This window comes from Ptychodera flava, chromosome 15, assembly GCF_041260155.1.
Source record: "Ptychodera flava strain L36383 chromosome 15, AS_Pfla_20210202, whole genome shotgun sequence".
Lineage (NCBI taxonomy): Eukaryota > Metazoa > Hemichordata > Enteropneusta > Ptychoderidae > Ptychodera > Ptychodera flava.
In genome coordinates, this window is record NC_091942.1 from 29,759,071 (window position 1) to 29,903,249 (window position 144,179).

Consider the following 144,179-nt stretch of genomic DNA (forward strand, 5'->3'; position numbering starts at 1 on the left):
TAACCACCTAATATGTACCTACACTTGAAATTCAAAATGGATACTGGCACTATGATAACTCCATGGGGAAAACTTATATTTTTGATTTTCACAAAAAAAAAACAAGATGATTAGAACCATCAGCAAAGCAGCCGTCTTTCAAGAATTGAATTCCAAATATTTGTCCCTGCGGTGTGTTCTGTCTTAGATTCAAAGGACCTGGGACAGTATTTATGGTAATCCACTCCACATTTCTAGATCAATGATTAGAGAAAATGGAGAATTATCATATGAGGCAGATGGACCATTAGACCTTGGGAGGGGGGGGGTGGTCACAATGAAATTGTGAAAAATTTTTTTTTACTATTGTAAATTTCTGAATTTTTTTTTTTCCAATTGAGATTAGCTGTGCAAATTTTTTTTTTCAGAGTAAATTTTCAGATTTATAATTTTTTTTAGTTCGTCGCTGTCTGAAGATAAAGAGGGCAAAGATGTGGTGCCAAGCACCACAAGCGGCCACGAAGCGGTCACAGGGGGGGGGGGGGGAGGTCAGGAGAGGGGTGTCCCCTTGCTGCTGTTGGAGCTTTTGAAAAATAGAGATTAAAATGGTGTTATTTGGTGGCACTTGGGGAGTATTTTTGCGGGGGGTGGTCAGGAGGGGGTGTCCCCCCTCCTGCTGTTGGAGCTTTTGAAAAATAGAGATAAAAATGGTGTTATTTGGTGGCACTTTGGGAGCATTTTTTTCGGATAACACATCTTCCTCTGAAACATGGTCTTCTTGCTCCTCAGTAGCTTCCTATAAGTTTTGAAAATTGACTATTTTGGTTTCCTGGCTTCCCTTTCTACTGCGTGGTGAAATGCCTACATTCACCCCACCAAACATCATGCATATCTCATGATTTACAATTGATTTTGACAAGCTGAGAAGCTAAAATAAGCTAAATAATATAGTTAAATTTGCATATTTGTGTTTTTAGAGCAATTGATGCACTTTTTTGATCAAAACATCTATTTCGCTGTAACAGCATGTCCAAATTGATTGGATGTGTATAGATGTGTTGAAATTTCAATATTTGTCTTTTTAGGGCAATTTATGCCATCATGGTAAAAAAATCTGTATTCTCTGAAAGGGCTTGTCCAATTTCTTTGAAATTTGCTATACAAAAACGATTATTCATGCAGATTTATTCAGTATTTGCTATCGAGAAACTTTCAAAGTTCAGCCCTTTTGTGTGTTTTTGTGTTGGGATTTGTTGGATAGATGGCATTCTACGTAGTGTATTGTTGAATGTTAAAACATGTGTTGCTGTTGTTTTTGAGGCTCTTTTTGAAAAAAAAGAATTGAAAATGCATTTTTAAAAGCAAAATAATACATAATGACTTGATATGTTGTTTTATCATTATTGACGTGTTTCTACTTGTTCAGCCATTCTTGCATTCATCATTGCAATAAAATGCTGTGAAAAAAATGAAACTGATGTAGCCTGCATCTGTTTACCTTGATCTTAAAAGGCAAATACAACTTTCTGTCTTGACAACCATACCATAGTTTCAATGTTTTACCTAGTGTACCTGCTTGGTTTGTACGCAGGAAACAAGTAGAAAACAGGCTCTATAATTTCATAATTTTCAAGTGATCAGAATACAAAAGTCCTGAAAAGCTAAGATAATCACAACTTCCAGTATAAGGGATACAGTCACTCTAAATGTATAAATTACAATTAAAAATGTGCCTGGAGGATGTACTAAAAAATACAGAAAGTTGCTTTCTGTCGGTAAAATCTAAAAAAAATTCAAATTTTAAAGACTTTGCAATTTTTTTTTTACGCCTTTGTCTTCTGATTATTTATTTTTTATTTTGCAAACTAGTTTGAAGATTTTTTTTTTCCTAACTTTTTGCTCTGAAAAATTTTTTTTTCTGTTTTTGACCACCCCCCCTCCCAAGATCTAATGGTCCGTCCCTAAGGCAGATGTTCAACATTCAATCCACATACTTTCTAAAGAAACACACACAAGGCATCTTTTCTTTTCTCATCACTAAGTTCTGTTTATTGCACAAACTGCTATTGGTCTATGCTAGCTTTTGATAATAAAAGGCAAATTACAAATAATATAATAATATGCATAAAATATCTGCAAAAGAATGTATAAGAATATTGCTATAAATTCTACGCATCCATCTATAAGCTAGCATGCACCTCTCGTTTCTTCGCTACAAAATAAATACTGTGTCATTGCATTAGATGAAACACATCATGCCAATTGTGCAGGGTTTGACAATCATAAACATTTTATGACCCTGTTACCCCCCTTCAAATGAACAGGTAGTTGAACTGCCCTATAGTATTTGTTGCCTAGGGTGGCTCTACTCCTGAACAAAGAGGGGTGACCACTTCACAAAGTTTGAAACTGATCTTGCAACTTGCTAAAAACTACTGGAAACTGTAATTACTTGCAAATCAATATAACCGTTTCCTTATTAACTGCTATGTTGCCTGCCTTGGAGTTGCCAGATGTATGTGTTTGGTGTGACGGAGCAAATATTTGTACAGGAGTGAGCAACATTTGCATGCACTATGGTGTGATAAAAATGTGTGTACGTATACAAAAACATGAAAACTGAACCAAAATTTGTGGCTGCTGCTATAGAAATCTCTTTCTTAAAGTCTCTGGTCAACAAACGTTAGCTTTCATGGCTCCATTGAACATTCCTATAACAATGCACAATACATGGAGAGTTAGAATTCTCTGTATTGCTATGGTTGGTGCGGTAGAAAGGGGGAATTCAAGGACCGTGAACAACTTGGAAAAGAAAAACATTTTGTTGACATTGCAATTCTCATTTCGCACCATAAAGCCATCAAATGTAATCAAAGCTTGAAGTAAAATTGAAATTATATCACAGCAGTTCACTCTGCATCTCCCTGCTTGTGCCTCTGGCTTCACAGATTTGCAAACTGAGTAACCTCAGCGAGCTCAAAGCAAGTGTCAAAATATCTGGCGGAGAAGACTCCACATCCACAAATGAATAATTCTGTGAGTTTTCACAAGAGGAGAAATCAACACAGCACGACACAGGTCAGAAATCATCTCAACAAAATCTGATAAAGCTGACTTTCCAAATAACTTTACAACCATGGACATTCTCATCGATTCCTTGGATTTCATTACGTTTGGCTTACTATGGACTCGCATAGACATTGCACAGACAATGGAGTGGCAGACCATCGTCTATGCATAAACCTATGACAAGTCCAAGGGTAGACAAACACAAGTCACCATCTATTTACAGTTAACATGACATTAAATAACATGCTCTTAGTCATTCTAGTTGCTAATAATTGACATTCAAATACAGTCGCTAACAATCCTACTGTAACCTAGCATTTACACAGTAATCGTACATTTTCTATTCAGAACACAGTACAAGTTACCACAGAGTAAGTTCCCTCCTTGTGTTTAACAATCATTGTTTATCACATGAAAACCAAACCATCAATGTAGTCACACAACTTCTGACATCCTGTTCCCATTAAGCTTGAGAGTTCTGCCATTAAACATCAAAAAAGACAATCTATTTGACAATAGAAAAGCATTCCCCACAATTCACAATCACATTTTGAAACATATACAATACACATGACCAAATTACTTGACCAAAACATCTGTACATCATCTGCTATATTGTCATACCTTCCAGTTTCTTTTTATCATCTCTCTAGAACTACCATCAACCATGGTTGTCATTTTGAATGAGGAAAACGAACAATGAAAATACACAATATCTGATGTGTATCATGAAATTTCAGTGATTTTGAAAAGTTGGGGAAGGGCCCAGAAGGCAGTTATTTCTGAATTAAGTTTTGATGCATGTAAGAATATTGTATAATGGAAATATTTAACAATGTTGGAGTAACAAAATGATCAGTCACAGTGGCTCAGGAAAAACGCGAGTCTGAATGTCCACAGGACTTTCCATCATTTTGTGGGTCTAAAGTGAAAGTGAACAAAAAACACAGATGTAACTGGTTTTGAAATGGACCTCATGATAAATTACCAAAACATCACATGATACTCATACTTTGTGTATTTACAGGTCATTCACCTGCTGACCTTTCAACTCCTTCACATCCCTCATCAATCGGAAGCTAAAAAAAGTCCTTTCAGGTAATTTGGGATCAACATTGAAGAGCAAAGCTGTGATTTGCGACGTTATATGTCAGTCGCACATCATGTATGTAAGTAGGCTGATTGCAACACACTGCGTGCATTGGCTACGGAAGATTTAAGATTCCACTTTTGATTTGACACTGACCATTAATATTTGCGCAGTTTTGTTTTTCACTTCTGGCTCTTCTGTCCATAGTATTAAATGTCTTTTTTTTTTATCAGATATTTTTATTAAATGTAGAAAAACCTAATTAAAATATGTCACCAATAAATTTCTTCTTTACTTTGAAAATATACTTTTTATAAGTTTAGTATGGCAAATATACAGAAAACTCTTTTGACTGATTCATCAATTATAATGCTACAAAACTCGTATTCAAAAATTTCTGAAAATGCATCAAAAATAGAGGGGAGGGAGGAAAAATATCAAAACAAATGGTTTTTCGAATACTTGTTTTTACCCTCCATATGGGTTGTGAGGACAACACTTGTAAGCTATGGGATCGCATTAGAACAAACGACAATGAGAAATGTGTTACGTTGAAAAACACATCTTGGCAATGACTTATGACTTTTAAACACACAACTGATGGTAATCAACCTCAGCATGACGAAATTTTATCAAAATACTGCGCGAGTAGAAAATCGTATAATCTTTTATTTTATCAATGTGGAAAAAGTATGAAATTTCATATCATATACAAATTATAAAACACCTGGCCATTATTGGAGTAAAGAGCGACTCTGAGGTACACAAAATCATTGTTGAAATTGGCAGACTAAAAATTTTGGTCAAATACAGACTTCTTAAGTGTTAATATAGTTTGCAATGGAATAGGTATTGCAAGGAGGACTTCAATGTACATTTCATTCACTTGTTAAATAACAGTGAAAAAAATGATAAATATATTAATTTATATTTTAACCAAGTTTAAAGCGACAATGAAAAAAAAAATAGTGAGTGCATTTTAGTTAGCACGAAAAAAAAATCTCCACGTGGAAACATGGAAATTGCCTGGCTAGTTCACTGGGATGGTTAATAGAGTACACGGAGACAAAACAATGGTTGAAAATAATGCAGCTAAGTCATGAGATCATGAAACAAACAATTAGGAATTAATTAGTAATTACAACCTTTCATCTTCCTCTATTGTTCTACTTTCTGACTCAACTGACTCAGTGTCGTTTGTGCTCACTCCACTTGTGGAGGGCTCCTGCTTGTCTCCACCGGACGACTTTTGTTCTCCTTCGGGCGACTTTTGTTCTGAAAACGACGCCACAACTTGAATTTCTGACGCCATCGCCTTGGGTTGGCTGGCCAGAATTGTCACCTTCTCTGAGTCCACGGATTTGGCAAAACTCAGAAGAGCCTCATATTTTCTTCTAAGTTCACTCAACTCTGACCTCTGTGTGCTGTTCTGTTGCTGAAGCTTCTCAACTTCCACTGTTAATTGCCTTTTTTCAATTTCCAGCAGTTCCTTTTGCGTTACTCTCTTCTCGCGGCAGCTGGCGGCGTAGCCCCGATTTTTCAACGTTCGCCGCCTCTGTTTCAGGCGCAAGACTTCGTCCTTCGGCAGGCCCTTCAAGTGTTTGTTGAGATCTCTCACCGTCAAGCTTATCAGTTCTGAGTCTGACATCTCCGGGTTTTTTTCTTGCTTGATGCGAAGTTTCGGGTGAATAGACTGTTTTGTAAAGACAAGAGAACAAGGTTTATCATCACTCGTTATTGCAAATGTGATTTCAATTAACTGTATGAGGAAGTTGTTTCTTGCAAATGTGAAACTGAACTCTGACACTGTGCAACATGACTGGATGTCAAAACGCATCAAACATGACACTAGGGAATAAGTTAATGAATACACAGGGGCAATTATAACAGCTGTGTCCCCTTCTACACTAGTGAGAGGGGGCAGAATTAAATTCACCCCCTTTTCCTGCCAAGTCGGTGAAAATCCGCTTGAAATTCGGTGTAGCTAGAAGCTGAGCAGCCATGGCCGTTATCCTCCTAAGGCGGTGGAAATCAGGCTCCTTTTGGTACCCCCTTTCCTGCCTAGTCGACGGAACTACGTGTAGCAAACCCTTGCTCACGCTAGGGGTCGTTCGAGGACAGGTTTTGGGCGAGGAACGGCGTTTGCTCTCGAAATGGGTTCACAGGGAGTCCAAGGACAGGGAAAGGTGCAGAAACCTGTCCGCCAGTCCCCCACACCCGAGGGGGGCTGGTTTTTTTTACCGCTTTTTAGCGGACTTGGCAGGATAGCATGGTGACGTTTTCTGGCGGAGTTGGACGTACTTGGCTGCCTGGCACTATACAGATTGCTGCCGAACTTGACCAACTCGGCAATGCTAATCTAGAAGGCTACCTCTTGCAAACGACTTGGCAGATATGCCGATGGTGCGAGACGAAAGTCACTTATTCAGTTGTGCGTGACTGAAAATGAGAACGTATTTTTGACGGGACGGCTCGACTTGTTCCTCCCATGGAACGGATATGAACGACTCGGAAATACCATTACAAACTGGTGTCCGACGTACTAAGCTGGGCTTCAGCTCTGCAAGTTCAAGCCAGGCAACGTCCTTCACTGCCTTGGCCGTGCCATTCAATGGACGTAGCTTTGGATTTTTTATTTATTCCACCGTCCGAAGTACTGGCTCTGGTTTGCAGGCAAACGTATCCTCTTGCCGACGCATTGGTAACTACGTACGCTGTTTGCGTACAGAGAATTCAAAAGGGCACATGAGGTCAATATGCTACATGTACGGGGATACCGTCTGCATTTAGCAGGGACTGCTTTTGTTATGCAAACCAGCTAGCAGTACAATATGGCTGCCAGCATGTGGACACGTCGATGGCTAGAACAATGGAAGCATATTGCGTTGCACCCGTGCATCGCAAAAGTGAACTGAAGACTTGGGGGTAGTGACTGGTTATCACTGGTTAGCTGCAGCCCAAGCCATGTCGGTACAAACCCGTACCTGACTGAGGACCACTCGATTAAGTCAGTAATGAACGGTAACACTCGTAAGCCAACTCCCAACTGAGCTGGCAAAACTACGTAAAGCTGTGCTTCAATGGCTCAGCCATGTCGTTAATACAACGGCAAAAACGTAGTTTTGTGCTACACTGCCAAGTCGTTGGAGGTACGTATTCAATTGACCCTACCCTGGGGAAACAGGACAGGTTTGACGGTGCTGCTGCACCCTAGCACGACCCTCAGGGTCTCTGACTAACAGACGAGTGAGGTGATGTTTGTGCCTAGCGGACGTACGTAATACTGAAGGAGTTTATTTCCGAAAAAATAAACATGAAACGGCAATAAAATGACGCACTCCCAGGGGCAAACAAAGCCGGTGACCTCAATTTTTTTCTGCAGCAACCCTTGAGCTCCTTCCCCTGTCTACGGGCATGTAGAAATTATCGAAGTCTAACACGTATAAGTACGGCTAAAACTACCCTGAAAATGGGCGATTTCTGCCAAAATGCCTGGCAGGATAACATGCAGGAGAGCCAATCTTTTGCAGGCACATATTATGGGGCGGTTTTCTACTGACTTGGGAGAATAACGGACAAGGGCGCTCGGCAGGAAAAGGGTTAAATTCACCACCTCTACATTTGGAATTTCAACATGACAACTGTAAACTTCCTGTACAGGATTTTTTGATCAAATGTGGCTAGTTTTTTGAAAGGTTCCTTAGATTATGAACTCAATAAATGTAATATTCTGTGAAGTCAGAAAAGTAAGCTGGTGTTGGAAATAAGTAAAGGTCACAGGAATGCTGTTGGTTTGATGTTACTATGTTTGCTTCATGTGATTTCAGACAAATAAAATGTAACTTATGGTGAAAGAAAGCTAGTAGAATCAATCAAGTAGACTCAGGTAGCGACATGAATATTGGTCCAAATAATGAATTCTCCTATTGAATGTGAATGTACCCGCATTCACAGTCCCTGTGGATAGAGGGACTGTGCCGCATTACAAAACAGAAACATCACTATGAACAATGCACCACTGTCTAATGTCTCTTTTATAATTTTCCAAATGCTCTCTTTGACATCAGTTGGCCTTCAACTGTAAATGATGATTTCAACAATATCCCACAACAAAATATTTCACCAGTGAAGAGGTACGCTATAGCACTAACTGCCAATGCACTAGACAAGCAGATAAAACTGAACACTGTAGGAAGGATCTCTGTGTAGTCGACTAATACTTGCAAACTGACTGCTGAATGAAGATATGGCAAGACCTGTATTGGCTCACAACACCACTACGTTGCTATCAATGCTAAAAATTCACCAACCATAGTGACTTTACCTCAGAGCTTGAACTCATTGCAGGCAAACCTGCGTGTAGAAAATGCCACAACTGCAGCTTACCAGTACAGAGAAACACTGATCAATGTTTTTGTCTGTTAATACAGGTTACAAAATTTGCTGAGTCATGCTGACGGGCACTGTAAGGTACCATGAACTTTACTGTAAACATGTACACTAATTACAAAACCCACTTGCACAACTGCCAGCAATGCTTTTGTAATTCCTAAAGGTTATTTCGGTTGACGTGAATAAATTACTTTATTTCGTCGCATTTGAAATGATTAAATTTTGTCATTTGTAAAAGTGCTTTCTAAGAGACATACATTACATATGGACGAATCTGCCACAGTGAATTGCATCATCCCATTTTGAAATTATACTGTGTCTGCGCAGCGAGCAGGCACAATGGGTACTAAAGTACACCACACACAGCAGGGTTACCCAATTTGCATGTATTCAAATCTATGCAAATGACATGCCGTCAGTTTTGGTGATTTGGACCATTGCCCAGTAGAATACCACTGATCTGAAGGAAAGGTCATCTGTGTTGTTATTATTGGCTCTACCCTTCATACAGATATCTGTCTGTGTTGCCAGCTGGTGCAGTGTGTACGGTGTTCAAAGGCTGACTCTGCACTTTACACAAGTACAAATTTACATACTATCATGGCCAAATTTAACCTTCAACTTTACGCTCAATGTGCACAAACCAAAAATTTAACAAGATCCTCTGGCATTCTCAATGATGATTATTTGTGGATTATGGGCAAATTTTGGGGTTCATTAAAGCATTTTCCTGCCAGACAGTAATAACTGTATCACTTCCCCATCAGCCAAGTCAGTAAAAAGCGGTATTGAGCCAAAACATGACGTATTTTCACCCACTTCGTTTGGTATGTTATAGCATCTTTTGTCAAAAAAAAAATCATTTTACAGTGTAATGTTTTCAACGCCTTCAAATGTACAGTATTTATGTTAAAATACATCATATGGAATACGTTGTGTTTCATTAATTTTAACCATCTTGACCTGGTGGTGAAATATGGACTTGGCAGGAAAAGGGTTAACGTAATCTCTGGACTTAATTTTAGGACAATACGTCTACTGTATATAGAATATGCACAAATCTAGTCTCAATTTGTCAAGGCTTTGAGATATCAAACATGGTAATTTTTTCCCCCTCTAGCAGCAATATTTGTGAGGAACATCACAGCTCTGGCAGTCACCATTTCAAGGAAGTATGCATACAACACACTTACCATCTGTCCTGTCTTCCGCACCATCCTGGTAATTTTTCACTCAAAAAAATGGCAACACAAAGATTTCAATAAAGCTGCAAAGGAGAAAAAGAGAGTAATGAGCTGCAATCATTTTATTCTTCTATGTCTGACAGATAGAGTCATATCTATAATTACTTCAGTTGAATTCCACGCAAAGTCAACAATATCATATCCACATTACAATAAAGTTGAGTGTTCTCAGCGGACAAATGACTAATACTGTTTAAAATTTCCCTATGAAATTGCATTTGGTGTGCAGTTGTGCAGAGTTCTCCTCTGACAGTATGCTGATAATATTCCTTGACTTTGCCGCAGATGAATAAAAAATTTTTAATAGCATTGTGTAAAAATTCTCCCACTAGAGACAAACATTTTACAAATTTATCACCCCATTGTGATATGTGATAAATGTACTTTGCATTTGAATCAATGCAGACAGTTGGAAATCTTTCGATGTGGGATTTTCAATTGTTTTTTTATTTCCTACCCACAAAATCGCTGTAGGAGACTCATCCAGAATTTTTTTAAGATCATGAAATGATTCTAAATGTTTGAACAAAAACACTTGACTAAAAGGATGTAATATTTGGTGAGAGCAATTCTCGTCTCATGGAAGAGCGTTCACTAGCAGACAATAGAACAGTTGAAATATGACTGTCTGGCAATTCTGAGTCATCAAATTCTAGGCAACTGGGCTCCACCCAGTTTGTTTGTTGATGTGCTGCTATGGATCTAGGCTGAGCAAGAGAATTTAAAAAGCGTAAATGTAACAATGTACAAATAATAATCATGCTATTGAGATACTTGTGCAATGATTTTACAGAAATTTTAGATTAATCTTGAAATGTTTGATTATACTCATCACAATATTAGATTTTTAAATCCATTCACACATTTCTTTGTCATGGCTGAATCATAAGTAATGATAGGACATGCTTGGCGGGAAGCATGATAACAGCATCAGTACATTAGAAATCAAGGATTGCACAGACAATCCTGTCATTAAAGTGTAACAAAATGCCAAGGAATGTTGCAGAGATATGAACACAAGCCCGTTTGAAGATAGGAGCTGATATATTCTGCCGAGTCAGCTTTTTTCTCTCTGTTCCCTTGCACGACTGTGTAGTAAAGCTTTGCAAGGACAAAGCAGTATGGAGTTGTAGATATAGTTCAGCTTTAGAGGTTCAACATCTCCATCCAAACTTTCATTTTGTCTGAGCATATGCATATTACTTGTCTTCTTTCCGATTTTCATTCGCATTAGACTATCACCATTTTGTCCCAATGTTTGAGATTTTGAATTTATACAAAAACTTGCTCAGAGTTAACCAACTGCCGAACAAAAGCAATAAAACTTGGCGGATGTGATGAAATTGCAGTTTTAACGGAAACACTGCTGATTAAGAACGCAAGAGTTTTGAACTCCAAATAAAGGGAGAGATTATTTATATTTTGTGATCGGTAACAAACTCCTACGGGTGATGTTCACATGACTGCAAAAGGAAGTAGCTACTTTTGCATCTTCCGGAAAAATAAATTCGAAATATTGACTTCTGTCGGCAACATGGCTGGTAAAATTTTGGAAAGGATGACTTCAGGCCGCGGAATATATCTGAACTGCTCAACTGTTGGGTTTCCACAGACTCTACTATGGTTTACTGTACCATCTCTCTCGATTATTCCATAATGATTTATAGGGGACCATGTAATGCCCGATGCTAGTGATGCTGTTTGAATCGTGGAAATTTCGCGTTGCACAAAAGGATGGATGTGCTCAAGAAACACGACGTGCAAACCAAAAGAAAGCGTTAACAACGATTTTAAGACAACGATAAATATTTCGACGTCGGCAACAGCCTGGCTGGCTAAGGGCAAAAAAAAATTGCCTCACTGATATGAATAACCAAAATTGCTTTCAACATTCCAATTTGTATTGCAAACAAAAAAGGGCGGGGTGGCAGCTTGGCCCCACACGAAATATTATAGTAAAATCACAATTCCAGTTTGTTTGAGAACATCTTTCTACCATTTACTCTGAACTTGTGAAATTTGAATAAGGCCTAGATTTGTAACTGGTCCGAATATGCTGAGACTATCACAGAACATGCCAGCGAAGCAATTTACAGTGAAATTGCAGACGTGATGTAAACGTTCACGAGCGATAGTGAATATTCAATCGTAAAAGGGGAGCAAAATACTCACAAAAAGTTCAGGATAGTGGTCACCGCAGATTCACTGCAATGTATTGCAACCAAAATTGAGCTTTCTGGTAGAATAAAAGCTAAGATATGAGAAAGACAAAGTCCAATACTGTGCAGTATGATGATGCAACGTTTAGTGAACCGGCCGTCTGAGTCCACGTGTGATGTTGCACTACAAACAAAACATACCACAACAAAGGGCTTCACATACACACACTCACAAAAGGACACGACGTTGACGAACGCGTCTAAAACCTACCCTTCAGCGTAGTGTACCTCTGTATTAACTATTTCTCCCTTTCGACGTTCGTGAAAAATCACTTTCTTACCTGAAAATGGAAGGTAACACTAAAAAATTGCCGTGTGAGTCAGGTTATACGTCTGGGCGCGGATACACACACAATGCAGATTTCTCGGATCCCAGTTCCTGTGAGTGATCGACGCGTGATCAGAGTGCTGCAATTTGCTGATTCATCAGAATATTCACTTGGTCTATTCCATTCGGACGACAGGGGTGTCGTAGAATGTTTTCCAACATGTTTGAAGAAAATAAGTGACAGAGACACGAGGAAGGCCATGGCAAGCATAACATTCTCACGTTATAAATTAGTTATGATAATTTTTTACAATGATACCAGAGCTTTTCCATAAATAGGATTAGTTACTTCCTGAACGTACCATCCCCCATGGTACAGACGGCCAATCGAAAGGACTTGTGGGATAAAAGACTCGGCATCAGTGAACAGGAAGTAAACACGCCAATTGAATGTCATCGTGACACCGCCATTCCACCAGACGAAGTGTCTCAATACTGTTACCGTGTAAGTAAAGAGAAAGGACTTAGAGTTTGATCGATCTACCACCATGATTATCCGACAGATGCCAGGTTGCATATTGTTTTGCATCAGTCGAGGTGTTTTGGTCTATGCGCATGGGACTGTGGTCCAGACCTCAAGTGGCCGCCTTCGCAACGAAAAGCAAAGTGAAAGTAATGTCGCTAGACTCCACTGTCATGACTGTACAGCGAATAGCAACCTTGGCTGTCAGCCGAGGTAGTACAATCTCTCTGCCAATTACACAAATCTGCGAAAATGGGTGACATGTGCTGTTGCAGTTTTGTGTTTAGACCCTCACATTCGCCACTGCACTGCAGCGTAGACCCTCCGTTTTTTGGATGGTCTATGATGATGAGTATGACTGCAGCTCTAGCTAGCTGTAGCTCTGCTCTACATGGCAGGGCTGTGCGTTGGTGGGGGCCGTACAACGCCGTTAACACACAGCCCTGCCATGCAGAGCTATAGCTGCAGCAGTAGCTCGAGTTATGCCTGGGTAGGTCGGAAGGCAAACCCATATGCCCGGGCAAAACCTCGAGCTACATTACTGCAGCTAGTTCACTGCCTGCTTACACAACTTGACAATATAAAACAGTATTGGCATGGCAGCGGTCAAGCAATATGCAAAGGTATTGATGAGAATAATATGAACTACACGGTGCCTGAGTCTGTCGAGTGCACGAGTCCTAGCAATCTCCCTATCTTGATAAAGCTGCACTGATGAATCATTAAAGTATGCTCCACCACCGTGACCAGATTGTGTACCTGTAGTTTAGTTACGAGTGAGAACAAGCTTCCATTGTGGGGAAAGTGAGAAATTTAAATCAGACAGACAATATATGAACAAATACTAAGGTGAAGAAATGCAAACAAACGATGGTTGGGGTCATAAAATTTGTAAACCTGCATTTGTTTCTTAGATAGTAATATGTTTTAAAATTACTGTATTGCAAATTAGGCATGTTTATGTTGGGTTTTTCAGTGGGTGATCAGATAAAATGCACTTATCATTTGTACTGTATACATTCAAATCTTTCTATACAATCTCAGTACCATCGTTGATTCATACATGAAGTTTTATTCAAGAGCCCAGTGGCTGTAACTTTTGATAATTTCTAGCACTATTTTTTGTTTTTAACTGCAACCACGGTTTCTTGTTCTACTATACTCCCCAAATCATGTTTAGATACAAAGTATTCAGCTTGTCAACTCAGCCTGTACATGTGTAGACTGCAATGATATTGTTGACAAGTGAATTCTGATCTGGGCTAGAATTCAACTATAAACAATAATGGTGCGTTTTACATGTAAAGATACTGTGTGATAAGATGTAAGATGAATAGTACAGTAGGTATTACAACATGCTTTATAGGGAGTAGAACAGCAACTTGCAATAGACATATTAAATAAAAATAGTGAGAGAAAAAAATGTTACAGCTGCTGGCCTTTTGATTAAGGTTTTCATCTCGTGCTTGAAGTTAGTGCCGTGCCATCTGAAATTGAAGTTATGTTCTTTCACTCATGACAAACAAACATACTTCACCAAGGCAACCTTTGTCTAAATAGTTATACCACAATATGGTGGTAGCCATATGCCCAGCTAAGTGATGATAATATTTTTCAGGGCTGTCTCTCAAGTGAATGGTATTGGTTGACATGCTTTGCAAAAAAGTGACAATATCAAATATTTACTTGATAAAGATACAACATATACACAGCTAGAAAGGAATTTGGTGTTAGCTTGTTTACTTGAGTCACATGTGATTTCATGTTTTATGTGCCACAGTTTTGTGTGTTGTAGGCAAACCCAGAATATTGTGCTTTAATAGACCACATCTCAATTGCCTGAATAGTTTAATAATGTACATCAATTGTGATTTTAGATACCCCATAATAGAAGTTACACACGTGTTGTGAGCAGATGGTATAGATACAGATCAGAGCAGTGACTCAGTAATATGGGACCTCACTGAAGTGGAAACGTAATCAACTTTCATTTGTTTTGGTAAGGATTAAGTTGTTTTACAAATATTGCACCAGTAAAATGGGCATAGGTATAGCTATTGAGACTTGAATCTCTTCTGTAATTGCTGGCCATTGCTTGTGTGGATACATTTCCAAAAGTGATTAAGAAAATTTTTTGGGAAAAGGTAAATTTTCCCAATAAATTGTTGAAGAGTGATGGTCATTAAAATGTTATAAACTGGATAAATTTGAGTTAAAGTTTGCATTTCATAATGTAATTAACTATCTATGTAATTGTAAAAGGGAAAATGACAAGCTGCTGAGAGTATTCAACTAGATATAAGCAAAAGATTACAAGGTGAATATTTGTGTTACTAATCTTCCAACTTCATGAAAAAAATTGCCTTAATTGCAAATGAGATGCTTTTGTACTATGTTAGGTATATCCAGAGGATTGTTGGAAATAAAACTGATGATTTCAGAGGTGGGTTTCATGTGATATCCACAATGATAATACCAATTTAAATTCCGAATTTGAAATTCAGACTCACTTACTCAGGACAGATCATCCATTCATGCTGACAAGTACTATCATGAATCATGTGTTGATATGAAGACGTATGGCAATTTGTAGACTGGATTAACAACAGATTGACAAATGACAATTGAATCACAGGTGAAAACCTGCTTTATTTTACTGATATGCTTTACCCCATACTTACAGGTTTTAATTTTGTATAAGGTATGAGATGAACAATGGTCCTTTAACCCTTTTCCTGCCAGACAGTAATAATAAATGCATCACTTTCCCATCAGCCAAGTCAGTAAAAAGCGGTATTTAGCCGAAACATGACGTATTTTCACCCACTTGGCTTGGTCTGTTATAGCATCTTTGGTCCAAAAAAATCAACTTTACAGTATTTATGTTTTCATCAGCTTTCAAATGTACAGTATTATGTTAAAATACACCATATTGAATATGTTGTGTTTCATTAATTTTAACCATCTTGACCTGATGGTGAAATATGGACTTGGCAGGAAAAGGGTTAATATACAGGCGGTGTTTTGATCTATGGTTTAGTGATTTTTTAAAGTGTACAGAGCTTGTTTAGTGGATGTAAAATCATGGAGTTCATGCAGTACATGGTGTAAATATATTCTTCACTTGAAGTAGACACATTTGTTTTTGGTGTGTTAATGTTGAGTAATTGATCATGCAAGTCTTTGTTGCTTAATTATTGACGCATAAGAAGTGAGCTTTGTTTGATATGTACATAGAGTTAGGGTTGAATGTGGTGATAATGATAGGTGTGGTTGATCTTGTTTGGTTATATACTGGCATAGAGCAGAAGTTTATAGCTCAATATGTAGTTTTTTTTAGTGGTTTGTTTAATCTGTATTTATTTTTTTAACTGAAATATGATACCATGTGACTCAATTGTTATGTAGGTTTAATTCTATAATTTGTTATGAATATGTAGTAAATCATATACCATATATTAGTTTTAATTCAGTGTAATACATATCAACATTTGGATGTTGAAACAGTAAAACAACATGGCCTAAAATCCTTACAATAAATTGATCGCATAGAACATTTTTTTATTATATCACCTGCATTGCTCCCTAATAAATGTCCATTAACTTTGATATGTTTGTTCTGATACTTGTTGTGATGTAGATTCATTGGCACATACCATAGTTTGTTAGTTGTTTGCTCCGTTAACGTCCACCTGATGAAGTCTGACCTTTAGGACATTGCAGCACCAATAAAACAATTTGAAAAGCTAGATCTCTTTGTTTTTTGTCCAAAAATGATCTATTAACAGGCTGCCACTTTTACACGTATTGGATATTGAATCCGGATCATAGTACCATTTGGTGCAAGAAGACGCAAGACAAAAATGAATTTCCTAAAGCAAGCAGCTTCCAGCATGCTCAACAATGTGATGGGCCAGATACCTCTCACAGCTACCTATGCATACACTGTCAAACAACTGGATAGTCCTCAAAGGTTTTCCTCTATGACTGTGGTATGTAGAGACACCTACATGCAGCTACTGAAAGATCCTATGAGGACAGAGTTGGAGTGCGTTCTCTATAACCCAGCAGTGAATCAAAAACCATTCAGGTAAATCTTTCTCTAAGGATTTTTACTTTAGAAAACCTTCATGCACATGTATATTTTACTCTCATTGGCAATCAGAGCTGTAAATTTGAAAGATTTTCAGTTTATCATAAAATACAAAGGGTTTGCTAACACAAGATACACACAAAATTCTGAACTGATTTTGCTTGAAAAACCAACTGGTAATCGTACTATACTGGAAATTGATGTATAAACATTCATATTTCACTCATGTTTTCTTCTGTTCCAGTCTTTTCCGACTTTCAGACCTGACACAGGCTAGGTCTGAGTTCCTGACTCTGCAACAGAAATTGCAGCCAATATACATGTCCTCGTTCAGCTGCTACAATGAAAAGACACTGCAGAAATTATGTGACTGCATCAGAAATCACACGTCATGGACAACAGCACATATTGCCGTCCACTGTGGTGTCTCAGATTGCTTAAGGAACAATGAGATCAGCAGGTAAACTTCAATATTTTGTGTCGGAGAATCAACATTATGCAAGAGCTTGCGTCAGTTTTGCCGATGACTCTGCTTAAAGATTTCAAAGTTAGTGCCTGGTGCTTATCGTTTTTCAAACCATTGTTTTTGTGCTTGATAATGCCCCATCTTGCAAGGGTATAGTTGTTGTGATTTATTCAGGGCATAAGCATGAGCAATGTTAACTCATTTTTACACTACAGTACCATTCATAACAAAAAATGTTTGAAAGGAAAGTTTCTAGAAACTGTCTTTGCAGTTAATGTCTAGCCTTTAATACTGAAGGTGACCAAATTAGATTTTGCTATTCCTCATCTAAGCTGTGAACAGTGGCAAAACTCTACCACTACCATTTACTCATTTACGTTTACATTTAGCGCCTCCTCATATTGGACCATGGGCTAATCAAGCCACTTGTAAGCATAGAGGACCTTTCGGGACGTGCAAAGAAAAAATGTAAAAACTTTTCTGTTGAAGATTACCTCGCGAATACTTCAGCGATGTGAATAAAGTCAACTATGTCAACAACAAGGATGCACTGACTCAAAACTTTACTTAGTGATTATCACTTCACGAAGGCAACCTTTGTCTAAAATAGTGATACCACAATATGGTGGTAGACATATGCCCAGCTAAGAGATAATAATAATTTTCAGGACTTTATCTCAAGGGAATGGTATCGGTAGACATTCTTTGCAAAAAAAGGGGTCAAGTGCTGCATCCAAGCCACACATTAAGCCTCCAAAAGTCATGAAATAAAATCAGTCTTTCAACATAGACTACAATGATAATAATCTGAACAATGAAAACACAATAGTAATGTCCATATATTCCAAAGGAATTACATAAAATTGAACATTCGGTTCTGTAAGCATTGCAAATCCAGGGTCAGGCATGCCCAGCTGGATAGGTCTTACAGTTTGCGCTCTGTTTAGATTTAATCAATTTTTGTTCTCAAAAAGTAGTGTAATTTTGTCTGAGATAAATTTCTGGGCCTGTGCTATCTTTGAAATCGTGTATAACTTCAGGGAAGGTATTGTAGACTCAGAGATTATCACACATTTGCTCTGTATACAAACAACTAGAAATGATAGACAACTTGCCCATTGCTTGGAAAATACTTGCTATGTAATGACTATATCACAACTCGTCTTCAGACTTGACTTGCGACTGAAAGTGTTGTTGTGATGGATTTCACAAAGCACTTTAAATAGTGTGTACTAGTTCATGACCCAAGAGACAAAAGCATGTAGATAAAGTTTTTGTTTTTCCATTCAAAGATTTTTGAATAGCACACAGTGTGACATGAAGAGAACTCCCTTACATCTGGCATGCATGGCAGGAAATGTGGAATGCATGAAGGCGCTTCTTGAGTCTGGAGCAAGAATGGATATTCAAGACACAAATGGAGACACAGTCTACCATGCTGCAGCTACAAGTGACAATAAAAAAATTGTTGAGGTTAGTCTTCTGGACTTGTGCACAGCTAGTTGTGTCATACTTCATATGTAGCAACCTACTGTAAAGATTGTGGCATAGTGATTTTTTGATGTGAGAGAGGACTGATTAATTTGTAAATCAGTTTGTTATGTTGCTTATACTTCAATGATCACAAACTTTTTATTACTTATAAGGATTAACAAAAAACACAATATTTTCATGTTTAACACAGATGTTGGCCAGCGTAGATCCTCAGGCAATGAACAGTCAGAATTTTGCCAGTGAGACACCATTACATATTGCATGTAGGGAAAATAAGTATGCCAATGTTCGTGTCATGCTGAGGTCTGGAGCTGATTCCGGTATCATCAGTCGTATTGGGTACCCAATCCACTATGCAATGAAATCATCCAGCACAAAGTAAGTAATAGGAATACTGTGAGATTTCTACCATCAAAAGTCCTTTGACAAAATGACGTGATGCTGTAAAGTGTCTGTGAGATGATTAAGTGTTTTTATTTCTGTTTTGGTACATTAGTATCCTTGCATACATACATACTGGTGTATTATCCATATATTGTGAAACTGCATTATTAATAATTTTATTTCAGTATAAGGAAGGGGTTCGAAGATTTCAGTGTTTGTCGAAAAATTGTAAAGAATTTCCATAGTCAAACACAAAGGTCTTAAAGATTTACATGTACCTATGACTAGTATGAATAATAAAGTGTGTTGATGTAAAACAATGTACTGGATATTTCACAGGAGTATAGCAGCTCTTCTAGAAGTTAATCCACGCTCTGCGGAATTTAGGGATGCGCGCTATGGAGGCACAGTTTTGCACTGGACCAGACGAGCTGAGGATATAGAAATGTTGCTGCAGTGTGGTTGCAGTAAAGATGCAGTCAGCAAAACTGGAGATACGCCCCTTCATGTTATGGTGATGAAGGGCAGAAGTGAGTGCATCATGAGTCTGCTGTGTGCAGAGGCTAATGTTAATATTAAAGGGCAAAATGGGAGCACACCTTTACATCATGCTGTGCAGGTACATGTTGAGTTTTACCACTGTATAAATAAATTATGGATTGGCAAATGAATCACAGCAAAGAACTTATTGACAATTTTTGCATGATTATCAGGAATGATGTATATGAATTATTATTAGTGCAAATTACTGGTATCGGTAAATACTACATAGATCTATCATTTAACCATTACAAGAGACAATTTTGTTGCAATTACTCAAGAATCTTATCCTTAGAGTTCTCGTTGACACTACTTTGAATCACAATTCATCAATCTTTTTATTAAACAAAGAACCCTTCAAAAAACAGCTATCATCTTGTACGCAAATTTGACCCAAATGTGTTAAAATCTGACTTGGCTTGGTGTATGTTAACAATGATGACCCATGCATTTATGATCCATTCTTAGATGTATTTGTGTCAGCTGTCCAAGTATTGGATAATCTGGCATTGGTATTTTCTTGTGACTTCAGAAAGAAGACCTCGACCTTGTCTATATGCTAATAGTGTTTGGTGCTGATGTCAATGCCATGAACAATCAGAACAACACACCACGGCATTTGCTTGCTTTGAATTCAACCAAGAACAGCAAAGTACGGAGTCAGATCTTGTATGCCCTCAACATGGTGGGAGCTCAGAGATGTCATGCTTTGATGAAAAGTTGCAATGACTGGTGTAGACATGACGGGCAGTTCAATGGTGATGCTATTGACCCAATTCAGTCTCATGCCAGTCTTGAAAATCAAGGTGCGTTTCACATCAGGAAGGATTGTGTATGTACAATGTCTGCATGCATGGAAGAATTGACATTTTCAAGATTTTAAACAGTGAACGGTGATTATGTTAAGGTTCAGTACCCCTGTAGAGTTTACCAGGGTTCCCCCTTTTATATCAATATATTATCTTATTAAGGGACAGCAGAAATGGTATCAGGTTTCCACCACATCAACCTATCTTCCCAAACCTTAGCAAAAACACTGGTGAACAAGCTCAAGGAAAGTATGGACGGCCATACAGTGGGCTGTAAAGGATACTACTAAGGTTGCCAAAATAATTTACCTTATTTGCCAAATCTTAGCAAAAAAGACAGATTGTCGGCTTGTTATTCTGGGAATGAGCTCAAAAATACACTAGTGAAGACCAGGTATCTATACAAGGATTCGGTTCTGTCATGTCTTGGTAATTTGGTGTACAGGAGCATTTTGTTCAGAAAGTTTATTGACATTGATTCCTTTTCTTGATCATGATGACGTCATGTATTGGCTTTTCAGAACCAAATTGTTTAGAATGCAAGTTACTATCTGTAATAATCATAATTTGTCAGATACATAGAGGTGCTAATTTCTTTGTTTTTTCCTTTCAAAAAAGACAGATTGGCGGGTTGTTCAATCTAATATAATCTTTGCACTATTTTCGCAACATAATTATATACTTTTGTTTTTCTTTCAGCATATGATGATTTCCTAGCATTAAATGTTGTTGCTGCAGCCATGAAGAGACACACTGCAGGAAAGCCAATGGACGAAGTTGATAGTGCTTCTGCAAAACGTAATTTTGACACTGTCCTTTCTTTGGATGGTGGTGGCATTAGAGGACTTATTCTAATCCAATTACTCCTTGCAATTGAGCAGTATGCTAGGCGGCCTATCAGAGACATGTTTGATTGGATTGGAGGTACCAGCACTGGTGGTATATTAGCTCTAGCTATAGTTCATGGTAAGTACATGTAATCGCCCAACTATAAGCATCTGTTACATATAATGATTGATTCATAAATGTTTCCCTTAAAGGCTTTGTGAGTTATTATCATGAAATTACACAAATTAATACTCTCATATGTTGCACTTCATTTATGAAATGTATCATGCATTCTCAATTTTGCATACTATTGTAATTGTACCTCTGAGTCCACACTTACTTGCAAATGCCACTGGTAATTTTCAATTTTCATATTTGTCAAGGCCGTAGTTTACGAGAAATTCAAGGGTTCTATTTCAAACTGAAGAATGAAGTGTTTCAAGGGAAGAGACCATATGCATCAGAGCCTCTGGAAAGAGTAATGAAGGAAGAGTTCGGAGAACACACAACAATGGATGCAGTTCAACACCCAAAGTAAGTCTAATTGTAAATTTTTAAGAACCAGACATAAGGCTGGAATACTCTGTGTCACTTCAATGGTACTTCTACTGTAGTTATTACTTTAATATAAAAGAAGATAAATTCTTCCTTGACAGAGTACTAGTGACAGGTGTCCTAGGTGACAGAAATCCTCCAGCCTTACATTTCTTCAGGAATTTCGAAGCGCCTCCAACTTCTTCTGTTGATCAATTGGTCAATAAAGAGCCAGCCAAGTTTACACCACCACCAAAACCTCATGGTAAGGACATTGGTTTAATTTTTATTCTGGTATTCAGCATTCAGCATTCTATATTTTCGTCAATAGAGCTTGCAAATCTGTTACATGTATTATGATAAGATGACCTTCTTCCTAAGAGATACTTGAAGGAAGGAATGATATTACATCCCAATGGACTGGCCATAATACTATAGAATACAGAGCTTCTAAAGATTTTGTAGCACATCTGCATGAAAACAGTGTGAATGAATATTCAATTTTGAACACATTAATACTGGTAAATAGATATGATCTGTGAAATTTAAAGTTTTAATTGGCTAATGAGATTAAGAAAGATAGTTTACATGAAGAATAACAAGCTTGTCATTGTCATGGGAGTACCCAGTACTTCTCAAATCTTAGCAAATGTTTTCATCAGTATATGAGAGTTTGTCCTATCAGTAAAGTCACAGACATGTTTCTATACAAAAAAATGAGTGCTTGTCACAAGCGCAATGATTTTCATTTCAGAGCAACTGGTATGGATGGCAGCCAGGTCAAGTGGTGCAGCACCAACCTATTTCAGATCAGTAGGTAGATTCCTAGATGGTGGACTTGTTGCCAACAATCCTACATTGGATGTGTTGACAGAAATACATGAGTATAATATGCATTTAAAGCAGCAGGTACAGTGCTGATATTCAACTGTATTAAGCTTGATAAGCCATTAAATTTAAAAATGAAATTCTGCATATCCAAACTTCTGATTTTTCCTCTCTATTTTGAGAACAGGAGTTTGCTCACATTTTCCTGAAAACCTAAACTCTACAGTGAAGACTGTCAGTATTTTACACTCAGATCACCTTATATTGTTCTCATGACATGAATTTGTAGTTCAGAAAAAGAATTTTTTAATACGTTTATGAAGTGTCTTCCACAAGAATACATGATTGTAGCCAATATGGTTTCATTCAGACTACCATCTGTTTTGAGTTGTTTTACCTAAAAAATCTAAATACTGAACATGTGCCCCGCTGTTGTTTGATATGCACAACATAATTCTTCAATATACATGTAGATTATTTAAGCTTGGAATGGTAATCACGATGCATTCAATTTACTTTCAGGGTTTAGATGAAATGGTTAGAAAGCTTGGTGTTGTCATTTCACTTGGAACCGGAAAAATACCAATAAAGAAAGTTGGAAGAGTTGATGTGTTTTGGGGGGATGGAATCATTGATACAGCAAAGTCCTTGTTTGGTATTAAAAATCTGGCAGAAATTATGCTCGAGCAGGTATGTTGTGTAATTGTTATGCTCAGTTTTTTGGGTTAATATTTTTTTTTATTTATTTTTCCCACCAAGTAACATCTTTCATGTGTATGTTTTCTCTGAATAATTTTATCTATAAAAATAAAAAGTCAGCATTTTCTGACATTACCAGGGCTGTCAATTATAGCCGGTCACCGGCGGCAAATCGCCGTCTGACACAGGTCTTGCCGCCGCCTGTTTTCCCTATTCAAGGCCTGTAATAATGATCTTTACACACGTTATGAATTCTTTCCTGTCCAAATTCTACCGTTGGCTGCGCTGTGCTATAGAGGCGTAGCCCCTAAGGCTCGTTGGTAGCCGATTTCTGATTGGTTTTAATAGGTACTGTCAAAAAGCTTTACATGTTCTGATTGGTTTTCGGACGTACACGATCGATATGGCTACGAAAGTCGACAGCCACGTTGGGTTTATGGGTCCAAAAAAGACCCCGAGAGGCTAGGCTCACACTAGCTCTGGATATAAAAGTAATGTCAATATTTGTAAATCATTTTATTTTCCTGAGGAATTTCAGTGATCGGGGTTTCAATCCATCAATGGTATAGCATGCAATGTAGATTTCACGCCGACGTCTGAGCAAAATGCCATAGCATTACGTGTATTTAGCGACTGGAATTTTGATTTGTTTTCCCGTTTGCAGATCGTGAACACTCTTTACAATGAGTAAGAATCGTTTACTCAACGCAAAACAAACTTTGTGGGGACTGACACAATTTTTAGTGAGTTTTGACTACCACTGAATTTGTTTGCACCAAGCCGCCGTTCTATGAAATGTATTCATACGGTAGTACATGCTGTGTACTGTGGTTGTTTCGAAGGCCCGAGTATTGAAGTTTGATAAATATTTTCCGACATCCGAAATCTTTCCTCAAAAGCAAATATCGGTATTCCGATCCTTCAAAATCATTTACCAAGACCAACATCTTTTAATGTTTAGGGCAATCACAAAATTTAGCTAGGCTTGACTATATACTTTCGCGGTATCTTGCATGTAAGTGCGGCGGTAAACCATGTTTTAATATGGATATAACATGCATGTAGTGAGCTATATACCCACTTGGCAGGCGTGGGTTTCGACAAAACTCTGACTACTGTGAGGGATATCAGAATAGATACTATGATAGTCATCAGGAGAAAATATTTGATCGTTAACTTTCACGCGCAAGGATTTACTACGTAAATAAATCAACATATTCTCAATCTTGTCGATTGAGAGGCCGACTGACAACGAAGCCACGCAATTTCATCAGCGGATGTAAATTTGAGTATTGTAATTGTTTGTATGACGTAGCGTCTACTGGTAATGGTCTCGTATTTACGCCATTACATTTGTAAATTTTCACACTGGAAATTCATAGCCGGTAACTCTGAGGAGAGGTCTTGAAACAGACAAAATAAAATTACAGCAGTATCAACCAGACGCAGATCGGAATTTTTTGTCGTGACGTTATGACATCAGTTTTGCAGTGGGGACAATATTTTTTTAAATTCTAATACGATTAGCTGTTTTTGAATGGGAACGTATTACAATTATTGAATTACTTTCTGCAGATGTTGTTTCTTAAGAAATAGTTTCTGCAGGTGTAGTTTCTAAAGCTACATCTGAAGAAATAGTTTTTGCAGATGTAGTTTCTGAAGCTACATGTACTGTTTCATCAGCCTGAGAATCACACAATATTGAGGTACTGCCATACAAGCCTTGGGCTTAGATGAGTACTCCAGTGATTCTGATTATGGTTCAGATTATGATCTTTATTAAGCAGGTTGTAATTCAACAATTTGTAGGCAAATAATAATAACCTGTTATATCAATAAACATATAAACTCTGTACTTTTGTTTGTCTTCCATAATTTATTTCACAAGATTCAATTTCATGTTACTTTTTATACTTCAGTTATAATAAACTTGACAGTAAATTGCCCTCAAAAGTGCCACCACAGGCCACCAATTGAAGATGAATAATTAGAAAAGCTTCAGCTTCAGGAGGGGGAAACCCCCCTCCTGACCTCCCCCCGCGTGCGCTTGCGCGCACGCCTTGCTCCGCTTCGCTCCGCACAAGGCTGTACCCTCCTGTTCTTTCACTTGTACCCTACTATTCTGAAAAACATTGACAGCCCTGCATTACTGACAAAGTTTTGTGTTTGCTCTGTGTTAGTCACATTTTTTTGTGCTCACACATTCATATGGTGTGTGGTTATTAGTCCCAGTGGACAAGAGTATGGAGGACTTGGTTGTGTCCATGTTGTGTCCTTGCATCTGTCCATTCACATAAATCCTCAGAAGTGCCTGGAGTGATTTCTTTCGAACTTGGTACAAAGATTACTCCCTATGTCATACATCATGCACGTCAATTTGTTTTGTAATATGATCCAATATGGCCGCATGATGGCCATTTTGTTTCCTCTATTTGATGTCTACAGCCAATACTGAGACAGGTTTTGACAAGTGTCTTTCAAACTTGATGCAAGGACATCGCACTGTAGCTTACCTTTGGGCATATAATTATTTTAGCAAAATGATCCAATATAGCTGACAGACGGCCATGTTTGCTTCGTTGAAGGTGTTTTGATGAATAAAAATGAGCTATAATATGTCAGGTCTTGTACTTTGTACCAGGCAAAATGTGGTTAATAAACGCATGTTCATTTGCTTGACAGTAAGAATGAATGTCAGCTCTGGAAGTTTAATCTGAAATTAATCTGAATCCAATTCTGAAATTTCCTTTCTTCATGGCAGTTCAAAAACCTCTGAGTTAAAACATATTGTTGCTATGCTGTTTTTATGAAATCCAGTTTTGTTAGTTTTTATTATTCCATCATTTTCCAGATATATTTTGACCAATAGCACTTCATCATCAGATCTGTTAATGGTGGGACCATGCCATTGATAATGACTTGTTTTGTCAAATGTCTATCCTTGATACATGTAAGCACTGTCATGATATACAAGTTGCTCACAGCATATCTAAGATAGAAATCGTTTCCCTAAGTATTCATCATTTCATGTTCCATGTTACCCATCCCATCTAGAAATAGGAAGAGAATCGTGTCCAGCTATTTAAGCGTATTCAATTGAATCAACTACTCTGTACATCATATGAATAAATATACAATGCACAAAGTTGATGATTTTGTCCAATTGTTATTTTATACAAGCATTTTCCAAATTCCACTAAATATTTTAACTAAGCATGAAGCAAATCTCAGTAGTTTTTAAAGTTTCACTACAAACTACAGTTGAAGTTTTTTAGATGACCCGACAAAAGGTAATTGGTTTGTATACTTTACAAATTAACCTGGCACTTAATTGTAGTGTGCGTGATGAAAGTCTACAGTGTAAGGATTTTAGTGCACTTCTACTACCTTCTTCTGCTATTGTGAAGTCAAATATAGAGAATCATCAAGCCCTTGAGACGCTGGATCTCTGGACTGTCTTTGCACTTGTTGGTGCTGTAAAGGTAAAATGTCACATTATCAAGTTAGAATGCAGGATAAAATGACTGTGCTTGAATTTGGCCCGTTTACTCGTTTAACCATGACTTATCTCTTTCATTTCTTCTAGGTAACAGAATCTGCATACAGACCTGTTGACAAGAGCAGAGCATGGTGCAATATGATAGATGTGCCATTTTATCGATTTAACCCCCAATTATCAGCTGAGGTGCTGCTCGATGAGACCAACGACTCAGTGCTGGTAAAAATGCTTTGGGAGACACAAGTTTACATCTACCAGAATAGGCATAAATTTGAACAGTTAGCTGTGCTGTTGAACTCATAGGTGCCCTGTATTTCTCATGTAAATTGTAATCCTTAAGTCATGCTGATGTTTCTAGTGCTATACTTACTGGTATGCACAGAATTTTACATGTCTGAAAACTGAATTGAAATTTAGTTACTTTGCAGTATTATGCAATGATTGTTTCCTTCTTAGTATCATATATAATGAAATTGATATATCATCAGCTACATAGAGTGCAATCAGTTGACATCCAACATTTCTCACAGTTTTCTCGGATATTCTTTGAATTCTACTCAATATATAAGTAACCCTTTACACTACTAGTATAACAGCAATATTCAGTTGCAAAAGAATGGGTAATTATACGTTTCACGTTTTACTTCGTTTGAAATTTCCTACCCATTTGAAAAACTGGTCATATTACAAGAAAGCAGCAAATACATCAGCAATCTGTTCCTATGGATGGCAACATGAGCAAGATTGTAGTGCATAATACTACATGTCCACCTTTTGGGGTCTCTCTTTGGCAAACTTGCTTGGAGGCAGTCATATTTGTGTAGGGCATGGGCACCTGTTCATTATCTTTTCCTGTTCAAACTTAAACATGCTGTTCCTGTTTTAGATAATAAACATCCTGTAGTAAGTATGTTCACAGGAATGAATTGAGTTTGAAAGAAAAACAATAAAAATTCAGCAAAGAAGTTACAGCTCTCGGTTTTGTTATCATGTTCTGTCCGAATTCTTCCTGACAAATCTACAGGACCTTCTTGTGTGAATTTTTTTTATCGCTGAGTAGTGAAACCAAGTGAAATTCTATCAGTATGATTTATGATTACATTATGTGTGGACTAATTTTTTCAAAAGATTTACACATTCTCTGCATAAAAAAAATCATTCCACCATTCAAATGTATATCAATTGAACCTTTGCTGAGAACAGCTAAATTTACAATGTATAATGTCATTAGACAGATTCACAAAATAAAATATGATATGTGAGCTTGTGTTGTTCAACAAATAGGTGTAGTTGCAGAATTGTTGCAATATCCAAATGTCACTGTCATTTGGTCTGTCTGGATATCCTCAAGGTGAGGAAATCATGTTTATCATTCATTTTATGTAGTAAATAAAAAAAAATTCACAAAAACATTTTGGTTTTACTAGAAATACCTAATGGTACATAGCAGGTAATAACATCAGCTTTGTTCATTTGCAAGTTAATAACCTGAACATGTCAACTACCAAAGAAACAGCACCATATAGGTAGACTAGCCCACTAGTCAGGTGGTATTTCTTGAGCGTACGCGGTAGTTTTTGGCTTGCCAAGTGGGTTTTGTGATCACCCATCTATCTCCCTCCTGAACTTCATTCCTGAAATTTTGTAATCATCCTACCATCATCACAACAGTCCTCTGAACTTTCTTCCCTCAGTTTACTCCATTATGATAAAATTAGCTCACAGAGGGGAAAAGTCTACCATGTAGTGGATTAAGCTCCTTGTTTGGGTGTTAATCTGTTTTTCATGTAATACTATTGACAGTGTATTATACGTTTATCCTTTGTCACATTTTATTATATTGGCGAATATGGTTTGCAAGTTATATTTTGCTAGATAATTTTGTTTGAAAAATGCGATTATATTTTTATATACATCAATAAATTTGGCTGAACAAAATAGATAAAATGTTTCATTAGGAAGTATTTTGCCACCCAATCTGATTAAAATCAGATGTACAGTATGGCGATGTCTGTTCTTGCGTGGTATTCTCTTGCTGTCACCTCTCACTACGACAGCAAGAGAATACCGCGCAAGTACAGACATCGCCGTACTCTACATCTGATTTTAATCAGATTGTTTGCCACCCAGTCGTTCTGTGAAAGTAGTAGTCCGAGGTCATTCTGTTCCTAGAATTGTGCTCAGATACCATTATTTGTTCTTTGATCATACCTTTGCCATGCATAATTGCCAAAGTCAACTTTGGTCATCAGTTAAAATATTACTGATAAAACATTTTAAAATATCACTTTAATGCTTTCTCTTCGAGATTTAGACCAATATTGCTACATGTGTAAACTTTCTAGGCTTTCTAAAATATTCAACGAGGCTGAAATCAAAGCCAGTGGCACTCATTACCTGTGTCGACTATGAATGGCAATATGATAGGCGTATTTTCTCCAATGCAAGGGTAGGAGGATAATTTCTTCATATTGGCTAGAAGTACTTTCTATGCTGTGCTCATTATTGAGACAGAACCATTTGATGGATAAAAAACATGTCATTCTTGTTAGGTACAAGGTTGTCATTTCTTTGGTGATAGGTATCAAAGATAGATGAGACACATGCTAGTGTGTCGGAGTATATCATTACATTGTTGTATGCTTTTAGAATGTGTATAATAAGTAAGAGATTTTAATAGCTCTTTTATAAATGCAAACTTTGAAGTTTATACTTTTGTGTCAGCTTTATGAAATATGTACTGCTACCGTACTTTCTTGTGGTGTTTCAGTCATAGTCATATATACCGGTACATGTCTTATCAAAGGTTTTCTGTCATTTTGGGAGTATATTTTACTCTCATGGTGTGGTAATGTTAGTTCATACACTGCAGGATGCTCAAATACAAAGAATAAGCTTGCTAGTCGACTCTTGCTAGCTAGCTGTGAAGAGATACAGCTAATTATATTGGTACAATTGAATTTAATATTGTGAGTCATGCAAAAGTAAATAGGTAGCCAGACAAAAAAAATTAAAAAGGAAGGAAATGCAATCTAATTACATTTTATGTATACAAACAAGCAATCTAACAGTATTGTGTTATTTCCTAAACTGTCACATCATTATCCTAAGATGTACAAGATACGTGCCTTTATTTTTAAGTATGAACAATTATGCAAAATGGCGTATTAAGAATATTGGATCATGAATGTGTGGTTTTGTAGGTTTGAAATTGAGAGCAATGTAGTATCAGTGCAGTCTGCACATTTCAATTCAGAAAGATTCTAGCATCAATGAGCAACATCTATGTCAGTAGAGTTTTTGTGTTCTGTGCATCAGGCTAATATTAATTTGTAGTTCATTTTAAATTGAACATGCAATCAGCAATTTATGTAGTGGTAGAGTACCAGTCTGTTTTACCATTATAAATCTCACAAGAAATACTAATTATGCAGTTAATGAGCAAGTGTATTCAACAGCTTGTTTGCTTGATAATATATGCGAATGTATGGATATTCAAGTTTGTACCAAGTGTTTTGCAACAAGAATAGGTCCTCAACAGGATTGTTTTTATGCAAAAATGATTCATAAAATTAATGATAACAATTTCAGTACTTAATTACAAGATATATTCACAAGTAAGAAGCATTCAAAACTAAAATGTTGAAATACAACATATGCAATAAATATGTCATAAAAAAACTTTACTTTTTTGCAAAGAAGCCTCATAGGAATGTATTGTAGTGCATAAGGTCTGGCATGCTAAAGAAGTAACTTTTATTTACAAACGAGAGATTTTTGTGCAGGTAAGGTTTTAGATGAAAGGACAGTTATTTTGAAGGAAGTTCAATTACTATTGTATCATGCTTTAAATGTATTTGATGCGAATTAATGCAATTGCAGCAGGTATTGTGTGTACAGTTAGTGTGTGTTTCTTATATTTTGACTGTGACTTTAAAGAGCGATACTACAGTTTCGTATGGACAAAGTGTATTTGGATATTTTTTCATGTAGCATCTGAGACTTCTGAAAATGTGTAAATTGTACGTTTAGCCCAGCTGTAACTTAGAGCAAACAGTGAAAATGTCATAATGTCTAGTATATTACGCCAATATATTGATGACGATAATACAGCAATCTGACTGGTTGGGATGTGAAAACAACAGCACTATCTATATTTAAAATATAGCAGAATTGGAACATGGGCAAGCTCTCAGTTACAGAAAAACCCGTTTTTAATGTTTCAGCCAAAATTTCATATACTGTTATTATATGGATTGCAATTATCCACCTCAGCAACAGGTATAACCACTTGGTTGTGACCACTTCACTCCATATACGCACAAGTTTGCTTTCGCTTGTGCATGGTTTTTTGAACTCACAACTGAGCAAAATCTTGTAGTATACCTGCCGCAGGGTGCAATAAACCTCTCATTCACAAGCTAATACCCTTCAGCCCTGGCATGAATGCTCCTTTAACAAAGAGTGTTCTTAATTGTGTGAACTTTTTTTCATTTTATTGTTAATTTGTACATTTTCTGTTCTTTCTTGACAGAAAGGCTTGAAAACTGATTTGTCCCCACAAATAATATGCAGCTGAGTGGTTGACATTTGTAACACAGTAAAAACTTTGTCCAATAAAAGATTTTGATTATCTGTAAATGTATTTGATGCGATATCTGATTACCTATACAGTTCTTGTATGTCTTCATTTGACCAATTTGACTCTGATTAAAATCAGATGTAGAGTATGCATGGTGACATCTATACTTTCGCGGTATTCTCTTGGTGTCGCCTTTCATGCTGTCACCTCTCACTACAACAACAGCGACAGCAAGAGAATACCGTGTAAGTATAGATGTTGCCATACACTACCTGATTTTAATCACATTTGACCCAAATTTCAACTTTTTATGTTTTCTGAGTATAGTATCCTTACACAATTTCCAACAGATGATCAACTATGTTTGTGGCAAGGTCAAGTACACAGATTGTTCGCTGATATGAGCAAGTTCTACTGTATCATTGAAACAAAAGATATTCCAGTGTTGATCAAATAATTAAGAATCTTACTTAAGCAACAATGTTACCACCTCCAGGTCCATAATGTATGAAAGCAAACTTTGCACGGCATAATGTACGAGGTGGAGCAGAGTACATTATGGAGTGCAAAGTTTGCTTGAGTCCATTATGGGCCAGGAGGGCGTACATTATTGCTATTATTTTATAGTTTTGGCAATGATAGTGAATTTGTTAATGTAGAAAACATCTTGGGCCACAATGCTGGATAATCATATTCATTATCAGTATAATAATCTGAGGAATGACACAAAATTCACTGGTATTTACAAAGCTATAATTACCAATAAAGACAATAAATGACACAACAGGACAGAATGTATTTTACTCACTATGAACAGAAACCAGTGTCTACCAATCTCTTCATCATCTATCCACTGAGAAATATTGAATTTTGAAGTATGCAACAGTTTGAAACTTCAAAAAATACAGAGAAATACCTGAAATGAAAAAGACTGCTTGACTTAGGCAAATATCATGTTATATTACAAAAATGTTGGACAATTTACTTGAAACATTCATTTATTATGTATGCTAAAGTTCATTATCATATAATGCATGATTTTAAAACCATGATTGAGATATTTTATATATCCTGTTTCTGTTATTGATATGCAAAAGATTATGTCTGGTTTTTTAAAAGTCTGAAAACTGCGTAGACAAGAAGTACATAAATTTACATCATTTGTACCAATGTCTTCATGAAAACAACACAGGTGGATGCCTTGAAGTGAAATCTGTTGCTGTGCCAGCAGCCGATGAATATAGCTATGAAATTGGCAAACAATATACTTATGTGAGGTTATCAAAAAACCCAATGCCTGCAACGAGCATGAATATGAAGAACTTCTACCATGAAGAACTTCTACCATGGGAGATCTAATAAAAGTCTTCTTTACCATTCAAGTTTCATGATGTTGAGTTTATCAGTGTTGCTGCATTATTCTTTGCTTGTCATTATCAATATCAGTACACGAGCAAAAAAGTACAAAATTTCCTCGGTCTAGTTTCCTGCTAAAAACTATATTTTTGTCTGCAATTGGATACTTTTAACCGTGCCTTGAATAAAAATAGCCAATTTGAATTTGTAAAGCGATAAATTGCCCCGGGTAAATTGCTTACCATGAAAAATTGAACAATCGGTACCTGCGTCTGCAGCAATCAAATGATGAAGGGCGAAGTTGCAGCAGACGACAAAAAGTGTAAGTCCTTCTGCCGGAACAGAAGTGCGCCCTCTTACATCTTTGATCGGAGAATCCGCCTGGAGCCTCGATATCACCCATCAAAATGGCGTCCATCGATGATAGTCGGGCGCAGAAAATGGAAGTTGATTACAGCGATACCGTGAATAAACGAATTCCAGAATGTGAAGAGATGGTCAAGGTATGGAATGAGAAGCTTATGGAAAATTGTTGTGCAAATTATCTCGACGATTGATATTGTATTTCTTGTAAAAACGATATCTAAAAGTGTGGTCATTCCACAGGGTCCTCGAGCTCCGGTGATGATGGTGATCAAACATTTAAAAATGAAGGAAAATGTATTTGGACTCAGTAAAGTTGTTTTGTTGTTGTTGTGTTATTGTTGTTGTTTTTGTAGTTGATAGTATTTTCAGAAAAGGACAAATTATGCGCTGCAAAATTCAATACAGCCTCACTGTACACATGGAGGTAAGCTGCCTCCATGCTATACACATGCGCTGCAAAATTCAATACAGCGATATTGATGATGATGATGATTAAATATTTAAAAATGGAGAAAAATAAAAATATATTGGACTCTGTAAATTTGTTGCTGTTGATGTTTTTATTATTGTTGTTGTTGTTGTTGATAGTATTTGCAGAAAAGAACAAGTATGCGCTGCGAAATTCGATACAGCCTTACTATACTATGCGCTGCAAAATTCATTACAGCCTGTGCGTTGCCGCCCAACTATACTATGGCCTATGCGTTGCAAATTCAATACAGCCTAACTATACATGTGCGTTGCCGCCTAACTATACTATGCGTTGCAAATTCAATACAGCCTAACTATACATGTGCGTTGCCGCCTAACTATACTATGCGTTGCAAATTCAATACAGCCTAACATTACCCAAGGGTTGTCACTTCATTGCCACACACTTTTTTTTCAATCGCCAAAAATGCACCTAGCAAGCATCGAAATCGGTAAAATTCGACGTAGGGTCAAAGCACATTGGTCCTTCTCAATCATACTCAAACATGTTTACCTCTTACCGATGAAAAGTCGAGAAATCAGCAGGTTTTTCGGCGCATCTGGTCGTCTCTTACATTCCAGATTTAAAAGACCGCGCGGTACATTAAGTCACATGGGCGCATTTCAAATCGAACCAATAGCAGAGCTGGATGGGCCCAGCGTGAAAACCTGGCAGTAACGTAAGTTTCTTACGTCTTTTGAAGACTATGGGTGACACTGTCTGCGTATGAAATTCTGGTAACTTTAACAGTTGCAGTTCACCCATAGCAAGAGAAAGTTCTTTCCAAAGACGTGAGAAACTTACGTTACTGCCGGGTTTTCACGTCGGGCCCATTCATTCAGTACGGGCTCAGCTATTGGTTCGATTTGAAATGCGCCCACTTGACTTAATGTACCGCGCGGTCTTTTAAATCTGGAATGTGAGAGACGACAAGATGCGTTGAAAACCTGCTGATTTCTCGACTTTTCATCGGTAAGAGGTAAAAATGTTTGAGTATGATTGAGAAGGACCAATGTGCTTTGACCCTACGTCGAATTTACCGATTTCGATGCTTGCTAGGTGCATTTTTGGCGATTGAAAAAAAAGTGTGTGGCAATGAAGTGACAACCCTTGGGTAATGTTAGGCTGTATTGAATTTGCAACGCATAGTATAGTTAGGCGGCAACGCACATGTATAGTTAGGCTGTATTGAATTTGCAACGCATAGTATAGTTAGGCTGCAACGCACATGTATAGTTAGGCTGTATTGAATTTTGCAGCGCATAGTATAGTAAGGCTGTATTGAATTTCGCAGCGCATACTTTGTTCTTTTCTGCAAATACTATCAACAACAACAACAACAATAATAAAACAACAACAACAACAACAAATTTACAGAGTCCAATAAATTTTTATTTTTCTCCCTTTTTAAATATTTAATCATCATCATCATCAATATCGCTGTATTGAATTTTGCAGCGCTTGTGTATAGCATGGAGGTAGCTTACCTCCATGTGTACAGTGAGGCTGTATTGAATTTTGCAGCGCATAATTTGTCATTTTCTGCAAATACTATCAACTACAACATCAATAACAACAACAACAACAACAACAACTTTACTGAGTCCAAATATATTTTTATTTTTCTTCATTTTTAAATGTTTAATCACCATCATCATCGGAGCTCGAGGACCCTGTGGTCATTATGCAAGTCATACACATGGTTTGTGTCTCAGGCTTACAATACATGCATGCATGTGCGACCATCGCGCTATCATGCATTTTACCTTCGGGTAGATGCTAAAGCATTCATAACATTTTGAGTACGATAAATGCTGATGGGTCAAATCTTTGACTAATACGTATGTTTCCTAGTTTATACCGTCCTGGAAGCTGTGTTCTAAAACAGCATGCTTTACTGAAGTTATGTATGAACTGAACTGGTAGTGCTTTGTTGATGTGTGAACATGAATGATACAGATTTGACCATGCACAATATTTTAGGTTTCATGGAGACTGGCGGGGATCAAAATGAATTGTATTATCAAAACTTTTGCATTAACCAAATGTAGCATATTAAAGCAACAGTAGAAGGGAGAAGCGAGAAACTGCATGAAAAGGATATAGGCCAATATTTGTGTGGAAACCACTTTTCCCAAATGGTGTGACGCTTGAGAGTACTGAGATAATTAGGAATATGCTTCACTAGCCAAAATGAATAAAAAATAAAGATCAATGTTGGTGTTGTTATAGTGATAAGCTTTGAGATTTGAAACAAGTGCTGTAGACAGCGTTTCAATTTTACAATGAACTGGAGGTACTCTTCAAATTGAGATAGAAGAGTCTCCCTTCAGTTGCCAGACTCTTCATACCAAAACCAAGTCACACCACACCACCGTGTCCCATACCATTTTGCACTAAAACCTCTTTGCCCAAAGAGTCACTTCACACTAAAACCGTACAACAAGTTAACTTCACCCGAAACTGTTGCAACCAGTGGTGTGCTAAATATAACATAGAACCGTACCACAGATGTGGTATGTCCATAATATAACCCACTAATGCCCACGATTTCATCATATCAAAGTCTTGAAAGTGAACACATTCAAGAAACTGATATCAGACAATTCCACGCAAGACTAGCTGTGATATCGCAGTGGTAAAGTGGCTTAGTAATCACACTCGGGTCAAGGGTCATCGCCACAGAACCGCTGCAAGCCACCCCATAGACTTTTCTGGTCATTTACGCCGACACTGATCAGTGTCGCTGCTTTAGCACACAAAATAATAAAATCTACTAGTCTTCATAAATTGTACCCATTCAAATTCAAGCAGAAGCCGTTGACGGCTCACTGAAAAATGGTCGAAAATACATGTTGTCACAGTCAAAATATTTAGCAGGACTAGGAGATGAGTGGAAAATAGTCAATGATAAAGTGGGTACAAGTTGATTTATTTAAAGACCATTATTTTGTGCGCTAAATCAGCGACACCAATTGGTGTCGGAGTAAACTACCGAAAAAGTCTATGGGGTGGCTCATAGTGGTTCTGTGGCGATGACCCTTGACCTGAGCACAATCGATAAGCCACAGCACTGCTGCGTAATCACAGCTACAAATGTATGCAAGTCATCAGTTGTACTTATCACGAGCCACACACTTCACAACACTATTACTTGTTGGGCTCCAGTCATTTTGAGATAAGCAAGCTAGTACTAGGGGCGAAGTGGTTTTGGCATTAAGTAGTATTCTGGATGAAGTAGCAAAATATTGTACAGCAAGAAGTATTGTGTGTATCTATTAAATTTTAGTAGCACATACATTTCAATATAGGAAAACTCAGTGTCTCTGTTTTACTTACTTCCATGCTTATAAATATATGAAGATAATCCATTCATTAATCTATTTTCCAATGAAAGAGAAATTACAGTATTTTATTTGCGGAAATGGTTTTCTAAAGAATCATTGTAACTGGATCTGAAAATAGAGAAGTATTTAAATATTAACATCTTATTATGCTTTTGTTGTTTATCTAACAGCAAGGAAAACTTTCAGAAGCCCTGGAAAGTTTGTTATCTCTTGAGAAACAAACAAGAACGGTATGTATGATAGAGTGATTCAGTGAATAAATCAAGCAATTTCTTAACCACAGTTTGCTCTCCATTTCAGCTGATATTTGTTTTGGGAGGGGGCAGAAGAGAGGGGGGAGGAGTAGGCGAGAGAGATCCATTGATTTTTTATATGAAAGCTTTACTCATAGGTTGATAAAATGCTTCAAGTACATTGATGTAGTTTTATATCATACCTTGTATTAGCTATGGTGTCAAGGTAGAAACACAGTTTCAACTAACTGATCCAGATAATTATTAGCCTCACAATAAATTAGCAATAGAATCTTCAAAAACCTTTGTTATGAAAGTTTAAATGTAGTCTTGATGCATTCAATATTTGTTTACCATTGTTCTACCCTACTGTACAAGTACAAAATATTTTATCATTGTTCCTCCTTTCTTTCATGATCATAGTTTAGCCAAGTCATATTGTTTTCATTTGACGAGCTTGACCTATGCATAGTGGAAGGTGGTAAAAGTGTAAAATTATGTGTTCATTCTTCCACAATATTTTCTTTACATTATAACCGTTTAAAGGAAGAAATTTTGAAATGATGTCCTGCACTGTTTAGTACTTCTTGTAAGCTTAATTTCTTTGTTCACCACATACATGTAGGCAGCAGACGCTCATTCCACAGGCAAGATATTGGTGGCCATTGTCAAATTCTGCTATGAGCAAAGAAGCTGGAATTTACTGAATGAAAATTTGATGCTGCTGACCAAGAAGAGAAGCCAGCTGAAATTGGTAAGTGTGGAGTTACAAAGTTCCTGCCCATATTATGATACTTGTCCATGATACCAATATTACAATTTGCAAGTAAATGACAATGTTTTAGGTATTCACAGCAGTGAATATAAAATTCATTAGAAAGATGAGTTCTTGTGATTACTGAAATCATAAAACATGGCTTCCGTGAACAGAAATAAGGGTCGATAGCCGCATTCCCCCAAACATTTATGTATCCATAAACATTCGGTCTGACAAAGTACAGCGTCCTCTTTCCGCTTTTCAATACAGCATTTGAAGTACTCTTTGCCATAAGTGTTTTCTCCCAAAGACAGTAAGCTTAATTGGAAGCATAACATTTAATGGAATAATTCTTTGCTCGTGTACTTCAGTCTAATTTTGTTGTTGATAATGAATTTTAATCACTTCAGTGTACTTAAGTCTAATTTTGTTATTGATTATGAATTTGAGTCACTTCAGACTTTGTGGTAGCAGATTTTGTCTCACTCTTTGAACATGATTCAGACATAATATGGCGCTGCACATATGTTTTTTGTCTCACACACAAATACAGGCTGTGCAGAAAATGGTTCAACAAGCCTTTGAATATGTAGACCAAACACCAGACATGGAAACCAAACTGAAACTCATAGACACATTGAGAACTATTACAGCTGGAAAGGTGAGTGACAAAGCTAAAAAAAGAATCCTGTCTTTTTCCAAAATGGCTTGACATGAGTGAATGACTCATACATCTTCAGCTTGGCTACGGCTAATAGAATTCAATGTCACTGGTAGGCATTTTGTTAAAAAACAAAAATAAAGTAATACTATATGACCCATGTATATTATGTATTTTCCAGGTCTGTAGAGAAGTTGTTTTCTTTTGTGATGGTTGAGTCATGCAGAATTCTACCTGCAGTTTTCTCAAGCATCTAATTTTGGTTTCCATCATGAAAAGCTTTCAGGGTTGCTCACACCAAATTGATTGCAAAACATGTTTTGCAAGTGTTTGACACTTTTTACGACCTGCTTTGAAAGTTACAGTGTCCCCATAAACAATAGAGTAACATCGCTAACATTTTCAATACAGGTGAAAAAGGTCCTCAATGATGTTTATGTTTTGACACCTGCAAATGTGCAAATTCAGCGCTCAAAATGGTTTAGATCTGTAACATGATGTAGACATAGCTGGTATCACAAATACTTGTTTCAGAATAGATGTTAGAATCATGGTTTGACCCTTAGCAAATAGATGTGCTTCGCTGAAAAAGAAATTGTATGGAATAATTAGAATTTGTTGAAAAAGTAAGGGTATGAAATTTGCTGTCAGCAAATTGGATGTTGGACAAAAGAAAAATGGATTACTGTTTAAAATAAGTGTATGAAGCACCTTGTAATTTTACAGCTATATGTAGGTGTGTGGTTTTTCAATAGATTTTTTCCAAGATTCTCAAAACCATGATCTGTGAATGATTTAACCCTTTTCCTGCCAGATGGTATCACTTCCCCATCTGCCAAGTCAGTAAAAAAGTAGAATTGAGCCAAAACCATATGTATTTTGACGAACTTGGTTTAGTATGTTATGGCAACTTTAGTCTATAAAAATCATGTTTACAGTATCTCTAGCTTCAGGGACCTTCAATTCTTTAAATCTTTGTTAAAATGCTCCATATTGGACATGTTTCGCTTTATTAGTTTTGACCAACTTGACCTAATGGTGAAATACGAACTTGGCAAGTAAAGGGTTAAAGGTATAAACTCGTTATAATTTTAAGGTGTTCTTTTCGGTCTCCAACATAGAGAAACTAATCATTTTCTGTAGTAACATGATTTTAACTGTGTAGGTGGGTGCAGATAAGAGCTGATAGCCAGCAAAAACAACCAGCTAGTTTGCTTCAAAAAAGGAATATATTCTCCTATCTCTCCCACTCAATCATTCCCCTTGGTCTATTGGACTGCCAAGCTTTTAACATTTTGCCATCAACTTTTGAGCCCAGCTACATCACATTATTCAGTGCATGAGTAAAATGAGTGTTGTTCTTTTACCTTCAGATTTACGTTGAAATAGAGCGAGCTAGACTGACCATGAAACTGACCAAAATCAAAGAGGACCAGGGAGATATAGCAGAAGCTGCCAAAATCTTGCAAGAATTACAGGTATGTAACAACTTCAGTCTGAAGCTGCATTACTGTGACTAGTTTTAGAAAAGATCAGGATGGGTTTTACAGATTGGCATTCATGTGTCAACAAACAAGCAGATATATTTGTCTCATGCAAAATGGAACTTTCTGTAGACTTTCTTCCTCGCAAATATTGGATATTGCACAGGTGTTCAACTGAATTAAGTGTAGTAATTGTTAATTGTAAACCCCAGCCCATGGGAGAAAGAAAGATGAATGTGGAAAGGAGATATTTTGTTTCATTTCTTGTATGAGAATGTCATTTAAAGATACAGGCAGTCATTTTTTTCTCTTCGGAATTGATAATTAGACAACTCTAATTCAAACTTCAGAAGGGTTTATACACGCACACTCTAGCTTTATATGCATCTGGATGTGTTATTGCTGGTCTTACCAAGTACTTTGTTCTCTGTGAAAAATGATAGTTCAGTATATGTACTAGCTTCTGTTACGCAAAACACATGTAAGCTATCTTTGATCTTCCCATTGATCTTTGATCATGCTGCCACTATAGACGTAATCTATGAGTAAGTATTTCAATGCAGGTGGAGACGTTTGGTTCCATGGAGAAGAAGGAGAAAGTGGAGTTCATTCTGGAGCAGATGCGACTGTGTTTAGCAAACCAAGACTACATTCGAACACAAATCATCAGCAAGAAAATCTCCACCAAGTTTTTTGAAAGTACTGATGAAATTGTACAGGTATGACATCCATGATACCCATCAGTGATAGCTATTACATTTCATTTGTAGAGTAAATCTCCACCAAGTTTTTTGAAAGTACTGATGAAATTGTACAGGTATGACATCCATGATACCCATCAGTGATAACTATTACATTTTAGTTTTGTTGAGTTTTTATCACTTCAGTCATGGAATTACCCATTTCCTGGGTATTACTGGGAAACATCAAGACAAATAGTAATCATTTGTTTGGACCTTGTACTGGTGATTTGTATTTCCATACACTGTTGCTGCTCATTTCCATGTATTTCAAAGACTTGTGTATGTGCCATGCAGAAAAACAAAAGACATCAACAGTAATAAAACAGTAACAGTATTACATGAGGAGCGGATCCAATTTGCCTACTCTCAATGCTGCATTGGATCTACAGTTCAGGAAAGCATACACATTGTAGGAGTAGCAAAGTTGACATTGTATCATTAATTTACTGTACATTCTTCTGACAGGAACTGAAACTGAAATACTACAAGTTGATGATAGAACTAGATCAGCATGAAGCTTCCTACCTGCAGATTTGTAAACATTACAGAGCAGTCTATGATACTCCAATTATCAAAGAAAACAAAGAGAAGTGGCATGAGGTCAGTTTACCCTTACCTGACCCCAACAACATCATCAGTACTGGTTGTGAAGATCTGATGATCGTGCCAGTAACTTATGACAGTGTACATGAACTTTGGAACGAGAGTATAAAAGTGAAAATATTTTCCCCATTTATAATGTCTTGTTTCTGTGAGATACAGTCCATCTGCAGATCCATTTAATTCTAATACTGGTCATACAACTGACTGAGGTCTAGTGTTTTTGAACCAGTGTTGGATGATTTTCACTGTCAAAACAAATCACTAGTATTTTTATACAAACTTTGTGTACTTTGAATTACTACAAAGTAACATAATATTTCTTTCTCTGATCATTTATTCAAGTTCTGTCTCAACCATGCGTTTTGCTTTCTGATTTGAAGGGCTAATCATACGAGGAATACACTTTAAATCCCTTTTTGAGTTCAGGTCTTGTCAAACATCTCTCATTGATATACCGGTATATGCACCAGGTTGTTTTAGTGCCTTGGAGAAGTGGAATTCCTACCTATCCCAGCATCGTGCAGTTAGAGAGTCACTAAGATGTCACTTCACACAAAAGTGCTTTTCATAAAAGAATCCCTCCGTCCTTCATTTCTTTTTACAGACCCTGAAGTGTGTTATACTCTACATACTGCTGTCTCCATATGACAATGAACAGTCAGATTTGATGTGTAGAATCAGTGAGGACAAGAACCTTGAAGAAATGCCAATTTATAAGTAAGAAACTTTATCATTACGCCAAACAGTTTGTCAAAAAGAGTAAGAAATCTGTGCCAATTACTGTGTATCATTGGAGTCAAAGTCTGTATATTCTTCTGTTGTCTCCAGAATGAGGTTACAGTATTCCTGTGAAAACTATCACATATCCATTGTATGTCTTTCTGGTCAAGTAAGCACAGTGACAAATTCATTGAACTTTAATTTTTTGTGAATAATGCAAGTTTGTGACTATGAGTGTATGACTATGAGTATAGCATGCCCATGCTTGTGATTCAGAGATGTTCCTTCATTAACAAGGGCTTGGCTTGGAGAAAGTTAAATTGCTATTATCTGAGTGGATTCTTTTATGTGAAGTAAAACCCGTGTGTGTCTTTCAGAAATCTACTGAAGTGCTTCACGACTTCAGAGTTGATGAGGTGGCAGCAGGTGTGTGCAATTTATGAACGCGAGTTGAAGAAAGGCAGCAAAGCCAACCAAGCCACTGATGTATTTCCTGACAATGATGATGGCAAGAAACGCTGGGATAACCTAAGGATACGGGTTGTAGAACATGTAAGCAGAAAATGTTTCCCAGTTCATGAAACTTTATGAAATATATCTTCAATTGTATTTATTACTCAAGCACTCTCTCTTTTACTGATAAAAACTTCTAGAATAACTCATACTGTAGCGTAGCAATGTTATTAATCCTAAATTATAAGCTGATGTTATATTTGGTGTACAGTTGGTACAATCGACTCCCAAAAAGTGAAAATTTATGTGAAGATGTTCTGATATAAATCAGCAACTTGTAAGCATAGCAGGCTGACGTAATATGAAGATGCTTTTACCTCCATGCAGGTATCACACAGACATGGTGTGCTGTGAAAGATAAATGCATTGCATTTGACATGTACAGCATTTATACAGGGCATCAATAAGTTAAGCTAAATTGATTTAGTTCCTACTGGAATCAGTAATTTGAAACAGGAGATCACAGTTTATACTGATTTTTCACGGTCAAGCCCATATATGGTCATATTTCAAATAATGTAAGCTTACACAAGCGTAGTCTTTTGTTTTCGTCCAGATGGAAATAAGTACCAAGGAAGGCAGACAGGTAGTTGGTCTTACGACAGAGGGACCATGTCGACTGCAGTTACGACTATTGAATTGCCGTTGCTAGTCACCTTCACAAGTATTTCAAATTATAATCAAATTAAATTCTCTGAAAAACTTGAGCTCATTTGCATTTCCCCCCGCAGAATATACGTGTAATGGCCAAGTACTACACCAGAATAACCACCAAGAGAATGGCAGAACTCCTAGAACTATCAGAAAGTGTAAGTAGTCCATCATTTTCATGTTCAGACCTTTTGAGAATGTCAACTTGTAAAAGACAGAAAAGCTAAATCATCAAGTTTGCTGTCAAAACTTTTGAAAGTCATAAAATTAATGTGATGTACATGAATTTCCTATCGCTCCGATAATTTCGATGTATTATCTTTTACTTTTATTCTGTTTGTAAAATGCAATTTCTTGTTGTACACTAAAATAGTGTTAAAGTGCGTAGTGTTAAATTTGTTAACACAGCCTCTGTGTAATATCTGATGTTATTGTCAACAAGTTAATTCTGCAAAAAGAGAATTCCAGTGATAACAATAACATAGCATATTTTACACAATGTGTTGTGTTTGCAGTGCAAATGCCTTGTATCTCAATTTACTTTTGAGAAACAAAACAATAAAACAAACAAAAAAATAAAACCCATCAAAATCTTCAGCTATTGTCACTGTAATTGCTGGCTGAGGTGCGTTTTACTAAGTTTGCGTCTTTTCTCCTCCTCTCTGAAACAGGAGACAGAAGAGTTTCTGTCCAATCTTGTAGTGAACAAGACGGTCTATGCCAGGGTGGACAGACTACAGGGTATCATCACGTTTGCTCAGCACAAGGACCCTAACGACATCCTCAACGAATGGTCACACAATCTGAATCAGTTGATGCAGCTAGTCAACAAGACCACACATCTCATCAACAAGGAAGAGATGGTGCATCAATTTGCGCAGTGATGACATAGGATGTACAAAGTTTATGTATCCTCTCATCCCCGTATCTCACTGTACATGGTCCAACCCACAGTATTGAAGATGACTGGATTGAACCATTGTACAGTTGTGTAAGGGTCAACTAGAATGATTTATTCTGACTCAGTGACACATAGCTTACCTTCTAATGTACCCACGATGGCAAACAGTGATTTTCAACACAACTGCTCAGTGAAGTTGCATTCAATGACTTGGTCCAAATATTTTACACTTTGTCTCTGCATGATTTGTCCCTCAAGTTTGGAGCATTTTCTGTGGTTCACAATATCCATGTGTAATGTTGTCGATTAGTAGAAAAACCTGTACAATCCTGTATATTATGAGCAGTCTTTTTTCAAATGACCCATTGAGGGACTGTAGTGAGAGGGTACTTTGCTTAAAAGCCAGTAATGTCATGGAAGCTTCACGACTGTTAAATGTGAGCAGAGGTTGGTCTCAGAATTCGACATGACCTTCAACCTTTTCACCCCTATTTCCTTATAACAGGGGTCTCATGATGCCAAAGAGAGCATTAAATGGATCATACCAAAATGTGGCAGTGGTATGATTATGGTGTGGGGCAAACAGGAGGGATACAGAGTTAATACAAAAAAATTTTGTGATACTGAAATATTTCCATGACAACTTACCCTAAAATTCATCCAAAAACATTGCCAGTTATAAGGGTTTCCTTTTACCTTTCGAACCATGTATAGGGTAAATCTCTGTGTGATGTCAGTGGTCACCATCAGGTCAGGGTTCAAGGGTCAGCAATGTAATGTGTTCATTTTTGTCATAAAAGTGAACTCGGGGGTCTCCTGTTACTCAATGTGTAGATGTCATCAAAGTCATTACAATCGAACTGTTCAACGCTGAAGGGCAGGGTGACGAGTAGTACTGTGATCGTGAAAATGGACAGTGATCATTCCTTGATGTTGTGCGAGGAGTTTAACTCCCAGAGGGAGGTAATCTGCTTGGTCCAATCCTGTTTTATGCAGTGGTGTAGTTTGACTCATTCCACCTCAGTGTAGATGGGAAAGACCTGCTATTCAAAATACATCAATATTAAAGGGCCAGTAATGCTAACTTTGGATGATTTCTTTGCTGTTTTTGTTTTTAATGTCAACCATGATTTCTTGTTCTTCTCCCCAAACCATACTGATATATGCAGTATTGTAATGTCAACTTGTCAACTCAGCCTTTTCCTTTGTAAACTGTGTTGTTATATTGACAATTGAATTCTGGTCTGGACTAGAATTCAGATACTAATAATAACAGTACATTTTACACATAAAGATGCCATGTTGAGAAGCTAAATAATGGGTGTTTCAACATTTTTCGGGAGAAGAGTAAGAACTTGCCATTTACATACGAAATAAACATTATGAAAAAATCATCAAAAGTTAGCATTGCTGGCCCTTTAAGATGACAAGTACTTTGCAAAGCACAATATTGCATGGAAATGAGGAGCTGTGTATTTTTTATTTTGGTGATGTGATACTTACTTTATGCATTTACAGTCACATAATAGTGGGACTGTGATGCAACTATAAGTACTGTGATAAAACATTGTCATCTTATTCCCTGATTGAACAGTCAACGCAAGTGTTCCCAGTTACAAGGTTCCCCCATGATATTCAGTACCTCTTGTATTATTTGAGTTTTGAGATGAAATCTGTCTTTTTTTCCACCGTGGATATGCAAAAGTATTTATAGTAGGTTACTGGTTACTTTTCCTTTAGACCAAGAGTTTCTGTGAACATTTGTTATGTTGAATAATAAACATACTGTCTAACCTTTCATGTGTTCAGGTCGTAAGACTTTCAGTGTATGTGATTTCATGGCTCAGCTTCAATGCATCTGTCTTCAAAAACTGCACTCCACTCAAAAAGAAATTTTATAATTTCTTACAATCTATTTGTGTGGTGCCAAAACTAATATGTATAAATGACTGAAAGAATTTCTTTATCAAAGGGAAATTACATATGCACTAGCTGTGTGACGTATTTGCATAGAAGTTCAAGGGCAAACTGGTCTGTTTTTCAACATTAATGATGACAATCCTGTAAGGTATATCTCTCATTTAATATAACGGTAAAAATTTACATGTCAATGATATTTTGAAAGTGAAAAATTTCATATGTACAGACATTATTTTTGTCAAAATTAATTATTTAATGAATTACGCGAACTGGATGCGTTCACCCCTAACAATTTTTTACCCTGCCCACAATTACACATTCACATTCCTATGATTGACATTAGACCCTAAAACACTTTTCAGCTTCTGCCAAAATGCCAACTGCTCCCCTCTGTCAAAAGGCCATTGAAGGTAACTTTTCTTGTTCATAAATCTGTGTGCTCTCTCATACTCTGTCAGTTCATGTTGTGGAACTTTATCCAGGAAAATCAGAATCAAGATGTCCTTGTGATTTTCAAAGTATTGTTGTATTGCTACAGTCCTTTGATATATACACTTTTCACTGTTTAGAAAGTTTGACGTGACAATACATATTGTTTTTCTGCTCTTCTCTATCCGGGTTGCAGCGTCATCAACGTTGTAACCGCCTCCTATTCTATCCCTGTCATCAAAGTAGAGCTTAAACTTTGGCGATGAGCATTCCTCCACGTTTGGAATCAGGTAATTTGTCACCCACTCTTTGTCCCCTGGTTCGTCACTGCATGCAATATATGCATCATAAAGGTAATACGAATCTTCGCCGTCGAGGACGGAATAACTGTTCCGATGCGCCTTGATCATGTAACACAAGCACTTCATGTAGCCAGAATACCTGATGCAAGTTGCGATGAGAATGACCAACACAACTCCGCAAGGAATGATGATTCTCCAGGCCCACATGGGCAAGACGTGATCGCAGATCCATGGTGACGGATGGTAGGAAAGAAATGGATGCTTGTACAGTGAAGGAGGAGAAAGGCACTTATATCTGTCAAGGTGAACCAGTTCTGTTGTGGTCCGGTCCACCCATTTTCTGAACCACTCCATGTCGCAGCTGCAGGAGAAAGTGTTATTGGCGACGTTGAGGACTTTCAGAGATTGCAAGAACGGTTCCAGATTAGTCTTGTTGACCAAAGTGATCAGGTTGTCCTGCAGATCCAACTGCTGCAGTTTCTTTGTCTCGGCAAACAGGCAGTCAGGCAGATAATGTATCTTGTTGTGCTCTAGGCTTAAGTTAGTCAGACTTTGCAGGCTCTTGAAGGCTTCTCCCGGAACGTTTTCAAATCCGTTCCAACCAAGATGCAGACTCTTCAGCTTTGTCAGGTTTTCCAGCATCATCAGCGGTCCACCTGGATGAGATTCCTTCCAGAGCCCAGCCAGGTTGTTGTGTTGGAGGTAAAGTGTCTCCAACAAAAATAAGTTGGCCAGAGTATCCTCAGCAAGGGAGTTCATGTTGTTGTTACTTAAATCAAGTGTCTTCAGCGAAGTCAGACGCCTGAAGGGTGACGGTCTGACATTGATGGAAGTCATGCCATTCAAGTTCAGGTACAAGTGTGTCAAGTTCTTCAGATTATCAAAGGCCTTTGCATTCAAGGAAGCTTTATTATGGCCGAGATCTAAGCGCTCAAGGCCTCTAAGTCCTTCAAAGTTGTCCGCGGATAATCTTTGGTGAATCTGGTTATTGTACAAGTTCAAATTCAGTAAATTCGCCAGACCTGTGCACGCGCCAGGCTCTATGGATGTAATCTTGTTGTTTCTTATGTACAGATACTTCAATGGCAGTGAGGAAATGCTGGAAAAGGTATTCCTTGCCAGCACCGACAGTGCATTGTCATTCAGTGACAGACTGTGCAGCGATTTCAGTTCAACCAGAGCGCCGCCGTCAAAGTGATGCAAATTGTTATTATCCAAGACCAAGTACCGAAGTTTATCCAATCCGACAAAGGAAGACTTATCGATCAGAGTGGTGATGTTGTTGAAAGACAAGTCAAGATGCCCAAGCTCTTCTGATTCAAATCCCGCAAACATCCCGGCATCGATTCCCTGTAAGTTCAAGTTCCTCAGGATCAGTTGGTATATGCTCTTCCCTTTCAATGGAGTTGATAATTTCCTCACCAGGTCTGAGAGGTCTCCTTTGAAGCTTGCACTGACATTTACAGTTTTGATGCTCTTCACAGAAAGGAAAGTGCCGTTTTCAATATCGGTGATCCGATTGTAGGAAAGGTCAAGAACACTGAGGGATGCCCCTTTGAGCGCTGTGAAGTAACCTTCCCTCAAACCAGCCAGGATGTTGTGAGAAATGTTCAGTTTCTTCAGATGTGATAAATTCAAGTCCTTGCCCAAGTTTACAGACTGCAGTTGGTTGCCAGCAAGATTGAGATTTTTGAGCTGAAGTGTGTTGATTAGCATATCTTCGGGGATGGTTTTCATTCTGTTAAAAGCAAGGTTCAACTCAGTCAGGTTATGGAGCGGATTGAAGACCCCATACGGCAGGGTTGCCTTGGTGACCTCATTGTGCGGTAACAGTATTGTCCTTAACTTTTGGTTGGTCCGAAATGTATCTTGATCGATGCGAGCCACGCTGTTGTAGGACATATCTAGATATTCCAAGTTTGGGAGTTGCTGAAAACACGTCCCGGTTAGTATCGGTATGGAGTTGTGGCTCAGTATTAGAGTTTTCGTCCACACTGGGATGTTTGTAGGCACCTTGTATAGTCTCATGTGGCTGCAGTCAAAAGTATATCCCCGAACAGTGCACTTAGATTTCACATGATGCTTTGCGCTAGTGGTGCGTCCATTACGGCTAATGATAGACAACAATATCAACAGTGTGATCACTTTGTAAAACACCATCTTGATAGCGATTGATGTGCACGTAGAGATACAGGCAACACTTATCATTCAACAGTGACTCTGTGACTTCTGTTAATGTTATTGCATGATATCATTCCTGAAACAAAAATCATACAAAAAACAGTTTTACACATGCAGCAACTTAGATGTAAATGTGTAACTCAAATTATGCCCTGTTGCAAGGTTATATATAGTGCCTGTGGAATTTTGTTCAGTTATAATACTGAGACATCACAGGTGGTAGCCAAAAATTTATGCTCATATCGTGACAGTTTTTCTGATATTGCACACAAAATTATTTTTTTTAAATTAATGTTTGGATAAGGATAATTATTAATACTTTAGCAATGTGCCTCTAAGCTCAATTTAATCGCAACTAACACAAGAATACACACTGCATGAACTGGTTGGTATCAGGATGATGCAAACACATTTCCAAAAATTCCAAAAATTACTCATAGAGTTTGTGAATGGTTCTACTCCGGAATAAAAAGGACGCGATGCGTTCTACAGACTCCGTACGCCCAAATAATCACGTGATGCCGGTACAAACAAGCCCACATGTGTACTAACGCGTATGGAAATACACGTTCGACTATGCGCATTTGCGCTCATGGCTTTGTTTGTACTGTGGCCGATTCGAATTCCGGGTTTGGCCTATTGGAGGTTCACTAGAATATGTTATGCTTCATGAACAGAAGATTTATTCATTGCCTTTAATAAGTACTCCTGTCTCTGGCACTTTGATGGTTTGACAATTCTATTACTAGGATGGTTTCATGTCATCACAAATAATCATAGATCATCATAAATAATGCAAAACAAGATGCAAATACTCCTGATACAAAAGGAATGCAATTATCGTTTCAGAAAGTCAGTTTTGGGTCAAGAGAATATGCAAAACATAGCATCAATGACACTTGGCTCACATTTGATTTGAAATGGCAGGCCAGTGTGAGAGTACATAAATATGTTTATCTCTGGGAACATGCACACCAAGTTTCAAAGCAATCGGATGAGTGATTTCAGATTTTTTTGACCAAAAATGGGAAAAATTGCCCAAAAATAAAAATATGAAAAAATTCACCCACAATTTGAAGATACTCAAATAAGGTTGCCTCTATGTACATGCATACCAAGTTTCAAAGCAATCAGAATATTTAATTCAGAGAAAAATTATTTTTTGACCAAAAATAGGAAAAAATTGTCCCAAAAATACACATCAAAATTTCACCACAATTTGAATAAAACCTAATAGAGACCAACTCTAGGATCATATATACTAAATTTCAAGGCAATACGATGAGCGCTTTTAGAGAAAAAGATTTTTTTGACCGAAAACGGGAAATATTGGCCCAAAATATACAACTATCAAAATTTCACCACAATTTTAACAAATCTTACTAAAATGACCATAAACAACCTGCATACCAAGTTTCAACCAAATGCAGCCCGTGGTTACAAAGTTTTAGCGATTTGCTGGATTTTCTCTTTTTTACCTCATTTGCATACTTTTGATACTGACATGTTCATTTGAACAAATTCATATCTACACCCCTGGTTGCACCTTTACACCAAATACTAAGATGGTAGGTGCTGCAATTTTGGAGTTTTTGATGTGGACAGACATAAATCCAGACGTACCGACATACAGATGCTGCTGACTGACAACTTAAGATTTTTTTTGGTATACAGTAAAGAACCATTCAGGGACTTAGAAAATCGTCAGTTTGGAGAAATGTTTGGTTTATAGACGTCCTTTTAACATAAAGATCCAGTGTTTCATCTAGAAAGGGGGATGGAGGGATTCCCTCTCTGTTGACGTCTTGGCACCGCTAGAAATTTGCCCCCCCCCCCCCCCCCTATGAAATGGTACCAGTCACACCTTAGACATACAAGCAGAACATATAAACTGGTGATATCCCCCTTAATTTTCTGGTAAAGGGGGAAATCCCCCCTTTTGATGCAGGGCTCGAAATTAGCGGTAGTCCCGCGTCCACCGACTACCAACTTTTCTCTGGGGCTACCAAAATCCATGAAATGGTAGCCCACACGGACTACCAAAGCCTGAGACCTGAAATTCAGTCAGTACTTGGCATGCCATGCCCAGTCGGTCACTTTGGGAGGCAGTCAAACCATAGATGTATTTTTGTACATCCATAGTCAAACCAAGCTAGACACAGAAAGGCCAGACTATGACTTTATTATACAAATTACTAAGACGATCGGTTATGCGGTGGAACTTCGCAACAAAGTTTCAATATCTGAACTGAAGTACTTGAATGACAGGCACAGGAATGATGGCCAATGAAAACGCATTTTCGTTGCATTTTGATCATAATGTATCAATCACAATTACACGGAAAGTATGCCTCCTCCCTGCAGAAAGGCCCATGATCTACTTTTAGCCCTGCTACAGTATGTGTCAGTGCTGAGAAGGTTGTGTCGTTGTCATGACGACTCAAAATTTGCATACAACTCTGAGAGTAAAACAGGTTGTTAATAGGTCACAAAATTTTGAGTATCACTATCGTCCATTATACCTGTTTCCTTGGGTATTAAAGGTGTGCAATATTCACATCAAATGACTAGAAAATTTACTTCATGGGCAGAATCTAGAAAAATAGCCTTTCGTTGTCCGGGCAGCGACTGCCTATGGTTTTGGTAACGAAAAAAGATATCCCTGAACTAAAAATAGGCATGGGCTACCAGCCATTGTCACTGGGCTACCAACTTCAGAAAATGGTAGCCCAAGTGGACTACCAGGGAAAAAAGTTAATTTCAAGCCCTGTGATGCCATCCTGGATGAAACACTGGAGTTCTATTGGGGCTGGGAAAAGGGTTCAGTTTAGACAGGGTTCGGTTTAGACAGGTTTTACTGTATATACATAAACCAAATGTGAGCTAAAATAGACCTTTATGGATAGGATTACCCGTCAATTTTGACAAAATCTAGCACAATGAGAGTACTACCTCACACAAATACAATGACCTAGAAATCTGATCTGCTACATAACATAACATGCTACATATCCATAGTTTTGTACATCAATTATACATTCTTTGTCAGTTTTGCGTTATATATTATCACTAGTACTCTTTTATACCAATGTCAACAAATCAAAATAAACCACTAATGATACCAAGTGCTATGAGTGGGACATTAGGAACTGAAAGAGAGCATAACATTGGTGTTTGGGTGTCATTGCTCTTTTTTCGCCAAAGGAAAATTGTCACCTGATTATGCTAGAGTCAGCAAGGCAAACAATAAATAATGGGTACATACAGCCAATTGGTATATGCAAATGCCATCAACAGTGTGTATACTGTATACACCCCCACCTCCGTGGGTCATAGGTGTTCATGGCAGACTATTTGCTGAATGGTGTTTACCATGCTGTTTATGGCAAAAAATTGTTGAATACCAAATATTATCAGAGATGCTGAAGCAAAGAGGTTAATCATTAAATATCTTGTGGAGGAACTGGAAGACATGGGTAAAACGATATCATACCTTTTGGAAAATAATTTACTGGACAGACCATAGGGTCCTCAATCTCCGATGATATTAATGATGATGATGATGATGATTAAGTATTTAAAAATGGAGAAAAATAAAAATATATTTGGACTCTGTAAATTTGTTGTTGTTGTTGTTGTTTTTGTTGTTGTTGATAGTATTTACTGAAAAGAACAAAGTACGCACTGCGAAATTCAATGCAGCCTAACTATACATATGCGCTGCAAAATTCAATACGGCCTAATTGCAGCACATATGTATAGTTAGGCTGTATCAAATTTCGCAGCGCATACTTTGTTCTTTTCTGCAAATACTATCAACAACAACAACAATAACAACAACAACAACAACAAATTTACAGGGTCCAAACATATTTTTATTTTTCTCCATTTTTAAATATTTAATCATCATCATCATCATCAATATCATCGGAGATTGAGGACCCTATGGACAGACCTACATTTTTACTCACATATGGGCGATGCAATTTTCCCTATGTGCACAAATTCTGCGGTAAATGTGCATATCCTACATTTGTACTTGCTATTCATGTGTATGCAACACAGTATGTCGCAATAAAATTTCCGTTAGTGGACAGTTTGTCACAATTTACCTAAAAGGTAAGTCAAAATTCATTCGGTCAGAACAAAACGTCCGTGTTTTTTGTGTTCAAACTATCTGCAGACCATTATGCACATGGTAATGTTTGTCGCCAGGATACATGAGTACATGAACATTTAGTAAAAAGTCAAACAATTACTTTCTCATTATCTACGTCTGAGAATAAAGTGTTCAGAAAATCTTTGTAGCTAGGTGTACGAGCTTGCAGTAGCAGGGATAGTCTATAGCCGTTTAATGCCAGAATATCAAACTTTTCAAAGACTCGGCAGAAACCGACCAGCAAAATTTTTCTGCACGTGTATTCCATGGGGTACGTTTGGCTGGAAAAAAAACCCTGGCGTGTCATATCGAGCCTAATCACATGATCCCGGAATCTCACAGAAAAGTGCCGTGCGCATGTTGACGAAGTACAAAGTGCATGCAATAGGTATTAAAAGTGGAATGAACGATAATTATCGTAATAAAGAAGAAATTTGCCTTTTTTTAAGAGTTATAATCTTTGGAAACTACAGAAATGTGTACGTAAAAGAGAAACGTTAGACCATCGACGAAAACTCTCGGGGGTCAAGTATGATCAGAGTTGTATAAAATCACAATCATTGAGTTAGTCATGGCCGCCGAAGGTTGCACTGATACTTGTTTGATGAAGTCTTGAAGAGCGAATAAGTTTCTCCCCAAAATGGCAAATATATGTTACACGAAACTAGAATATTAAATTGGCTTTGGAAATAAGAATGTTGCATAACAGTCCCCTACTCCCTCCATCCCCAAAGTTACGGGTATACCTACATGGGTACGTCATCGTGCTGTGTGTTCCCGGTGTTATCGCGGCCTCCCACCGCACGCCCGGAACACAAAGCACAGTACTTAGGGCTACGTACGTGTGTCCTCATGTGTCCTCACGACCATAGTGGCTACCTATACATGTACTGGGTTCCACCTTTTGAATGTGTCCCCTCCATTGTTCAATGGAGTGACGCATATACAGACTTGAAGTGACGGCTACACGAAGCGAAAGCAACGTAATTCCCATAAAAATAAAGCATTCAGTGTGACGAAAATATGGAAATGAAATGTGCATCGTGTACGTCACATTTTCCATCACCATCACGTCGCAATACTGATACACGTACCGCCCTACCGATCGGATGTAATTCACATTCACAACGCAAAGATATGCCTCAATCAACAACCGCATACTATCTGGCATATTTTCCTAAAGTATAAGCTTATACGTGCGTGTGACAAAATAACCGCACACTGTCTGACATAAACAGATCACGGTCTAGCGTCTCCCGTCCTAACTACAGGGAAAACAACATACCGTTCAACTGCTCCCGCCTCGTATCTGAACTTGACCTTCTGCAGACAGACTTGTCGCGGTTGAATAAGCTCATGGACGATCAAGTGCGCCAACGATATTGGTCGATTTGAAGATAACCACCACAGCTCAGCTGGTCGATCTTCGGCCAGCACCGATATCGCTATACACTAGCTGTGACGACCCGTCGAGCCTCGATGTGGACTGTTCACAGGATACAAATGATCATGCGTGCTGTGACTTATGAAAATACATTCACCTCACCACTGCACCGTCACACCTTGGTTTCATGAGATGACACAAACAAGAACTTTCCTTTCGTGAGGTACTTTCCAAGAAAGCGAATCTGCGATCGATGGTTTTCTGGGAAAGAAGGGTGTTTAAAATCGGGGTTGGCTAAATTGAGAAAGGAAAATTGTGCACAAGTTTCATCAGACTAAATCCATGAAAAATGGGACGAGAAGCATACAGCAAATTTCATTTTAAAATTTTGAGTTGTCGATGGGATCACAAAATTTTACAGAATCACTTATGTGTTTCTTTAGTTGCTTATACTGAAATAACTGAGTGGCTTTATAGTACTGCCTGCTAGCATTGCACAGATTATGAAAGCCAACAATAATATCGTTTAAATATCTCTCTGCATGCATGCAACAATGAATTGTCCCTCATTCAGAAAAAAATATTAGAGCCGTGCAGGTGATAGGTCAACCGTGGAAGGTGTTCAAAGGGAAAATTTATATATTTTGAAGGAATGCTAAATCTACATAAGTGATTGACTGGTGTATTTGTGTTTCACTTTTTGAGTTTAACTATGAAAATGAGTATAATACTATTACTTAGAAAATTGCCCAAACAGATGTATTAAACTCAAAAGTTGAATTTGTGAAACATTGCTTTCTTTGTTTTCCTCAAAAGATGCACAACAAAAGTTGTATCGGCATCGGAGAAAGCTTGATTTTGTACCCAGGTATACGACGGTTACACTGCACAACGGAGACGCAACACTTGACAGTTCCGAAGCTTCTTCACATCATAGGCAGTGGGGCGGCTGTCCATGTGTTCGCGTTGAGTATGTTGCACGGCAACACACCATGCTTGCAGTCGGAATGATATTGTGAGGATGTGGCATGGTATGGCACCATGTCAATATTTTGCATTAAATTTATTTAAAAAAAACCACCTCTAGGCCTATGTTGTTTTTGCACATGCCATCGCTTGTCCAGTACCACGAAAGCTAGAAAGCTAGGCTTTCTGGTTGCAAGCACCGATGTTTACTGTGCAAACAGCCCGAACGAGACTCTTGAGTTACAAATTCTCAGAATTACAGTACGGAGCTGTACACATTTACCAACATCATATCACATCAGCAATTTTGGTGAAGCTAAAAAAAGTAAGCGTAGTTTCACGAAACTTTCGATCTCAGGTATTGATTTAACAAAGCCACACGTGAACATTAAATGTTGACACCGGAATCTTTGTTTACGAAACATAAATACGCTGACCTCATCCAAGCTTGACTGCCGCCATTAGCCTACCAATTAAGTCACCTTAAATGACCCTTCATGCTCTGCATGACCACCTGAACACATGCGATCGCGAATAGCGTGTATCCTGATCTGGGTCATCAACCTTTAAATGTAGGGTTGGGGGCACTGCCATAGAAATGGTTATCCATACATGTACCTCGGATTTTTGTTCCCTTTTTTGCCTCAGACTTTTTGTCAAAGGAAAAAATGTTGATAAACTGTGGACGTACGAGCTGATTTCCCTTGCCTAAAAAGCGTGATTTTAACTCGATCGTTTTTATAGGGGATGTAGTTATGGACGCTGTAGACTTTTGACCTCAGATTAAGGAACTTGTAGAGTTTGTAACGTAATATGATGTAATGTAATGCTTTATTGAAATCTCATCCCTTACGGGATCAAGATTTAAATTACAATAACTTGAATTCGAAGGTCTCATAAACTGTAATAGTTGTCTCATAAACTATATTAATTGTCGATAAAAAAGACTACCGAAAAAGATAAATCAAAATTGTTGCTTAAAGTCTATGCTGTATAGTCCCAACTGTCCAAGGTACATCTGTACCCTCTTTCATTGGGGAGAGGGTGTACCCCCGGGCCTAGAGGAGCTGGCCATAGTACGGCTGGGGGGAGAGCCTCGAGATCACCCGATTGGAGATGTAACGGGCACAATAATGGCTACACAGTCTCATTATCATTTCCGGGAATGGTAAAAAGTCGTACACCTGAAGACACGCAAGATAATCGAGGCTACAGGGCACGTTTTACAGAAAACTTACACCTTGCAGGAAAGGAGTAAACACGGCGATTTAGTAGGTGATAAAAGGTACCATAGACACTGGAGAAAAGTGTAATATTAAAGGATTTTACACAAGTCACAAGATGTTTGGTGAAATACCTACCAATGCCATACTGGTACATGTTCATCGGGGAGGACCTTCCTTTGCATGGAAATTACACGGTCACTTTATCCGACTGAGCTTTATCTACTAATTTTCCCTTCTGGTGGGGTGGTGCATGGTTAAGGAAGAGGCCCCAGGGGAGAGGAGAGAATGTGATGCAAGATTTACGCTAGGAACTGTCTTCAAATGTCAAAGAGATTCATCTGAAAGCTGAAATTTGATCAGTTCAATGTAGATTACGTACAGTTAACTGGAAATGCTGAGATTTTTTATGAAATTCCTTGTTAAATCTAGATTTGTAATTGTGTTTGGAACTGGAGAGAAAAGGACTATACAGACCAACCTTCAACGAATACAGGAAGGGTGACACTGAGATTGAGCAAAATCACAATAGTCCTATCCCATCAACCCCTTCTCAAGCAATAATTTTCAATAATGTCCCTCCTCCCACAGTTTCTCAGGTTAACAAAACATGCCACCAAGTATCCCTATAAAAAATCCTCGGGCCAAAGTTCTAAACGGAAAGTAGCCGACAAAACCCACAAGAATGTGAATATGACGACTCGACACTAAGACATGACAGGAATAAACGTGCAGTCTGTGTCAAATTGGAACATTATAACATGATATTTTGACAGCTTGCAAAAAAGTTTCCATTGGCCTTGCGTGTCAAAAGTTTTACAGAAATAATAATTATTGTCAACCTACAACATGTTTCCTACTGTGACTTCCTACACTCTAGATCTTGTTCTGATGGCACACACATAGCAATTAATTCACATCATCTTATATTTAGCACTGACAGCAAAATGTAGTTTTCACAGCAAAAATAATTCTTTCATTTAGTGTTCTTCAATGGAAAATGTTCAGTGAAGTAGGCTTCACAAAAAGTGTAAAACACGGATCTCCTGGAACACATGAAAAAATATTCATAGAGGCTACATAAGTCCTGAGACTTCAAATTCGTCAAAGTTTTATCTTGTCAGGAGAGTCTATGAACATGGTGATATCAGAAATGCAATACAAGCTCCTCCCAGTATTCACATTGACGCCCAGATATCCAAATAAAATTTGAATTAACTAGAATATTTATAAGATAAAAAGACAGACAGTACACAAAAGATGTTATCAATTAAAAAAGTTTTCATACCAACTTTATTGATATTTTGTACTCTTGAAATCAGTGATCTGAATTTGTTCAAATATTAAATAAGCTGACACGTTTACTTCCACCACCATCTTCATCATTATGTTAAAATTCAGAGAAATTTTTCAATAAAATGCAATGACACTATACAAAGGTAAGTATTTCAATGTACAGATAAAGCTATGTTAATATCGATGGTGAAGAAATTATGTACTGATTTTAATCACTAACAAGATACTGCAAACTGTATGTAATTATTTCAACAGAGATTGTACATATTTCAGCAATAAACCACCCAAGGGACAGCTACACCATGGGATTTTGACCAGTTTGCTGCATACATGTACAAGCAATGGCGAGTACATACATGGAGTGAACTGGTCAAAATTGAGTTGTATACCCATTGCTGAGGTGGTTTATCGCTATTATATCATAACAGTGTATTGTATTCTGGATTGGGCCATAAAAAACAGGGAATTTTTCTTTAGCTGAGAGCTTGTGTGTGTTCCCACTCCACTGTGCTGTATCCCAAGTACAGAACAGTTATTTTCACGTCTCGACCAATCCGATGGCTGTATTTACGCCATCAATGTACTGGTATGATATAATTTGAGATTTAAGTACATGATATACAGGTTTTTTGTATTTTTTGCAAAGACAACTATACAATGCCAGATGCAAATACATGCCTATTTCACATTGATAAAGAATTATTAGGATAAAATGTTAACCCCAGAACAACGCTCATTGGTATGATTTTCCATAAATGAGCACTCCCGCTATTACATCTCACATCTTGCACCAAAATGGGACATATACACACGGAAAATTATACAGAGGATCAAAAGAAAATGGTGATGCTTCAAAAATTTGTTGATTTTACCATATAGTGAATTTATTGTGAATGTCCCTACACCATGTCTTGAATTTGTCTTATAGGTTGAAATAAAGTCTTCGCTTGAACATTTTCAATGTTCATGCATGTCTCAAGAATTTTTTATGAAAACACGTTTTTTCAAAACCTGGTAAATTTTAAAAAATAAATGTCTGACTGACAGTGAAACAAACAACATACACATATATATACATTAAATGTTTATGTCTTATCCAATTTTCAATTGGAAATTATAACTTGTGACTTATGTTAAACCTTATAGTGTTATGATTGTGACAAAAATAACGGCTCAAAATAGTCTCTCTATCATATATGTGACTTTTGAAAAAAAAAAAGAACCTAATGCCTGTCAAGGTTTGCCATCTATTTGCGTCCAGTTGTTCTGTTTTCTTTAACTTGATATTAATTCTGAAACTCAGAGGTTACATATTTGACCTTGAAAGTTCTGCCAGTGAGGGCAGTATCATAACAGTCAAACTCTACCTAAATCATGGTACTGTAAGGGTACACTCTAACATCATGGAAGTATGCCTCTTTCAGCAGGAAAAAAATCTGAGCTCCAACTAGCATACAAGACAATATTAGTCATTTAAAAATCAATATCTTGATCCTCAGGACCACATTTACAAATGGTAGATAGGCTGAGATCTTGTTTTAGAGTCACTTACAATCCAAACTGACACGCTGCAATTGACAACGTTGCTTTCTAAATTCACCCTTTGAGCGCCAAAGTCAATTTTTTTCTCCTATACAAAATACACCCCAATCAAATTTTTTTCAGATTTTTGCAAAAATTTTGATAACAAACTGTAGGCATCAAAATGTGATGTCTATTTGCTCCACTATTATTGAATAAAATACAGAAAAATTCATAAAAATTGGTAAAATGTGGCACTAAATTTTAGTTGGAAAAATTATAGCACTCAAGGGGTTAAACCAGCACAAAACACTCTCTGAATTTCAATGTTCTTTTTAAAGTATGCAGTATGTAATTTTGACCACTCTGCAATTTCTCTTAAAAAGAAAGTGATCAATATATTCCATGTACATATTTACATCACTACAGACATTTTCTTTCTCCGTCAACGTAACAACTTCATACTTTGTGTCTCCCTTACGAAAATTATAGATGGCAAGTTTTTGGCTTCATTTGACTAAGTTTGTCTTTAAAACAAAAGAAACACACATTTTAGGCACAGTGACAGTGCATCTTTTCATAGTGCGCAAAAATCGTAAAACGTGGCCTGAGCATGTGACTTAATTTTTTTATGCCCTATCAAGATAATTGAAAAGTGAATTACTGTTGCTTTTACTAGTGAATGAATTCTTCTTTCTTAAATTTCAATATTTTGCTGTGGTTCTACTCCTGAAGCAAGAACTGTCTTCAACCTCTCCCAAAACGCTGTCTGTTTTTCTAAGTCGTCCTGGGGCCATTCAAGGTATGTTTTCCTCTTCATGAATTTGTGCATTTTGTCGTATTTACTGAGTTTGCTTTTGGGCACCTTCTCCAGGAAGATGAGAATCAACACGTCCTTGTTGTCATCAAACAATCGATGCATCGCCATGCGCTGCTCAAACTTGCACCATTCACTGTTCAGGAAGTTATTCGACACGAGACACAGGGTCTTTCTGCTTTCTTCGATGGCGTCCACGATGTTGTCAAGGATGGCCTTGCCGGCGGTGAAGTCCCTATCGCTGAAGCATAGTCGGAAACATGGCGGGTTGCACTGCTCGATGTTCGGCAGTAGCTGATTGTTCACCCAGTCTTCATCTTTGCTACTGTGGGATACAAACGCGTCGTATTTGTACTCACAGTTTTTACCATTCAAGGCAGAGTAGTTGTTGACTCGCGCTTTCACGTAATACCAGGCGTATTTCAAATACCATCGATACCTGATGATCAACGCTATCAGTATCATAACGATAATGGACGAAGAAACGATGACTGCGACAGCCCATAGAGGGAGGATGCCATCGCAGATCCATGGAGATGGATGATACGAGAGGAATGGGGTCTTGTGTAAGGCTGGCGGTGAAAAGCATTGGTATGTTTTCACATCAACCACCTCTGCTTTTGTGGCATCCACCCACTTCCTGAACCACTCTAGGTCACAGCTGCAGGAAAACGGATTGCCAGCAATGTTGATCTTTTTCAGGGAACCCAAAACCGGTTCCAAGTTGGACTGGTTCACCACTGTGATCACGTTGTTCTGCAATTCCAAATCCTGCATGCTGTGTGAATCCACAAACAAGCTGTCCGGGAGACTGCTGATGCTGTTGCGTTCCAGGTTTACCGAAGTCAGACTGGAGAGATTCCGGAAAGCCTGCTCCGGAATGTTACTGAATCCATTCCACCCGAGGTGTAGACTCACCAACGTCGTCAGATTCTGCAGCATCAGTATTGGCCCACCTGGATTAGATTTCTTCCAGATCCCAGCCATGTTGTTGTGTTGAAGATAAAGCGTCTGCAGTGAGGTCAACCCTACAAAGGCATCCTTATCGATGAAATCCATGTTGTTGTTGCTGAGGTCCAGTGTCTCCAAAGCGGTCAGATTCGCAAAAGGAGACGGTCGAGCATCAACTGAACGGAGGGCATTTAGATTCAGGTACAGATACCTCAGTGACTTCAAGTCACTGAAGGTTTCTCCTCCTAAAGCAATTTTGGTATTGTGGGCTAAGTCGATGCGTTCTACTTTCTCAAGTCCAATGAAATTACCCGGTCCCAGTGTCTGAGCCAGCTTGTTACCATACAGATTCAAACGCAGGAGGTTTTCAAGTCCAAGAAAGGCCCCTGGCTCTATTTTTGTCAGCTGATTGTTCCTAATCGAAAGTTCAGTCAAAGGTAAATGGGTTGCATTCTGAAACATGCCATCAGTGAGTACAGTGAACTTATTGTTGTTGAGTGAGAGGGTTTTCAAAGACTTGAGCTGGATTAACACTTTGCTGTCAAATTTATAAATGTTGTTGTCATCAAGGTCCAAATATTGGAGTGTTTGCAGTCCAATAAAGGAAAAACTGTCAGTCAGAATGGTGATATTGTTGGAAGACAAGTCAAGATGCCCCAGTTCTTCCGCGTCAAATCCCGCAAACATCCCGGCATCTATTTTCTGTATGTTCAAGTTTTTCAAAATTAGCTTTTGCAGGCTCTTTCCCATCACTTGAGCAGTCAGACTTCCCACCATATCGGAGACGTCCCCTTTGAAGCTTGCACTGGCATTGAGAGTGTCAATACTCTTCAGTGTGAGGAAGGTGGCATTTCCAAACCTGGAGATCCGGTTGTCGGAAAGGTCAAGTTCCTTCAAGGATGTGCCTTTGAGCCCTGCAAAATTAGCTTGTGTCAAATCATTCAGATTGTTCTTAGAAACATCCAACGTCTTCAAATTTGATAAGTTCAATTCCTTGCCCAACTGTACAGACTGGAGTCCATTTTCAGCAAGGCTGAGAAATTGGAGCTTAACATTGTTGGTTACCATGTCACTTGGCATAATAACCATTCTGTTGTGAGCCAAGTTCAATTCCTTGAGATCGGTCAGCGGATCAAATGGATGATATCGCAAAGTTGATTTTGTAACTTCATTGTGATTCATCAACAGTGTCTTTAGTCTAGGCGTGTGCAGAAATGTCTCTCCACTGATCTGAGACACGCTGTTGAAAGACAGGTCCAGATACTCCAGCTTGGAAAGGTGCTGAAAACAATTCTCAGTGAGTTTTGGTATAGAATTGTGACTCAGTATGAGAGTCCTTGTTGTCTTTGGCAAGTCTGTCGGCACCTTGTAGAGTTTCAGGTGACTGCAGTCAACTGTTGATTTCCTGATCTTGCACACTATGTATGCTGGTATGTTTCCACTGTCACTATCTCCTGACACGCAGACCACAGCAATAACCAGGAGAAGAATCACTTTTTTCCAACACGGCATCTTTGTTGCAGAGTGTGGATGTATTTTTAATTAGCTCAGATGCTTATAAAGACAGGCGGACTAATTAGCGTTGTAAGGCTGACAACAAAACTTCAACGGTGATATCTCTGTTGTACAGTCCTGTATGAATTATGGGATATACAGCCTGGGATGTTGATTTCTTCAACCAGCTGCTGTCTCAGCGTTCATCGAACTGATTGTCTCAGTGTCTGGACTGTGAGTTAGCCAAAATAGATGGTACCTCGTGTTCTGTAAAGATTGAAAAAGAAATGTGAATTACAGACTCAACAAAAGTGATCTTTAATCATGGCAAATAAAATTTACATTCAATTCTAGAAAACAATACCAAAAAAATGGAAATACTAGCAAGCACTCTAATCTGATTTCTGCAAAACTAAATCTCCTTCTTACAATGAAACATACAATAATTATGATCCCACAAGGCCTCAGAAGTGACCAAGCTACAGCACCAGGAGTTTTATGGCCATGTTTCATTGGCCAAAACTATATACAAAGGATGGATAAAATTAATTTAAAACTTCTTTGGAATCATTGTTGATACTTTTACTGATTTTAATTTTAATCCTTATAAAAAATACCTAAAAACTAGCTTTACTTTTTCTTCTCTGCAATAAATCTTAGTGCAGTGATCGTGTTCTCATTGTTTCATCATAAAGTGCACACTTTTCTTTTTTTGAACAACAACACACAGTTTATGGTCTCCATCTGTCAAGATGCATCACTGCTGTGAGTGGTGATTAAATTATAGGAGGAATTTTCCCAGTAACAAGAAAATCCCTCACCAGTATTTTTGCTTTGTAAAGAAAACTCTAGCAATCATATGCTTTCTGGGCTACTAATAGTGTTATACACTGCAGGCCCTTGTCCAGACACCCCACTAGTCCAGGGTCCTTTCACTTTCTCACCGTAAGATTCTGTCATATCGAAAATAGCACTATGTACTCTCTGCTGAACATTTGCCGAAGCTGCAATTTTTTTACAGGTTTTTCCACAACAAGTATCTGTGTTCTGTTTGCTACGTACATTTCTTGTATTTCCCGCATTGTTATATGAATGCACAGTGTTCAATGTTTCTGTCAACAATTTTAATCTAGACAATTTAATGTTTTTATTTCTACATGCTTTATAGGAAGAAAAAGAAGAAAATACACTTATTGTCTAGAACAAAATAATGGAAATATCAAAATGCCACGGCTACACGTACATGACCATGGCATACACCTTCATTGTAAGTCACCACCTTTACCCATGATGCAACACCACAGACAGCATCCCACCTATCAAAGCAAAAAGCCATGAAGTCTGTTCAAAAATGATTAGTCATAAATGCAATATATATAATAAAGGTAATATGCACCTTGGAACAGAAATACTTGAACTTTTGCTCAAACTTTCCTCAAGGAAACTTTAAATCATGCTCTTCCAAATCAACAATGAAAATCATGGGTCACCATGCAAAGTTTGGTACTAGAGAAACAAATTGACCGGCATTTACTGATGTTTGTAGTTCAAAGTGGCCACAATTATGGTGTTCACTCAGGGGAAAAATCAAATTTTCAATTTTCACAAAACTAAGGTGTACTTGTGCATATTTACACGGTTGCTCTACCCTACTATTATGGGTGTTTAGATAACAAGTGCATTTTAAGGGCACAGACTAGAAAAATGTCCTTTGTCTGAAGACCTTTTTATGCCTTTACACACACACACACAGTAAATGTTGGCAAATTACCACACCAGCTATTTTCTGGTCCCCAGAATTGTTAATGAGGAGCTTGAATAGGTAGGTGTAATTTGAATAACATTAACAGCTACAGTCTACACATACTTCCTCCCATATTTGGTCCCAGACATATTAGAGCACACACCTATTTTCTTGAAGAATCTAAAGAAGGCTCTGGGATTTTCCAAGCAGCAGAACAAGTCATTAGTTACCATACTGACATTCTCCTGAACCAAATCCTCCAAACAAAATAGCTGGAGCAACGGGGAACCACCTCTCGAAAAAGATGACATCATATTTTGTTTACTCCTTAGGCAGCCTGTGCAGGGGCTGGCGTAACAGTATCTAGTACGATAGGAACTAGACACATGGGATCAATTGACCACATTGATTTTGCCACGTCAGCAATGCATAGTTTACAAAGAGGGCATTACTCCAATGAGTGAAGCCCATGACGTCAGGCCAGCTAAAAGTGAAAGTGCTGCAAACACCAGATTATCTTACGACAAACATGATCACATTTGCCACACTAGTTACAAAGGCATATTCCTAATGAGATTAAACAGAAAGCAGATTTTTTTCAACCGATTTAAAATTCAATTGAAGATGAAGGTTTGTAACGTGTGAATTAGATACAAGAAAAAAAAATAGGTGTACTAAGTCAAGAAATATTGCCTCTTTATTATAAGCATGTTCAATTTTCAAAGATGTTGCACATCAAGCTATCTTCCATAAGTGCCATCATTTTTTAATGTGTAAATCTGTACAAAACCACTCAACATTCTGAATATATATGATTGTTTTTTGAAATAGCAAATTTACAAGATGTTAGTAGCTGCTTTAAACTTGGATTTCTCATATTATTAAGATGACATAAGCTCCACACCCTAGACTACAAAATTAAACAAAAAACGATTTTCTTGTTCATGAGAGTGTGCAAATCAAGAAAATAGCAAATAACGGTCTAGCAGAGAGTTGGTGTGATAGCCCAAGGCACAGTCCCTCTATCTATAGAGGGACTGTGCCCAAGGCAATCACCACAGCATCAGTTGTGTGGTGAAGGGTGCACTCATGAGAGTCTGACAAGTTAAACTTTTTGAATGAAAGAAATGTGGCACTCTGAGTTTATAGACAAGCACTTAGGTTAGAGTGGTGATAAAATTTTTGGCAATTAAGGCTGAAGAAAAGTAGGCCCACGCCATGCAATTTTACAAATTGACATGATCCTACGGGTCCCAGTTGCTTCACAAAAAGGCTTTTTTTTAACCCTTTTCCTGCCAGACAGTAATAACTGTATCACTTCCCCATCAGCCAAGTCAGTAAAAAGCGGTATTGAGCCAAAACATGACGTATTTTCACCCACTTGGCTTGGTATGTTATAGCATCTTTTGTCCAAAAAAAATCAACTTTACAGTATTGTTTTCAACAGCCTTCAAATGTACAGTATTATGCTAAAATACATCATATGGAATATGTTGTGTTTCATTAATTTTAACCATCTTGACCTGGTGGTGAAATATGGACTTGGCAGGAGCACAGTGTACTTCAAGTGTGCAAAATTTGTACTTGTTACCATGGAGACTAAAACAAATATGGAAAACATGTTCCTACCATGTAATTTTGATACAGAACTCATGAAAAGAATGCATTACTGGGCCATGGCTACTACCAGGGTAATTTCAGTAAAAGTACTTTGAGTGGCAAAAGGAAAATGAAAATGGATGTAAAACTAAAAGCTAAACTTTGGCAAACTAATGCTATTACTATTGACGTGCTAGAATGACCATTTCCCAAGGTTTAAAAATTTGTTCAAAGTTTTCGTCATTAAACAAATGCTGGCAAGCAGTTGTGCATTTTCATGTTCATTGTCAGAGTGGGAGAGAAGCTGCCACAACTATGGAACTAATTGCTTGGCACTGGAAGAAGATGGAGACCTGAATATCTCTACGAATTTTGAATATTTGCTAAGTTATAGTTACCATACCAGGAGCTCAAAAGTAACTGAATAGATGGTGTGTGTTTCCTCGATCCTATAGCCCAAGGAATGGCATGTACTTTCAGTCAGTCCCTAAATTATGTATTGAAGGGACCATATTGCAAAGAGTATAATATATCTTCTTTCACCTTGTTGTACATGAATTGTGCAATTATCAATATCATCATTCTCGCTAACTTTCTGGTCGACAGCTTGCTAGCTGGTATACACGGCAAGGCTAGCAGAGAAGGTTAAATTTCCACAAAAGACTGATGCAATAATATTACCAGGGAAATCTCTGCTATCGTTTACAAACTCTGCATAACGGTTAGCGTAGAGTGCGGTTTATACCGGTGGTGTACGGAGGCGTGGCCGGTAACATACAGCGCAGAGCTACCTTCATCATATGCATGATTCTCCTAACCCTTGGATAGTTGACCTTCGTATCACGAATACCTGACCGTCGATTGAAAATGGTGGACTTGCGATATTACAGTGGCATGTTATTTTGCAAACAAAATATTACGAATAAATTACTATCCATACAGTACTCTAATGTTTATAACCTAGCATGATCTTGTTTCGTTTTTATCTTCAGCATGAAATAATGTTCGCACTGCAATGCACCAAAAGTTAATATTTGAATAAAAAACCCACCTGTCTTATATCCCTATATATAAGTTGATCAGTGACATATTTTCATTGATTGTTTGTCCGTGGATTGTATCGCAAGAATGCAAAGCTTTTCAGTTTAACCCCATTATGACGATATGGTCAAAATCAAAATCTATTGTACACAAGTGCAGTGCAACTCAGTCGGAGTGCGAGTTCGGCAGCGAGATCTGAGGCGAAAAGTGAAGTGTGCATTCATATCTGTCACATCACATCACGTGCACCGTATCATGCCGTGAGTCTAGTTTTGCTGTTTTCGGATTCTGGTCGGAAATATTCACAGATACTCGCCCAAATTGGATCCGATGAAGCGCGAGGGATATTATGCACTTTGCGCCAAAGAAATGCCAGTCATCAAGCGTGATGAGTGACCCTGCATCTGCAGTCAAATTCTGTATCAATCGTGACCATCACTGAGTATGGAGATAAAATGGTGTAAAAGACGGTATTCTGGATGGCAATTTGTTCAAAAGTTTGGTATGCGAAATGTAGCTCACATCAATACAAATGCTTACCTTAATGCCGACGTATGCAATAACCGAATGGCGATTCATCCAAACGTGGACTTATGCATATGGAGTCGATTCGGCTGAGACTCTCGCGCCGCCGCATTATGATTATATGACATCCTTCGCAAGGGCTGAGACAGATATCCATGGAGTCTGTGGACTGGTGCATTTTACATGGGGGCGTAGCGTTCAAGATTGGAAAGTGGCGAAAGCTTGTACGTTAAAAGAGGGACACTTGTGTATTAATAAAATTCACACGCCAATTTTATTACATGGTTTGCGATCGTTAGTAAGCTTTGTTTCGGTAAATGAATTAATGTTCAAATACAGCAAATGTTGGTAACACCTCATTGTAAATGATAGAGGCAATTTAAACCTTGGGATTTCCCCATGTCTGACGTCATGTCGGCAGAACTCATCAGTGGTGAGTGCGTAGGCGTTGTCACATGTGTGGAATATCCATAGACGTATGCATAGGAGATTGCAAAGTAGTATCCTGGCAGTTTTGTTGAAAACAACAGCTTTGTTTTCTCTTGACATGTTTTTCCAGTTTAAGGTTATGCATCGTTACCAATCACTATGCGCTTGTTTGCTGGATATGGATAGTCAGCTCAGTTCATGTTAGCTGCAAAGTGCAATCATATATAAGTGCTGATGTTGCTCGCAGACGACAAACCAAACTAGGGCCTCCTGTAAAGCTGTAGCAGGACTGTAGCTGGAGGTTTTGCCTGGGTTAGCAGGTTGGACGCCAAGGCAAAACCTCTGAAACCTGGAGCTACGTATTGCAGCGCATTAACTACGGGGTACTCAGCTGCAATAATTGTAGCCCACAGACCTTTGTTTGCCGTGTTGGCTATTCAGCCCCGGCTACGGAGTACCATCCACACGTACTCACGTACTACTCACGTGCTGTGGAAACGCAGCTATCTGTTGGCGGGGTTGCGTGCGTCTTTATGTGGGTCAAAGGTCAACCCCGCCACGGATAGCTGCGGGCCAACTGCGAGCGAAAGTGGGTCTATTACGACGACACAACATGTATCGGAACTTTGAACGGCAAAATAAACCAAAGTGAGCGTAATTCAATAAAATGACCTATACCTGCCTGAACTCTGATTATTGCTCACTCCCTAACTCCTTTTGTGAACAAAATTTCTGGTTCGTTTACGTAATTTCGGCTGATTTTCCAAGGAGTACTCAAGATTTTCACTCCAGCAGCGAACTTTGACTTCTATTGATATGCTAATAAGGATCTGACCGAACGAGCTGCGTCTGTATTAGCATATCAATAAAAGTCAAAGTTCGCTGCTGGAGTGAAAATCTTGAGTACTCCTTGGAAAATCAGCCGAAATTACGTAAACGAACCAGAAATTTTGTTCACAAAAGGAGTTAGGGAGTGAGCAATAATCAGAGTTCAGGCAGGTATAGGTCATTTCATTGAATTACACTCACTTTGGTTTATTTTGCCGTTCAAAGATCCGATACATGTGGTGTCGTCGTAATAGACCCACTTTCGCTCGCAGTTGGCCCGCAGCTATCCGTGGCGGGTTGACCTTTGACCAACATAAAGACGCATGCAACCCCGCCAACAGATAGCTGCGTTTCCACAGCTACATCCACACGTACTCACGTACTCGGGGTTACAGTTTCACAGTCTTTCAGTGACCGTGATAGAGGACACACACGGCTGGACGTGGGGCTTATCGCCCTGACCAAACAACTCGTTAACAGCTCATAAGGTAGTAGACGGACTGCTAACTTATGAGCTGCTAACGAGTTATTTGGTCTGTCAGGGTGATAAGCCCCTGTGTTGGTCCGCTGATCGGCAGAACAAATTAATGAAGGTGATATGGGACTGTTTTCTTTGAAATACTATACAGAGATATAGCTATGGTAAAGTAATAGGCACACAATCGACCCAGTAAGACTTGTATGATGAAAAAAAAGTTTGATTTATTGGTCATATTTATAACTTGCAGACGAATATTGCTCGCAAAATCCTATGATATTAGATAGGTTGTTAAGCTAGGAACAAACACTTTCATTAGGGAAGCTGAGCGCGTGTCAGGAACTGAAATAATTATTTATCTTTATAGGAGTGTGCTCTTTCCATAGGCGCACGACGAATTTTAAGATCAATTATCTGAATTTTTAATGTTGAAACATGCATTTTATTAACAAATGTGCAAACAGAAATCGTGCGGCCAGATTTTGAGGCATACAGTGAACAGTGCCCATCACTACACACTACAGTGCAGTGCACGGCTGTGGCCGTTTAGCTCTGCTGTTACTTATAGTATACACTCGGCCAATTGTAAAACCACTTGTCTGTAATTGAATGGTGAAACATGCATTTTATTAATAACTGTGCAAACAGAAATCATGCGGACAGCTTTTGAGACATACTGTGAGCAGCGCCCAGAACACGGCCCTGCGTACGATGCTGTGTGTTCCGCTACAGCTAATAGCCCCGCTCACCACAGCCCTGCAAAGACCCGTACGTAGAGTTGGTGACTTCAAATCCATTTTTGGACTTGACGTAAAAAGCCAAATTACTGCCGAAATTCAGCGTTCTTGGGCCCAAGTCGTATCCCTGCCTACCTCAGCTACTCGATCGCTTCCAAAAATGCCAGTCTTTTATTCTTTTTTCGTAAATAACCGTCGATGTCGGCAACTCTCTCGCTAGCCCTGCGTACGTACGCAGTGTACGCTGTGTGTTAGGAACGCACAGGGAATGCACAGCGTACACTGCGTACGTACGCAGGGCTAGCGAGAGAGTTGCCGACATCGACGGTTATTTACGAAAAAAGAATAAAAGACTGGCATTTTTGGAAGCGATCGAGTAGCTGAGGTAGGCAGGGATACGACTTGGGCCCAAGAACGCTGAATTTCGGCAGTAATTTGGCTTTTTACGTCAAGTCCAAAAATGGATTTGAAGTCACCAACTCTACGTACGGGTCTTTGCAGGGCTGTGGTGAGCGGGGCTATTAGCTGTAGCGGAACACACAGCATCGTACGCAGGGCTAGGCTGTGGCCGCTCGGCTATCTTGTATGTGTACAATGTGTACAAGCACGGTCCTTCAGCCGAGCGGCCACAGCCGTGTTCTGGGCGCTGCTCACTGTATGTCTCAAAAGCTGCCTGCATGATTTCCGTTCGCACAGTTATCAATAAATGTATGTTTCAACATTAAAATTGTAGACAAGTGATTTTAAAAGTCGCCATTTGTATAAAATTAGTAACGTTAACAGTAGAGCTGAGCGGCCACAGCCGTGCACGGGGCACTGCACTGTTCACTGTATGCCGCGCCTCAATAGCTGCCCGCACGATTTCCGTTTGCACAGATTTTTATAAAATGCATGTTTCAACATTAAAATTACAGACAAGTGATTTTAAAAGACGTCGTGCGCCTGTGCTCTTTCTTCGAAATCCCAGGCAGATATCGCATGCTCATACTCCTCATCCAAAGAGAGCTTGGACGAGAGTGAGTCGCCGCATACCGCAACGCTTGCTGCTATGCTGTGCTGATGACGCATCCGATGCTATATTTGCCTATCACAGTTATTGTTCTAGCAAAATCTTCAAATTTCCTACCCGGCTACCATGCAGATAATCTGTTTTTCCCCAAAAGAGCTTGTACAAACACACTGAAGGGTTTTACTTGGTTTAGTATTCACACAAAGCTTCTCTATGGTTTGTAAAAGGAAATGGGCTATGTATATTAGCGACTCGCCGCCTACACATGAATACTTCCACAGTTAATTCACCAGGTCACGTCATCCTGCATAGAATGGATAAATGCAAAAGTGAATTTTCCAACAGGCCAATGCAAAATTGGTTATGTATGTCTCAAATTATGTGTTTCAGTTGAGGTAGTATGCACCTCGAAAGTGAAAGACTTAATCTTTTGCTCAAACTTTCCTCAAGGAAACTTTCAACAATTTTCTCAAGAATAAAAGTCGGAAGTCACGTGCACCGTGCAAATTTTGGTACCAGAGAAACAAATAACCCAAGATTTACCGATATTTGAAATGCAAAATGGCCGCGCCGATCCCTGTGTTTACTCTGTGGAGAAAAATAAAATTTTCGAATTTCGAAAAACTATGAAAAATGAAATTTTTTCTTGGACCAAGAGCTTTCAAATGAACCCCAACAAGTGATAGATTAGAAAAGAATCGGAAAAGTTTGAGAGTACTAGTCCAAATGTCTGTCCCCGAGGCGTATTCTATCTTGCAAGCCTTCAGGAAATATAGGGTAGGTAGGTATGTCAGGTCTCTTCTATTTTTAGTGGGTTGAGACCCATTACAAACCAGAACAAATTATCAGAACCAATGTGGTTTTAAACAAATGCGAAAAACAGTTAAGGGTCGAAGGGTTTAGTGTAAGTCGATTTAACGGAAAAAGGGTATTTGGCCAATCATTGAGCCAGGGTCAATTTATGCCGCATTCGTTACGACTTTATATATTTTAACCGTTTAGTAGTAACCATTGTGATACCATTTTCAGTCCCTCTACAAAAATGTAATTCATTTTGTCACATTTTGTCACCTGTAGCATACAGCTGAAACCAGTACTCGGATCCGCCACATAATCATCACGCGTCCGGTTTAAGGAAAATTGTGCGCATACCTCGGATTGTATTGCTGTAAAATGGTAGATTTTCATGGAATAATTAAAAGACATATCGACAAGCTTGTCTAAAATCCAGGATTGAGATTATAGTTAACGTTATTTACATGTCACCGTGTGAGAATTATAAAGAAAGCGTGCAACCACTTGAATGAAAGCTTACATGCTGAATTACTGTGTAGGTGTAAACATGAATATATGCTGCAAACAAAGGTATACACATGTATCTTACTTCCTCCTAGATACTACCTATGCTGTGACGTGTGTACGTATCCATAGTATGCCTGGCCTCGCCCTTCGTTATCAATGAGTAACGTGACAGATACGGCAATGGTGGGGTCGGAAGGTTGCCAGGTAAATAGCGAAACAAATAGGATGCGGATTCTCGGCGTAAACAACATTTTGACTGGTAAAACACCTGACGTCACCTCGTTAACATGGAAAGGACAACGTTCTAGCCTGGCTCTACAGCCGACATAGTATATATATATATATATATATATATATATATATATATATATATATATATATATATATATATATATCTCGAAGTATACAGATGTCCTCGTGGGAAATTACAGTGCTCAATGCAAAAGCAGAGCGTTATAAATAAACAGATTACTTCAAGTACAAAGTATTGAAATCTATTACTTAAATTTCATGCATCTTGCAATCCTCAGATAGAGTGAAAGGATCCTTTCACTCTATCTGAGAATTGCAAGATGCATGAAACTTAAGTAATAGATTTCAATACTTTGTACTTGAAGTAATCTGTTTATATATATATATATATATATATATATATATATATATATATATATGTATGTGTGTATGTATGTATATATACACACACACACACAATCACATGTAATTATTTTTTATTTTAAAAACACGATACCTGTAAGCTTATTGAGAAAGTGACGGGTAAACAACTGCATGGTTGAATGTTTCTTGTCAGATGGTTTATGATGTCAGATTAAAGGATTCGAATATCATGAATGTGCCATGTAAACTCGAATACCCACATACCCACTTCATGATCTGAAATTGATACAAACTTATTGCGCATAGTCTGTTAGTTGTCTTTCGCTCCAGGATACCCATCCATTGAAGTTGATCAGACCATAGACCCTCGAGAAAAACGGGACAGGCAACTGCGATAGAGAACAAAGGGTCTATGGGATTAGCAGCGTGCGATCCTATATGCCGTTCATACACAGGCCATTGAAACGTCTCTGAAACGGTTCTGGGCCAATACTGACACAGAAAGTTATGTGTGGACACTCCGAAATGGTTCTGAAGCGTTTCAGATTTGAGACGGTTTAGTCGGCCCGACCAGAGCCGTTGTAGGGATTAACTCTATCCGCAAATCGCTGTGTGGACAGACTGAGCCGCTTCAGAAGCGTTTCAAACGCCCTCACGCGACAGGTATTTGTAACATAAAACAAACAACAACCAATATACAATATTCACTTTCGCCATGGCTGTCGAACACAGTACTACATCTCGCGGTATACTGGTCCGACGAAGAGATAAGCTTGATACCAAAAACCCTATCAATTCGACCAGAAAAAATTCATTACGATTTGAAAAACGTCGAATTAATAGGAAATTAAAACTGCCGAAATAATTTAGTGGTCGAATTTAATTTGGAACGACGAGGATGAAATTTAAGCGAGACATTTTTGCCATGTTGAGACTGCTTCAAAGCATGGACTGTGAAATTTTGTGAGGTCGACAAATTTCGTAACAAAAAAACCTCAAACGCACGTTGGTGTCACATCAAAATCAAAGTGGCCGCGATTACAAACGGAACAATCTGTGAGACTGCCACCGGCCGCTCGACGGACGACACGTAAGTTGACATCGTGTGCCAGCCCTTGGAAATATATTGTAACTCCTTGACAGGCAGATGAGATAGTCTTATAGCGTTTGATGCATTGAAAGTTTGTAAAAATAATAAAAAATGACATCACCGATCATAAGAAACGTGGTGTTGAAGATAATAGTTTTAAAAGAAGACTATGACGACCATATTTCTGTAAGTATTATCTAACTTTAGAAAACCAACATCTGAAGATTTACTTCCACCAACACTTTTGGATTTGTTCCACTCTTTATTATAAGATTAGTCGAATTTCTGGAAAGTAGGTGTACATTTTCGATGTCTGTGTATCGTCTACACCGAAGTCATATCCGAAAGAGTATAATCAGTTCGCGACCGCGTAAACCTCTCTCTCCCTCTCTCTCTCTCCGGCATTTCAATGTTTTATATTGTCGACATTTATATATCAGTCTGAAGTTTCAGGTCACTGCTCATTGCAAGTAGTTGATGTCAATTTTTCCGTATCGGGCATGGTCTCTATCGTCACTCTAATTGTTAGTGTTTTCCTGTTATATTCCATATCAAACTCAAAACACAACGTGAACAACGCTGATAATATATTGCATATTTCGTATCGAAAACCGGTAAAGTTCGTAACTGGTGACATGTCACGCCCTGGAGAAAGTTCATCACCATCGATCGAATGTCCGTGGCGCTTTTTGCTTCCAAATAGACATATTGAAATGCACAGGGAACTTCGCGGTATGGCAATTATATGAACTTTACCTTGAAGAAAGTCTGTGACTTTAAACTGGCCGTACAACCAACAATAAACATGGCGGAGCAATGATACCGATTTCAGAGACTTCGATTTTTTTTTCATTGCGACCTCGACCGCTGGTGAGAGCGAGTCGTCTATTTTTTTCCCACTGGCTATTTGGCTTTGAATTTTCAATTGCCATCTTGCGCTAAGTTAAAGCTAAAAACAAGACGGGCGTTCTCTGTAAATCAATAAGCCTTTTGAATATGAAAAAATCGGACATCTGAACCTCAACACGCAGCTTGAAAGTTGTTCTCCGAATCAGGACAGGGACATCGGCCCGGGACATCGGTGAGGCCGGATTTCACGTAGTAGCTATGGAAACCGACGGCTCTGTCTATGGTTCGTTGTAAGAAACCATGCGATGTACGCTCCCTTGGGCCGTGGAATTTCGCCGTATCGCCTCTACAGACTACACCGTCTATTACCTAACCATGCTATTAAACAATCACACGATAGTTCAGTAACATATATCTTCATTAATCTACCGATCATCCACCGTCGAACACTTCGAAAACAATGGTCGCGGTCACGGATTCAAAGACGTTCACAAGAAGAAATTATCAATAAGTGGCGCGCAGAAATAACTTGTAATCTGTATATCTTCACACAACCGATATTGTATACCTATCACCGTCGAGAACCGATATTGTATACCTATCACCGTCGAAGTTTATGTCTTTCACTGTAGAGTTCTTTTTATCCAAAACACATATTCAGAAGAGTGCCACAGAGCAGTCAAATGAAAGGATAATTGCTTCAAGCAAATGAAATTGCACGAAAGAATGAAAATCAACAGCACACCATGGACGTGATTTAAAACAATAGAGCTTGTGAATAGGACTATTTGAGTAAAAAGTGCCGTTTTTCTCGCAATTTTAGCAACTGTAACGACCCTTTATTCTTTAATACCTTTCCATAATTGAATTAAACTAGGTTTAGGGCTTATACACACAGTGTACACTGATGTACAGAACTTTAAAAAGTATTCTGCTGGTAACGAACAGGGGTTTACACTCTAATGGGCGCAGTAAAACAATGGTCACGTCCATAGATTCAAGGACGTTCACGGGGAGACACAATGGCAAATAGTGCAGTGTCGTAAAATTGCTTAGACTAGTTTTAAGAATAGTACAATATCTGGTCATCGGTGTACCGCTACCTGTGAATTGAAACGACAAGTGTAGACCTATAGCTTCGAAATTTTATGGGAGAGACACCACGACTGACACCGACAGTAGCATAACAAACTATTCCCAATTGTTCGTCGTGTTTAATACAGACATCTCTGTAGGTGATTCTGGTTTCTCTTGAATCAAAAGTCCGACATTGACAAAATTGACATAAAATAAGTCCGAAAAGTTATGTTTTATTCAACTAACTGATTCATCTCCTTTGATATCCCCTATTAGCTACATGTAAACAGTCCGGAAAGACTGACATCGATGTCTCCCGGGCCCCCATTTCTTCACCGTTTTGCAAAACATCTCATCAGCCGGACGCATGGGCAATATCTTTGTACGTTGGTCAAAACTAATGACAGTATAGGTCAGGATGTAACATCGGTCAAAGTAATATTGAATATGGAAGACGAAAATGATTTCATTGATTGACAAAAATGAGAGGGAACGAGTCAGTAAATATCGAACCATAAAGGGGAGATCGAGACTGCCATCCCCCATGATTAATCAACTGGGAACAAAATATATATTTCGATCAACAGACTTACACAACCAGAGACAGCATTTTATTCAGCTGTAAAATAAGTCACCGCCTTTCCTATAATAACACCCCGTTTGCGTTTCGATCTACTCTGCTCTGTCTCCAATCGGTATGGCCGTCCGGGTTTCGCCTGCCGTACTGACTGATACATGGTTATTTCTTCACATATTTTTTCATCGTTTGGCATAAAATACAGCATCTCTTTGGTGCACAAGGCAAATCAACGTTTAGAAGGAAAGTCACAGGAGGTTACCGTAGGTGAAATTAGAATGGAATGTTGAAGATGAAAAGACTTTTATCAGTCGACAAAAATTGCCATAAACCGAGAATTGAGATTGTCTATATGATTTATGAATTGGGAACAAAAATATTCGATTGAGTCATTAAGTTTGTGTTTGATTCGTTTTAAAATGTGTTCCTACATTCTTATCCGATTGTTTGTGTTAATAAAAATGTTTGTTTCGCCTCGGATATTTGTAGGGAAGTTTGGATTAGTGTGGACGGTAATGTTTTGTATGTGTGAGGAAAGCTTATGGCGAGGCGAAACAAACATTTTTATTAACACAAACAATCGGATAAGAATGTAGGAACACAATTTAGAAACGAATAAAACACAAACTCGACACAAAAACATTTTGGATAGTTCGGTGGGGAGCCTCTTTCACATTCTTTACAGCCAGTACGACGTCGTTCGTTTCAGCCATCTTGTTATGCAGTATGCTTGGCCATACACACCTTTTGAACTCGAGAGGGCGCATTAAGACGTCTTAAATATCAAAACAATGGCTTTATTTTGTGAGTATGGACACGAGCGGACCCAAACTATTAATCACCTGTGTTTACAAATCACAAATAAAGTCGCTGAAACGTTTCAATTTTTGCCTGTATGAACGAAGTACTACTTGGAATAATAAAGAGGTGTTAATGGGTCGGGGACGGAATGAACATACAGAACGTCAGTTTGATCGTTAATGAGATTCAGTGTTAAGTACGAAGTATTGTTGTCGGGGACCGCTTGGCAAACGAAGTTAATATATTCCAAGATAGATCGCACAAAGAAACCACAGCAGTTGCCTGTCCCGTTTTTCTCGAGGGTCTATCATGATCAGACACGCCTCTGCGGAACACCAATGAGTTCACGTGTCAAACACCTAAAGCATATTGAAGCACGCTTTTGCGCTACTAAAAGTTCAGCGCTTACCCAAAACACTAGACTTGGTTCAAGTCTATGATTTGTTAATGTTTGAGTGAAGTGAACGCAACGATATGTATTTTGCTTTCATGTGAAACGCGCGCGTCAGTGGAGTGGACGCGATGCTAGTCGGGTGAACGCTATACAGGGGAGTTTCACCCGGAATCACAGGTGAATCCGGCAGAAACTAACTCACTATACTGCGCAGACTCAAAAGTAACGCATTCAATCGCTGGGAAAACCTGGCCTGCGCTACCGAATTCTGAATAGGTTTGTACGAAATAGGAGAGACACAAGAGAAACTATTATAAATGATTTTACTTTTTAAAATTTCACCGACTTGAACCAAGTCTACCAAAACACTTATAGTGGCGTTTAATTCTACCGTCGTGAGTCTCTACTGAATGAACCGATGGTCTACATGAATGTTGTTGGAAGCACCTAAACAATATTCCTGCCAGTGTAACGATACCTAAAAAGAACCACGTTCCAATTTCCTCCACTTCTAACTGAAGCGATTTCTACCGACACCCAGCATAAATTGTCCTCCCCGACTCGATTCAGCAATGGGAGTGCCCCAGCTTGCTGAAAATAAATTCGCCAACATAATTCTGCATTACAGTTCAATGCTGAAAAAAAGGTCAAATACCACACACGGTCCCTCTATGATAGAGGGACCGTGCACCACATTGCAAATGTAGGAGCCGACTTGCTCAAGCTCCAGGCTGTCTTGGGGGCGTGTCACTATCTAGAAAAAACAACAAGCAAAAAAAAAACCCGGGAGAACATGACGAACACTAGGCCCGAATCTGATTAAAATCACATGTACAGTACGGCGACGTCTACTTATGCGTACGCATTATTCTCCTGCTGTCGCCTCTCATAGTTTTGTGAACCAATGTGACCCGACATGACCCTGACTGCGTGTAATAGAGTAGCTCGTAAACACTGATAAACGACGGCCGCTGTGTGGTATGAGCACAGGGCAGAGACAGGAAAAAACAAACAAGCATACCAACAAACAAATAAATAAACAAAACGAAACAAAAATAAACATAAAAACAAGCATATAAATACATAAATAAATATTTAACAAACATACAAACAAACATACACAAACAGATAAATAAACAAACGAACATACAATGTCATAGAATGTTGAATAACCACAAACAAACAAACAAATGTATACACATGCACACATTTGTATATTTGTATATTGGTAAAATATGTGAGTGTAAGAGACAATAGTTAGTATATATATATATATATATATATATATATATATATATATATATACGTGTGTGTATACATGTTCGTTTATTTATTCGTGTTTATTAATCAACGTTCTATATTGTATGTTTGTTTCTTTGTCTATTTGTTTATGTTTGTTTGTCTGTATGTTTGTTTAATATTTATTTATGTATTTGTATGCTTGTTTGTATGTTTGTTTATTTTTTCCTGGCTACCCTGTGGTATGCATTAGAAAAGTAGGCTACTTGGCTGTAATACTCATGCTGCGTTTGTTGCTATGACCATGGCATGGCGTTACCACAAGTACCTCCATGCTATGAATAGTATTAGAGATATGCGTTTTGCTATTTATAGACGACTGTGGCACCACTTCTTTGTATATCGTAGACTGAAATGCACATTTAAGTCGTGAAAAATGGCTCAGCATTTTGAGGAGCTTCCTTCAGGTCGCAGATGTAAAACTTTGGGTATAAGAACACGACTCAGCTATATATGCTCCTTGTGCAGTTCGACTTCTTAATCAGAGACAAAACGTTGTGTCTGAAGTTTGAAATAAATTTTGTAGCGTTTTTTCATTGAGCTTTAGGGCCTATGCGTACACTTGTGTGATTTTAAAGATATGTTTTACTACTGTATTTATATTCTTACTGTTTCGATGTCTGTGCCGTTGCAAGACAAGTTTCTCATTTCAGGGATAATAAAGTTTAATTAATAATTCAAATACCGATTGCGTAGCACTTCTTTCTTCGAGAATCTTCTTGCAGATTGTAAAACCGAATATCGACAATAAAGCACATCCTATTACATGTCGATATGTTTCGGTTGGAGCTCGGGCCTGGCGAGCGTAGAGGGCGCCCTGGAACGACGGATCCTTCAGTCTACGCACCATGGGGTATCCCACTCATGTCAAAATGTGGGCATGTTTTTGACTGGCCTAACTATATCTGCTCATGCCACAAAGTTCAGATATGTATTTTTTCAAAATTTGTTCTTGAAATTTATTTCATAATGACATCACCAACAGACTTGGCACAAGTCTGGCTAAAACAAAAAACCACACAATCTTTCTAAGACATAACACATCACATTCAAAGTTTATGTATACACTCTTTATTATAATGTCTAATCTATTATTGATAATAACAAATTCAAAAGTATTCAAAATTCAAGTTTTAAATGTACTGATTTTAACTACAGATTATCATCATCAGAACAAACTCAGATTCCTTAAAAATTATAGAAATAGAATTGATTCCTTCCATCAGAAATTTGTCAAACTCCATTAACAAGCAGGCTGTACACTAACATACATGGATATAAGCTTATGGGTAAATGGGTGACATGATGGCATGTTCTGGATGGTTTAAGCGACAGAAAGGCAGTCTTAATCATAAACTACATCTACTCTGATACATTCCATTCCTTGCAATAAAACTATGTTCAAACCATTGACTACATCCTAACTTTAAGAACTTGTGTAATCATTTTTTTACCTTCTACAAAGCCTGTTACATATATGTATGTCACAGTGTTCACTATGCGAATGTGTTAAGGAATATAAGATGATGATAAAAACAAATGCTGAAAAATTTGCTGTAACTGTCTTCTCTAACAAGTCATGAACTATGATCTTATTCTACCAAAAACACCCGCAACTGCATGCATTTGAATTAATGTACTGAGTCTATGGACAGTTCAATAAAAAAAATTATTTCCAAATGCGGTTTTTGTTGCTTTAATATCCATGGGTCAATGTCGAACAGTTACAAACTGGTGTTGAAATCGAGTCATGACATTGGCAGTATTCTATCATGAATGATGATTGAATAAAAGATGTCCTCGTGACTAAATGCTACCTTATAGTAGATAGGGCTGCTTGCAGCAGGATTATCAAATATTTGAAGTAACTTCCACATACGTAGGAACATATTGGCCCTATCCTCGTTAACATTGCTCAGCCCAGCTGTTGTATGGAAAAAAAATCTCTAGTCATTTTCTGCCTCTGTATCAAACAAAAAATGACAAAAACAAAACTATATTTCATGAAGCAGCAATGTGGCTAACAGAAGATTAGATCTAATGTATTACAGAGGACATAGCACTGCTCAGATTTGCACACTGGGGAGAAGAGAAGAGGATTTAGAAAGTCCATCGTGGGTAACAGCAAACTTCTTGTTATGACCCTTAAGTGACCTTTCATTGATAAAAACGACATTGCATATATCACACCTCATAGCTGTGTCTGAACTGTGAGCTTTCATGTGAGACTTCAATTGCACATTCCATGTGCTGGCGTAGCTACACTCCTTACACTTGTACGGTTTCCTGCCGGTGTGTCTTCTAGAATGTGATTCTACTTGCGAAGGTTTGGCAGCCCTGAAATCACAGAATTTGCATTTGTACGGCTTTTCTCCAGTATGAGTCCTTTCGTGAAATATTTGTCTCACCTGATCAACAAATGCCTTCGGACAATATTTGCATTTAAATGGTCTCTCATTGAGGTGATGTTGCATCTTATGACGTCTGAGAGCGCCCTTGTTACCTGCAATATATCCTTTCCCACAAACATCACAGTAAATTTTTTTCCGTTTTGCGTTGATATCATGCTCTCTTGAAATGTGTTTTCTTAAATCCTTCCGAAATGTATATGTTTTCCCACAGAACTGACAGAGGATTGCTTTGTTGTGAGAACACATGTGTGACTGCAAATTAGATTTAGTAGCGAATCTTTTGCGGCATCCTTCACTGGGGCAGATAAACTTCTTGTCTTCTTCTTTTGTGTGTACTTGTATCTTGTGATTCTTCAATAATTTTATTCTTTGAGTGGTATATTCACACATGTCGCATTTTTGTATGGCTTGTGTATGGTCCTCCTTGTGTTTTTGCAGGGAGCTCTCTGATGAGGCGTTAAACTGGCATTGCTCGCACTTCAACTTGCCTTCATCATGCTTGTTAAGGTGACATAGCATCCGACTAGCTGTTTTGCAATAATAGAGCTGGCATATTTTGCATTTATAGAAGCACTTATTATGAATGTCTGTACCTATTTCCATGTGTTCTTTGTATTTAAATAATTTTTCAAGCGCTTCCTCTTCTTTGTCTTTCACTTCATTCACCTTCTCAACAGTGTCAGTGTCAGTGTCATCCCCAGACTCAGAATTATCACTTGTCTCTGTCTCTTCTCTACTATCAAAATCCTCATCTTTAATCGTCACGACTGCATCTTCATCGGAACTTGAACCAAACACATAACGGCTCCTACTGTGGTATACTGTCCTCTGCCTTGTTCTTCTTGTGTCACTGGTCAACTTTGTCACGCGGTCATTCTGTATTTCATCAATATTCGTGTGTTCAGTGGCATGTTCATATCCTTCAAATGATTGGTCATTTTCTTCAAATTTCAAACTTTCCACTGACATTCCATGACCATGGTTTGGAAAATTCACATCATTGCTGGGATGATGTGACCCTGTCGTGCAAGTATTCTCAAATTCTTCTTTAACTTCAGGGCGGTGAATTTGTGGCTCATCTTCTTCTCTCTCTCTTTTCACATTCTCACTTTTTCTGCTGACTTCACAGATCTGATTGTCAGAAACTACCCACTTCCTTAAATGACCATCTGTATCATCATTATCATCCTCTTCAGTGCTCTCACTAAATTCTTCATCTGAGCTAGACGAATAAACATTTGGCCCGCTTTTCCACCATGGAGTTAACTTACCAAGCAGTCCAGCAGATGCTTTCCGTTGACGTCTTTTTGATCTGTCTGGTGTTATGTCTACTTGTTGCATCATCTCTGCTTGGTCTGCCATTTCAGCTGAAAAAAGACAAGGTGCAATCAATACAACTAATGTATTTCAAAAACACTTCACTTGTTTTAGATTAGGCCAAAAAATAAATTGTGCTGTTCCGATAACACGGTTTTCAAAAATAGGGTAGATAGGTCGGCAGGGATGTTTTTTCCAAAATATTTTTATATCAAATATGCACTTTTAAGGGGTTTGGGGCGATCAAACACTGGCCACAAAATTTCCAGAAAAACGTATCATACATATAAAAGGAAAAAGTCATCGTTGATGACACAGTCAACATTTGTTAATGGGTACTTTGATTACAAGTCCTTGGAGAGGATAGAGTCCGGTTCAATAATTGGGTCTGTGATTAAAGATGAGTTGCATGGTGGTGAAAACGTAAAACCAATGTGGGCTGCTACCCTAATTACAAAAGGTCATTAAATTAGTCAATTACTAATTAATTGACAGGATGTTGCCAAACATTTTTGCATTCTATATTAACACTGACAGATTATCACGTGTACCACATTTCGAAAGCAATACCACAAATTATCAATGAATTGTATTACAGCACTGTTAAATCAAGATCTGAACAAAGTTTAATCAAATTTGATTTGTTTCTGGACAAATCATTCTAATTATGAAAATTCATTAAATATGTAAATTAAAAATTAATTAACTTGACACTGCCTTGTGTCTTTCTTCAAAATGTGAGCTCAATATCTGCACCAAGCTTCATAAAATTTGATGAATCATTTCTTGTCATATCAGCCAAATTACGAAAATTCATTAAATATGCAAATCAGCAGTTAACTGACATGATACTACTACTTATCTTTGCATGCCATAACGCTACTGGAAGATCAACATTTGAACCACGCTATCAAATTTGATACAGCATTTCTATACATATCACACTAATTATAACAGTTCACAAAATATGGAAACTAGCAATTAATTGACATGATACTACTTAATGTCTTTGCACAGCATTACAGTACTGAAAGGTCAAAATCTGTACCAAGTTTCAGCAGATTTGATGCAGTATTTCTGGACATAGCCACGGTTACTCTGGCCATGGATGTAAAAAATTTTTTACATCCATGCTCTGGCGTAGAGTAACCGTGACACAGCCCACTAATTAGGAAAGTTTATTAAATATGCAAATTAGCAATAAATTGGAATGACACTGATAAATGTCGTCATTCAAAACGTTAAAGCAATGCGAGTTCAACATCTGTACCAAGTTTCATGAAATTTGTGAACCATTTCTTGACATGCCAGCCTAATTACGAGAATTCATTAAATATGCAAATCGGCAGGTAATTGACATGATACTACTACATATCTATGCACACCATTACACCACCAAAAGATCAACATCGTTGTCAGGTTTCATCAAATTTGATGCAGCACTTCTAGACATATGACATTAATTATGAAAGTTCATCAAATATGCAAATAAGCAATTAATTGACATGATACACAGTATTACAGTGCTGAGAGATCAACATCTGTACCATGCCTTGGGAACAGTCTGTTTTTCGGGGTGACTCACATGTCCGAGGGGTTAGGAGACATATGCTGTTGCCCTCACAGCCAGTCAATATGTGTTTTATTACACACCTCATCGGCAGTCATACATAAGGCACAAAACTTGTCGCATGAAATATGGCAGAAAAAGGTTTTTCACGACAGCGTCGCAATACTTCTGCAAAACGTCCAATGCACCTTTGATTATCGTTTCGTCCGTTTCGAGTCCTTGTTTGAAACCAGAGCAATCTCCAGAAAGGAGGGTAAACCGAGACGACATATTTGTTACATTCTAAATAGCACATGCGCAAATGTCGTTTTTGAAGTCAGCGGGCATATATAATTTTTCGGAACTGATGCCTGGCAGGCAACAGTTCCGACATGACAAATGATGCCTGATGGCGTCGTTCATGTGGATCAGCATATAAAAGAACGCACCTCACGTGACTATCAACTGCCGAACACAGATTGCGGATGAGGTGTGTTGTAAAATAAATTGAAGAAATATACTTCAGCATACTGTCGCGTTAGTGACAGGCTGTCGCATAGAATGCAGTGAATCAGCCCTGCGTACGATGCTGTGTGTTCCCGGCGTTGTCCGTCCTCGGTATAACGTCATGAACGTGGCTTCTAACGCCGAGAACACACAGCATCGTACGCAGGGCTAGCGGTGAACGCGCTTAGGAGGCCAGTGTAGGCATCATACACCACACAGCCTTACCAAAGAGTTACCTCCTCAACTGTACACTGGAAACACTAAGTCTCAGAGCTTGTTGATTCCTTGGGGGAGCGACAGCGCTTTCACCCAGATCTGGAAGAATTCCAAATGGCGGATATACTACGAATGCTAATTATTAGGGGAACACCATTTGATTTCTGGGGGGGGGGTATGGAGGATTTTGAGAAAAAAAAAATTGTCGCCAGGTGAGATAGAAGAAAAAAAAATTGATCCTGCCATGGCCTGAGAAAAAAAAATTGTCATAACAGACAGAAGTGAAAAAAAAAAATGTCACAATGCACCAGAAATTAGCAAAATTTGGAAACCCTATTCTCATGTATTCTTTGCCGGCGCGCCGCCATAGGCGGCGCAAATGTTTTTACCACAAGCAATTCTTATGTTTTTTTCCCAGCACTTATGATGTAAGCATGCACTACATAGGTCTACTTACACCTCAGTGCACTCAATGTTTTCCTTCCCTTTCCTGACCCAAGAAATCATATTTCAGGATTTCTGTTGCAATATATCGATGGCATAGGCACTATCTAAATGGGACTTTTTGACTTCTGTAAATTGTGAAAATTTTAAAACACAAGACAGGAGTCAATAAACTAGTGTTAAAATCAATATAGTATTCTCTCAATATAAATATATTAGGAAGATGTACAAGTTGACAATGAAAAATTGAGGAACAACAAATGTAATGAAATACAAGGGAGAGGGTCACTAAAAACATTGAAAACTTCAGGGGGCGTTACTCAAAATGTGGAGAGGAAGAAGAGGGACGGGTTACTCAATTTATTTTGGCGAAATAAATTGAAACACATCTCAGATTGCACCATTGCACACATCCATTTCTCAAAATTTTCAATGCGAGAGGGGGGCGCCCCCTCTCGTGCTCTCCCCCCGGCTCTTCTAACAGTGTTACTGGTAAAAGACAAATTTAAAATACCTATCGGATTGCACTACACTGCACCGTGGCGCACATCAATTTCTCAAAATTTTCACAGGATCTAGGACAAAACTGAACTGTTGTGAATTCATCCTTTATCATCACAGAAACATGTTTTCTTTTACCTCAGTTCAATGACCATTTTGACAGTTAAACATACCATATTCATGCTTTTCATTAGAAGCTGGCAGCTGGAGAAATGACACAAGAAGGTCACAAATTTTCCGTTCCTGTATATTTATTTATCTTCAGTCTCTGGCAAACAGAACTGTTTTTCACAAATTGTATTGTCATTGTTTGGTTGTTGAATATTGTGACACAAACACTGATCATGCATAAAATGTAAAAAAATATTGCAGTGTTCAATGTCATTTTCAAACAGTTTTACCAAATGCAAAATAACCTGAAACTCCTCTCAGATTGCACCATTAAACATATCAATTTCCCAAAATTTCCAATACGAGAAGGGGAAACCCCCTCTCGTGCTCTCCCCTTGGGGTGTTCTAACAGTTTCACGTAGTAAAAAAATTAAAAAACACCTCTCAGATCGCACCAGACTGCACCATTGCACACATCAATATCTTAAACTTTGCATGCAAGATATGGGAAAGCCCCTGTGACACTTTCCCCCTAAGCTTCTCACGTGTTCTCTCCCTATACTTTAAAATTCTGCCCGGTCAGATATCCTAGTGAAAACCTTGTCATAATACCCATCCAAATTAAACAATATACTATATGGTTAGATACTGCGTGAGCTTCTATATCTTTATTTTATTGTGACTTGCAATTTCATTTTGATGGGTTCACCTTTTTTGAACCATCATGAGATAACTGATGATAGTCTAGCAGAGTACATCAGGATTTGAAAGGTCTTTACTGTTAAATTGCTGTATTTTGTAAATTTTACAAATACATGTATTTGTATTTAACTTTTCTAAGTGGGGGGGATCAGTCAAAATTTCAGAGTTAGAGAGGGGAGTTACTCAAATTCATCATGGTTGACGGGGGGGGGGTGTCACTGAAATTTCTGAGTTTCAGGCGTAAATAATGACGGCTCCCTTATATACAACGCATCACAAACTTGATGACAAAGAAAAAAAAATTGCATTGCTACTCCATTTGAAAAAAAAATTGATGCAGCTCTGACAGTAGAAAAAAAAATTGCTGTCACTGTGACAGGAAAAAAAAATTTGCTCCCATACCCATTTCCTCCATACCCCCCCCAAAATCAAATGGTTCTCCCCTTATGTGTTTGCACGTGGTATAGTACAAATGGATTTTCGGGATGGTCAAACCGTGGAGGTAGAAAGATTCTTTCTAGCACCATGGTCAAACTTTCAATGAAGACATCGCCATGCTGTATTTTGCTTTCAAAGATTTTACGCTTTTGTTGTAGTAGACTATGCATACTCTCAATCCCTCACTTTTTTCCAGTTTCGAACGATGTGAATATTTTTGCAAAGGTGGAAGGCTTCAAAACATCCACAAATTTTGCCCTGCACTTTTTCTCCAATTTGACACCCCTGTACGATTGAATGGTTGATCCCATCGCTTACATACATCCATGGAGGTGTCCATTGCATACATCGAAGTTGCTTGGTTTGCACGTTCTCCAGAAAAACTATGGTCTTTTCTCAAAAGATTTAGACCGGGACCCCGGGAGAGTTACCCTGTTGGACGAATCTAGGAGGCCAGGAAGTACTCTGAACCTGTCTCACTATTTGCAAGTTGTTATTCAAGCTATCTGGCAACCAGATGCACCCTAACACAGATAGTATGAGTAGGCTCAACCCCCAATGTTGAGATGGCTTGGTCTTCTCATAGGCCTGTTACCCACAGGCGTTCTGTTTTGCGGCTAGTTTGTATAAGTAAAGGCTAAGGAAGAGAACGTCGGAACGTTGCAGAAACTACACTTTTACAAACTACCCGTAAAACAGAACGCCTGTGCTGTTACCTAAGGCCAAAGTAATTAAATTCTTTGTTTTGCGTCCACTCAAAATGGTAAAAGGTACGCGTGTAAGCGGCTGAAAAAAAACACACTAGAAAATTAACACAAATGTAATTTGATTGCAGCAAATAAAAAAATGTAACAAAATTTTTAGTTCAAAAAAGCTAAGCGGGTATGTCCTAAAATTTCCTATTCAAATACACTGTGTGTGTTTTTCATGAAAACCTTAAAAACCTAAGCGGGTGGGGACGCAAAACAAAGAATTTAATTACTTTGGCCTAATCGTGACGTGCAGAGGAAACAAAAGACCACAATACGATTACGTAATAGATCATCACATTCGCCCTTCTGTCTATCAAATGACCGACTTTACATGGTAATCATCGCTGCATCGATTGTAAGATGTATGAGTATGGAGCAGTAGTAGTACCGTGTCACTTTGCACGCACCTCTGGATCTTCCAAGGCTGCTGCATTCACAAACACCTGGGGGGATCCAAAGTAAAGTTCTCAGATTTGTTCAAATGCCCCCTCATAAACCGACAATGCGTCAAATCCCCCATTTGATTTCCTATAATTTTGAAAAAACCCCTCCCTTAAAGGATGGACAGAAATTATAGTAAGTTCGCAATTTCTTTTTTTTTTTTTTTTTTTTTTTTTTTTTTGCGCAAGCATTACCACTGAAGGGTCATGAAATTTCGTGCATGCCTTTCGGAAAGGTTCACTATTTAGCCCAACTTTTAGAAGAAGGCAAAATGTATAGCGCTTCGTTAAAATATCAAATCATAATACATGAGAGACTATTGGGCCAACTATTAACATTTTCCCCATGAAAAAAGTTATACCTGTACATTTATACATGCTTGATAAAATGTAGTTTGCTTGAAGTGGCGGGCAAAAAGTGCATTTGCGTATAAAATATTGGATATTTAAACAATAACAATCATGGCTGTACACATATGGCTGTGTTGGACTTTTCATCACGCTTCAGGGAGTAAAACAAGAAACTGAAGTGGATAACAAAACTGCCCAAAGATTAGCCAAACAGTATAGCTTAAAATTGACAACCCAACACATATTTCATATCAATCAGAGACAGTTTTTTTCGAGTTCCTTCTTTTAGTCTCTAAATCCTTTCAAGTGACCCAAACATACCCTTGATATTTTCAAGTCCCCCTGTCTATTCTCCCCCCCCTCCCGAGGTGTTTGTGAATGCAGCCTTAAACTCTGGGCACTCACGGGATGGCTTGGTTCCCATGTTTGTTCCGCAAAATTTCCAAACATCTAGGAATTTTCAACGAAAAAGACGCCCTTATTTTGAGAAGTATGGGGGAAAATCAAACCGAACAACACCCAATATGGTGGGAGAATTTGTTGATGTGTAAATAATTGAGATGCATCAGTGGATAGTCGCCCGTACCAGCTTACTTATCATCGTGAGAATTAACATGGTAACTTTGGGGAAAAGATTGCACATGATGGCATCACTTATAAGCGTGGCCATGACATCCACATCTAGGAAAATTATTGACCAGTTTTCAAAGGGGCGTTCTTCTATTCCAATGATTTCATGGACAATGATGATAAACAAAACTAACCCCTGTTCCATGATTTTTGCACGGTCCCTCTATCACACCATGATTTTTGGAATACGCATGGGTATCTATTTTCTCATGGAGTGCCACCACCGGGCTCAAACTACAGACTTGCCTCTTTACGGCAACAGCTACTCACGTAATAGCTGGATCGTGGTGCTCAAAAATGCTCTGGCTCGCGAGAATGCTTCTCCGTGGACTCGAATGCTTTTCTGTGGACTGAGTCGCGTTTTTACTGCACAGAAGAAACCAAGTTCAAAGTGAGTAAAATTCAGTAAGAATAATTAGAAGAAACCAAAATTCGTTATTGCTACTACGTTCATATTTTTCGACTGCACTGCCTTTCTGTGCAAAAAAGTTCAAACTATGGACCTTCAGTGAAATCAAAGTGATGTCAATGTCAGAGCGCACGTGAAGGCATTATGGGAATGCTTTGATCTGAGTTTGTCCATATTACATTAGGCATTGGGGAATAGGTATACATCTTGGGGCATATTGATTCCCTTTATCTTAGAGTTTCATTTTTTTAAAATCGTTTTCTAAATTTGTGCAGCAAGCATTCATCACTTAATTACTTTGAAATACCTAGTATTTGCTATCAACACAATATCCTCTTCGTTCATTTGGTTCAGCACCTTATATAATATGCACACTGGTTAATTAGCCAAATACAAATGATCATCTTTTTTATTTATTTTTTTAAATATTTATTTTTTAATATTTATTTATTTATTTATCTATTCAGGTAAATCAACGGACATAAAGCCCATTTATAGGCACCTTAGGACAAAAAAAAAACAATCACATAAAAGATGAAAACTATCGAAAGCAAAAACAGACAAAAAGTGACATCACAATCAAAACAAACACAAAAGTAAAAACAACAGTACAGGTAATCCAGTAAAAGCACGCTCTCTGCAGCACACGCCAAAAGGTAGAAGCAGAACTAAGTTTAAGTAAATCAATTTTTGGATCAGCTTTAAAAACTTCATTTAAAATGGTTACACATCTTAAAGTAGGGGGCAGATTGATTCTAGAGGCGCTTGCGCGGACCAGTTTATAAACAAAAATAGCATATAAAAATTTACGCCTCCTCACCAGTGAGAAAAACTTAAACCCGGTACATAGAGAATTGTAGTCTGATGAAATATGTTGCACATTTGACTTAAAATATAAAAAAATAATGAATGTTTTGCTGCAAACGTTCGATTTTATTTGTGTTACTTGCCATGGAGACCGTACGTATACATAACACTGCAGTATTTCAGATGGCTCAAGCGTAGGCTTGATGAAATCCATCATTTTAAAACTATCTGACAATACTTTTAATAGAAGTATTAAATCAAACCTGTGAAGTAAGAAGAATAGTATAAGACCCTTATCACTATGAACACGGGATAGTGGCCTATCAGTGATACTGTTATTGTAGGAGATCAGTTTCTATTTCTTAGTAAATGTAGTAATACTACATTTCCGACATTTTCAGGAGTAATTCAAGAAACTATGGGTGATTCTGCGTACAAAACTACTGTAAAGCTTTTGTTCTATCCTGGAAACATTTAGAAATGTCTGGTATTTATCTTGGCAAAACGACGTGAGTGCATCTATAGTACAATGTCTTTGTTGACGATTGGATTTTAGTCTAGGTTAAAATTCATTCGTCCAAAATTCCATCTCATAATGTACACAATGCGCAATGCTAATATTTTGTATTTTAACATTCTTGATTGTATACTCTGGGACAAAATTAATGAAAATATTTTCAATTCTTACAGCAATAGTATCCCTTTAGATGCTGACGTTTAGATGTAAAAATGACCGATGCTTGTTTGAGATGTCAGTAATTTATATGATGTCAGTAATCGGTCAATTCTTGGAGAGTAACAAACTTCAAACAGACTTTTGCTGAACCTATAACATCACAGCAAATAAAATGGTTTGTTTCTGACCAATTTGAACTGTTTCTTGAATATCGAGTTGAAAATCAAGAACCACACGTTGTTTTTGTATTCTAACCAGGCAGGGTGAGAATTTAAATCCGCTGGGAAGTTGACCAGTGCGTGCTTAGTCTTTGTAGATAAGTAAAATACAAAACCAACATGTTCCTACACGCCGTCTTACATATTCCCCAATTTTATTGCCATGTATATACCCGATTATTCTGCCTGATTATTCAAGGCGTCAGACGTGAGGAGAACTGTGAGGTACATGGGGAGGGGATTCAATTCAGGACCACCTCTTCTATACTGACCAAGTTTAAGTTGCTTATCTATAAAGTGGGTGGGAAAATGTCCACGGCCACCAGAAGATGCACACCAAACGAAGTATTTCAGGGGAAGAGTTATTGACTTAGAAAGTGTGAGGTTTCAAGAAATCGTAACCAATTTCCATGGTACAATTATTTCCTCGTTTGATCCACTTATAAGTTGTGCATCGTTGAATGCAATGTCCCAGTGTCATGTTACACCAGAAAATAAAACAGATATAGTAGACAACCTCTGAGAAGAAGACAAAAATGATGTGATACCTACTGATTCACATTTACTAGTTTTCTAGTTTTACACTTTTGCCAACTCAACCAAGGGACGGGGGAAAGTGATAAAGTATAACTGTCACTGAAACACAAAGTTTGTGTTTTCACAGACAACTGCTATCTTGGTGAGCAGAACTGGTAATGAAGAGTTACGCGCGGAGGAGTTCAATGTCAATTGAAAGAGATGCTTTGTTCTCTTGTTCAGATGACCAGCGAATGCACACAGTTTGAAAGTATGACTCCAGTGAAAACTTGTATACAAAACGTTTTGCCACTCACCAGCGGAACTCACGGGTGAGGGGGAAGTGAAGACGATAACATCCTGCCTTTCAAGTCATGATAAATAACGGAATTTTCATTTACCTCTGACCGTGAAAAGTAACACTCTTATATATTGTACGAAAAGTGGATGTGGTAGTGTTTTAATATTTGCCTGATTACTGGCTAACGTTTTCCAGAACTGTGATGTTGGTATGGACGTCCCATGATCATTGAGATGTCATGAGTTCTGTACAGCCACAGCAACAAACTGTTTTGAAAGTCTCATTTCGAGTTATTCCCACAGTTCTTGTTGAAGTTTACTCTGTCACAATGAACCCTGATCACCTACCTGTCGTTCTTAAATAGTCAACTATGACCACTTTGTGAGCCATGAGGGTCGTCCCGTCCAACGTAATCGAGTCAAGTTCAGATTACCCTGGTGATTGAACTCTGTATACTTACCACTAATATTGAAAACGGCAAAGAAAAATTGACATAATTTCTTGTATTGCGAATGGTTTAGCGTGAAACCCTGACACCCGCTGGCTAGGTGGTTTTGTGAAACTATTCTGTTTAGGCCAGAGAAAAAAAATCTTGTTCCTCGAATAAGTTTTTGACAAAGCCACTGAGAATGTTCTTTATTATTCTCACAAACCAGCAAAATCTCCCACTAAGGGACTGGTCAGTTTATTCGGCCCGGGGGGGGGGGGGCGGTGGATTATTTTTTGCCGACGTCAAAAAGTGGCTGACCCCCCTATTCCAAATTTTGAAAACAGGGTGACCCCCCTATTCCAAGTTTCGAAAATATAGTGACCCCACCCCCCCGCACGCGACGACTGTAAAACAAAAGGTGGACACAAATTTTATATATATATATATATATATATATATATATATATATATATATATATATATATATATTACATACATTTATATTTTAGCAGTCATTCTGTGTTTTAAAGACATTGTTGACATGTCAGTTGTCGGATACTGAATTTCAAAGTGTCAATCTTAAAGTTTGAATATAGTACATTTTGAATGAGCTGTGAATGTATTTCACACTTTCTATGCTTAACAAGATGTTCTGAACTGTTGTACAGAAATGGATGTCAATCATTAATATCAAAGAGGAAAAAGCAGTAAATCAAAAATTTTGAAGGGTGTTAAGACTTGCCAGCCATCTGATTAAATCTCCTGAGGAGCCATAGAGAGACATTTTAGCCAAATCTAATGTGTGCAGTGTCTGAGATGACCTTTTCTTGTAATATTGAAACCATAAAAGCACAGCTAATAATGATAAAAACTGCCTGTTTAACTGTTATTTTGGTCATAAAAAAGCATCATTCTATACAGAAAACCTGAGACACAAAGGAAAACAGTTGCATCGATGAGAACGAAAGATATCTTGTCATTTTTCTATCTCTAAAATAAGTCACTGTATCAAATATATATTGTGAAATATTTGTGCATGTTGCTTTCTCATACTGAATTCTCATAGAAGAAACAGAAAAGTATCAGGAATTTGTCTTGCTTATCATATGAAATGCAGATTTCATAACGATACACTTTCACTTAGCAAACATCAAGATATCTGTGGCATATATCTGTGATTTATTAAAGTATGGCGCCCGAAGGGGGCAGAGAAAAATATGAAACATCCTGATATCTCTGATATATATGTCTTGTATAAAAAGTCATGCACAGGAAGGGCATGCTGAAAAATGTCTGATATATTAAAGTAATGCGCTCGAAGAGCATGCTGAAAAATATTGAACATACAGATATCTCTGATATATGTATGCCTGATATGTTAAAGTTGGGCATATGCTGAAAAATATGTCAGATTATTAAAGTTACGCGCCCGAAGGTCGCGCCGAAAAATGCAACTGAATGATGAAATTTGAGGCTGACACGATGCATTTTAGGCAATGATAAGCCTGTGTCGAAATTCAAAAACACACTGACCCCCCCCCCCCCCCTATTGGGCATTTCAAAAACATGGTGACCCCCCTATCACCAAAGTCAAAAACAGGGTGACCCCCCCCATGAATCCACCGCCCCCCCCAGGCCGAAGAAACTGACCAGTCCCTAATTAAATCGTTTAATGATGACTTGGAGTTTAGATTTGACAAACTGTCCACGTATAAAGGCAGTGCTGATGACACCAAATAATCAGCATGTCCATGTGGTCCTGGAAGAAAAAACAAAAGTATGCATACCAAAAATACCCTAAAAGTAAAACAATTGCAGCATTGTCTTTTCAAAGTCCTCAAGCTAGGGTCTTACGATTGCTTTTTTTCTAATTAAAATTCCAAATTAGCCAAAGTAGAAGTGGCGATTCCGAGAAAACAATTTAATTATTCTTTCTGGCCTTACTGTCGTTGTCTCTCGCTTTTTGCTTGTGCTCTACACAGACAGCCACAGAGGGCGTTGTTACGGTTGACGAGAGGAGAGATGCAGAGAGGGGAGTCTCATAGGGTCAACTCAGCTGGTTCATCTCTTAGCTTCTACAAAGTGTTAAAAATCAAAATAATATTAGGGCTGAAGCTGACACCCCCGCCACCCTTTAAAGATATTTCACAAGCTCTTAATATAGCTGTTCCATTGAAGTATGCGTTTATCAAAACATTATCATTGACACCCTCGCCGCGGAGCGTTGGTTTTCAAGTAACACTGGACTAGCATACCCTCTATTTTAATATTTCCAAGGCAAGGTTCTTTGCGGTCAAAGTCAATACGAACGTGTATTAAAAACAGGTCACAGAGATCTAAATACTCTGTAACAGGGACAGTGTACCATTCAACCGGCAAGACATTGAATTTTCAGGTAATTACTTTTCCATCACTGACAGTGGCGTTTCTCCTCTATTTTTCGGCATCAGGTATGAACTTGTGATCGTTTTTATTGTAGATTTTTCACGTTTGCTGAGGATGAAGTTGCCAAACTTTATCGCAATGGAATTCATGTTTTTTTTCTTTTTTATGTTGTACAGTTGTGAACTGCAAAATGAAAATACTTTCAAGTGTCATTTGTCTTTACAAACGTGTGTTTGACGATAATATCAATGAGTACTGTACATGACATTGAAACTGTATGTACGCTGCTGAATGGCCAAACTTGAACCCATCTCAGACCTCCACTCACACACTTGCCGCTGTATATATGTTGCAAAGCTCCTCTGATTAAACAACAGAATCACTATTGTTCATCTCTATATTGAAATGATTTGGGTGTTCCTGAAACATACCTCCCGTTCTATTGGCGTGTTACTGCTCTCGGCGGGCATTTGTGAATTCATTGTTGATAAATGAAATTGTCAGAGTTCCAGATTGTTTTCTTGTGCTGAAATGTTCGGTTTAAGGACCTCTGACCAGTGAATATTGAGAGCTTTATTTATGATACTGTGCATCTTATTATTCGACCGAGCCATTGCGGAGTTTAGTGACCGAACATGACCCCTGTTCACCATTGTCAGGTTCAATATTCAGCTTGTCAGTTTCACTGTCACGACCGGCCCTGAAACCAAATGCTGCTTAATTAAACAATAATTAAGGCCAAAAGAAAAGAGGTTTTGTATGGCTTCCTCACGCACATAAATCTAGACTGAACGCGTCAGTCTCACGCATGTCTATCTAGACTGACCGCGTCAGTCTCACGCACTTCTATCTAGACTTAACGCGTCAGTCAGACCTTTTGCAAAATGATTGGCGGTAGAAATTTGTCTTATCGAAGGATCTCATATTCGCTCTGTAAAATCCTGAAGAGTGAACTTATCGTCATCTTACGGTGTGTCAAAAATATCACTGCATGTTAACTCCTGTTTTTGTTATTTTCATGTCCGTAGACGCATCTTGTCAGCTAAAAGTCTACAACAAACACGATGAATGAATGAAAATAAAATATAAAACCATTTTACCGCATCATTTCTATGAGAGACTAATACGTTTGGAAACAAAGCTGAGTCCATATTTCTTTCCTTCACGGAGCATCCCCTCCAGAGCAACGATGCATTTCTGAAGTCTCCCTTATTTCTTCTGATGCTTCAGAGATCTGACAGTATGTCCGTGAGCATCTATGAAGATGTTGAGTACTATTTCAAGTCCTACCGGGCTTATGTGTCGAAGGTTATCAACCCCGACGATATGCAACAGTTGTGGGATTTGCATTGGAGAGCGCTGGTTGGTCAACTCCCCTTAAGCAACCTTGGTGAAGATGAAGAAGTGAGGATGTTTACGATTGGTTGCGGTGAAGGTAAGTGAGCTTGGGAGGATGCAGTCCTTTTTATGTGCGTGTACTGTGATCCATATGATCTATGAGAGAATGTCGTTTGACTTATTCGGTCCGAGACAATTTCAATGAGAAAGCCTTGTAAGAAAGGGAGATTGTGATCCACAGAAGATCAAAGTAAAACTTCAGTTGTTCGCGTGCAAAAAGTATAAAAAGAGAAAACAAATACTTTATAATTTAAAAATAATGACTATGTGAAATTACAATAATGGATTGGATATGTCAAGTTTTAAGTTTAGAAATAAGTTAGGCAATGTTATCGAAGTTACTGCATGACCAATATTTTATATAGAAACTGCATCCCTCTACTAAGTTTAAGAGAGTTAAGAGTAAGTAGTGTCGGTATGAGAAAATGAGCATGCAAGCTTGTAAATATTACAGCATTCTGATAAAATAAAATGAATGCCCTTCTGCCACTGAGTCATTTGAGAACATCTTTTAGATGAACAGCTTCATTTGCTACCCTTGCTCGAAGCAAGTTTTGGATGTAAGTAAAGTTTAGATGTCAGTCAAAGGTTTATCTACTCTGCAAAAACAAGCCGATGAAATAACTTGTTCATGGTCGACCAGATCGTTCAGTAAACTGTCCAATGATAGCCATCGATAGCATGACACATACCGTGGACAATTCGTCAGCGCCGCGGTAGGATGGGGCAGGAAATCAGATTGGGAATAAGACTAACCTGAAAGGTGCGCCCTCCGGCGGCGTGTCTTCCAGTCCGGGTGAAGCTATGGTAAATTTTAATGAAAACAGTGTGATCCCTACAAGAAGGATTGAAAGAGTCAATTTCCCGTCCAGCAAAACACAACTCGATGCCCTCGTTTTTTGTCTTCATACAACATTTACAGAGAATCGCGTCAGTCCATCATATCCTACATGTAAGTTAGTGCTTATCACCAAATCATTTCTGACACAAAGTCAAAACTGTTTATCTGTGTATTCCATGCCCTTTATAAATGACGTCATTGGTTTTAGACCAGACTGTTACGATAGAACTAAGAAATTATTGACAAATTCCACAGTATTGACAAAGCAGCTTTCTAAATGAGCATTCTATGATCGAGCTAACCCGGTAACTAAATAAAGAAGAGAGTTTAGACCATGAGAAAATCATTGACGTTTAGAACATAAAGTTTACCACGACCTTTATTTTGGGGGTTAATTTGCGATATTTCCTCCGTTGAAATGAAATGAATATCACCAGAATGTGTGATCAAATAGTTCGACTTACTGTGTTTTCTGATTGAAGTTTAATTAAGACCTATTTCGCAAATTTACTAACTTTAGAAGATTTAAAAAACGCAAATGTCGTAGGGAGTATAATCTATCTATCTATCTATCTATCTATCTATCTATCTATCTATCTATCTATCTATCTATCTATCTATTTATCTATCTATCTATTTTCCTATCTATCTAAGCATATCAATCTATTTGTTTTTCCTAAGTGTATAACAGAGTAGGGTTAAACTGAGTATTTTTCGTCTCGGTTCTATTGCAATATTTATAATATACACTTCTTTTGGTGACCGATTGGGTATAATATCGCTTAAATTACTATCATTATAACGTTTACTTAATGTATTACACTTCAAATCTTTTGTGGTTATATAATTTGTTTTTGTTTTGATGATTAATCATTTCAATGACCATCAAAACTACGGGGACCCTCTACTGAAAATTCACAAAACGGAATGGACCTCAAGTTTTAAAAATAATTAACAGAGCCTACGCTTGGAACACCAAGCTAACGCTCTCCGGTCATGAGTCATGTTACAGTAACAGTGTTTGGCACAACCGTATTCCACGAGAAAAAAACTGTCCACTTTCAGAAAATAAACTTGTTATGCCAGCTTTGAATCACATCGCATAGCTCTGTGTGTAACGCGTTTAGCATTTGATGACGTGGATAAGTGAGATAATAAAAGAAAATGCGATGTTGGTTTTCTTCCTCACATATTCACCTATTCGATCTAGCGAAGTGAGAATGGCTACCTACTGTTACGTATGATACAAGATGCAGCCTAGACCGACTTCATCCGTAGACTTCAATATGTTAGGCATCCCCATGTTTGAAATTACCGACGAATTGTAGGATATACAGAGTGAAGTGTAGATAACAAGGGTCCCAGCATACTCGAACAGCGGAGGAGGTTATCTGCGCTACGTGGAAGCACCATTGCATCACATTTTAACATACGTCCATTGAAACAACTGTGCAATGCTTTAAAGTAAGATCCGAAGATAGGTGTGCATACATTGGCATAAAATATAAATTTAACTGAAATTTTTTTACGGAATGCTAGTCTCGAACCTATCATTGTAATGCTTTAATAAGATAAAAGATCGGAAGTTTTCAAATCCTTCTAGTGAGTATTAATTATATCATTGGATATCAAGATCATTCATTTTTGCCCCAGGTTTCAGAGATAGCTTGATCGTACGAGAGATCTCGAAGCGACATCCCAAAGTCTACGTCAGAGCACTGGAACCAGCTGAAGACGTGATGAAGCTGTTCCGTGACAAAGCTGATGACATCACAAAATCACATCCTGGCGTTCGATTTGATTGGCATTCCACAACATTTCAGGCGTATGTGGATGATCAGCGCAATGGAGAAACTGGTGACGAGGGATCGTTCCATTTGGTGATATCCGGACACAGTTTGTATTATATTGACGATTGGGCATGCGCGTTAGACCGAATGTACGATTTCGTCAGGCCGAACGGCATGCTTGCGGTAACCATCGTCAATGGAGAGTGTAAGGAATCAAGTCCGTTCTTCTTCTTCTTCTTGATATGTTTTACATGGTGAATTATATCAAATGCTAAAAAAAATGCACAATTGTATTTCGACTGATATTGCTTCCATAACAATAATAATTTCCTTGGTAAGAATTAATTAGTGAGTGTGCTATTTCAGATATTTATAATCTTTAATCCCAAGATTTTCTTACAGGTACCTTTGGGAAGCTCATGTGTATATACCGTCAGACCGAGGGAGGAAAAATGCACATGTTGACGTCAGATGACGTCAGCTCATATTTAACCACGAAAAGTGCACAGATCGCCACGTACACCCGCGAATATACGTTCGACGCCCCCGAAATATTCGACCAGACCTCTGAAACGGGAAACTTGCTCCTCGACTTCTTCACCCAAAGGAGAAATTTCCGAGGCACGGCACCCGAGACTTTACAAGATACTGTGCTTGACTTTCTTAAGAAAGACATGGAACGGGAAGACGGCAGTTGCTTATTTGACGGCTACGAATCAGAGGTGGTGGCTGTCAAGACAGTCTCAACCTAGCTCGCACGTAAATGATAGAAATGAGGAACATGAGATATCACATGACGAAGCTTATTTGTGACATGACAGTAGTGAGCATTCTGTTAATTCTTGGCAGGTAACAAGTTTCAAACGGGTACGGTTGGACTTGAACATCACTGCAGAAAAGTGACGGTTTCTTTTGTACACAGTTGTCAAAATAAACAGAATCGCTTGATCTTTTGTACTTCACCGGGTAGGATAAGATCTTCTAGTGTACTTGCTTTCTGAAGCTTTATAGTAAACTCTAACGTCAACATTTGTATGCAGCCGTGGATGTAAATGCGTGTTCGAGTCAACCTATTAGTACATCAAGCAGAAAGGGAAACGGAACAAAATCTAGAAAAAGAGAAAAAAAGAAAGACCACAAAATACGGTGACGAAAAAGACAAAGAGCTACTAGTGACGTAACAGACGTAAAGTGAGAACTGACAAGCTAGCTGACGCTTTTCGCCGTTGGAAACTGGAAACGTGCCAACGTTTCACCTCCAATAGCAATTATTAGTTTACTTGTAGTTCCGGCGTTTTCCTCGTGGCCATGTGTACAATATACGGTATCCGCCTTAGGGACCGTGTTTGCATGCAAGTAAAGGCACCAGGTGACGTCATTGGCTCGTTTCATGGCCCATAAGAACTTTCGTCTGGAGGGGTAGGGAGGGGTCTCATTACAACTGAAACGGGGGAATTACGTTTGTCATGTTTCGTCTTTAATTATCGACGCTTCCTTATAGAAGCTGGGTGTAACAGATTGGACTGTATCATCGTAGAAAAATACTAGTCGCTTGGAGATATTTAGTCGATAATATATTCAATTTTTACTGTTTTATATTCTTCACGCTGAAGAAATTTGTAGTCCCCCAAAGGAAAAATAACAGCAAAATGTTAGACTTGATTTGATTGACTTCAAGTGACAATAATATTCAGCAATCCTTCACCGACACTCAGTAAAACGCCCCCACCCCCTCAACAATCATGGTATGCGAACTGACGGTGACGCTGCGTAATCAATTCGGAGACTCAAATGTTTGCCGTATGAAGATAATATGTAGGGTTTGTTGCTGCTCATCAAAAAGATTCAGTCATTCAGTAGTCTTTAATGTTGGATACTGATTTCTCGATTTTCAGTCCCACTTACAGCCTATTTGACTTCATCAGATTGCAAAAAGTGCTGTATGATGTTTTGCAACTTTCTCTTGATCTCTCCAATCAATCAAACTTTGCGATATTTTATATAATTGTTCTCCCAATCACTGTAAATTACATTACCAGGGAAATATTGGAAAAGTCAATCGTTTCTAATAAAGCTGCTGTGTGTGTTGCCTACGGTGCGGTTCTTATGACATTTAAATCTGAGTAACTGAAACTTTGACAAGCCGCCACCCAATCTAACACGTCCTCGATGCGTTCCGCCAGTATTGAGGCCCACTCTATTCGGCCTTTGACGTCAGTGTCCTCGTCACACGTCATCGACGGGTAGCCAATGTCGGCCAAGGGGTCTCTCGTAGCCACCATGTCCCACAGCACCTTGGCAACGTCAGCAGGTCGACGGAAGCTCGAGATTCTAGCGATGGTCTCCCTTCTGAAGATACACACCGAACGAAGCATATCAGTGAAAAAGTAGCTGACGTTGAAAGTGTGGGATGTCAACATATCGTAACCGATTCCGAAGCTGACTTCGTTATCGACCAGCCACAATTTTTTCCTAGCTTGGTCCACCTGTAAGTTATGTGTCGTAGAATGTAATGTTCCCGTGTCGTTCTTCACCAGAGAATAAAATAGATGGTAGACTACCCTACGGAAGAAAATAAAAATACTTTTTATCACCTACCTATTCACTTTTACCAGTTCGGGAAGGTAATAAACCAGTCAAATTTAAGTCTGGTTAATACCAGACGTAAGAACGGAGGAATAGCGCTGTGGCAAAATTGCTGCTGGACCAGTGTACGTAACTACTATACCTTGTAAGCGTTACTGATGTGTTACACGCGGACGGTATAGGTGGCGATTCAATATTAATTCAGGTGCAGCCAACGAACAATGCACTTTTAAAAAGGTCCTTACTATGATAAGAGATATCGTGCATGACAAATAATGTGAACTGACTATTTTGAAGTCAAGAGGGTAATTAATTAGCTGTTCATAATTTGCCCTCCCACAGAAATTTTTCGACTTACCCTCCCACACTCAAACTTCATTTTTACCCACTCCCCACTTATTTTTGCCTGTCTCCCCTCCCCACTGTGAACTTTTGAAGCTCCCTCGCCCTGTGGCGAAAAAAAACTTGCCAATTTCCCCTGCCCTGGAAACAATTCCCCTCAAAAAGTGTTTCGCCAAGCCCTGTCCCCAGGACAATCAACCGATATCCGCCCTGCCCTACAAAAAACCCTAAAATTTGCTCCCCTACCACCTAAAAACATGTCCCCTGCCCTAGCAAAATTAAAATTTCCCCTGCCCTCAAAAATTGCTCTTGGAATACCTTTTTCGATGAATAGCTCCGTTGGCTGCACCTGTTAATTGAAAGAGGTGTCTTTTCAACACAATACTGGCCAGCATTTAGACCCAACAGCTTATTTTATTTGTTCAGAATATCGGTAAATGTGAATCGTTTTAAATCATTATGAGGGAGCAAACTTGCTATTTGTGTCAGTTACCAACTGAACTCACGCTGGATCGCATTCTGCCTACCCTGACAAATATAGGATTTTCTCTTCAAGTATAACAATATATTGAAGGTTATTATAAGATTATACAATCTTCCTTTGACAGCAAAATAATTTTTCGGTGTTTCCATGTTGCTCGGTTCCTGACAAATCTTTTTCCATAACAGTAGCAGTATTTTTGAATGAGATAATTATGTGTCTTGAGTAATGAACAAATATATCGATGAACTGTTTAACACGGCTCGTTCTGTGTCATTGCTGCAGATCTTATCGAGGTTCCCATGTTCACAATGAATCCCCTCCACCTACCTGTCGTTGTTTCCGGTTAAGTAGTCAAATATGACCATATCTGTGAATTGAGCCATGAGGGCCATCCCGTCCAATGTTAACGAGTCAAATTTCGGATTATCCGGGTGAATGAACTTAGTACCTTCCACTAATATCTCGGGATATTGGAAGCTGCAAAGATAAAATGACATGATTTCCTGAAATTATTTATAGTAACACCCTATCACCGCCGATGCCTCGGTTGTTCTGTCAACTCCAGTACATTGGTATGTGCCACTTGGACAGTCGTAAGGCGCGTTCTTTGCCAATCCCCCGGTTTTTATAAATCCCACTTTCAATGTGCTATAAACCTTCAGCGAATGGATATACACTGAAAGTATCACCATGTCCAGATATATCAACCTCCCGCCCACCGGTGAGTATTTTCCTACTTTTGAAAGAGGAGTGTCATGAAGTTTCAAGAAATCGGTCTAAATGCAACCAAAAAAAAAATGATGGCAAAGGTAAGAACATGATGAAACAGCCTAATGGAGGAGACAGTTATCTCTAAGAATGAGACAAGACGCCAGTTCCCTACAACTATGTTTACAATCTGACTATGCTGATTAAATTACTCATTTTGTGGTTTCGACTGATTTAAAAATCACGTTTTCTTATCGGTTTACACAATTTACAAAATCTATATCTCCCGTTTTCTATAAAATTAATGCGCAAATCAAAGGGAGCTATTTTGATCATTCCTCTATCTCTCTGTTAAAGTTTGAGTTTTTCCTCATTTCAAGTAAAAGGAAAACTCTAAAATCTTTGCTGAAGACGTAATTTTCTCGTCTTTGGTCGAAAAACATGTTCTCCTTCAAAAGCACTCCTCCCCTATATTTCAAAATGTAATTAGTTGATAGTTTCCCAGTCATAACCTCGAGGATTTGTTTCCAACTAATGATGAAATGATTTCCATATTTAGCAAAATCTTGGTTTCAAGTTGTCGATGCCTTAGGGTGACCTACTTCATTTTTTTATGAAATGATACTGAAGTCTGCCTTAGTTGTAAAATTATCTAAATTGACGGTGAAATTTGCATAAGTAGATGTTTTTAGTCCAGTATTCATTTTTCCAGGTTATTCTTCAAGAGTATCTGTCAGATAGCTTTGAAATTGATTTTGGTCGTTTCTATCATGACGATTCCATTGCATTTAATTAAATTTGCATGAGTACAGTTTCTTGCCCAATTTTCGCCATTTAGACAAAAATTTTAATCTCTTAAATATCTTATCCGATAGGTTTCATATCGATTAGTTTAAATGTACTTTCCGTTCAAATTGGAGAACAGAGCCACCAACGCTATTTTTTAGTTTGACGTCACTCAACCGTCGTCAGATGTATGTTGTTGGTAAATATGATAATTATTTAATTTCTAACCGTAATGATTCATGCCAGTCCAGAAGAGCGCACCAATTCACTTAGAAAACGAACAACTTAATTTAGGACTACCATCCAGAGGGGCGATTCAAAGATGTTCACAAAGGAAAGATTTATATTTGCAAAATTAATGTTTTTGAATTGATAATATCAGGATGATTGTTCTGGTTCTTCATTAAACCACTGTCAAGTGCGATGAACACAGCTTGTTGTGGTAATTGAAAACTGACAAAGTGTGTCAACACTACTCTGTCCGATCCAAACTCAATTTCTCCATCTATATACTGTACAACACATCAAAAGTTACATAAGGCTAGTCCACTGAGTAACAAGATATAGGCACATTCCATATTCAAAAGAGATAAATGTTGACGCAGAACACGCGAGAACCGCGAGCGGAGTTCTGTCGATGACGAGAAATCTAAGACACCGTGTCAAGTGAAATCTCGAGTTAGCAGGTGTCCAAGAAGGTGCAAAGTTACGACTGCACATAAATCCCTCAGGATGTATCCGTTGAACAGATTTAATCGTCGATTTAACTGCTCCTCTCGTTACACCCGAAGAAGATTGAGAAAAACATTTTAAATACTTCAAAAGTTACGTGAACACCTATCCAACTTAAATAATTGAATATCCACCTTAATGTCACGTGATATGCCATGACGCACACAGTTATTTGCATACTATAACCTGAGGACGAAGGCGAATATCAGCTGCATACATAAGTATTGCGAATAAGTCTGCAAAGTCCACATTTGCGCTGTGGATACGCTATTTCGGAAACTTCACTCTTTAAAATGATAATCGGAATTGCAGTAACATCGTCAAATCCCTCGGCATGATCAAAGGTAATTAATGTAAGCATTTGTAGTACACTTAACGTCAAAGGCTATCCGTATATTCATGATAACCCAGGCTTCAATTATTCAATGACCATACCCAAAGTGAGTAAACTCATTCGCCTGTTTTGGTAAAGGTATATCCTCACTCTAGGGAATGGGAAGATAAAAGATATATATTAATACAATTCTTCACTGCCCACTGATCTAACATATTTCACAAGCGTCATTCTGTCTTGTGTCGCTTGACGCTACGTCGTTTGATAGGTGAGCGTATGAACAGTTGATCGTTTCTACCTTTCAAAGATCAACAAAAAGGGGCAAGATTACTTTAATGTAGTAGGTTTGTCGTCTACAGGATTCTGACAGTATTTCGTACATTATACCGAAATAACAAGACCTCTTTCTCGGTCGATTAAGAGATTTCATTAATATCAGTGGACGACCAAAGAAATTAGAGAATATTGTCGTTTTATTAATGCACATTTATGTGTAGAAGTGAGTGGACGCTTACGATGATGATGAGGAAATTAAGTGTTCGCGTTCTATTAATTTTCGTGAGGTATGTCGTATAGAAATTTACGATTGGACCTTAACTTTAATTCGGCTTTATGATAATTGACCAATCAGATCCTGTATTTCCGCAATCATAACAAATTGGTGATATATATATATATATATATATATATATATATATATATATATATATATATATATATATATATATATATAGGCTATATATATATCCCTTAGCAAACCTGTCGCAGAATCGCAGGGTTCTCCAACTCAATGCCAAAATCAAGTCGAAATGACCCATGATCAACCCGCAAACTCAAACTGTATATGTATTTTATCATCGATATCTGAATTTTTAGTATCAGAGTTCGTTTTTTCAAAAATAGCAAATAACATCACATAGTACAAGCAATGCGTTGCTTCGCACTTTCGGGACAAGTGTGACATCATGTAATTGTTTTATAGCACGAAAACAGTGAAAATGTTATCGAAGTCGCTAGAAATTTCATTCTTATTCCTTTTGTAAGCGTTGGTCGCTATCGAAGCAATGTTAAACCTTACCTCTCGGTAGAATTGTCTATCCACGTCATCATCGAAACCATCGTATTTGATGCCCACTCGATTTTGTTCCTAAGAGTTTGTTGAACTGTCTTGTCCCGCCATTGTCTCGTTGATGGATCTGGTCGTGCCAGGGAGACGGGCGGTACATTGTTCATGCATAGAATGACCGAGAAATAAAACGACATCACCTCACCTGGGTATCAAAGACATAACATAAACGACATTGGTCATTAGTATTTTATTACAACATTAACCCATAGTATCATTGGCAATAGCCAATAGAAATGTCTCTACATTACGAACAGCACGCACTGAACAAAATTACTACTTGCCACCTTACGTCAGCTTTAAGGTTTGGGCACATTGGATCCACACCCTCCTCTAAGCTTAAGATACAACTCGCCTCGGGGATATATAGTCGGACTCTCAAATTTCTACTCTTTTCTGATCTACCACTTTTGGGGACTCATCTTAAAGGTCTTTGAGAAAGGAAAACTTTCACCGTCCTATTTTTTTTCGAAAATCCAAAATTTACCCCCCCTCCCCGAGTTAACACAGGTATTTCAAATATCATAAAATGTTGAGTAATTTGTCTCGCTAGTTCCAACCTTTGCTCGGTGACCCCCGATTTTTATTGTTGATTTGGTAACAGAATGGTTAAAAGTTTCATTCAGGAATGTTTGAGCAAATGTTTCAAGTCTTTCACTTCTTTGACTTTCGAGGCGCATACTACGTCAATGCCTGTCTGGAGATATCTCTGAACAAACAAATAAAAAATAAATAAATACATACATAAATTAATAATCAGCGAATACAAACATAGACTTCTTCGGGTAATGCCAAATATTGGAGAGTTTAGTATTGGCCAAATGTCAGGAGAGAGAGAGAGAGAGAGAGAGAGAGAGAGAGAGAGAGAGAGAGAGAGAGAGAGAGAGAGAGAGAGAGAGAGAGAGAGAGAGAGAGAGAGAGAGAGAGAGAGAGAGAGAGAGAGAGAGTGTGTGTGTGTGTGTGTTAGTTCTAGCGATCGAGATGTAGTCAGACACTCTTACCATAGACCCAACAAGAGGGTTTGTAACGAACATAAGCTTTGCTTTGATCCGCCATTGTCACGACAGCATTGATTGGTGAACTGCAACTGCTGTGGTCGCAGTCCGGTGGTAACTCCAAACTGATGTCTACGACAGTGCTAGACTGTAAATTTTCCACCATGTCGAACATTTCTCCAATGGAAGGCGCTGTTAAGATAAATGTTACTTTAAATTATACAGGAATATTTTAATGGCAACTGTTTTCGGAATTAATGTTACAACCTTAAAAAATTCAGCTGAGGACAAAATGATCATTGATACAATATTATTCATCATTTATTTATTTATTAATCTCGATAACTCCATAAGTTTTGAAAATATCTTTTCATGAAGGTCGAGACACAAAACATGTATCAATGACAATTACAATCTGTACATTACAATAAATGAACGATAAAAAATTAACTTTCTTATGAAAATCCCCTACCGGCGAACGAGAAGTGGCCACCCATCTATTTCGCGCCTCGTAAATAAACTGCCTAACCGCCCGAAATGAAATCGCTTACGAAACTTTTAACCCCATTAGCTTTGTTTGCTGCCCAACATGTTTTGAAAATTCATGAAAATTGATCATATAACTGGTGTTTTGTACAGGTGTATTGAAATCTTGATCAAAATGTCTTATGTTTCACGTACATGGTTGTTGTATCGTCTTAATCTTGGAGCCGTCTCACCATCATAGCATTATTATGCCGAATTGGATACGTTTAATCTAAGTTTCTCAGACTGCTCACCGTGCATTTTCTCACAGAGAAAGAAGTGACGGGTTCAGCATCTCCATTTGCAAACCTATCGCCAATTGGCAAATATGTACCAAACTCTATGTTATGAGTCAATAGCTTTCGCTGTTAGAGGTACGCCTTAGGACTGTCCTTTAATACACATCACTAAAGACACCTTTCTTTACAATCAGATCACCAGTCAACACAATTCCTTTTCCATGTACAGTTCAATTTATGAACAAAGCACATTAGCGAGACCAAAGAATCGTAGCATCGTGGCCACTACGTATACAGCTTTATGTGCATGTCTATAGAATCAAAGATTTTGATGTAAAACCATATTTTAACCCGCTCACTGATTAAAATTTAACATAACCTCTGTGATCCTATTGACATTTCTTTTCTGTTTGCAGTACATATTGCAACATGAAAGTTTAATACTGTGAGGTTATTACGATGTCACAAATGATGCGCTAAGACATTGGCGAAGTGATTCGCTTCGAGCGATACGCTGCGCCCCGAGTGCATCCTTTCCGGTGTTTCCGTAATAACCTAATTATTAAACATCTTACATTTGTGAGTGGGAAGGGTAAATGTTACGGGACGGGCGTTTCGTACGGCTTAAATTATATTGTTCTAAATGGTAGATATATTATTATGTTACTATTCATTTTTACGGGGACTTTGGTGGGGTGGTTACGGCTGCTTGTGTAAATCAGTACGCGCTGGGAAGCAAACCCTTTCAACTTCAAGCCCAATGGATATGGTTTACTATATTTATAGAGACGAACTAAAGAAGCAAGATTAAAAGAAACACGACTTGCAAAAGAACAGTCAAAGTTCCGTTAGCGATAACTTGTTACGTATTTTCCAGTATTATTGCTCTGTTATTAAATACATTATGAAGAACCAATGCCAAAACGTCAGATGTCACGTTTAAACTTGTCAATAATATCTGGTTGGATGCAATGTTCAAGATCACACAATACCATTTGTTAAATTTTAAAATGTCACTACATATTTCTAACAGTGCACTATGTTTGCAAGGCTGTATTTCAACGTATTTCACGGAGAAGAAGAGAAAATATTGTGTTTTACAGAACAAAAATGATAAAATATCAAAAGTTGATGTTACCGTCCCTTCAAGGAAATTTTGATTCGGAATAAAGCAAGTTGATATAAGCTTACGACGGACGTCAGATGGTGAAGAAGAAGAGAGCAAGAGACAGCCAGTCATGAAGGTGTTAACATTTGATCTAAAGCTTCCTGGTAATGCAATACTCTGATTATCCATCATACTTTGATTGACAACCAAGGCTAGCACGCTTCACGAAAGTCTAGAAACGTTATGACAAGGTTTACAAGTAGTATACTTTTAGTATACATGTATAAGTCAGATGTGACTGGTGTGGCTCACGTTCCTATCCAAGGGTTTCCTTGAATTACACGATTTCTTGTATGGAATTAACAAGGAACAAAGTACCGAACCGTATTGACGTGACAAGTACTAACAGTACAATAAATTACCCACAATCCTGTTTGATTTGTATCAACGACGTTAGTTTTCTTATAACTTCTTCAGTTCTGCATAAAAGCAATAATGTGAAGTCTCAAGATAATTGATTAATTAGGTTTATTTAAAGTACTTTGAGATATTTCAGTATAACTTTCAAAGAAACCATTAAATAACCTTAAAAGTCACATTCCGCAGGTACTCCAAATGTCACAGCATGTAAATTTCTTTTGTCTTTTCTATTCGGAAAAAAATCAATATCCTTTTATCTCGTAAAACAGGTGCAACTAGTCTCCCTTCTTTCCATCACATTATTCTGTATGGCTGAGGACACAATCAGAGGAAATATACATAAAATACTATCTCCTGTCTCAATCAAGCACAATTTCTTAATCCTTTAAAATGGGAATTGAGAAGAAAGGTGTCCTGAAAATTGTTTTCAGAATTGTTACAACAAGTCCAGGAATTTGTCTACACATGGGAGACATGGTAGACTTTACAGGGGAATCTACGTTCATACAAATCATGATGTATTATGGGAAATCTGTAGTACTGTGAAACTTTACTGTGACTCCTAAATGCGGACGATTGTTTGTCTGACAGAATCAAAGATTTACAAAGCGAAGCATGCATGTTCCGGTGAGTTTTAACAGTCTAAGCAAACGTAATATATAGATGAAACCTAAGATTCGTTGCAAATTAAATAAAAACGAACATTGGGTCCAGACAGATGAACTATTAGGTTCCGATTATGGATAAGTTAAGTCTGAAATATTTTGTTCCTCTAAGTTTTGATATGGGGAAAAATTTAGGGTCGGAGGGTTTTAAATAAGGTAGGTCTGGTTACCGGAAACACACTTTTTAAAATTGTGGTCTAAACACATTCAGAATTATATTATTGAGTTTATTAGGAATACTTGAGGCAAGGACAAAGTTACTGGACAAACATATAAGACTGGGCAAAAAAAAAAATAAAAAATTGAAAAAGCAAAATCATGTATATCATCCACTTTTTTATCGCGTTACGGATTAAACCAGGATTTTAAAGATGTTTATAGGGACTGAGCTTTCAGGATGGTGAAATAATCCATCGAAGAAGACCGACTCGTTATAGAAAACCTGAATGTTCTTTCCACAGATGATCGCACTGTCAATGCAACATAACGACTTTTTAACAACATCGACTACAGTCGGAAGAAATCTCGAAGACTTGCTGAAGTTTAAAGCCATCGACGGAGAAGTTGACGGACTGATTCACTTGCTATCCCGAGAAAGGACCGGCTTGCAGACTTCCTGAGCTTGATATAAGCGAGACAGAGAAGTGTAAAAGCAAGGCCGTCCTTGAATATCATTTTTCTGGTACTCATACACCCTCCAAAAGATTTCTTAGAAACAAGTACGGGTAACACTAGCCTATCTCACAGGGACTTGGATATATACGTAATCTTGCGTTTCTTATTTATGAAAAGGAGAAACTAATAAAAAAATCCGTTTACATATACAAGACGACACGCCCTAGGGATCAACAAATTAATAGCGGTCGGGTTAGGGTAGAACACACATCCTGGACAGCTATTTGGACTCTTAAAATCTTTAACAATATTCTTTTGGCCTATCACTTGTGAGGGCTCAATTTGAAGTTTATGGAGTAATAAACTTTTCATCGATTTAGTTTTCTAAAATTCGGGAATTTTATTTTTCTCCAGAGGGATGACACCGGGATTGCGGTAATTTTGAATTTCAAATAAAGGGCAATATTGGTTAAGTTTTTCTCTAGTACCTAAATGTGCACCTCAGTTACCTCCGTTTTATTTTTGATTTTGAATGAAAATGGTTGAAAGTTTGCTTGAGGGATATTTGAGTAAAAATTTGTCTTTATATTTCCACGCGCGAACTACCTTACAGCAAAACTAATCTGGAGTGCGTCGAAAGTGGATACAATGTTAGACTTCATGTAGCAATTTAATGATATCATTTGCCTCCTGTGGAAATTTTAGGACCCTTGTTTTGAACCCGTATTATTAACTTTGTAAGTGATAAGTATGTAGTGTGGAAGGTGTAATTGTCTCCTTTTTAGATTACCTGTTGTTTGACCATAGTCGAAAAGAGGTTTTAACTTTTCTATCTTTTCTATGGACAGTACTTCTTATTTTCTGTGATAATTTTTTTTCTGTTGAAATTAAGTGTTCTTAATAAATGGCACTAAATCAAAGGGCAGACACAAATAGGCTGTGAGATAAGTTTACAGACTTACTACTTGCGCGACCAAATCTATATCCTAATTTTCTCGACGGAACTTTTGGTATGTGATCATACCAAACAGGTAAGTTCACACGCATTAGAAGATGAGAATTTCGCTGGGACGAAAATCACTTCTATCGGAGTAATCAATTGGTTCTTTACCCTTTGTCGATTGGTCACTTCTTGAGAGAGTTAGACGGCTCGTAAGAACCCAATATGTTACTTTGTCGACAAAATGCACTGAAAGATCCTTAAAATTAAAAAGAAATAAGAAATTGTTTATCGTGATTTTATACCTGTGCCGATAAAATGCGCCAATTTCAGCCATAGTAATTCAAAATTCTCTTTAACCATTATTGTTCTCCCGTAATGATATCATTTTTGCATACATTTTTCCCTCTAGTATCATGTGACATACCTTTCCACTGATTTGGAAATTCGCTAAAATGAGGAATATTAAAAAAAAACGAAAACAGCCGTCGACTGGAATCGCCCGAATCGTTAATATAGTGATAGCGGCAAGCGAAATTGATATAGGGCTGTTGAAAAACTGCATTCATCAGCCTTTAATACTATTCAGCCACATTTAATGGTGAACAAGCTAAACGACATGAGCGTCAACCCAAATATAATACTCTGGGTGCTAAATTTTCTCACAAATAGACAATCAGTATATAACCAAGGTGTGAATAAGGAAAACTGTAATTGTGAAAACTGTAATTGTGTTCGGTATGCGTAATACGTTTACTGGGGCACCCCAGGGCTCTGTGATCTCCTGTTCTGTTCTCTCTGTACACAAATGATCTCCAAAGTTCAGGTGATCTGGCAAAGGTGATCAAATAATGCAGATGATACATCACTCGGAGATTATTCAAACAATAAACAACACTTTGAGAATCAGGTGCAACGCTTAAATGGTGTGACAACAACTACCTCGATTTAAATACTGGCAAGAGGAAGGAAATGATCATTGACTTCAGAAGTCAGTTCCCTAAAGCTGTATATTAGAAAAGCAAACAGAGAATGTACCTACCGTGCAAAGTGAGGTCACTGATATGTCCATCCAAATATACTGAAAACATTCTACTCTAGCCACATTGAGAGTGTAGCAAACTTTTCCTTTTTTAAGTTGGTATTGGGATCTGACCGTGTCAAACTTGAACAAATTGCAAAAAGTTGTTAACACATGTTCTAAAATATGCGGTATTGAATGTAACAGCTAGAAAGCACAGTATGAGGACAGAGCTGTTGCTAAAGCTGTAAAAATTACTAGTGATTGCATTGGCTCAGCATTTTGAGGAGCTTCCTTCACGTCGCAGATATAAAACTTTGGCTTTAAGAACACGCCGTGCCCGACTCAGCGATGTTCCTTCGACAGTCCGACTTCTTAACCAGAGACTAATTTAACGTTGTGTCTGAAGTTTGAAATGAATTTTGTGGCGTATTTTTATCGAGCTTTATGCGTAATTTTGTGATTTTATAAGATATATTTTCCTACTGTATTTATATTCTTACCGTTTCGATGTCTGTACCGTTGCTACATAAGTTTCCCTCTTTAGGGATAATAATAAATAATAAAGTTTAATAATGTAATAATTCGTCATATAAATTAGTGCGTACAAAAGGATAATAGGAGACATCATCGTCAAGAGAAAGATTGCAGGGAATTGAAATCTCATATTAGCATGTAACTCGCTCATATCTAACCACCTGTCTTGTTCAGAAAAATTTACCAACGTCTCCATGGCAGGAAGAGATTTGATATACAAAAGGCTTCTATTGTATTTTCTGGAAATGAAATCTAGGTGTTTCCGATCGATGTCAAGCGTTAAAGTATTTATTCCTAATGCTCCAGATGCCACATCAGCGAAACGTTTTTGGGATTTTTCTGTTTCCTTGAATATACCAGATCAGTTAGACATAGGCATTCACAACCTTCAAAGTAAAATGGAAGACGGCTCATTTTTACACAATGCTATATAATTACTCTGCTCAGTCAGATGTCGAGTCCGATATGTCATCTTCAAATAAGTACAAAGTTTACGATCAATAAAGCTGTAAAATCGGAAAATACTTTGAGAGCAGATGGTACCGAGGAAGGTTTTCTAAATTAAGTTTGACATGCCTTGGATTATCGCGACTAAGTTTTGTCAAACAATGTTTCCTTCTTTTTTGCATCAAGGTTTTAATCGTTCCACACCGAAAGAAGGGTCAGGAAATTCAAGAAAAAGCTGTTAGTCACGAACAAAATGTTTGCGAGCGGTTCAGGGGCGGGTGGGCAATTTTTTTCGCATATTCCGTATTTTTATTTTATGTTGCGGGCAACTTGAAAAAGCTCGAGAGCGTGAATGAAAGTATAATTCTGATGTTTGTTGGATTTTCCTTCGTCGCGTCGTGCAGGGCAAAAGTCCGTGCAATTATGGGGGTCCGCGGGGAGTTATGTGGGGGAGAAGGTAGTGGGGATTGTTCGGTAGGCATAGGGGAAGCAGAAATGTTTAGTAAAAGGGGAGAGGAGGCAACTTGTGAAAGCCCATAAGGGACATTTTTGGAAGAAAATATACTATCTCGTGCGCACGAAATGCGCAAGAGACAAAATATTATTTTTCTTCTTCCAAAAATAACTGTTATGGGCTTTAGTCATCTAGTGGTACATTTTTCGAATCGTAACTGGAGACCAGGTGCGAGCATCCTTCATTTTACCTCCGAATTCTCATTTTTATAAAATACGTTGAAGTCATAATATCGTGAATGCATTTCTTATTTCCGTTTTGCGATGTGTTGGCTGTACCAGAAGTCGTAGCTGAGCTACCACACGGCTTCGCCATTATTGACAAGATGTGTTTAGCCTGGTACATGTATACTTATTTGTTAGAGTTTGTGAATAGATAATTCGCAGAAATGCAACGCGATTCTGAGAAAGAATCACGGCACTGCTATCAGGGAGTGTCTGTTCTGAAAACTTGAAGTGTCTTGACTCCCACTGTATCACCCCCTTCTGTATGATTTCAATAGCTTTTAGTATGGTCGAATATAATGCATCGTCTAACAAACTTAAAATTGCTTTTAATAATAAAAGACTCGATGCACTTTATTTCGTTACCTTGAACGTCTTACATTGACGAAATCACTATATTGAGAACGATATTACTGAAAATCGTGTTCTTCGCTGTGACGGTAAAGTTATCTGAGGGTGTTCAGGGCTCGAAATTAGCGGTAGTCCCGCGTCCATAGACTACCAACTTTTCCCTGGGGCTACCAAAATCCATGAAATGGTAGCCCACACGCACTACCAAAGACCAGGACATAAAATTTAGTCAGTACTTGGCGTGCAATGTCTAGCCCGTCACTTTGGGACGAGCTGAATGCAGTCAAACCCAGCTGGACAGAGAAAGGTTAGACCACCGTGACGGTGGAACTTTGCAACAAACTTTCTATATCTGAACTGACATTACGTACTTGAATGACAGGCACTGAAAGTGATGGCCAATGAAAACGCATTTTCATTGCATTTTGGTCATAATCAACGGTATCAATCACGGCCAATATGCCTCCTCCCTACAGAAAGCTCATGGTACTACTACAGTATGTCTACTCTCGAAGAAATTGCATTTTTTATCTGGTTGATGAAAAACAATATCCCTAAACTAAAACATGCAAGGGTTACCAGTCACGGTCACCGGGCTACCAACTTCAGAAAATGGTAGCCCAATGGGACTACCAGGGGAAAAAGTTAATTTCGAGCCCTGAGTGTTACTGACGCGTTACCTTCTCTTTTTCCTTCTGTCACTCAGATTGTTACAATAAAATGATTGCGCAAGGGTGATTTGCCACAACTTTGAAACCAATGTGCAAACTGTGTCATCTTGACTGAGAACTCCTGGTATCGTGAATGTTTTACACGTAGGGGTCGTCCAGTCTCAACTGATGCTCACTGCCACGTATTGCCCAATCTTTTCTCGATGATGGTATTGTACTCTTAATTAGCAAACCTGGATCGAAGTTTGCTGAAAGAATAATATTTGCTACATTTGCATTTTCACCAAAGATGCACAGTAGCATAAATTAAAGATACAACTCGTAAGACCCGACTTGCCGCATTTTACACAAAGCCAGAAAGTGTTTTCAGAATAGATGAGTGTTTTGAGTAATTTTCGTTAGAGATGTTTTTCTCATTATAGTTTATGACTTCAGGGCTGTAGCCTGACAAAATTGCAATGAACACTGAATGTAGCAATTATTGTGTCTACACATCCGCTGAGCATACGTCTTGATCATTGCGAAAATCAAGCGACAACAATGATATATTTTACATGTGTGATCTCAAATAAACGCCTAACATATTTCGAGTTCAATATTTTTGGCCAAAGTTTTTAAAAGTCACACTTCAATGACTTTGATCTGGCATCTTTCCTCTATGGCTATCATGATTATTAACATGTTCATTATGACTTCTGTTTTTTTCAATTCTGGTAAGGACTTGTGATCAATAAATTTCAAAACAAAGTATAAAACAATAGTGGTTTTATGATCTGAAGTGAGTGATTCAATATCTTAGTGTCCTCACTATTTTTATTTTCTCTGAGTTGCTTTAGCGCGTTTTGCATCAAAAAGTTCAAAAGATAACTCCTCGTCAAAAAATTGACGGCGAAAGATAGTGAATATCAGTGTAAAAGCAAAGCTTCTCAGTCGAATTTCTAAATATCTATACCTAGTTTAATAATTTTCTCCAGCTGGTATTTTCTAGAATACACCACCACTGGGCTTGGGAAATATATTTCGTATTTTGTATATTGCAAAAGAACTATGCCAAATTACGGGTCAACATTTTTAGCGCAGGAAGGAATCTGTACTTGAATTTTCTCTGTTTTTACTGCATGACAGGCCAGTTTCGTTTTAAGTGCTAAATGGACGGATTACGCTGTCTGCTTATTGACAATAGTCAAAATAGATTACTATGTACAACGTACGTTCCTTGGAAATGTTGGTTTTGGACATACTTGCGACCATGATATCCTCAATTCAAATGAAGTTTACTGATACTGTGGAACACCTATTTATTGCTGCAGCCCGCAGGCCTTTACACACTCGTGTTACATGCTTACATGCACAATAACGGGAATGAAGTGAAACGCAAGATGTTCAACCCTTAAAATAGGATATCACTAATATTGCTATTTATTAATCAACTGATTTACAATATTTCACAGGAATCACTCTTTGATAGCTCTCTTACTTTAACTCCAAACTTAAATTAACTCGGTGAAGAGAGTTGGGCTGATTTAAAGAGAATGTCACCAATCGATTTGTGTTTCATTTCAGTCCAGGAGGGCGGTTATCAAAATTTCCTGGAAACAACAACGTACAGTCAGGCATTCCCTCGAAAATCCCAGACAGCAGTCGGTCATAAAGATATAGTGCGATAACATTACTGGTACTTTATCTCGTCAGTTAAACAACCGTGTATTTTACTCACCTCCAGGTATCATGTCTTCAATGTATCTAGACCAATAGATGCCGTCTTCGACGATTGGTATGCCATGTTTGACAAAGCGTGCTGGGTTCTCCGACGAGTGGCTCATCGCACGACGCTTTATTTCGCTGCACGTGTATACAAGCCTCCTGGTCGCAAGCTTGGCTTTGCGTTGCCTGTCAAAGCGTAACCGACTCCATTCGATCTCCTTGCTGCTGATGACACTCTGCGATGAACCGTCAGTTACCAAGTCTAAACATGTCGCCGTGACGACAAGTGCAACGGCCGCAGTAACTAGGCAACGGTAAGATTTCAGCTTTCTGTTCCACAATCTGAGGCGCCGGGCGAACATGTTAACATTGGCCTCCAACTCGTGGGGGAAGACTTAACCTGTGGAACGACACACACCATGCGGCAAAAGTAAAACAGAACATGAACAAGACGTGCTTATAAAACAGCATTCGAGAGACTAGTAATGAACAGATGGGGATGAAATGTGATACACTGCTTCTAGTCTGCGTTGCCGAACTCTCAGGTGTTGCGTTGCGCGTATTTTCTTCACCACTCGAAATATCAAAGTAGCTCCAATATCGTCAAGTCGGTGCAACTGAAAGGTTACGTCTGTGTTCACACGTCGCTTCAGGGGCTGGTTACACATGCTCCCTACACAGTCTGTTTGGGAAAGGAGTAAAGAACCGCTTTAGGGAAAAAACGTGTTTTAAATTTAAGAAAAAAAATTGCAACGAGACCTTTTAAGCCTACGAAGTGAAATCGTGGTTTAAGGAATGAGATAATGTGTTTTTGTCTTTAAAGAGTACGATTTGAATTGAATAACCACCGATTTTAGCCTAATGAATATTAATTTGGCGAAAGGATTTGTGTAGTGTCAGTTCTCCAAAATGCCGTATTCCCAAAAATTACAAACGAACCTAAAATAAGAATAAGTAAAAATATTGCACTATGAGAGAACTAGAGCCTTTTTGGACAATTTCCCCTACATTTGCTGTTATGACGCAATCATGTTGGATCGATTTAATTGGCGTGCACGTGCTTGACACAAAATGTTGGTCTGACCAATCGACACACAGAACGTAGGTCGGTCCTTATAAAGTCACCAGAGAGAGAGAGAGAGAGAGAGAGAGAGAGAGAGAGAGAGAGAGAGAGAGAGAGAGAGAGAGAGAGAGAGAGAGAGAGAGAGAGAGAGAGATGTTAGACTCTTCAGAGGAATTTTGTCGGATCGTTGTTGATTGTAAATGCAAATTGCTGTACACCTATCAGCGAGTTGTATGCCTTCCTGGACATGTTTGACGGAGATTTCTAATGCGTTTGTGAGACTTTGGTGAGCTGAAACAGATCACATCGTACTTTTTAGTACAGAAATGAATCTCACACGTAATTTCATGAAAAACGAAGTAATGGTCACCTTATTCAATGTTTGTGTCGGCAATCCCCGATAGAACGTATCGATAAGAGGTTTCCAACTTTATAAATAAGTTATTACAAGGTGAACTTAAACTGAGTACACCATTATAAGGTATTTTTAACAAAATCAAGTTTAAAGTGAGAAAATAACTGCACGCAACTGCCTCCCGCTAATATAAAACTTTATACCTCAATTCCTACAGTTTTCTCCCCCTCCTCCCAATTTCTATCTAGGAAATAAACTTAGATTGTATTTCATTTAAATTATTTAATTGATCATCTTGTGATCACTCAGGAAGTATATCATATTACGATATCGAATTCTACGTCAAGATTCAGTACAGCTATTTTCAGTATATCACTCACAGTACAGCTATTCTGAATATCTGACTGTCAGTACAGCTATTCTCAGTATATCACTCACAGTACAGCTATTCTGAATATCTGACTGTCAGTACAGCTATTCTCAGTATATCACTCACAGTACAGCTATCTGAATATCTGACTGTCAGTACAGCGCTATTCTCAGTATATCACTCACAGTACAGCTATTCTGAATATCTGACTGTCAGTACAGCTATTCTCAACAAATCGCTTACAGCATAGATATTCTGAGCATATCAATCATTCACATTACGAACATATGTACCGAACATATATATTGTGAACATATCACTCACAATGCCACTATTCCAAACATACCATTCAAAGTACAGCTATTCTCAACATATCACTCAAAGTAAAGCTATTTTCAATATATCACTTATGGTTCAACTATTCTAAATACATTAGTCACAGCACAGCTATGTCAGCTGTATCAATTGATTTTTTAAAAAATTGCTGTTACTAAACAAGATAGGAGTAAGGGTCTTCTGGAATTTAGAGTTGTCTTTATATATGTATCCATAATAAGTCTCCTATTTGCTTATTATATTACTCATCTTAATTTATCTTATCTTATCTTATCTTATCTTATCTTATCTTATGTTATCTTATCTTATGTTATCTTATCTTATCTTATCTTATCTTATCTTATCTTATCTTATCTTATCTTATCTTACCTTATCTTATCTTACCTTATCTTATCTTATCTTATCTTATCTTATCTTATCTTATTTTATCTTATCTTATTTTATCTTGTATCATATCATCATATCATATCATATCATATCATATCTTATATTATATTATATTATATTATATTATATTATATTATATTATATTATATTATATTATATTATATTATATTATATTATATTATATTATATTATATTATATTATATATTATATCATATTATGTCATATTATATTATTCCACTATGTTATGCTATGTTTTGTGTTGTGTTGTGTTGTGTTGTGTTGTGCAGTGCTGTGTTGTGTTGTGTTGTGTTGTTAATATATGTATTAAGCAAATTATAAGCAAAGGTATGGAAATGGGAGAGACTGCGACAAGTGTCTCCCTGCAATCGAAGGCCAACACTAAAGAAGTATGTATCAACTATAGGAGGTAGGTGTCTCGCTTCTACATCTATGCATACAGCTAGGGGGTCTATGTCGCAGGACTTATTCAGAATCATAATACGCTTTAAATGGGATGAGTCTTGGATGTGTTAGTGGATACCGTTATCGCTTGAGTGAATTAAGTGGGATTTAACAATTGAATAAACAGGGCCTAACAAACACGTCAATAATGATTATTTCGATCCAGCAATTATAGAATTTCTAAAACCTGAAGCATGAGTAGTTAGAATTAGCATCAATGGTGCAAATCTTTGTCACAAAAGCCAATTCTTATCAATTCTTGTTCGATTCTTTTTACCCTGAAATAGAATTCATCGACCAGATCTGTTTTAAAAATGATAGGCTTTTTACTTAACATAGTGCTATCGATGAATGTACTTAAAGCTGAGGGTTCTATGTTGCCCATTTTCCACCAACAAGGTTAATAGACATTGATGGCCATATGCGATTGTACCGTGACACAAAATGGCATGATTTATATATGTGTAATATGGTCATATCCTTTTACCACTTCTGAAACAAATAAGTCCAGGGAACTCTTAGTTACACAACTGAAAAATTTGAACGAAATAGCTATCTGGCGGCCATATTGGATTAAGTCATGAAATAAATAAATGTGCTTATGAAAACATAGGATTATATCCTTGTGCCATCTTTCAAAAAATCGGTCCCGTCATGTTCTTTTGGCTCTGTTGGTCCAGACATAAAACAATCTAAATAGAATGGTCGCCTTGAGATCATATTGGATTGTATCAGGGCTCTAGAAGACTTGATGAAAATTGAAACAACATAGAGGTAGTTAAATTTCTCATCCAACAAGGAAGACGTTAGGGACTGTGCATTCATAGGCGTTTGATAATTGACAGAAATGTACTTGGATAGAACAGGGCGGTTACAAGTGCATATGCGTAGAAGACATTTGATTTAGGAATTCCACCAAAAATCATGCGCGGTTGATCCACTATACATGCTAGTCCATGAGAAAATATAAAATCATAATACATTGGAGTCTATTGTGCAAACTATTAATAATTTCCCAGAACAAAACAAGCTATGTCTGTACTTGTATGTATGTTTGATAATTATGTAAATGACTTGTTAGAACAGGCTGGCTACAAAAAAGAATAGGGTGGCTACAAGTGCATATATGTGTACAAGAAATTTCCTTTTTTGAATTTCACTGAAAATGTTGATTCACTATACATTGCAGTCTATGAGAAACTATGATAATTATTTTTGCAATACTAAACTAACTAAATCTATGCTCTTATAAGTGTTTGACAATTGGTACAATTGTACTTGATCAGAATAGGGTTTTTGAAAGTGCAGATGTGAACAACAAATATGATATATAATATTGGAATTTCACATGAAAATATCAATTCACCCCTCATGGTAGTCTGGGGTAAATTACTAAACATTTCCCCTACAAACCTCGCTATAAAAATTTGGATGGGTCACTTTTCTCGCAAACATTTTTGAAGGGTAGCCAGTATTCGCGCAGCATCATTTTGAAAAACACCAGCTTTCCCAGCTTTTCTGACCGGTCCCTCAGTGTAGTTCTGAATGTTTTGTGTGAGTGGACGATCACTCGAAAAATCGGGTCGTGCGCCGATAGAGTAATTCTGTTTCACTCTTTGAGGTGTTCAAACTGAGTACGCGATCGATTGATCCAGCAGACGATCGATCGATCGATAAATCAGACTTCCCAGTCACGAGTACCTATTGGACGGACACGGCCGAAACCCTTAGTTCTCCCGGACTTCTTCCTCGAGGACTAAAAATGAAATAGAAAACAAAAATCTCATCTCTTTAGACAAATTTTAAGGAAAAGAAACAAACATCTGTTATTCATAACCTCATAAGGTTGGAATCGAATGCTAGGTTGCTACAACCTGATATTTTTCTCGTCTGTAAATGATGCAATACTTAGAAACCCGTGCTAAATCAGAGAGTGCAATGCCTAAGTACAAGTACAAGTTTACAAGCACAAGGTGCGAAATTTAAAAAGTTTGGATTGACCAGTTTAGTGTCTTTACCATATCAGCTAGCTTTTCAAACGTCGTATCATAGTATCATTTAGTATCATTTAACAAAGTGAGGTGCACTGCAAGAATTCTATACACCTCGTGTAAGGAGTATCTTTGAGTAGTGCGCGACACTCTGAATTGTGTCAGTGAGAAAATTCATATAATTGTATGCAAATGAAATCTTTACTTCACCAAGGAGACATTTCATAGTGTTCACGATTACTTCAATCTTTGTTGTTATGGCACTATTTCAAATCCGGCATTATTGTTTTTAATTTGAATCTTGCTTCTAAATGTGTTAATCTCTGTGTAGATTGTGTATGTTGAGATACTGTTTGTAATTTTTATTTCATATTCACTGGAAACGTTCTTAATCGTCCGAAATGTTTGTGCATCCTATAACCTCTCAAAAGTTTCTATCCATATTAGGCGTGAAACTCTTGCAGATCCAGTTTTATTTTTATGACACTAAGTTGTTTCGACCTTTGGTGTTGTAGATCTCCATGTTTTAACAATTGCACGTTCTATTCTTACAGTCGGTTGTTTGTGGCATCTCTCTGTATACTTTGAATATTCCTCATACCTTTTTATGCATCCTGCATTTTGGATATCTCCAGACCTGTTTGGTGACATTGACGACAAATTAACAAACAATATATGAGAACAATAAATAAAATAAACAAACTGCACTTGAGATATCACCCTCCGGATTGGACAATAGGACAGACAGACAGACAGACAGACCGACAGACAGACAGACAGACAGACATTGCTTCATTGTGTGTATGCCGGAGCTCAAAATGCCATGTTTCTCATTTCAGTATTGTTCATTTGTTGCCAAGCCATTATAAAACTCATACGACTTTTGCGATCCCCGCTTATCATGAAATTCGTGGACGATCTGATCTTTTATTCTTTATTTAATTTATAAATTTAATCGACAAATATGCAGGCAGAAAATTACTCTGAAGAATATACTTCGATGAGAAAACCACCAGAAAAGTTCGTTTATACAAATGATGCTAGGAGCGAATAAATTTCCAGGCGAGGAATCGATTAAAAGCATTAATCGAAAATCATCGCAGTGCTCGCGATTCATACAGTCTCAGAGCAGTATAAACACAAACATATCAAATACTCGGGTTTTCTGTTCTCCAGCTTGACATTTTCACTCAGGTAAGCATAAGAATAAACGTTTGCAAGACGATTGTTTTAGAGCGTGAATTGGAGTTACCGACAACATTTGGAAGGCATACCATCGAAACATTAATCTTTTTTCCGGCATTTATTCGAAGGTATACAATTGTGACACGGACCGTGTTCATGGAAAACCCATGTCAATTGAAATCTCATTGCAACTGCTATGGTCGAATCGAAAATAACGCTATTGCAGAAAAGAAAAGTACGTAATCTCTTCGAATTTGGCCTCTCCTCTCTCGTCGCAGGTTAATCTAAGGCTGCGTTCACAAAAATCAGGGTGGGGGCGCGCTGGAGGAATTCAGTGGGGATTCGAAAATTTTGGGGTTAGTAGAGAGGGAACTTAAAAGTTTTGCTCTGCCTATGAAAGAGAGGGGGGGGGGGCCCTGAAATTTTCGTGGTTCCCTTTTTCACGAATCCAAGGTTTGGTGGGTAATTCAATGAAAATTTGATAACATTTTTATGTCATCCAATTGTTCTAATGTTAGTAATAATTAAACAAGATCTAGAACCATTTTGTCGCATTTCATTACTTTTTGTCTCGTACTAAAATTGTATAAATTTTCGTAAAAAAGAAGGCCTAGTATAGGGGTAGAAGTTGCAACTGTTGATAATTTTTTCAATAATTCTGTGCATTATAACGTTACAGTTTCTGCTGTCTCCCTACAGCATGCTGAAACACACAATATTCATTTTGTTGACAAAATTCTGCATCTCTCTCTCTCTCTCTCTCTCTCTCTCTCTCTCTCTCTCTCTCTCTCTCTCTCTCTCTCTCTCTCTCTCTCTCTCTCTCTCTCTCTCTCTCTCTCTCTCTCTCTCTCTCTCTCAATATATATATTGGGTGATAATATAATAAGCGTCCAGACTGAAAGTTATTTGTCAATGATACAATTTCAGGGTACATATTCAAGGGCTGAGTTTGCAAGCTTAATACTGGACAGTCCAACACGCTGCAGGGAATAGAACACGAATGAAGTTGTATAATCTGAACAAAATCATTGACAAAATTATCAAAGATATTACAGCTACTGCCCTGCTACTGTCTACGGGCAGTGTCTCTGTCACTGCATACTGGCAGTGACAGAGATACATATTACTTGTACACAAGATCAGGCCAGAAAGCAACAAATGGAAGACCATGAGACTTGAAAGTTATCTGGGATATTTGAATTCTGGCATATTAGAATAATCAAATATTAAGGAAAAAAGATGGAGGTCACCATGATTGATGTTCTAAATTTTCACATTCTCATCATAAAGTAACGCAAAAGTAAAACTTAGTACAGTAAAGACTCTAATTTCAATGAAAAATGTGTTTACTGACTAAATGGAATTATTTTAATTTTACCATATTTACCAATATGACACCAAACCAAAAGTTTCATAGATTAAAACGTTTGTCTGATGGAATATTTTAACCTTCCAGTATTGTCACTTATGTAAAACTTATAAGTAGCACATCTAATGTAGCCAGAAATTCACAATTTGCATACTATCTCATGATCTTCATTTTGTGTGCTCTTCAGAAGCTAGCTGCCTTTGACCTGGTCAGAGTTGGATTAACTCAAGTCGTCATTAACTGATAAATCAAAAAAGTCCACTGACGTGTTTAAAAATGAATCAGTTTAAGAACTTGCCTTAGGTATATTGCTCTACAAACTGCTTACAACATGTAGTGTTGAACATCTGCGAGCAGGACTGCCCAATACATGTCTATTTTTTCTTCGCGTGCATCCCTAAATAAATTTTCGGCTATATGATAATGCAGGGGGGGGGGGGGGCTTGACAGGTTTTGATAATATAGACGTGGGGACTTGAAAAGTTATGAGGTTATTGAGGAGGGATCTGAAAAAATGAGATTTCAATCGCAATTTTTTCAGCCCCCCCCCCCCCCTCCCCAAACCGTTATTTGTGAAGCAGCCTAACAGCAAGTAATGTCGAGTCCATAAAACGGGGGTGTCAAATAATGACCAAATCTTGTTCCTGTACATTTTATCCGGCTCAGAAAAACGGGATGGAATACCGACATCACATAAAATATTTGTCAGTCCTTTGGATATCGTCTAAAACCCTAACCCTTATATCAATTATTCATATGAAACAGGATTAAAGGCAGAGATAATATTCACCGACAGAGTCTAGAGCTGTATTGTGTCAAGCTGATCTTTGGGAAATAATCTTTTGATAGCGGATCGACTGCTCAGAGATTTTGATCGCCTCTGAAGAAAACACGCGACAGAGAAGGGATTACCTTATTTGACGCTCGGATCAAATGATACAAACTTTGCTGGCGGCGTTCTGCCCATCGTAAGGATACGACATTGGATGTTTGCTGGTCGGTGGTACACATGAACTCTACAAGAATCTCGTTTTTTTAGTTCGTTGCAAACTTTTTCGTATTGGCCTACATGGAACATTTAGTGCCGGGTTCGATTAAACGCTATGTGAGCGGAGGTGCAGATTGACAGTAGGTGACATGAGGACGATAACATAGAATAAAATTTGACTCCCTTTGGTTGTAAGGTAGAATGCGCCTCGGAGACAGACATTCGGACTCTTTTCAAGATACTTATGTGGTCTACCGCTTGTGTGATCGCATTGATTTTTAAAGCTCTTGGTGTAAGAAAAGTTTTCATCGTCTTAGTTTTTAGAAACTCGTAAACTATATTTGTCTCCAAAGAGCTATTAACACAGGGACGGCGGCCATTTTGAATGTTAAATATGGGTAAATATTAGGTAATTTGTTTCCCTTGTGCCAAATTTTGTTCGGTGAACCCCGATTTCTGTTCTGAGTTGGTGAGAGAAGAGTTGAAATTTTCATTGAGGAGCGTTTGAGCAAAAGTTTAAAATCTTTCACTTTCGAGGCGCGAACTGCCTTAACAGAGAACAACATGACGAAGGCAAGAAGCGAAAATACCTGTACTTCCTAAGTTCGACAACATTAAAGTGGTACGTCTTGCGTACTAGAGTCACCATATCACGTTAATAAAATCGCAGTTATGTGTAGTTTGTGATTTTATTTAAAGATAAAAAGGGCGTATAATATAGAGGGTGTCTTTTTTACATTATCCTATACGAGTGTTTTTCGTGGACCCGTATAACTTCTTCCTACTGGCTCAAAGTTACACAGCTCCGCGAAAAGCGAGCTATACGTGGAGGTCAAACTCGGATAAATTTCATGGGATTATATATTGGTCGCATAAACAGGCTTTGCACTTTTCGTTACATATGGACTTATAGAAATATTTCAGCAGATTGCAATGCGTGTAGACCGTTGTTGTGTGGGGTTGGTCAAACCCGGCCAGGTTCTAAGTGGGAATAGCGAAAATTTCTGCTAGCCAGAAAATAGCCGAAATCCGAAATGTGTTAAGCCTGCTGAACAGTATGCAGTGTCTCATGAGTGTTTCACTCGTGTTTCGCTTATAAAATGAACCGGTGTTTGTCTGATACACGAGACAGGACAAGGAAAGGTTTGAACTCTATTGCTTTAGGCCTGTTGGGAGACGTTAATGTTTTAAGAAAAGTCACGAGTTTTCATTTCCCAGATCTTTAGAAATCGCCTGTACAATCCGATAATGACAATTCTCACCAAAGTGCCTCACACTGGATGTGTGGTGTTACAATCTCCCTTGAGGCTATTCGTGTTTTCGTACTTATTTATTTAGGAGCAGATTACCAGTATAGGTCTTGTGTCTTTGAGAAGGTGAGAGTTTAATATAGATCTTTTGCCATGCTATTGGCATGGATCACCACATGTAAGCCGATTTAAACAGCCCATAAACGCGTATACATCTTCTGATATCGTTTCATACACATAAGCATTCTGCATGTTGCTTGGTTCGATCTCAATAACCTTGTGTTCGAACTGTGTGGTTGCGGACAAAATGTCGTGAATGTCGGGTAATGACAGGTGTTTTTTTTAAAGTGGGAAATTCTCTGATATTAAATTGGAATAATTCATCCATTTGAAATTTGGAAAGTGACTAATTATGAACGACAGACAAAAGTGGTGTCTATTATATTCGCTCCAATACATAGATACATAGATATGTATGTATATATATATATATATATATATATATATATATATATATATATATATATATATATATATATATATATATATATATGACCTTTATTTATATAATATATGACCAGTATTTATACAATACATTCGGTCTCATCCCAGTTAGTTTAAAAACAACACCGTGAGTTCTATCCCATGCGAACCTTAAACATATCAATATAGGGTTCCTGTTGGAATCTTAGAGCGATCTTGTGCAACTTCTATAAACAATCTTATAGGAGCCCTATGCAAGCCATAAGATCGGTGTAGGACAGCTAAAGAACATTATAATCATCTAGAGGCCCGAGTAGGGTCCATACAGGAACCCTGCATACAGACTCTATATACGTACCTAAAATACCTGCACAGGGCTCATATGGGCACCCCACACAAGTTTTGTGGAATCTGTATCAGATGTCCGTGAGGAACCAACAAAAGGTACGGCAGGCCCTGAGTAGGCTTCCCCCATCCAGGTGCCATACAATCCATGGAGTCCCCAGAGAACCCTATACGGTCCTATACAACGGGCATGTAAGATTTCTATGTGACTCCTTATACCTCCCAACGTAACTGTCCTAGGAAATCCTTCTAAAATCCTATACCCGTGGCTTACGTAAATCCCATGGGGCTTTATTTTATAGAAATCCTATGCTTTTCTAGGTTCTAATAGATCATACCTAATGCTTAAATCACCATACTGTAAACTGAAAGTTCTTGCATATAAAATCACTAAAATTAAGAAAATGTAATACGATATTGACTTTTTGCTAATTTGATGTTATCTGAATTAATTTCAGTGTGGTCATCAACAAAAACCTTCTCGCCAAATTTAAAAGTAATAAGGCAAGTGGTTCTTGAATAACGTCATTACCAAAAGACAAACGAAATTCTAAAAATTGCAATATTGATCAACTCATTATGATTTGAATGCATATATGTGAGAACATCTATAGAGGCCTAAACATTAAACAAACTATTTGCAAGAAAATTTTGGGATAAACAATCGACAAAACATAAACATAAGATACTGCTACGAAATGAATAAAAGCATACACTTTGTCAATGGAATATCAGAACAATCTGACCCGCACTTCCTGGACTCGCGAATTTTTGTTATTTTCTCATTTGCATTATTTTTCGGACTTACATTTTTCATTTGAATAAATTAACATCTACAACGGGGTACCCATAATGCATCTTCACACCAAATATTGAGTTGATGCACACAGCAGTTCTGCAGTTCTCAAGGTTGAGTATCCCAATACAGACATACAGACAGCGCGTAGAGTTTGATCCTAATGTTACCAATATACGGAGCAAAAGCTTCGCTATAAAATATACAAACAGCAATTAAACTATCATGATAACTATGACTAATATACTTTATTTGAAGCAGTCTTTGATAAAAAAATGTCATTGGGAGAACTATGATTACAGCAACTCTCACCCGGCAGGAACACGATTGGAGCAACTCTAACACGATAGAAAGATAATAGAGTCATGAGATGTTCCGTCTGGTACTCCTGGAACAAACTTGACGCATTAGTGTTTGGTTCATGCTGCACACTTAGTCGATGGAAATTCCTCATGGGCGAATTTAAAAACCCTACGTCATGACATCATGTCTAGATATATTACATCCTCTATGATCTGTTGCACCATATCAATTTATAATGTCTAGGTAGGGGTATCCCTCTAAGGTATTGCATGGGGAGTGAACTTTTTCTCTCTGTACAAAGGGTTGTATTTCTATAGAGGTTATTCTCTCCTTCTCAGTTCATTCTGCTTACAAGTGTCCGGTTCATGCAGCACATCTAGTCCATGCAAATCCCTCCTGGGCAAACCTCGTCTTGTACTTTATAGTACAAGATGAGAATTTGTTGTGTTTCTGTAAAATATCCCAACATATAAAGTTCTGACTCACAGTTACTGACATTTTCACAAAGTCATACTTTTGCTGTTCATTATTTTTTATTTAGCACACTTTTGCCAATGATAAATTCATTCAAATAAATTCCTATTTACGATTTAGTATGCACCTACATACCAAATATAAAGGTGTAATATGCGGAGGTTCTCAAGTTTTTGTGCTTTTGAATTTAAGAATGAGATATTTGGCATATTTTGAACCAAAAACGGCAAAAATTGTCACAAAAATACGATATCGCATGTGTAGTAACATTTTGAACATACTCAACCAAGTTAACCCCTAAGAACATGCATACAAAGTTTCGAAGCAATAAGATTTCAGAGAAATTGATTCTTTTGACCAAAAATGAAAAACTTGCCCCAAAAAGGCAAATATGAAAATTTCACCACAAATTGAATAAATCTGGTAGAGGTCAACCCTAGGATCATGCACATCAAGTTTCAAAGCAATCCAGCAAGACCTTTGGGAGAAAATGATATTTTGACCAAAAATGGGAAAATTAGCCCCACAAATACAATTTGAACAAATCTGACAGAGGCAAACTCTAAGATCATGCATACTAAATCTCAAAGCAACGGGATGAGTAGTTTCAGACGACAAATGATTTTGACTGAAAAATGGGAAAAATTGCTGAAAAAATTAAAACTTAAAAAAATTCACAATTTGAGCAAATCTAATTACAGTCACCTTAAAGGACCTGCATACCAGGTTTCAACCAAATCTGAGATATGGTTACATAGTTTTAGAATTTGCAGGACTTTTCCTTTTTTACCTCATTTGCATATTTTTGACACTGACACATTCCTTGGAACAAATCCACTTTCCACCCCTGGGTGCACCTGTACACCAAATCCTAGAATGATAGGTGCTGTGGTTTTTGAGTTTTTGAAGTGGACTGACATACATCCACACATACATAGGTACATACACATATACCAGTACATACAGACGCTGCTGACCTACCATATATTCTCTCTTTGGCACTGTAATATATACATGTATCATATGTGAGCTGAAAAATTAACCGAGCAGTATGACATTTAAAAATTGCTTGTTTGTCTTTGTGTGCTTTCAGTTTGCATAATTTTCTTTTGTTCAATCTGATGTACTTTCTTTTTTTTAGAGAGGGGGATGTTGAGATTTGTGTTCATTCTTCAAACAACAGCTAGACATTTACCAGACTCTTGACTCTGTCAACCTTGGTTACACACTTTGGCCCCCTCCTGCGATAGACGATATAAACTTAGTGAGGCCTAACTAAACCTGCTGGCATCTACACTTCAGTAACATAATACCATTCTCAAGATCTTCTCTTTGTGCAAGTTTTAAAGGGAAAGAGTCCTCAGAACTGCACCTGTGCGAGTTTCTTGTTTACAAACAACATAGTTTGTGCATGATATCTAGATGATCCTCATCATCATAGGTGCAACATTTAACTTATACAAGGTAGATTATGACAGACATGTTTTGACTTTCATCAATCACCATCGTACCTTGGATACAGTGTTTGCATTGGTTGTATGGATCCCGTACGGCCTTTGAGCGCAGTTCTGACGACTGTATCCCTTTAACTCAAGTACAAATGTTCCTCACAGAAACATACATTTGAAGCAACAAAAGCCATCCAATCATAGTATTTCTCCACTGTAGGGCTGCTAGTCAAGGGTAAGAAAACACTGCAATATACGTGTATTTTTGAATGCTACCTTGTGTACAGAGCAAGGTATAAAAGTGGATCCAATGTGTCCAAATGAAGGAGTATTGTCAAAGTGTGTCGAACAAACAATTTCAAATTATGAAAATGGCGATTAGGCCCGAGAGAGAAAAATACTATTGTTCCTCAGATTTTTTTGCAAAGCTACAGAGGAAGCATGCTTAATTTTTTTCTTTCGTTTTAGGAACTATCAAAATCTCCAACTAGATAGATTGCTACTGATGACTTGGAATCCACATTTTACAAACTGTCCATAATAATAGTGGCATCACCAATAATGACAGCATTGACATAAAGAATTCTAAGCATTTCCGCATTGCTCCCAGAAGACACCAAAAATTGCCCTAAAAATGAAACAATTGCAGGATTGTCTTTTTAATGTCTTAAAGGTGGGATCTCACATTTGCACTTTTTCATTTTACTTTGACCCCATGGTTTAGCAAGGAATTATATATTTGCCTCAATTTTAAGAAAAAAAAGTCCAAATTGGCTAAAGTAGAAGCGGCGATTACCAGGAACAATTTAATTCTTCTTCCTGGCCTTGTTAGTAAATTATTCTTGGTCAGCTGGAAACCTTTCAAAATATTCTGCAAACTTGCTCAACCATAAGTGATGGACGAGTATCAAACACCAGACTGATTTCAACCCTGCGGTACACCACAGATATGAATATGATACAGATACCATCAGAGATATGTTAAATTCCACTCCAATCCACTTCAAAGGACACTCAAGCAAATCTACACACATTCTCAACAGTTTCATGGACAGAAATACTGTATATTTTCAGAATGACACTTATTTTCAAATCAAAATCCTGAGAATCAAATATTTTATATTACACTCATACCTTTTTATTCAGTAATGTTATGTAAAATATTGTACGATTACAGGGGTTGCGTTTATTTACAAAGCAGTCTATTAGCTCTGTACAGTGTTATAAGAATTAAAAATAATGATGTCGTAACATTAAACTGTGCATTGGATAATATGTTTGATTTGCATTTGATTGATTCTCTGGCCAAGTGGATTTTCTGCCAACATGGAAAGTACAAGTATCTCAACAACTCTTTCCAATATGCGTATACTATAGAAATAACGGGTGACCCTTGACCATTAACGTTTATTTATGGGCAAGGGCGAGATGAAAGCGCAAAATTAACGGGCGAGGCTTGCTGAGTCTGTTAATTTTGGCTTTCCTCTCACCCGCACCCATAAATAAATGTTAATGGTCAGTGTGGAGTCTGTTATTTCCATTATATTGTCAACAAACCCAAGAAAATTGTAAAAATTTACGAAAATTTCCCACACAAAAGACAACAGGCCCACGAACTTGTCAGTAAGGATGATGCACTGTCATGCACGCTGTAAAAATTTTGCAAAGCCGGAGATTCATTGGAAAAAGGTGTCTAAACTTGGCCCACAACTGCTCCATTTTAATTTGTGATTGATTACCAGTATGATCTTTGTAAAAATCACAATTTACGTTTTAGCTGTAAACGTTACAATGTTTATGATATTATTCATATTCACGGGCATTTACACCAACCATTACTGTGTATTTGTGGTCAGTCACATGGTTCAGCTTGACCAATTAAAATGCGACTGACAGGGCATGGTAATATAATGAGCATTAGTTTAGTCACACTCAAAGCTCTCACAATAGACCATCCACAAATGATTTCAACTGGTCATCTTCTTGTACACCTATAAATTCATTGACTTTTTCTCCGTTCTTCATTGCTATGACAGTCGGCACCGCTGACACACCGTATTCCATTGCCAGGTCTGTGTTGTCGTCGATATCCACTTTTGCCAGCTGCACTTTGCCTTCTTTTTCTCCAATTACTTTTTCAAGTCTTGGCCCAAGGATTTTGCATGGCGCACACCACCTGGATGCAAGAATGACCAATAAGAAATGAATAAATGAATAAATGAATGAATGAAAAAAATGATTATTCAACATATTTGTATAGACTCCACTGCATGTATCTACTGGTATATAGACCTACATAGTGCATGATTCAAGGTAAAAAATATGCTCAACTGAGTATGAGTCAATATCTCTAAGTTGCATACTGAAACAATACACGTGTACATTCATTGACAAACTTTTTATAAGTAAATACTGATGTCTTGTCCTTTGAGTACTAGATGTACTGACCAGCAGTGTTCCCGCTAAGGCTTATTTGCCCGCTAATTGAGCAGTGTCTTCGACTGCTCTCGCAGTGGACTTTCATGTTTTGCGCAACTTAAGTCTGTCATTTCAATCGGTATTAGTTTTGGAAACAATAACTCAGGGCGAAATGTGCGATCTCAGCGTAGATTTTCCTTCCGCGTTTCAAGTTTAGCGCCCGTTGCTGGCGCAGTTGCCACCAACGTTCACTGTACATTGTGACGTACCTCAATAAATTAGCATATACATGAACGGACCCAGCTGTGAGGCAATCAGGCGTATCTCAAGTTGCGCACCCTCTCGAAACCTCAGAGGGAACACTGCTGACCAGTAGTTCTATAATTCGTTTTATTGTTGACCATTTTATATATTTTTTACACATTGTTAATACTAAAGCATCCACTTGAAGAAAATCCCCATGATGCACCTCCTAGCACATAGCAAACACAAGGTCAATAGATGACATGGTTCTTATATTTTCCTGAAGGACAAAGCCACACACAAATAGGCTCTCCCATATTGCAATATGGATTTTCAGCAAATGGGAGCTAAAACGTTCAGCCCTACTGTATATTCTTCCAAGTGTAAACCCTTACTTGTGTATAAGACCTTCCCTTCCTTTTAAGGCAATTTTTGTAAATGATGTTCATTCATGAGTAGAACCATGCCCTAATTTACCCAAAAGAAGGAATTTTACTAAAGAACAAACCCAACCAAGAATAACCCTGGTTTCATGTTGCCAAAGTGGACCTCCACACATGGGTGAATATTGGTCAACTTACGTTGCATGGAAATCAACAATGGTTGGAACATCACTTTTGATGACCCTCTCTGTGAAATCTTCACTATCTTGTACATTGAAAGACTTCCTGTAGCAGCTGCTGGTGTGTAGGAGGGAGCATCTTACAGGGATGTGACTGCATCTACCAGGAGGAAATGAAGTTGATGAAAAGACGACATGACAAAGTAATATATAAACTTTTAATGATTGCCGATAAAATTAATGGTGTGTTACATGTATCTGTTCACACTGACCGCCATGTACTTGGTTCTGAACAACTGTTAAAATGCTGAAGTTTTTTTAACCAGGAAAGCATTTAATATTCTTTCGCTTTTCGTTATTCAATCTATGCACATGGCAACCTCAATATTGATATCTGCTCTCCTAATCACAAGCAAAATCAGTTCCAATGAGAAGAAAAAAGAAATATAGGATATACAAGTCATTTGGGTACTACTGTATACAGTAACATTTCTGTGGGAAGTATTTTTGTGTTGTTTGTTACACTCTTTTACAGTTTTGAAAGAAATTTCAGCATCAAATATGAACGCTGGTTGCATGATGCATCTTAAACACAGGAACTAGGACTTGATGCTGTCAACCAGACAGCATTAAATTACATTATGTGGCTGACGTTGCTGGAACTTTTGTTCCAACAGACCTAATGAAAACTTGTCCAAATCATATTAAAAAGTTGTACATTGCTCTAAAACCAGTGAAAATGTATTGAATATAAATATACATATACATTTGGAATATACCAATTGAATGCCTGTCTGTCCAAGAATCCTGAATTGAGAATTTCTTCTGCTCAATTTTTTACAGTGACAGACAAAAGAAATATGTTAAATATTGATCTGGAGAACAAAGTAAATATGATAACTAGCAATGTAAGTGAGTTTATGTTAGAATATACCCAAGGGAAAGATAATTGGACTCTAAAACTTTTGCAATACTTTTTTGGGCTCTCTCTCCTGGGGGCTCATTTAGAAGCTCATTTAGTCCATCACATTTTCATAGATTTGTTTTTGTGAATGTTGCAAATTTGATTTCCCCTATGGAGCTAACACAAGGATGGCAAATCAATTTTTTGGCCTAAAGACTATACAATTACCTACAGATATTTTTTTGTCATTTTCATAGGGCCATACTGCACTGTAACAGCAAATCAGGCTTTTGGCAAATGGAAGCTGTGGTGTTGTGGGCAAATTTATGTCTCTCCAGGCAAAATTCTAGAATATATCAAAATTTGAATGAAATCACTGAAAGTTAAATTCCATACCTATTGGTATCTGTCACTCTGTACACACTGGCTGGGGTTTGTCTCCTCAAGGATGATACAAGCAGTTTGCTGGTACAGCTCCGCACTGCTGACATGCAAATAACTCTACAAGCCATCATGCTCTGAAATGAAAAGTTCAAAACATATTGCGAGACTGAAGTATACTGGGCATACAGTAAACAATTCAGAAATCAACATAATACTGGGGGTCTTGTTGCTCTAAAGCTATGTAAGGAAGAACCCTTGAGAAACCTAATTCTTTATGTAGGGAAGATTGATCTCAGTGCAAAATGTTTATCTCAGGAAAGACGTGAGTAGATGCCAGTAAATAAAATCAATCAAGAGAGCATTACATAGGATGTAAGTCCTGATATATTCATTTCAAATACTGTTGAACTATGGTTCCAGTAAAAATTGGTAAAATATTGTTGAAATTGCCAAGCTTACCGGAAATCTCTGTCTACAAGATTGCTTAATGAAACACTAACAGATACTACTTTATCAAAGATTTGTTGTTCATTTTATTGTTGTTGTATTTGTCAGGGGGACCACTCGGAATTACCCCTGACATCAGTATATCCAATTTTTGCCATTTTTAAAGTATTATTGAACCATGTTGCATGTCTAGTCTTAATTTCATACATTTGACTATGTGTATATCTGAAATAAATTCACAACTAATTCATAACTTAACCTAAATTGCACGCATATGTTTGACTGTGTGAGTGTGTGTTTGTGTATATGCACAATTAAGGTTAAGTCATGAACTGGTTCATGGCTGAACCTAACTTGTCCACATCCATAAATGATTCCTTTGTGAATGGAGGCACCTATTTATCAATAAATGATACAATTTACTGATTGATGACTATCCTGTATATGTTGTTAATTCTTTGCATTGCATTTATTATTTATAAACAATACTGACAGACTAGCTGCAAACGGTGAACCCACACAGTGCCAAGAGGCCTCAACGTATTTACCGACACCGGTATATGTAATCAACAAGATGCATAGAAAGGTCAGTCTTGTAAGCTGTAGGTGTCAATGATACATACGTAACAGTCAACCTTCTATTTACTGCGGTGAATGACATACAAGGTAACTGAACACTTCTAAAGATTTCATGGAAATTAATAACAGTGACAAGTTCTGCCCAAGTCCTCCTGGTTTGATGAAAATTCCTTCTTAACATTCTTTTTTTCCCCTAACTGTTTATTTTAATTCTAAACCTTGAATCCACGGAAATATAAGATGTTAGTTTTAAATCAAGACTTTTGAGGATATAGATAGCAGAAACAAAAGGTTATAAAGTCATGAATTGCATTGATGCATAACCTAACCTGTATGTAAAATGATCAAGTTTGATGTCATGTAAATTAGTTCCAATGTGCCTCAGGTGTACATGTACCATATTTGCTCGTATTGTATTTCACGGTATATAAGAATAATAGTACAGATTAAGAGTATTGATTAACTGAAATGTGAAACTGTGCAATTTTAGATTTCTTTCGTGCCAGCTGACTTGTGTTCATGAGTATTCATTTGAATGACCTGCTTTCAAACTGATATTGTAAAACAAGCCTCCTGGACATATATTCAGACTCTCAAATTTTTCCAATACTCTTCAGGTCTACCTCTTGTGGTGGCTAATTTTGAAGCTCTTGGAGGGAGAAACATTTTCAAAGTCATATTTTTTTGAAAACTGAAAATTGTATTTTTTCCATAAAGTTAACGCAGGGATGGCAGCCATTTTGAATTTCAAATATCAGTAGACATCAGGTAAATTATTTCTCTAGTTCCCATCTTTGCATGGTGACCCCTGATTTTTATTCTTGATTTGGATGAAAGTTTCATTCAGGAAAATTTTAGCAAAAGTTTGTCTTCACCTTTGAGGTGAATACTACCTTAAAGCAGCAATTTTGCACAAAATTAGTGACATTTCTTTCACTGTCATAAGTCTCACGGCTCATATAACTGAAACGCAAAAACGTTTTCGATATCAATTAAAGTAATAGCTTGTACCATCTGCTGCCCTACCAGTGCAGTCACAACTTTGTTTCTGAAAACCTAATGTAAATTTTGTGCCTAGTTTCAGTTGCCTGAATGTCATTTTGACTTTGGTCAAAATGCCATGTTGAAGTAGCTTAGATGATGTCTTTCAAGGGCACAGCTGACATCTTTCAATACTATATCTTTCTTGTCAGGACACTTCTCTGTCAAGTACAAATTTCTAAGTTGACTAACGCAACCTGAAAAAGCTAATAAAGACATACTCTTTGCTAAGATGTCAGGAATCGACATTTTTATCGCATTATATCTCACCAACAGAGGGATATCAAAGTCATTGACCAGCAAGTAGCTCCACTAAACTAAGCTGCTTCCTGAGACGCATCATGTCTCCTTAACACTTATTGTTAGTTGCACACCAGACATTATGTCATCCCAGTTCTAAGTATGCCTGTAAGCAGAGCTTAGGAAGACACTGGAAAACAGCCACTCATCCTATTTCAGTCAGTAGAATAACAAGCTATTATCACAGCTACATGTATCCTTAATGCAGTCAAGAAGCATAAATTAAAACGGATAATACCATAATATGATTATTAACACATTACCAGCAACAGCAGTGACTGACAGTTGGAAGGTGATAGAGTTATACATCTTGGGTATAAGAAATGACAATTGACAGCTGATAGAATTATAAGTACACATGATGTCACAACAGAAATTACTGATTAGACAGTTGTAGATTTGTACAATATTATTGACACATCATCACCATCAGAAACAACTGACAATTAGAGGGTGATTAAATCATCTGACACTTATTATAAAAGCATCTGAATTATTTTCACTACATTTTTTTATAAATCATGTACATGTATGCCTGAAAAACTTGACTGAAATCATGTTAAAATGCACATTACATATTACATAAGAACACATTAATTACTGACATTGAAATTAAATCGGTGAATAAGTATATGGGATGCACTCTTTGTTTGATTTACGTAAAAATTAGAAAAAATAATTTCAATGGAAGGTACCAGTATCTTTGCGGATAGAAGTTGAACAGAAAACATAGAGAGTAGATCAAACCATGGTGGTAAATGGGTCAAGTAATATACAACAATTGGAGTGAGTTTAAAAAAGCACGCAGTAATTAGCGAGCACCCATTTGATTATTGAGAGATGTAGTTGCTGAAGAAATGTGTGTTTGATCAACCCCTGTTAGCAGCCCATTTTCTTACACAATGCTCATGCTGTAGAATTAAGTTATCCAAATATTTTCCTTTTGAAAAATTATGAAAAAGTGTTACAGTGCTGAATGTATTTGCCATGGTGCATTGAAACGTTACTCTGCTCAACGAAACATGTGAATTATTCTAAATATTTTCATGGAAAAGTCATGCATGTCAACATACCAGTATTAAGTTGTCTACAGTATTGCCACCACCAGCAGGTGTAACAGTGTCAAGGGACTATGATTTGTCATAACTACCAAGTTATATTCTTTATGAGCTTCACAATGTTCAAACTCAGAAATTATTGATTAATTGATCCAAATGTGCTTGTTCACTAAAAGTTGTAGTACAAGGTCTACATGTAAGTTTGCAGAGCCAAAAATATTCAAGTTATATATCAGGCTGTCTCTTGTACCAGTCCGGGTCAGCTCCAAAATTGGAGACGCTATACCATAATATTTTCCCCCTCTCATTAGCCAATCAGCGGCCAGCGCGCCATCAGTAAAATTTGTGTTTCCTGGCAACCTCCACATGCGTCCTTCGTTACGTACGCCATACTGTGTCGAACTCCCGCGCCGTATTCTGTCATAATGTCGAACAGTTGTGTGGCCACTCTGTCAAAACACAATTTCAAAATCGCGTACCAGTTTTATTCTGGCTAAGACAACCAAACCCCATATATCGCTGTGATTCTTAGACTCTTGCTTGAAGTCCTGCGAAATATAAATCGTGTACCTACACAGATCGTTCAGAATACCCCATTTGTATCGGAGATGGCAGCGATACAAATTCTACCGTATGGGGAACAGTTGTGTGGCCACTCTGTCAACACATTTTCAAAATCGCGTACCATTTTTAGTCTGCGTTTGACAACTACAAAACAGGTATCGTTTTAAAGCTCTGACATTGCTCTTCTTTCTTGCAAAATGTTATACGCGTACCTACACAAATAACCTTTATAACAGTATTTCTAATAGAGATGACGAACATCCACAAAATGATTCTCGGTACTTGAGCGAAATCGATAAACTGGGGGTAGAAACGAATCGTCAATATTTCGAATATTTGTTTACTAATTGGACTCCTTTTTGGACATGACCTTCTGCAGAACACGTGGATTATGTTGACTGTCGAAATTCGTCGAAATTCACAAGACAGGGGCTTAATAAGCGGCCCAAAACTGCCGATCACACTTGGTGGGTAATTTGTGACCCAGCGTGACCTGTACTTTATTAATGATGTAATCTGGTCGATGATTGGCTGAATGCCGGAATACATTATCATAATGAGTCTCCAATTTTGGAGCTGACCCGGACTGTGTACCATTCCGTATACAACTCTACCTCTGATGGATCAATAATCTTCCTAAAAAATGTGTGAAATGGTGACCTTCATAGCAATCTTTCTTGTTCCTTTTAACTAATTCTGCTCCCTGAAATCATTGCCTGCTTAGTTGATATGCCTTGTTAACAACAGTCAGTGCATGTAAAGTTTGTGACTCGAGACTAATCCAAGTGTCACCGATGTTTAGTTTTGCTGCAATCCGTAGCTATATGATCACTCCATGGTGTGTTTGAAAGGAGTGGCTGCTGAGGCAATGTTTTATGGTTACGCAATTTTCAAATTGTGTTCTGCTATTACATGTGAATGTATTAGAATGGTCCATCCTCGTTTCTTTAATATTTCTGCCAAATATTACGTAACTCGCAACTGTCGTAACCGCACATAAGTACACAAATGCAACAGAGAATTAAATTACAAATTACAACCGTTTCAGTGAGATTTCACAATGGATATTTTTTATCCATTTGAAAATATCAGGGCCTTATATAATAGCAAAAAACTCCATGGTATTAGGAATTGCTAACTTCAATCCGTAGCTTTATGATCACTCCTAGCTGCAGTACAGTAGCTTGAGGTTTTGACTGGGTGTTCGGTCCGACCCAAACGCCCAGGCAAAACGTCCAACTACTGTACTGTAGCTAAATTACTCTGTGGTGTGCTCGAAATTGGCTGCCGAGCCAATGTTTTATGGTTACGCAATTTTCAAATTTATGCAAACTATCCAAAATCAAGAATCACTACTTTCCACGACTTTTCTTTGGAAATTTGAAGCATTTGCTAAGTTACTTGTGAACGTATTAGGTAGTTGCTAACTATACAGTTATTGGGACGAATGTCTACTAGTACTACTGATAATATGCATGCTACACGGGTGGAAGCGCTGGTATAAGTCGACCCATGGATGTAAAATCTATTTTTTACATCCATGGTCGACCCCGGTACTCCAGGCCTAGAGCTCGAGTCAATGGCATGGCTGCACTTGGACTCAGTCTCACAGCCCCTCGACGGCCAAGACTTATGCAAGCCGAGCACCGCTCAGCCACTGTCCCTCCGTTGCTCGGCTAAGCGAGCCGGCGAAACTGGCGACACGTTAGCCTAGCTGGCTCAGTCAGCTTCACTTGCTAGGAAGAGCTGCATGTGTAGCGAACGAGGGCCGTGAGCCTGTGGGAGAGTCTGGGCTACACTGATATGATGACTGAGACTGATATGACTGAGACGGTCAAGTGCTGCTGCGTGCGAACGAACGCGGCGATGATCACTTGTTCGGCTTCGGTAGAAGGGGTGGTTTCGGTCTACTTGCCGTTTATTTGTAGGTTAACACTTGCTATGTTTTACTGCAACAGCATACATAGGGTTTACCCGTTCCGAGTTCCTTACCTTTACGCAGGGGAACAGTTATGTTGATGCTGCTATCCAGATGATCGGAATGACTAAAACGTCATTTCCGCTTTTCGTCCTCATATCTGTGACGTTGCAAAAGGTGTGTTTCATGACCTCGTACAAAATAATAAGATCGTACAAAATAATAAGAATTACGTTCTGACTGGCATACATAAGAAACATTCTAGAATACATACCTCATGATACAATAGACAGTCATTATGTAAAATATACTTAACATTGATACTACAAACTGTTATCTGATATAAAAAAATATCAGAGTGATGTTTAGATGTGTGTATTTTCCCGGCCCTTGTTTCCATACGAGGACGGCCTTAGCAACCGCGTACGCTGACTTGAGCTTAGCAGCCAGCTTGACACTCAGCCCTGCTCAGACTGCGACACTGTGCAGCATAGCTAACCCGTTATCGCCGAAAGGTAATAGACATATCTTGGTGAGTAGATAGAAAGAATCTTAGGTACACACCATTTTGATAAGTGGAAGATTTAATCCAATTGTAATTCCAGTTGTCTCGTGTTTTACCTGTCCACGGGTAATATTTCGATGAAACTCAGTTCTTTTCAATAATTCATGCTCTCTGAAACTGGGGTGTGTAAACTAATGCATGCCCGCTTAGATTGGGCGATGCAGTTCCCTTGCGACCACAAAAGTATCAGAGTTTACGTCTACCGATAAATCGTATTACATTGGAGATTTTAATGAAAAACGTTACTCGTTTGCACATAAGTATATGATTATTAGCTGAGAGAAAGAGAGAGAGAGAACAAGCGTCATCACTTTTTTCATTTATTCTCATACTTTCTGTCAATGTAGTCATGCCTATGTAGTACATATGTCACGTCTATGTGCCACCTCCATATTTGCACTTGGTTGCTTAACCCCTTGAGGAAATTTTTTGCTAAGTTCGAGTGTGATCGTTTTTATTATTCACTGTTGTCAGAATATCGAATACGGGTCTGCTATGGCTACACCAGTTTAACCAAGGAAGACAGGTAGAATGGACAGTTTATCATTGAGCGCCAGTGACCACCTGTTGATATAAGTTAGAAACTTCAAAGTTAAACGCGTCCAACTTCTTTGAACATGGCTGCTAAAACTTACATGGACTTGAAAGCAAAGCGTTCGAAGGCTGTAGCTCCTAGGACGTTGTTTGGAACCAATGTAGAAATCAAAAGAGACGGAGATACTCCAGGAAGAACAACACCCATCAAGCAAACGCCCAAGAAAAGGGGACCAGTAGGACTAGAGAAATTGATGAAATACCAACAGCCTGGTGATTCAGAAAGACTTTTTGAAAGTCAAGTTGATTATAAGAAACAGTGGCAATCAACTAGTCATGCAAAGGAAAAACTTAGGGAAGTGGAACAGAATGCGTTGTTCTTCAACCCCGATCCTCATACGCTGGGATCTCACCAGGTGAGGGAGCCGTTCAAACCAGCGCACATCACAGATGCAAACCCATATAAAACTGACGTCAAATTATCTGCTACTGATATAGCTCACCCAGAACTGTTTAACAATGTTGGGTTAGGGGGCAGGGGTGATTACAATTATGACTCCTACCGGAATCCAAGACTTCGGGATAATTCTGGCTATAAACATACCGGGCATGCACTCGGAAAGAGCGGAAGATTAGCATATAGTGGAAACAGCAGAACCGGAATCGGGGTATCAGCCAATCCAGGACAAGGAGAATACTACTCTCCAATTACACAGTCTAATAAACAGGCACCAAGGAGAGCACATTCACAAACAAATGGTCACGTCCCAGCCAACATCCGTCACAGATACGGCACACAAATAATGGCCGACTTAGTTGGGGATGAGAAGCAAATATCAGAGGGAGTGGAAGGCATGCGGACACCAGTGAGGAAACCCAGAACACAGAACGAGGTCGAGTCAGACAGAAAGCTGGTGCAAACCAGCCAAGGTTACCAAGCACTGAGCAACCACTTACGATACGACCACTTCTCAGGTGTTCCACTGAACGAGATACGCAGTCTGAACACAGACTCCTACACTGAAGATGTATTCAAAGCAGCTGAACGCCAATATCCTCCCAAGTTTGCCATACTGAGAAATGAAGATAGTAAGTTTTTTTTTATTTTCTTTACATAACACTGGAGACTAAAAGGATGATTTGAAACACTGTGATTTAGCCACATTTTATCACCAATCCTCCCTATGTTTACTCCATGTCTGTTTTCCAATTCCCTTAACACTACTGACACATAAACAACCCTTGTATAACCCTCATTCAACTAATAAATTTAAATTAATTTGTTTTCTGCATGAACAGCAAATGGGACCACATCCTTATAATAATAATAAGACAAGAATAACAAGCACTTTTTATACCCGATTGATTTCAACTGTTTGGTCTTTATGATTCCTTGACTCCACAACAGTCCACAGAGCCTGTCATACACTCACATGACTGTGTACAACCTTCCTGTAT

The 144,179-nt window shown here is 38.0% G+C and overlaps 10 protein-coding genes across 20 annotated transcripts in view; 4 read left to right on the forward strand and 6 right to left on the reverse strand.

Annotated features, from left to right (window-relative positions):
• Positions 1–2,000: 2,000 nt before the first annotated feature.
• Positions 2,001–12,421, reverse strand: LOC139151832 (transcription factor MafK-like). 4 transcript variants are annotated; one of them, XM_070724836.1, is made up of 3 exons: positions 12,275–12,421; positions 9,724–9,797; positions 2,001–5,831 (listed from the first exon to the last, which is right to left on the reverse strand). In XM_070724836.1, the coding sequence occupies exons 2-3, from the start codon at positions 9,745–9,747 to the stop codon at positions 5,277–5,279; spliced, it is 579 nt and encodes a 192-aa protein (XP_070580937.1). In that variant the 5' UTR covers positions 9,748–9,797; positions 12,275–12,421; the 3' UTR covers positions 2,001–5,276. The 4 variants fall into 4 exon arrangements, with proteins under 4 accessions (XP_070580937.1, XP_070580939.1, XP_070580938.1 ...); XM_070724838.1 differs by having other exon boundaries at positions 12,205–12,351; XM_070724837.1 differs by lacking the exon at positions 12,275–12,421 and adding an exon at positions 11,947–12,085.
• A 216-nt stretch (positions 12,422–12,637) lies between these two features.
• Positions 12,638–31,599, forward strand: LOC139151833 (85/88 kDa calcium-independent phospholipase A2-like). Its single transcript, XM_070724840.1, has 14 exons — positions 12,638–12,766; positions 14,662–14,783; positions 16,573–16,874; positions 17,122–17,337; positions 18,636–18,816; positions 19,028–19,215; positions 19,561–19,840; positions 20,294–20,567; positions 21,270–21,536; positions 21,782–21,932; positions 22,055–22,197; positions 22,687–22,841; positions 23,283–23,450; positions 27,046–31,599. Exons 3-14 carry the CDS (start codon positions 16,648–16,650, stop codon positions 27,259–27,261), a joined length of 2,466 nt encoding a protein of 821 aa, XP_070580941.1. The 5' UTR covers positions 12,638–12,766; positions 14,662–14,783; positions 16,573–16,647; the 3' UTR covers positions 27,262–31,599.
• A 1,651-nt stretch (positions 31,600–33,250) lies between these two features.
• On the forward strand, positions 33,251–46,145 carry LOC139151835 (26S proteasome non-ATPase regulatory subunit 12-like). The gene is made up of 11 exons (XM_070724842.1): positions 33,251–33,399; positions 37,252–37,311; positions 37,940–38,068; positions 38,625–38,732; positions 40,106–40,210; positions 40,780–40,935; positions 41,425–41,559; positions 42,167–42,279; positions 42,660–42,834; positions 43,527–43,604; positions 44,118–46,145. Exons 1-11 carry the CDS (start codon positions 33,304–33,306, stop codon positions 44,328–44,330), a joined length of 1,368 nt encoding a protein of 455 aa, XP_070580943.1. The 5' UTR covers positions 33,251–33,303; the 3' UTR covers positions 44,331–46,145.
• A 93-nt stretch (positions 46,146–46,238) lies between these two features.
• Positions 46,239–54,871, reverse strand: LOC139151834 (toll-like receptor 3). The gene is made up of 2 exons (XM_070724841.1): positions 54,624–54,871; positions 46,239–49,255 (listed from the first exon to the last, which is right to left on the reverse strand). The coding sequence occupies exon 2, from the start codon at positions 49,204–49,206 to the stop codon at positions 46,579–46,581; it is 2,628 nt and encodes an 875-aa protein (XP_070580942.1). The 5' UTR covers positions 49,207–49,255; positions 54,624–54,871; the 3' UTR covers positions 46,239–46,578.
• Positions 54,872–58,170: 3,299 nt separating this feature from the next.
• LOC139151836 (toll-like receptor 3) lies at positions 58,171–68,050 on the reverse strand. Of its 2 annotated transcripts, XR_011556499.1 has the most exons (3): positions 67,915–68,050; positions 60,015–63,257; positions 58,171–59,797 (listed from the first exon to the last, which is right to left on the reverse strand). XR_011556499.1 is itself a non-coding variant. In XM_070724843.1 (2 exons), exon 2 carries the CDS (start codon positions 63,006–63,008, stop codon positions 60,426–60,428), a length of 2,583 nt encoding a protein of 860 aa, XP_070580944.1. In that variant the 5' UTR covers positions 63,009–63,257; positions 67,915–68,028; the 3' UTR covers positions 58,171–60,425. The 2 variants fall into 2 exon arrangements, 1 of the variants encoding a protein (XP_070580944.1); XM_070724843.1 differs by having other exon boundaries at positions 58,171–63,257; positions 67,915–68,028.
• Positions 68,051–80,436: 12,386 nt separating this feature from the next.
• LOC139151837 (zinc finger protein 808-like) lies at positions 80,437–85,540 on the reverse strand. Of its 4 annotated transcripts, none has more exons than XM_070724845.1 (2): positions 85,405–85,540; positions 80,437–83,162 (listed from the first exon to the last, which is right to left on the reverse strand). In XM_070724845.1, the coding sequence occupies exon 2, from the start codon at positions 83,155–83,157 to the stop codon at positions 81,451–81,453; it is 1,707 nt and encodes a 568-aa protein (XP_070580946.1). In that variant the 5' UTR covers positions 83,158–83,162; positions 85,405–85,540; the 3' UTR covers positions 80,437–81,450. The 4 variants fall into 4 exon arrangements, with proteins under 4 accessions (XP_070580946.1, XP_070580947.1, XP_070580948.1 ...); XM_070724846.1 differs by having other exon boundaries at positions 85,394–85,539; XM_070724847.1 differs by lacking the exon at positions 85,405–85,540 and adding an exon at positions 85,193–85,280.
• A 9,890-nt stretch (positions 85,541–95,430) lies between these two features.
• Positions 95,431–100,683, forward strand: LOC139152386 (histamine N-methyltransferase-like). Its single transcript, XM_070725513.1, has 4 exons — positions 95,431–95,505; positions 96,726–96,930; positions 99,388–99,729; positions 99,927–100,683. Exons 2-4 carry the CDS (start codon positions 96,738–96,740, stop codon positions 100,274–100,276), a joined length of 885 nt encoding a protein of 294 aa, XP_070581614.1. The 5' UTR covers positions 95,431–95,505; positions 96,726–96,737; the 3' UTR covers positions 100,277–100,683.
• A 406-nt stretch (positions 100,684–101,089) lies between these two features.
• Positions 101,090–118,280, reverse strand: LOC139152387 (four-jointed box protein 1-like). The gene is made up of 5 exons (XM_070725514.1): positions 117,612–118,280; positions 107,624–107,809; positions 106,575–106,767; positions 103,264–103,413; positions 101,090–102,086 (listed from the first exon to the last, which is right to left on the reverse strand). Exons 1-5 carry the CDS (start codon positions 117,958–117,960, stop codon positions 101,615–101,617), a joined length of 1,350 nt encoding a protein of 449 aa, XP_070581615.1. The 5' UTR covers positions 117,961–118,280; the 3' UTR covers positions 101,090–101,614.
• A 14,039-nt stretch (positions 118,281–132,319) lies between these two features.
• LOC139151839 (thioredoxin, mitochondrial-like) lies at positions 132,320–141,773 on the reverse strand. The gene is made up of 4 exons (XM_070724848.1): positions 141,697–141,773; positions 135,728–135,849; positions 134,447–134,587; positions 132,320–133,380 (listed from the first exon to the last, which is right to left on the reverse strand). Exons 2-4 carry the CDS (start codon positions 135,844–135,846, stop codon positions 133,146–133,148), a joined length of 495 nt encoding a protein of 164 aa, XP_070580949.1. The 5' UTR covers positions 135,847–135,849; positions 141,697–141,773; the 3' UTR covers positions 132,320–133,145.
• Positions 141,774–142,030: 257 nt separating this feature from the next.
• The window catches only part of LOC139151840 (ciliary microtubule inner protein 4-like), a 6,441-nt gene continuing 4,292 nt past the window's right edge, over positions 142,031–144,179 (forward strand). For 2 of the 4 annotated variants that reach the window (XM_070724851.1, XM_070724849.1), the window contains exons 1-2: positions 142,031–142,154; positions 142,662–143,810. In XM_070724851.1, the coding sequence (XP_070580952.1) occupies positions 142,805–143,810 (1,006 nt within the window). In that variant the 5' untranslated portion in view covers positions 142,031–142,154; positions 142,662–142,804. The remainder of the gene's footprint in view (positions 142,155–142,661; positions 143,811–144,179) is intronic. The other 2 variants (XM_070724853.1, XM_070724850.1) reach the window with 1 other exon arrangement.

Bases quoted from the DNA above. Each gene is read 5' to 3' on its own strand.
- LOC139151832 (XM_070724836.1), bottom strand. From the start codon at position 9,747: ATGGTGCGGAAGACAGGACAGATG. The intron at 5,832-9,723 runs GTAAGTGTGTTG...TTTACAAAACAG, and splicing joins TGCGGAAGACAGGACAGATG to TCTATTCACCCGAAACTTCG.
- LOC139151833 (XM_070724840.1), top strand. From the start codon at position 16,648: ATGAATTTCCTAAAGCAAGCAGCTTCCAGCATGCTCAACAATGTGATG. The intron at 20,568-21,269 runs GTGCGTTTCACA...TTTTTCTTTCAG, and splicing joins TGCCAGTCTTGAAAATCAAG to CATATGATGATTTCCTAGCA. The intron at 22,198-22,686 runs GTAAGGACATTG...TTTTCATTTCAG, and splicing joins ACCACCACCAAAACCTCATG to AGCAACTGGTATGGATGGCA.
- LOC139151835 (XM_070724842.1), top strand. From the start codon at position 33,304: ATGGCGTCCATCGATGATAGTCGGGCGCAGAAAATGGAAGTTGATTAC. The intron at 38,733-40,105 runs GTGAGTGACAAA...TTTTACCTTCAG, and splicing joins GAACTATTACAGCTGGAAAG to ATTTACGTTGAAATAGAGCG. The intron at 40,936-41,424 runs GTATGACATCCA...TTCTTCTGACAG, and splicing joins GTACTGATGAAATTGTACAG to GAACTGAAACTGAAATACTA.
- LOC139151834 (XM_070724841.1), bottom strand. From the start codon at position 49,206: ATGATAAGTGTTGCCTGTATCTCTACGTGCACATCAATCGCTATCAAG.
- LOC139151836 (XM_070724843.1), bottom strand. From the start codon at position 63,008: ATGCCGTGTTGGAAAAAAGTGATTCTTCTCCTGGTTATTGCTGTGGTC.
- LOC139151837 (XM_070724844.1), bottom strand. From the start codon at position 84,770: ATGAGGTGTGTAATAAAACACATATTGACTGGCTGTGAGGGCAACAGC. The intron at 83,163-84,697 runs GTGAGTCACCCC...GTCTTTTTTCAG, and splicing joins TCTCCTAACCCCTCGGACAT to CTGAAATGGCAGACCAAGCA.
- LOC139152386 (XM_070725513.1), top strand. From the start codon at position 96,738: ATGTCCGTGAGCATCTATGAAGATGTTGAGTACTATTTCAAGTCCTAC. The intron at 96,931-99,387 runs GTAAGTGAGCTT...TTTTTGCCCCAG, and splicing joins TACGATTGGTTGCGGTGAAG to GTTTCAGAGATAGCTTGATC. The intron at 99,730-99,926 runs GTAAGGAATCAA...ATTTTCTTACAG, and splicing joins AACCATCGTCAATGGAGAGT to GTACCTTTGGGAAGCTCATG.
- LOC139152387 (XM_070725514.1), bottom strand. From the start codon at position 117,960: ATGTTCGCCCGGCGCCTCAGATTGTGGAACAGAAAGCTGAAATCTTAC. The intron at 107,810-117,611 runs GTGAGTAAAATA...TTATCTTAACAG, and splicing joins TGAAGACATGATACCTGGAG to CGCCTTCCATTGGAGAAATG. The intron at 102,087-103,263 runs GTAGGTGGAGGG...TTTCTTCCGTAG, and splicing joins TTAACCGGAAACAACGACAG to GGTAGTCTACCATCTATTTT.
- LOC139151839 (XM_070724848.1), bottom strand. From the start codon at position 135,846: ATGATGGCTTGTAGAGTTATTTGCATGTCAGCAGTGCGGAGCTGTACC. The intron at 134,588-135,727 runs GTATGGAATTTA...TCCTCCTGGTAG, and splicing joins AGAGTGACAGATACCAATAG to ATGCAGTCACATCCCTGTAA. The intron at 133,381-134,446 runs GTAAGTTGACCA...TCTTGCATCCAG, and splicing joins ATTGTTGATTTCCATGCAAC to GTGGTGTGCGCCATGCAAAA.